This window comes from Vicugna pacos, chromosome 2, assembly GCF_048564905.1.
Source record: "Vicugna pacos chromosome 2, VicPac4, whole genome shotgun sequence".
Classification (NCBI taxonomy): domain Eukaryota; kingdom Metazoa; phylum Chordata; class Mammalia; order Artiodactyla; family Camelidae; genus Vicugna; species Vicugna pacos.
The window spans coordinates 73,547,254-73,688,780 of record NC_132988.1 but is presented as its reverse complement, the minus strand read 5'-3'; the positions used below and the strand labels follow the sequence as shown (position 1 = coordinate 73,688,780).

The 141,527-nt window shown below is 35.6% G+C and overlaps 1 protein-coding gene and 1 long non-coding RNA gene across 7 annotated transcripts; one reads left to right on the top strand and one right to left on the bottom strand.

The window, feature by feature from the left end:
• The first annotated feature begins 23,831 nt into the window (after positions 1–23,831).
• CNOT6L (CCR4-NOT transcription complex subunit 6 like) lies at positions 23,832–129,834 on the top strand. Of its 4 annotated transcripts, none has more exons than XM_072941939.1 (12): positions 23,832–24,224; positions 60,453–60,574; positions 62,946–63,132; positions 64,459–64,544; positions 78,615–78,704; positions 88,159–88,227; positions 90,591–90,748; positions 91,668–91,822; positions 99,921–100,072; positions 102,624–102,851; positions 105,169–105,371; positions 109,901–117,231. In XM_072941939.1, the coding sequence occupies exons 2-12, from the start codon at positions 60,463–60,465 to the stop codon at positions 110,111–110,113; spliced, it is 1,653 nt and encodes a 550-aa protein (XP_072798040.1). In that variant the 5' UTR covers positions 23,832–24,224; positions 60,453–60,462; the 3' UTR covers positions 110,114–117,231. The 4 variants fall into 4 exon arrangements, with proteins under 4 accessions (XP_072798040.1, XP_072798031.1, XP_072798021.1 ...); XM_072941930.1 differs by lacking the exons at positions 23,832–24,224; positions 109,901–117,231 and adding exons at positions 24,360–24,510; positions 128,962–129,834; XM_072941920.1 differs by lacking the exon at positions 23,832–24,224 and adding an exon at positions 24,361–24,510.
• Positions 98,811–107,981, bottom strand: LOC140686829 (uncharacterized). 3 transcript variants are annotated; one of them, XR_012060812.1, is made up of 3 exons: positions 107,700–107,981; positions 106,252–106,345; positions 98,811–98,901 (listed from the first exon to the last, which is right to left on the bottom strand). It is a non-coding gene; the product is annotated as an uncharacterized lncRNA (long non-coding RNA). The 3 variants fall into 3 exon arrangements; XR_012060811.1 differs by lacking the exon at positions 98,811–98,901 and adding an exon at positions 105,998–106,143; XR_012060809.1 differs by lacking the exon at positions 98,811–98,901 and having other exon boundaries at positions 106,196–106,345.
• Positions 129,835–141,527: the final 11,693 nt, after the last annotated feature.

Here is a 141,527-nt window from a genome sequence, read left to right as displayed (position 1 = left end):
AAAAAGTGGTAATATTTTAATTTTTGTGACAAAATTAGTTATCCTATTGAATCCAAATGAGGCAGAGGGAGTAATATTATATTATGCCCATTTTATAGATAAGGATACTGAGGCATAGAGTAGTATTTAAAAACATACCCGAAGTCACAATGCTAGTAAGTAAAGCGGATGACAATTGAACACAAGATTTGCCTCCAGTCTACACTCTCAACTAGTATATTGTACTGTCATTGAAATCAATAGTCATTTGTCAAATGTCTATTATGCACAAGGCATATGACGAAAATGTAAGACAGTTTTTCTCACAAGAAATACATAATGTTATATAAGGGAGAAACCTGCTGCTAACTCACTATAGGAACAAAGAAGAGAAAAAGACTAAGCCAAAGTCTGGAGAATCTCATGTTTGGAATGAAAGCAGAGCTTTCATTAGTGGCTTAAAGAATGTGTAGGCGTGGAAACTTGATAAGGCAGTGAAAAATACTCAAAAGAGGCTAAAGTTTAGGTAAATTGGTCACTAACAGCTATGATCTTTAAGTAAATAAGCTCTGGGAAAATTAGCTTAAGATTAGTTTATTTTAGTTAACCAATTCTAGGCAACTGTTTTTGTTTTATTTGTTTGTTTAGAACTGGTTTCATATTGAGCACTTGCTGTGAAAACAAGTGAGAGTCTGAAGGTATTGAGATGGAGATTAGTGGATTTCTGCCTTAAGACTGTGGGTCAGAATCACCAGAAATTCACAATAGGCCCCCATCCCCAGACTTTGAAATTCAGTAGGTCCAGCAGGTGAGCAGAGAATTTTCCTGGCTCACAAGTTTATAGATGATGAGGTGCTGCTGCTTGTAGGGGACCACACTTAGAAAACCACTGCCCAAGAGGAACTTCAACTAACTGGAAAGAAGGTTAGCATTCGGGAGGCTTTCACAACTGAGCTCCTAATGGAATGCAAGGTGTACAGGGATTCTGCGTGGAGTTTGGCATTTCTAAAAGCAGGAACTGTCAGAGAGGATTCTGGGAAAGGAAATGGTCTAGATTGTTGGAAACTAGGGAAGACTTGAGGGAAACCCACCAGAAAGAGCTGCTCTGGCCAGCTAGGCTAAAGAGTTGGTTTACCGCTGTAATCCTTGAGGAGCAAAGGATTTTAATAAAGACTAAGGGAGAAACAGTAATAACTTCATCACAAAGCTCCTTTGACACTCATGAAAGTTAGTGATATCTGCCACATTCTTTTTAAAATCAGAATAAATAAAACTTAATAATGCAACAGTACTAAAAAGTAATTATTTCTAAATGTTCTTTTCCCAAACAAAAGTCTGGAAGTAGGTTGAGCCTTTGTTACATAGGGATTTCTATATTTGAAACTCAAGATAAATTTATTTAATGCTGTAACAATATTTAAATAAAAGCATTTCAAATTTTTCTTCATTCCTGATTGTAACGAATTACCTGGGAGTATAATATAGTTGATTTTTCTTAGCAGATCTTTGACATTTAAAATTATGCACAAGCCCAAGGGGTAGGAATTTTCATTACTTCGGTTTACTTTTAGTAAATCAAATCATTGTTTTGTATAATGTTATCCAGCAGGATTTGTTCCATATTAATAATCAAAAGAACATTGTAAATGGATATTAATAATATCTCAAGTATATTTAAATATTTTAGTAGGGAATTAAAGCCAGCACAATAATAATGCACATTTATGAATGGTTAAACTGAGACATAACACTGTCAAATATTTCAGAGGGGCAGATAAGTGAAGAAAACATTTGGAATAGATTAAAAAAACCCAAACCAAATTATTTAAAGAACATTTGTGTTTCCAAATAAGACTGTGAAACAATAGAGATTTTGTGTCTATTAGTCAAAAGCTGTAATTCAACATTGTGTCAGCCAAGCACCTGTGCTGGTGCTTAGACTGGGATAGGTACCAGGCATAACTGGCACTCATCAAGAGTGGATTGTGCTCTGAGAGCTTCATGACACAAAGGAAAACTTCTAATTTCCCCCACAGTTTGTAAATGCAACTGGGAACGCCTAATTCACATGAATAATAGATGGAAGGGAAAATGCTGTTCAGAACACAAAAGATCAAGAGAGGTAAATATCCAAAGCCAAAGAAATTTAATAAAAATTCATATGAACATCGAAAGAAGTGGAGGAAACACTCATTTGTGCATACAAACAAGTTTCCCTCTGCAGCAACTAGTTTAGTTCCAAAAAACTACAGGAAGAGACTCAATCAAAATGTAATAAGGAAAAAAAAAAAAGAAAGGAAAGTAGATTTAGTAAAAGCTGTGACCTACTGCCAAAACCTTACTTTTCCCTTTCTTTCTTCAAAGTGTATTTATAAATACTGATATATATATGTATATATTTTAGTAAGAACCATTCTTCCAATTTTAAAATGTGAAATTCAACAAAATATAGAAAAGAAAGGTCAGTATTTCAGATCCATTTTAACTTTTTTCATTCTCTCTCTTCCCAGGCACAGAACAGCAGGAAATTATCTTTTGGCACTGGGGAAGAGAGGTGAGTTTGTATATTTAAAGCCTGCAAAGACTTACTAATGGCAATCATAACACTTCTTACAGATAAGTTATAAACCAAGATGCTAAACTGTACCTGCAGTAAGCAGACATTTCTTCTTTGGCCTCGTCTTTCATCTTTTCCTGTCAAGCATTTACTACAACCAATGACCCATTTGTTTATTGCCATGGAACAAAAGCATTGCAATACTACCTCTTTGTTCTGGGGAGACATCAGGGCCCAGGGGACCAAACAGTATTCTGGGGAGACGGGGTCAATGAACACTAACCTGCCTTTGCCATTTCTTGCCTTTGGGATGTTAAGCAAAGCACTTATTCATCCGTCTACTCATTTATTTAATCACTTTTTTTCAACTCAGATAATAGCACCAGAGAAGTAAACGTGAGGAAAAGCTAATTAAATAATATGAAAGAGACCTGTCAATGTGAAATGCTTATTTAATAATTCCTTTAGAAATTGAAAGATCATATACAATTTATTTGTTAAATCAGATTTTTTATTATATAAACTATTCCCTGAAAATAAGAAGGGAATTTTTAAAGATAACTTTTAAAGATTATTATAAAATCTTTTAAGTTACTAGGGGAAAAAAACCGTTTCAGAGCCTGAACTACCATCCTTCTATTTTTAAAGTAATTCTGATTTCAAAATAGAATAAGATTAAAATTGATTTAATGTATTCCTTTAACAAACACTTATTGGACACCTACTATGCACCAAGAATATAGTCTATCCCTTGAAAAATTTAGGCACACAAAGATCTCTGGGTATAATCTAATAATGAAATGCTTGTGAAGAGAGAGAACTGAATGAAAAGAAGTTTCTTCCAAATGCCCACAAGTGTAAGCTATATTGGTAAAATCTACTTTAAGAGGTAGAGAATAACTTTTTTTCACTCTGAGAATCATACCCATTGTCTGAAACTTATTTGCATTCAGCTGATGTCTAAGAGACCTCATAATTCTGGCCAAACACTGATGTGAAAAATAGGCTAATATTTATTTATTCAGTGAGTATTTTTGAACATCTGTTCTAGGTTAATGAATATTTAAGAAGAATATTAAGAATATTAGGAAATGAATATTTGGCCTGAGAAACATCAAGGCCAAATTTCTCATTTTATACATAAGAAAAATTGAAGTCCAAGAGGTAAAAAGATTTTTCCAAAATTACACAGCTGGCCAGTTAAGCAAATTCAATTCAGGACCTGGGTCTGTATCCAGGTTAGGGTACTACAACAAGGAAAGATGCTTCCAGGAGATGTAAGCTCCTTGAGAAAATGAAGCAAAATTTGAAGGAAGACAACACTTTAAGATAAATATAAAAAATGTAGCATGATTAGGTGCTTAACAATCCTTTATGACTTTCAAGAAATTACTGCTGAGAGCAGAAAAATAAAACAAAGTACAAGAGATACCAAAGGCAAGTTTAACAACTAAGTCTTCTTTCTGAGTTAAAACACTTCTATATGCCCCATAAAAACTGCTCGTATGTTTTAGATGAAAAGACTTTCCAACAGCTGGAACAAAATCCATTGCTAAATTCTAGGACTATATGAAGAGCCTGTTGCATTTGGATTAAATCTATGCCGACATATTTCTGTTTTAATGTTTTCTTTGCCTTATGCCACATCTTAGTCTGCAAATGTATAATTGTAGGGATAAAAACATAACAGAAATAATAGCTGGTAGAGATTTTAAGCCACATCATAAATGACCTTACTGAATTTCCTTACCTGATTTTGACATTGTTGTACTCCCTGAGTGACAAACATTCAATTCATAAACACCCAGGATATAAAAATAGGCTGTTAGACTCTATATTAAAAATAAATTTTGGAAAGAAATTTTTTTGTTAGCTGTGGTCTGGTCTTATGTGAAAAACATGGGAAAGAAAGCGTTTTTAAAAATTTAACATTGGCTGATTTGCAGTTTGCCTTTCAGTATAACAGGCAGCTAATGGCACACGATTTATGCACTGAAGAGACTTAGGAGACTTTGTCTTATGTAACACACACCATGTGAGACTAGTGAAGACTTCTGAAGATTATACATTATAAGGTATTTCATAGTTACTTCATTTTGGTTTATTATTTCCATCTAATCCTTCTATTAGAAAATTCTCTCTAAGATGTTAATATCCAAAATATTTAAAGAACTCATACAACTCAATAGAAAAAAAAAGAAACCCAAACAACTCAATTAAAAATGGGCAGGGGATTCGAAGAGACATTTTTCCAAAGAAGATATACAGATGACCAACAAGTACATGGAAAGGCACCCTATATCATTAATCATTTGGGAAATGCAAATCAAAACCACCTTCATACCTATTAGGATGGCTAGTATCAAAAAGACAAGTAATAACAAGAATTGACGAATACGTGGAGAAAAAGAAACCCTTGTGCACTCTTGGTGGGAATGTAAATTGGTGCAGCTACTATGGAAAACAGTATGGAGGTTCCTCAAAAAATTAAAAATAGACCTACTACATAATTCAGCAATTCCACTTCTATGCGTTCATCTGAAGGAAATGAAAACACTAACTCAAAAAGATATCCACAGTCATATTCACTGCAGCATTATTGACAATAGCCAAGACATGGAAACAACCTAAGTGTCCACTGATGGAAGAATGGTTAAGGAAAATGTGGTATATACATAAACACACTGGAATACTACTAGCCATAGAAAAGAAGGAAATCCAGCCATTTAGGACAACATAGGTGAATGGATTTTGAGGGCATGATACTAAGTGATATAAGTTAGAGACAGTGGAAATGTATGATCTCACTTATATGTGGAATCCAACAAGAGAAAAAAAACCCCAGACTTATAGACACAGAGAACAGATTGGTGGTTGCCAGAGGTAGGGAGTAGGGGTGAGGCAAAATGGGTGAAGGTGGTCAAATTGTACAAACTTCCAGTTATAAAATAAATAAGTACTGGGATCATAGTATATATAGTATGGTGACTACAGTTAATAATACTGTATCATATATTTGAGAGTTATTGAAATAGAAGATCTTAAGAATTCTCATCACAAGAAAAAGGAAAATTTGTAACTATGTGTGGTGATGGATGTTAACTAGACTTGTGCTTTTCTTGCAATATGTACCTATATTGAATCATTATGTCTCACACTTGAAACTAATATGTTAATTATACCTCAATTAAAATAGACCTCTCTGATGATTTCTAGTCATTTACCTTGACTTAAAGAAATTGGAGCTGCCCCAATGTTGTGTCACTGAGATAGATCTCCTTCCCCAAAATTTCATTTGAATGAAGAGTCTGAGCATTGTTATATTCATTTAATAATACAGTAGCCCTAAATTCCCCAATATTTCAATAATTAGTATTAATTCATTGACATAAACAATCGGGTAAGTGTTCTCATTCTAATGCAGTCTTCAAAATATAGCTCTTTAGAGTGCTTTTCTTTGGATCCAATGCAATCATTTGGACCTATAGAGACTATTGCCAGGGTTTCTCCAGCTCCTATGTTGCAAGAAGCACCATCTGTATTAGCAGTTGCTAAGGTCTGGATTCTAAAATGATGAAATGTTTAGTCCTACTAGATGACCACATAATCTATACTAATTTTCACAATAGAGGTTGTGGTTCAGAAGTTTCAACATAATTAAACTCACATTTAAATGTAAATAGAAATAGCCTGGAGAAATCATGTATAGCATGAAGAGGCAGAAGAATCATGCCCTAAGGTAAGAATGAACAAACTTGTGACCTAGATCTGCCACGTATAAGCAGATTTTGTGAATTTAAAGATGTCATTTGGCATCTCTGAGTTTTCTTATCTGCTAAAAATGACAGTTGTGATATAACTTTGATTTCTTCGAAGCAATGTTGTTGTAAAGCTCAAATGAGCTGATTATACATCAAAAAGTTTTGTGAATTGTAAAGTGCTATACAAAATCAGAAATATACTAACAAAGTATTTGTTTTAAAAATGCTAAATAGTACTTCATTTTCTTTCTTTCACTAAAATTGGAAAAAAACTGGAGAGTTTTAGAATAGAATTATATATTTTTTACTTTAATTCATTTTGTTGGACCTTTGCTACACAAGTCAGAGAACTATATTTATTGTCTCATCTGATTTTAATGAGGAAATATTGTTAATAACAGACAGCATGCATATGTCCACCATTAAGAATTTTAACCAGTTTCTGGAATATATTATGTGTTAAAGGGGATAAAAAGAGAAACACACAAGGTACAAATTTTCCATTTTACTAATGCGACATTTACTAAATATCTTCTGGGGAAAATACAGAGAAAGCTATTCTCCTGAAAGTTAGGAATGGCCAACTTGAAGTACAGAAAAACTTTTGTAAGAAATGAAAAGAAGCCGAACTTGAAAGATAATCAAGGAAAAGCCTCCAGGGAAGTCTTTTTTCCAGTCAAGAAGGATGTACTCAAAGCTTGCTTAAATAGAGAGGGGAAAGAGCTATTAGAACAATAAGAATTGTTGATATGAAAGAATATAAGAACGGTGTCAAGGGAAGATGAAACAGGCAAGGAAGAGGAAGCACAAAAGCACAAGTGTTCTTAAGGAAGGGAGAAGTGGGAAATGCTCACCAAAAGAGAGCAAGGTAATGCACTGGGGAGCTTTAGACATCCCTGAGGTCACACGCTGAAGAAAGTTATTTATGTCTGTGTCTGTCTCTGCCACTAGATTTTTAGCTCCTTAAAACAAGATGCCATATCTTATTCATACTTGTGTCTCCCAGAGCAACTAGCTCAGTTCCTTGTTCACAGAAGGTACTCAGTGGGTACTAGGCTGAACCTGAATAGAAGTTGCCTGTACTGCCGTTTAGGTGCTGGCTATGAAACACTGTGATAGGAACATAGCAAGACAAGGCTCAATAAGTATATACTGGCTCATTCATTGATTATACACTTTCTTAGTGAGCACCATGTGCTAGGAAGGCTGTGAGGCCAGATCAGTGAATCTTATGTGTTAGGATTCTGTTTTTCTTTACAAAAATATAACCCAGATCTTCCAAGTTTAGCATTAGAAAAATTGCCAGATGATCAGGAGGCAGTTGGACCACATGGCCCTGCCTGTTTTCCTCTGGCTTTCCCTAGCCAATGGGGTCTTGAAACTGACTGCCATTGAGACAACTGTGCTGGGGGCTGTGGGGGTTGGTAAAGGTCCTCCTTTTGGCATCCGGTCCAAGCATGAACAAATGACCCTCTCTTCATTTCCTATAATACAGCTAAAATAGTGTACTAAAGATTGAAGGACAAAAGATAAATCAAACTGAAAATGTAGCATGAATTTGGAAAATCTGGGTTGAAGTTATACCTTGTCTCCAAAGCTCATGTGCTACCCTGGAGGAGAAAAAAAGACAATTAAAACACAAACAAACCTTATCTGTGTCCTTCCTTCTTGGTTCCCATATGGTGGATCAGGGAGTCATTTTCAACAGTATTTGCCATAAGTACATTTCCAAACTTTCTGACTCCTTGACCTTTAGAGATCAAATTTCATTTCGTATCAATTTTGGATCCACTCACTCACTCAAACTTCCATGCCTGAGTTCTAGCTTCTTTCCCTGGGCATTATTATCAAGAAAAACCTAGTTCCTCAGACTGTATCACAACCTAATAAGCTAGACATTCTCTCAAGAGATGCACATATTACAGTATCAGTGAGAAAGTTAGTCCATACAGAAAGGGTACCATATGCTGTAGTGTCTTCTTTCATTCTTAATCAAGGAAACAAGCTCTGTAGCTATTAAAATGGTAATAATATAGAACTAAAAGTTTGTTGATTGTGTCCAAATATCCCACCACTTTTCATACACACCACTCAGAAAGAAAAAAAAACCCTGTCCAAAATTTGAATCCTGAACGTTTTGGCTCAAAGCATTCTGTGACGGGGAGGGGACTGTGGGAAAATGACAGAGGGGGAAGAGAAGCTACTCTTCTCAAATTTCCCCTAGTGCTTGCATTGTTTTAGCAACACTCACGAATATCTCATCTTGTCTTTGCAAAAACTCCATGAATTCAGCTCATTTTATAGGTGTGGAGACAAAATACAAAGGATCTAAGCAAGGAAGTCTGTTCATGTTTAGCTTGTAATTGTGCTAACTTTGAATTCAGCTTCTTGTAGTCACTCAATAGATATTTACTGTGAATTTACAATGTACGAGCATCACAATATAACGTAGTAGAAACATAGGGGCGTACATGCGTTATCTTCAAATTACTTCCACTCTAGTAATGGAGGAAAAAAACACTCCACTAATGAGGAGGTCATTCATAATCACTGAAATGATATTTTCAGATGACAATAGTCAGGGAATGAAAGCAACCATCCAGTCATTTAAAAGATGCATGGCTGGTAAGGAAAAGAGGTGATGAACATATAATAATATACTCCCTGGACATGTTAGTTCAGGTTAAAAATTCTCAAGCTCCTTTAAAATTTGAATTTGCTTAGTTATGTTGAGTCATTGATTCAGAAACGGCCCGAGGGTAGGGACATTAATTAGAACCAATTGTAACAGATCCAAATCTAACACAGTTCTTCACTTTAAAAGGCAGGGAGAGAAGGGACTGGGAACGGTGTCATGTTTCTAGAAAGATCAAAAAGGAAAGGCAATGATACAGGGAAACTGCATCAGAAGGTAAGAAGAGAATTGAAAAGAAAGAGAATGGTTGCTCTAAGAAGTAATATAGACCATCTCTGGCAATATATTGCTGTGACTAAGTACATGAACTTAAACATCAAAAAGACCTGGATTGGGATCCTGGCTCCCTTGAAGAAAGTTATTGGGTATCCGTGATCCTCAGGTTTCTCATCTGTAAAATGGGGAAAATAATACTCCTTACCTTTATGTGGCAATTGTAAAGGTTAAATAACCAAATCTACGTAAAATGTCTGGGACATTGTGTGTTCTCAGCTGGTGGTTCCTGTTATGATTATTCAGTGATTTAAGGAGGCTGTGTCCTTGAACTTAGTGAACAGTTGGTAATCCACTAGTGCATATTAATTCAGCAGAATGCTAAGCAACATTTGAAATATATTCATACAGTATGTGCCCACTCATGGATGGGGGCATTTTGAGAGTCTGTAGGGAAGTTTTTTGTTTCTTTGTTTTAATTGAAATATGGTTGATTTACAATGTTGTATTAGTTTCTGATACACAGCGTGGTGATTCAGTTATACATATAGATTCTTTTTCATTGTAAGTTGTTACAAGTTAGTGAATATAGTTCCCTGTGCTGTACAGTAGGATCTTGTTGTTTATCTACTCTGTGTGTACTGTTTGTATCTGTTAATTAGGGGAGGTTTTTGGGTATCATAATCACACTAGTAGGAGTGGGAAGTGATACTTGGGTTTAGTGGGCAGGGGCTGGGGATGCTAGATGACCTAGAATTCTCAGGAAAGTTCTGCACATAGAAGGATGAATGCTCATGCATTCTACTTGGTTTTCAGATGTCTCTCTAGACATTTACATGTGTAAAAAACTCATGTATATGATCTGAACCTAGACATCAACTCCATTTTACTCAAAGCATAAATGTTTTTTTCCCATGGTTTTAATATAAATTTTCTAGGAAAGCAGCTGTTATGTAAATATAGGAAAGGATGTACTATGTTTTGTTTGGAATTTTACCAAGAGTAGTTCACCATCTTGGTAGAACCATGTGATTCATGCTGATGTCATTCCTATGACAAATCAACACATTTGTATATCAGTCTGTTTTCGTAGCCATGACATTCGCGTTAAAGCTACAGGAGAAAGACAAGTATTGTAATTATTTCACTTCTATGTGAAATATAAAAAACAAACAAAACCAAAATAAGTGAACAAACCAAACCAAACACAAACACATCAATACAGAAGATAGAGTAGTGGTTACCAGAGGGGAAGTTGGGGGAGGGAGGGGTAGGCGAAATGAGTTTTAAAAAGAATCAACTGTGTGATGACAGATGGAAACTAAATTTTTGGTGGTGAGTACGCTGTGGTGTATACAGAAGTAGAAACATAATGTTGTGCACATGAAACTTATATAGTGTTATAAACCAATGTTCCCTAAGTAAAAGAGAAGACTACTCAAAGGTCCAACCATCTAACTTCTTCATTCTGCCTTCTAATGAAGTCGTGCCTGAGCATTTCATATATTATTTCATTATAAATTGCTTTGCTTTTAATTTTCCTACATATTATAGCTAAAGTATTGTATTTTTTAATAAATTGCTTATGTATATACAATATATTATCTGTGCATCTCAACTCAGGATAATAAAGCAAGTATTACAAAATATTTGCTATGAAAGGAGAGTGTTGGGTCTGATGGGGCTGACAGCCATGCTCTAGAATTGTATTTAATGTCATGAAAATACATTAACAATATAAGGTCAAGCGAAAAAAAAAGTAAATTCAAAGCACTGCCTATGGATTGGTTCCATTTTTATAAAGAATCAAACAAAAAACTAAAATTTATAAGAATTTGCACTCCTCTCCCAATAATACCTTATGGGATCACAGTAACCCAATTGAAGAGGCCTCCTCTTATGCGCTATATAGTTTTGTAGCATTTTGGTCAAATAATTTGCTGTATTTCAATTAGAGAATTATAGAAGTGTATTGATTTCCCAGGAATCAGATAGAAAATGAAATATTGATTCTAAATTTAACCCAAGTCATTTAACTTTCATAAGTCTATTTTTTTAGGTGAAAACCCTTAAGATATATGATCAATAACATAAGATTTCCACCTTTCTGGTTCTATGATTCTAAAGCAAAACTTTGCTGATTATATAGGTGAAGGTAGTGTTTCCCCAACTATTCTCTACTTGGGGGCATTTATGGGTGTTAAGTAAATAGAATTCTGTGGTTAATATGTCTGAGAAAACACTGGCTTAAATGGAGTAAAACATGTTTCTGAAGGTAAGAGTTTTCAATTTTCTTGTTAAGCTTAAGAATATTGTGAATTTTCAAGAGAAGTGCAGGATGCAGCATTTCCTGTACATGTTTGACCACAGAATCTCCCCTCTCCCTATACCCTGAGAATCTCATGGAAGTGGTGTTCAGCATGGAGGGTGTTGGGACACACTAAGATGGTGTATATTTTAGTATATTTTAGAAAAGTTTTTATTTTCCAAAGACTGAATCTCTGTGGTTAGTTTTCAGGCATTATAACAAGCATTAGAGAAAATAGTTTTTGTGTAATGATTCTCTTAAATGATGTTATATGTTGGAATCAGAACTTTTAAGTTCAGGTTGCTAGAAGGAAGGAACTGAAAAGGTTAACAAAAGAACACAAATTGTAATGTGTAATGAGCATGAGTCATTTTAGAGCTAAAGGGTGAAATAGAGGCTCTCTTCACATCAAAAGATTGATCTGTTTCAAAAAAAAAATCCGTCCAAAAACACCAGGTTTGGTTAGCCTACTCAATTAAAATAAGTCTAAAAGTTATTTATACAAAGACTGCACAGTGTAGATGTAGAAGAAACGTAATATTACACGTGGAAAATAAACAGGAAGAAATTAGATGATTTGAAATGTTAGAAATAGTGTGCTTTCTTGGTTATTTTTGAGGATTAGGCCACCAATATAAACAAGCTAAATTAAAAACTGGAGTATAATTCTAGAAAGAACACAAATAACAAGATTATCCCTGTTGCAGAAAAGAGCATAATTCCTTTAACTAGTGATTATTTTAAAGGTCAGCTGGTGGAAGTTCACTGAATTTGTTTTGTGTAGGTGTATCAGCAGTCGGTATTAGTTAAAAAAAAAACCCTAAGGGTTGACATTTAAAGAGTTATTTTAGATTATATAAATTTCAAATTTCAAAATGTAAATTATTTAATGAGTGGAATATCTGTTGAAAATTTTTAACATCTAGTTTATTTGCCCTGCCATACATGTGTTTCTGGGCCACAGTTTCCTGCACATGATGGTTTATGAAAACAAATCTTTTTTTTCCTTTTATTATGACTGTATTATTCTTTTTGATCAGTTTGTTTTGGCTTCATTTGCAAGGATTGTCAGCTATCTCTAAATTGCCTCTTTGTCTTCTCTCCTGTGTGTCTATTATGTCTTTGATTAATCTGCCTTTTTAACTTACTTTTTAAATGCAAACTAATCTTCATAACATCATGAAAGTAAGTCTACCATCAAAATAAAAAAACAAAACAGTCAGATAATGGATTCTAAAACCAATTTAAGGCTTAACTAACATATAAGGTCTGTAAGGGCAAAATCAATAGGGAAATCTGTATTTTGCCAAATAGTTGTTAAGTATCTACAGGCAACAAGTCATTGAGCTAGACTTCTGGGGGAGAAAGCTGTTATCACTCTAATCCAGGGTCCAAATTTATCATCAATTTTTGTGAGTCAACCAGATAGTATGTGTCTTCCTATGGGAGGCAACATGACACACACAATGTACCTGTGATGTAGTCTAGCTAAAAATACTTAATTTCAATCCATTGAAGTTTTGGATGTAACATCCAGGTTACAGAAAGCATAGGGGATAGTGGAACAAAACAAATGATAACACAAGGAAGCATGAGGCAAACCGGAAAGTGTGACATTCTCCAGAACAATTGTCTTGGTTCCTTCAGCAAGTCAGGGGCAGAAGAACAGGACAGAGCTAGATGAAGAGAGACTTAGCCATATTAACTGGATGCAAAGGGCCGCTGGGTCTAAAGTGCAACTCCCCACTTTCTTTTTCACATCAGATGGAGTAAACTGTGTCTCTAGCTCCAAAGTGTTAGTTGGACATCTGGGCAGAGCCTCCTCAGTGCCTCCCTCTGGGAGGACATGGCCTGCCATCTCTCTCTGTTCCACCTGTCGCTGCCTGTCCACCATTCTCCTTCTTGCTGATCCAGCTTCTCACGTACCATAGGCTAAGTCAGCCAACCAGCCATTTTCATTTCTGTGGGAAAGAATCCCTGAAGTTGGCCACAGCTCAATAGTGTAGTTAGTTCAACAGTCTCTTTAGCACAGTATGGGACATATTTTTAGAGGCTATGTGATAAATGTCCTTTATTGACAGGGAAAAATTCCAGAAAAATGTACTTGGTTTTTGAAAGAAATATAAAAAAGCTTCAAATAGCATATTTAGAGAACATGAAATATCAATTCCCCCCAGTACTTTCAGAAAATTATGGTACTATGCATGTTTTCAGAGTAACGTGCCAGATAGTGAAATCTTGATGAAATGTACACTGTCTTTCTACCTCTTTGTTTTTTGAGGCATTTCTACTTCTCTATTGAATGTGCCGATATTTTAACTTAAAAGTATGCAATAAGAATAAAAGCAAAAAGAAATCCAAAGGTTGAACATCTCTATTCTTTTGGAAATTTGGAATTTCATGGAAATTTCTCATCTGAAAATCATCCCTGTAGCAACTGACTATAACTTTATTAACAGATTCACATTTCAGTGTGAGGCCTGGGTTGATGTCATATAGTCTTTCTTTGATTTCAATCCCTAGCTCTTGCTTGCTGCACAGAACTGCAGGTTGCCCTGAAAAACAAGAACAAGGAAAACAAAAAAGCATTTCCTTTCTCAATCCTTTTAGCAAGAGAACACGGTGACATCAGTATTTTGGTAAAGCAGTTATGTGAGTCAACCCAAGCATGAGCATGTAATCTTCTTCCATCCACCAAGAGTTGGTCAGGTAAAAATATTAATTTAATTTATCAGACAATTGTAAGTCCAGCGCTATTAAAGGAAGGAAAGAAGAAAAAAGTAAGGTAGGGGGGTAGGTTGGTTCTAGGGAACTGCTTAGGTTGTGCTGTCAGAAAACAAGGCATTTTGGCTGATAATAAAGAAGTTCATTTCAGGAAAAGAGCCAGAAGAGAAATATTTCTTTTAACCATTTACTTTCCTTATTATAATAGCATAATTAGAAGACATAACATATAGATTTTTTGTTATTTTTATTTCTCATATTTTCACTTCGTTATCTTCATCTTGAAGTTGTTTAGGGTATATAATGTCTTGTTTTTATTCCTCAGTTTTTGACAGACATGGAAGCTGCAAAATAAAAAGCTGGGCAAATTGCCAAAGGTAGCAAAACTATTAAGGACAGAATAGGAAATAGTGGGTGGGTATAGCTCAGTGGTAGAATGCATGCTTAGCATGCAGAAGGTCCTGGATTCCATCCCCAGTACCTCCATTAAAAAAAGAAAAAGAAAAAGAATTGAAAGTAGAACACATCACTCCTGCCTCCCAATCCAGTGCAAAAAAGATATGTATATTTCCACAATTTTTCAGGCTATGGTCACCTGGAGATTATTTGTGAAGAGATTTCTTGAATTGAACACATGCTTTAAGCATTTTCTACTTGTGGTTGTATCTTTTAATTATGCCAGTGTGTTTTGTTATTGTGACTTTTTTTTTACTCTAGATAGAATCTGATGGAAGAGAGCACAGTAGCAGCTCCCTGAAAATATCTTTGAAAAATTCACAATACTAATATGTCAGCACAAGCTTGTATACTATATTTATTAACTTAGTTAAGAAACATTGTCTACTACTTTCAAGCTTAACATTTACTATTTTGTTTTCATGCCAACCCTGCAAACATGTATTATATTTATGTTTCAGATGAAATTGAGCAACTTGCCTGGGATCATATATAGTAAGTGGCAGAGCCAGAATTTGTACCCAGATTGGTCTTACTCCAAAAGCCATAGGATCTCTATGATATCAAGTTTACATGTCAGAGTCCCTTCTCGCAAAGTGCTGTGGGTGTTCAGATAGAGAGTAAGATATATCTCGTTGGGGGAGAGGGATGGATGCAGAAGACTTAATGAAAGAAGCATTAGAGCTCAGTGCTTGAAAAATGTGATTGTTTGATCATGTAAAATGAAAGGTTGAGAAGTGTAAGCCAAGAACAATGTAAACAAAGGTATAGAGAGGGAAAGTCAGAGCATATTTAGGGAGCAAGTCTGGATGGATGAAACCTAGAGTGAGTGAAGGAGAAATGCGCTAAGTTTGGAAAGGTGTTTGAGGTTATAGAGGTCCTTTAACAAAAGGCAGTGAGGAGTCTTTACTGACTACCAGTGGCTTACAAATATAGGTATGAATGTAAAACACACAGTCCTAAAATGTCAATGGTATGTGGGCTAGGAGAATGGCCCTCTTAAGAGGTTTTTTTAAAAACAACTTATAAGCAATAATGGAATCCTTCTACTTGACAACATCAAATTTAAATATAGTGTTTGGGATACCAAAAAACAAAAACAAGAAACAATTGCTACTGAGAGAGAGAAAGAGATGGGGCGGTTGGGGTGTGGGGGGAGACAAAGATATTCGTTTGTAAAAACATACCATGAAAGTTTTGTTGAAAGTATCTTGCTTTAATTTAAACATAAATCTGCTTTGTGAGTTAAAACTTTTAGTTATGAAACTCAATGCAATGCTTTAACTCTATTTCTTTGGACTCATCAGGCATTCAGTGTTGAGGTGATGGATTGTATATATGCTGCACTTATACTGAGGATCCCCAGGAGTTTATTTCTGCTGTGTTTAACTGAAACAGTTTCCCAGTTTCCCTTTCAGCTAGTTGTGTCCTGTCATTAAGTTTTGGCTAATGAATTCTAAACAAATTTTTTTTTGGTGGGTCTTCTGGAATAGTGCTTAGGAGTGGGAATAATTTTTGCCCTAGCAGGAAAATGGATAGGATAGTTGAGATCCCAATGACCGTAATATCTGTGATAACCTCTTTGATGCCTTTGAACAGACTAGAAAGAAGCACTCATCCTTGCAGGTGAATTAGAAACAGTTCCTCTTCTGGGTAGATGCCGTACCTCACAGTATCTAGACATCACTGGCTTCTTGGTTGGGCACTTTTGCAGTAAACAAACTGCACAACCATGTGAGATGGCCCTGGCAGCCATATTGGTTTATGAGGCAGGAAAAAAATGCATGTTCTAAAGATAGCAAGGCCAAAGACAGAAGGAGACAGGTCCTGCTGACCATGGATGTGCCATATCAGTCCTGAACTGACAATTTCCAGAGCTGTTTTTTGTAAGATAAAAATACAATTTATTTCATCTGTGACTGTTATTTCTGATTTCTTTTATCAGCAGCTAATTGCTAGTAAATTAAGACACATGGTGTGATTTGAGAAGTGCTACCATTAATTAATGAATTAAACAAATGTTCCTTGAGCATCATGTATCAGACACTCTGTTATTTGCTAAGGATAAAGGCAGAGTTCACAGTCTAGGATGTGAACAACAGATGTGCACTTACATAGATAATTGCAGTATACTGTGATATGGTTGTTCAGTTTGCATATTGCATAAAAACATCTGGCCAAGAGGTGAGTGGGGGCTGTGCTTTGACAGACTGCATTCATCCAGAGGGGGAAGTTCTCTAGTTCATCTCCACAAATGAGATGCCTTTTAAAAAAAAGATTATAATTCCACTGACAATAATGCCTTATTGTCATTTAGTTTAGTGATTTTCAAATTTATTTTAGCAGCAGTTAGCCTTCTTTGAAACAACTTTCATGCAGAAACACAAGGTATTAATTCAGATGTTTTGGTTATAGAGGTCTAACTCAAATTAGTTTAGATGTCAAATCTACTAGTTAATTTAACCACACTTATTATAATATCGGTGGGCCCAGTGTGCTAAGTAAAGACATACTAGGGCTTTTAGAGAAGGCTTTATAAAGGAAGTGATGCCTGAGCTAAATCATGAAAGATGATTCCAAGAGGCGGACAAAATAGGAAAAGAGCATACTATGCTGGGGAAACAGCTTGTGTAAAGATCTGTAAGGGAGCATATCCTGTCTCAGAAATGGCAACAGTTCGTTAAACGCCAGAGGTGAACGTAAGAGAGACTAATGTTCAAGTGGCTGCAGGTCGTCATGGTAAGTGACAGGCATATGATTAAGGGACAGATATGCTTGTGAAACTAGGTTTTAGTTTATACATTGTGGGAAGTCATTGAAAGATTTTAAAAAGCAGAGTAATATGAATAGAGTATGTTTCAGGAGGATGTTGGGATTGTACTTAGTAGGGGTACATTAATAGACAAAATGCAAAAAAGCTCAGGCAAGAGGTGACAGGGTAACTTAAGACATTAGTAGTTCATTGGGATGGAGTCAATAGAGTGATGAAAACATTAAGTAGGCCAAACTGATCATGGGGAGGATGGGAGAGAAAAGTTAAGGATGATTCCTAGGATTCTGAGTTGGGTGAACCTTCATATGATTACATGACCATCAGCATGGTGGTACCATTTTTAATGAGAGAGAGTCACACAAGGCCAGGAATAGATTTTGGAGGAAAGACAAATGAACTTGGTTTTAGACATACTGATCTTGAAATATGTGCAGACTGTCCAAGTGGAGATACCCAGGAAGAAATTGACAATATCTTCCCATTAAGCAGTGTCTGAAACTGCCATTGTTATAATTTATTCTTGTAGTTAAGGTTATATCTCTGAGTACTTGCCTCTTAAAAATACCACTGGGATGGCCAATAAGTGCATGAAAAGAAGCTCAACATCACTAATTGTTAGAGAAATGCAAATCAAAACTACAATGAGATATCACTTCACACCAGTCAGAATGGCCATCATTCAAAAGTCCACAAACAATAAACGCTGGAGAGGATGTGGAGGAAAAGGAATCCTCCTACACTGTTGGTGGGAATGTGAATTGGTGCAGCCACTATGGAGGACAGTATGGAGGCTCCTGAAAAAACTAAAAATAGACTTACCATATGATCCATCAATCCCACTCTTGGGCATATATCAAGAGGAAGATAAAATTTGAAAAGACACATGCATCCCATTGTTCACAGCAGCACTATTTACAATAGCTGAAACATAAAAACAACCTAAATGTCCAGTGACAGATGACTGGATAAAGAAGATGTGGTGTATATATATACAATGGAATACTACTCAGCCATAAAACAGAATAAAATAATTCCATTTGCAGCAACATGGATGGATCTGGAGATTGTCATTCTAAGTGAAGTCAGTCAGTAGGAGAAAGAAAAATACCATATAATATCACTTATATGTGGAATCTAAAAAAAAGACAAATGAACTTATTTACAAAACAGAAAAAGACTCACAGACATAGAAAGCAAACTTATGGTTACCAGGGAGAGAAAAGGATAGGAAGGGATAAATTGGGAGTTCAAGATTTGCACCTCTTAGAGAGTGATGGAAATGTTAGTTATGTTGATTGTGGTGGTGGTTTCATGGGTATATACAATTATCAAAATTCATCAAATTGTACATCTGAAATATGTGTAGTTTACTGTACAGGAATCATACCACAATAAAGGTGTTAAAAAGTACCACTGGGAAGAATTAAACAGATGACAGGGTACTGTAATGAGAGAACAACTGAACTAGGCATCTATAAATCAGTCCGACACTGACTTTGCCATCAACTGCCTGGGTGATATTCAGCAAGTCACTTTGCTTTAGGTTCCTCATGTGGAAAATGAGGAAGTAAGACCAGGTGATCTTCAACATCTGGGAGTTGACCACAATTCAAATAGTAATATTAACTTACGGTAGTTCAGTTCAGTGGTTTTCAAACTTATTTAGCAGCAGTTAGGCTTCTTTGAAAGACCCTTCATGCAGAAACACAACGTATTAGGATGTTTTGGTTGCAGAGTTCTAACTCAAGTTACCTTAGACATAGAAGAGAATTTACTAGTTAATTTAAGCATATTTTGTGACAAGGTGCAGCTGAACTACATGGATGACTGGAACCTGAGACTAGTGCACCACCAGGACTTACTCTCTACACTTCCTGTGTGACGGATTCATTCCACACAAGGCAGTATGCAGCCACTGGCCACTCTCAAGACTTCCATCTTTCTTTCTCATCTCCGACTACTGCTATGGGGGACAAGCCCTTCTTCCCTTCATTCCACCTGAAAACATTCTGGGGGATAATTCTGCTTGCTTTGGCTTGAGTTATATGCCCACACTGTAGTCAAGAAGTTGGGGGATTCTCTTGAGGTGCAACTGTCCCTAGAATCACCTGTTTATAGTATAGGCAGGAATAGTTCCCTCCAAGGAAAGGAGCATTGTTTACAGAAAAAGGGAAGTTACCAGGCAGTCAATTAGATGGTCAATATGTAAAACAGATAAAAACGAAGGTTTCTAGTTGAGATCCCACCTCCCCGGTCCCCTCTGTGTACACTGGGCGGCTTGGGATGCGTACCTCTGAAGACCTCATGAAGATCATTGGAGTACCACATGAAAATAACTGATTTTATTGATTGGATAGCATGCCAGGTGTCTCCAGATCCTTGAAAAATTGAAACACTAGATATTTATTGATGGTGGTGGTACTTACCCAGTAGAACATTTCTGGAATACGGGAAAGTACTAGGAAGAGTGGTGCTGATGTTGATGGGGTTGAGGTGGAGATTCTGAATGTTCAGGCATCCAGGAACCTGAGACTGGGAGTGTAGGAAGAAGAAGCAGGAGGACAGCACGATGAACTTTGCCTACCTTGTCATTTTATCCAGGACTAGCTTATCAAAGGCACACTGTTAAAAATGGTGGGAAATGTTTATCTTTGGCCAAGAGAGTGGGATGGTCCTTGGTGTCATCCACAGTCATCCTAGAGAAAGGAACAAATGGGAAGTTGATGGAAAGAGAGAATTGATGGATTGGAAGAGGGGTAGAGACAATAAGTAAAGCCACATTTCTTGGATGAATATATCCATGGTATATGATACTTCAAAACTATTAGAAATAAAGTAATGGTGATAGAGGCAGAGAGAGAAAGAGGAATAAGATGAGTAAAGATGGGAAGGTGGAGAGGAATGTAGTTCAGTAAAAGGAAGACTATGTCACTGGAATATAGTTTGTAAGCCCTATCAGGAGGTCTGAGAAGTAAAAATTCAAGATCATTTTGATTAGTACCTATTTAAAAGTTGTACTAATAAGTATCAGGTAAATTATATTTAATTATTTTATCAATTATAACTTACTACATAATTTAAATGTAACACTTTCCTTGAAGTTTTGTAGCTATTAGTGTAAAAGTGTGTACTAAAATCAGTAAAGTCAAGTTTAATTGATTCTTTATCAAATGGTAATAATGTCCTTAAATTACAAAATTTAAATCTGCCTTTTGAGCAAGCTGCTCAACAAAATTTCAGAAAACAAAGGAACATAGGTATAAGGGAACTTATAGGCCCAGCTACCTGTGCTACTAATAGAAAAAACATGGAGAGATCAGATTTACTCAGATAAAATATTAATTGCTAATTTGGAAAAGACACAGGTGTTCACTAGAACATCAAGTACTTTTTTTTTATCTGCGAAGTAACGAACCAATTCTGTAATAATACAAATAAACATAACTGTTTTCAGAACAAGTTGTACCTACACAGTGCTACTACTAAACCATTTTGGTCAAAAAGGACTTAGTTAAGCCAAAAGTTTTCGCTTGGATAAATCACTTCTTTAAAGATATACTTTCTTACTGGGTTCTTATTTTCCGTCTTAATTTAAAAATGGCAACATCTGTCAAACATGAAAAATTTCCACCAGATAAGCTATCAAAATCAGGTTACTTTTCTGTTGCAAACTCTGATCTGCTATGAAACTGCTTATGGCTTCAGGGTTGTTGGAATGTCTTTTGAATTGGAGTCTCATGAGGGAGTTTTTTTTTTTTTGTAATATCTGTGAAGATTTAACTTGTCAGCATTTGTACAGTGCCAACTATTTGAAAATGATTATTTCTCCAATCTCAAACTCCTCACTGCAAGTGAGAAAAACAAGAATCTATTTTTTGGATGATATAGTGTCACTTGCTGTGAAAATGCTGTTTTTAGTGAGAGAATCGACCTATTTGCTATTGTATAAAGGGAACAGTCCTGAGAATAGAGATTATTGAAACAACCTGCATTTAACTGACCTTTTTATAATAAAATCCACTACTCTCAACTATGAATGTCACAATTATGAATATTCAAAGGATTGTGAGTATTCAGTATTTAAAATTTAGCAGCCAACAATAAACATGGTCTATATAAACCTGAACTTCAGGACCAGCAAACCCCAGCATTTATTAGTGCTTTTTTAACATCCACAAAGGTGCTCCCCTTTCCTTACCCTACTCACTACTGCTGGTCAGCTTGTGAGAGAGGCAGGTATCACCCTGCTCAAGTGAGACTGCCAGTGCCATCAGCTTTATCCTCCTGGGCATTGTTGTGACTATTAATTTTGCATCATCTTTCATACTTTCATTTCTGCTTTGTTATATGAGAATTTCCTGTTTACAGGTCTGCTTCCCCTATGACTGTGAGCTACTTAAGAATAGGGACTGTAGGGGGAGGGTATAGCTCAGTGGTAGAGCACATGCTTAGCATTCATAAGTTCCTGGGTTCAATCCCCAGTATCTGCATTACATAAATAAACAAATCTAATTACCTACCTGCCTCCAGCGGAAAAAAAAAGAGGACTATATCTGCTTATCTTTGTATCTCTGATGCTAAATACAATGTTTGGAACATAATACATTCTCCATATTGTTTATTATGAAATAGCTAGTAATCTATGTATTTACAGGTATTTGAAGAAGCTTAAATCTGTGAGGATGTTCCATCATCCAATTTATATTTTTCAGGCGTTTATTTTCCTCTTTTCTTCAACTTTTGGTAGTATTTCTCTTTGGGGCAAGTGTTTCTGTGCCAAGGAGAAATGCTGTGGCAAGTGGCCATTGAGGCAGGTTTACTATTCTGGGCTCCCGAAGCGAACTGTCTGGCTTGCTGCTTACAAAGCCCAAGGTAATTAGTCATTATATGTTAGTCTAGAATCAAGATAGTTGGGATTGAGTGGGATTTCTTTAGGACTAAGGCCATTTTCAGACCTATTACAGAAGCTGGTATGGGGGTGATGTTGCTAGGGAGGGAAATGGAAACTTAATGTAGGTCTCCAGGGGCTTCTCCAGTCACTCACCATACTTCCTGGTGACAAAGATTAAAGTGATGCAATTATTCTTCTGCAATGGTGGACTCTTAACAGCTGATCAGTTCTGGCTAAATAATGATTTGCATTTTTACTGCAACTTTTTCTCCCAGGAGAGGAATGCCTTTTACATTTAATAATAGGGCCTAAGATTAATTGCAATCAACACCAAGTGCTTTATGTGCTAAACAACACCCCTGTGGGGGAAAAAAGTACTAAAAATTGTTAATACACCCTTGACCAACACTGGTAAGTACACAAGCCTGGAGCATTCATTGGGAAAGAGATTGTGCAAAGCAGTATTCTGCCTCTTGAGCTGGTAGAGTTTGTTTTTGGATTGCTGGTGATAAAAGCTGAAGCTGACCCACAAGAACAAAATCAAACTCCATACACTTAAAATGTCAAGGCCACGTTCACCAAGTAAACATGGATATTTCTAGTTTACATTTTGACGTTTTCATTCTGTAGCCGGCACTGCTAAACACACGTAGTAGTATCCTAAGTGGGGAGAATTAGAAAATAAATAGGACAGGGTTATCGCAGAGTGTCACAGGTTCTGTTATTTACCTCTCACGATACAACTTACAGATGCTACCCGTTAAAAAAAATCAAACCACTGAAGATGCCAGGAAACATTTCCTTCGGTGACTTCCTTCACCTCACCTGGCGTCCGATTAGCTACCCAGACCAGGGTTCGGCTTTGGGGCCAGGCTGCCTCCGGCGAGCGTGCAGTAAACAGCGCCGCGTCCACGCACGAGCACCGGTTGAGGTGGGATCGCCAGTCTTTTCTCCATCCTCCCCCGCCCCGTGCCTCTGTGGCTTTGTGATAACCCACTGCTCGTCACTCAAGCCAAGAAAAGCAAGAATCCGGCAAGGGAACAGGAGAAAAAGGGCAAGAACCCTGGCAGCCGCGCGCGCACGCGCACTATGATCCTGCGCGGCGCCCCGGGGGCGGGGCCAAGGCGCGGCGCTGGAGCTCCGCCTCCTTCCCCTCACCCCACCCCTCCGCGCCGGGGAGTGACTGACTCTCGCCAGCCCCTCCACGTCAATCAACCCTCCTCCTTCTCGCACTCTCCGCACCTTGTTATTAATCTCAATACCGATATCGCGCGGACGCCTCTCCCCCGGCCCTCGGGGGTGTGAACGTGTGTGAACCAGAGCGGAGGCACCGAAAGCTGGCGTCTCTGTGCAGCAGTCTCGGCCCCGGCAGCAGTAGGCGCAGCAGCAACCCCCGCAGCGGCGGCAGCCCCAACGCTTGGAGGCCAAGGCCAAGGCCAGGCACAGCGCGGCTCTCGGAGTAATAGCCGCGGCTCCGGCGGCTGCGGGGGCGCAGCTTCCTCCGTCAGGGGCCTTCGCGTCGGTGGCCGCGGCCGCGGGGCCTCTCCTGCGCGCCCAGGGTCACCGTCCCCGAAACCGGCTGCGCGGCTCTCGGCCCCCTCCCCGCCCCCCATCCCTCTCCTCGTTCCCTTCAGCCGTCCTCCTCGCCGCTGCCTCTGCCGTTCCTCAGGCGGCCCGGCCCGCCCGCCCCGCGTCCCCTCCGGCCGGTGCCTCTCCCCCCGGCGGGCTGCCTGCATGTCTTTGCTGCCCTCAGCCCCGCCGCCACCGCCGCCGCCGCCTCCCCCGCCGCCGCAGCACCAGCACCAGCAGCAGCCGCCCCGCCGCCGCCGCCGCCGTCGCCGCCCGGACCCCGGCGCGCCGAATGCAGGTGAGGAAGGGGCGCAGGCCCTCCGCGACCGCGGGCCCGGGCGCCCTGCGCGGCCGCCCGCCGCGAGCCGGGATCCGGGCCTTGCCTGCCGCCGCCTCTTCCCTTCGGGGCGGGCGGGAGCGAGGCCCGCCCGTGGGTGTTTGTGTTTGCGTCTGCGGCCGAGGCTCTGGAGGGGAAGCATCTGTGGGGGCCTGGTGCGCGCGCGCGCGCGTGTTTGTGTGTGTGTTTCCCCTGCCGCGGGGAAATGGCTGCTGTTGCTCCTTCTGGGCCGGAGGAAGAGAATGAGGTAGAGTGTTTTTGTGTCTCTGAGTAGAATCGAGAGTGTTGGGAAGAGGAGCGCGTCCCCAGGGCAGTGAGATGGGAGAGGGGGAAATGAGCGTGTGGGTGTGCGAGTTGGGACTTTGGCGGCCGGGGAGGCGGCCTGAGGACCCACAGCGAGTGGGTGTGTGTCGGGTACGGGGCTGACCCCGCGGCTCTGTCGGAGGCGGCGAAGGTTCCGGGGTGTGCGTGCGTGTGTGTGTGTGTTTGTGTGTGTTGGGGGGTGGTCCGTACCCAGGGCCCGGGACTCTGTGGGCGGGTTCCGTGTGTCCAGGACCCCCGAGCGGCGTGTCCCTCCCCCTTTGTGGCCGAGGCTCCGGAGCCTCGCAGGTGAGCGGCTCCGCGGGGCCCGGGGAGGGTGAATGTGTGTGCGGCACACGCACAGCAGCCGGGCCGGGAGAACTCCGGGTCGGGGCCGCGCCGCCGTTCCCGGGGCCGCGGCAGGAAGCGCGCCGGCCTGCAGCGCGGCCTAACCGCCTCGGCGGCCTCCCGCCCGCCGGCCGGCCTCCCTCCCGCCCGCCTGCCTCCCGCCGGCCTCCCCGGACGCTTGCCGGGACGCCGGGCCCGCGCGGGCCCACGGCGCTGCCTCGGGCCTGGGCAGGTGAGGGTCGGAGGCGGGACGCGCCGATCGCCGTCGCCTTGGCCGCCTCGGCCGCCTCCGCGTCTCCTGAGGAGGGGCGAAGGCAGGTTTTGGCGTTCCAGCGGCAAGCGCTCCCCTGGTCGGCGGTGGGACCCGAGGGAAAGTGAATCAAAGCAGTAAATCTCGAGTATACGCGATGTCGAGGCCCCTTCTTTTCATCCTTTCCTTAAGGCTGTGTGGAGTACGTATTTTCAGTTTTTTCGTTGCAGATACTTTCTCGTTGGGAATATTAACGCATTTTTTTTTTGAGATTAAATTTTTCTCCGAGAGGCGGGGGAGGAAATGGAAGCTGGCTTCACTGTCCTGTGGTGTTGGTGGGGTTGGATCGGTTTTGTGCATTTGAAATTGTTTTATCCTGCCTCCTAGGGGGAAAGGCGTATACACGCCGAGCTGAGGAGGTCGGTGAGGAAGAGGAAGTTACTGGAGCTGTCATCCTCCTTAGCCTGGCCGGCTATATGGCTTAGGTTGTTTGGATGGATTGTGTTCGGGGAGTTTAGCTGAGCCGTTTGTACACATTGAAGCCCAGTACTGTGTATGAGGAGATACTACCTTCTTGCCTCTAGTTATCTTAATTGTCAGTAAAGATAGTCGTGTACAAACAAGTTTTCTCTCAGTCTCCAAGACCTAGATCAAGCAGCCTCTATCGTGTATTGAAGTGTGTGCTTTTGGAAAGCTATTTTGAGAGTAGTCTAAGCAAAACCAACTGTAAAGGTAAATCTGCTGCCAGTAGGCGTACAGTGCATTTCAGAAGCAAATGTAAATGACATTTGGATAATTATTTGCTATTTACTTTATCTACTCCACCCTCTATTTGCGTCTAGTTAGTTCATCTACATAAAACCTTGTAGCTAAAGTCATGACCAAGATTCGATCCTCGCAGGCCATACTCTGTGTAATGGCCAGAGATTGCTCCTTTTTCAACCTGGTCTCACAAAGAAATGTTCCTTGCTGTTCACTGGAAAGTGAGGACAAGAGCAGGAGGGGTGGAGGGCTGTTTTCTATGATCACTACTGAAAACAAAATGTAATTTAGTGGAAAAAGAACTTATTTTACAGACCTCAAACTCTGGCTGTGCCATTTTTCTTAGCTCTTTGATCTTAGGCAAGGTACCTAATGTCTATAAGCTCCTGTTTCTCATCAATAAGAAGATAATACCCTTATAGTAAGGTTGTACTGAGGATAGATTGAAAAAACATGTTTGCCACATAGTAGATGCTTACTTAAATATTAGTTTTTCCTCCTGCAGCCCCTGACTGTGGGCCTTGAAAAACATAAACAAACAAGTACAAATACTCATTGGATTGCTGAGAGCAATATTATGTTACTGTAAGTTAAAAATCAAGACAACAGAACATTTCAGAGTCCTTTGGTATAAGTTAGGTGTATGAACACAATGTTAAATGTATTCTACAAGTCATTTTCTTGGAACTAAAACTGTCATTAAAATTATCTAGTGTACTAGTGTATAGTCATACTTAATTTTTTCTCATATTGTTGAATAGGCCATCTTTCAGTTTCATTACTCTTTTTATGAGCTCTTGCTGTGTAGCCCTGGAAAACATTGTTTAAGCTATATATATATAGCACATATATATTCCAATACAATCAAGCATTAAACAGAATCAAGGAACTAGAGTTTATGTAGATCCACAAAGTATACGTGCCACAAAATTGCTCTGTAATTGTTTTAGTTCCTGTTGACTGATTCTGGTTAAAAGAAAAAAAAAGAATAAAAAACGTTTTGGAGTATTTTGGTGAATGGAAGCAAAAATCTATCAGCTTTCAATAATTTTCCATTTTTATTTTTCTGTGTGGAGTGGTAAATGTGCTGTTCATTTAGTTTTAGTTGTATTGTGGTGGAAAAAATAATGATACAGAGTTTAAGGCAAAGGCAACAGAGTGGTTAAAGTTTTTTTTTTCTTTTTTCTCTTTTATTTTTTGTGAAGGCAGGGTGAAGAGAGTGTGGGAGAAGTTTCATTGATTTAAGTTTGCAATGTCTCTTCACTAATGCCAGGTTTCCGAGTTTAGGCCTTATTATTATTATTTATATCAGCAATGTTAAGCTATAAAAAAAAACCCTGGTAAATCATTAAAATTTCAACACATTTGTGGAGGATTTTTGTGAAGGATAGGAGGGAGAACTTTATTACAATGCAAAATGTTTTGTTAAAGTGTGTGTGTTATGGGTGTGTGTGCATTTATAGTGAGCAGAATTATCTGCCATATGGCTATATTTAAAGGAAGAATTCTTACCTTAAAAATTATGTGGTAAGTATTAATACTTTAAAAACAATAAAATAGAAAATAGAATTTTGCCTTTAACTAGGTGTTTGGTAATTTTTATTAGACATTATAAATTATGGTATTTTAAAACACTTTATACTTTTTTCTTAATTTGGAGAATTAAAGAAGACATTTTTCTGTAATAATCATGAACGTAGATGATAATGAGCAATATATCATCTGATATGTGAATAGTGATATAAAGATATGTGAATAGTGATATAAACAGTGGAACTCCTCTGCTATCATTTCAAGTAACGACAATAAAATCAAGGTGGAAATTGTTTAGGTTTTAAAATTTAATGTTACTTAAATGGGCTTTTAAACAATTTTTCCAAAATATCTGTTATATATGTCTTTAATTAGGGGGAATTGAAATACTTAAGATTTGTGCATGGATTACTTAGGGTAATGCTAATTAGGGTCATAAATACACTCCAAAATGTCAGTGGCTTAACACTTGTAAGTTTTTATTTTGCTCACATAACAGTCCAGTGCAGGTGCTCCTTGTTAGTAGGCTTGTGGCTTTCCTCCATGTGGTAATTGAGGGACCCAGACATCTTATATCTTATGGCTACACCATTCCCCAGAGCCTTGGAGCGCTGCCTGTTACCCACAGGATATTTCTTAAGAACCCCCAAAGACAAACATCTGCCCACATTTCACTGGTGAGAATTTGTCATAGAATCATATTTGAATGCAAGGGGGATGGGAATGTAGTCCCTGGGTGGCAGACAGCTGGGGGCATTTCATAATGTTATATTAGATGGTAGCATATATTTGTGAAATTATGGCTAAAAGGTGAATAATAGTGCTTAAAAGTTGTTTTCTTTCTTCAGAGAGTAAAATTGTGTGGAAAGTTGTGGGGTGATGGAAAGAGAAGGAACCGAGTAAGGACGGCAGGAGGAGGAGGGAATAAGGTACTCTCTTCTAAGATAGGTTTGAATGACAAGTTTCAGCAGCTGTTTAAAGATACAGATTTTACAGAGAATATTACAATTGGATTTATACCTTTAGTGGGTTTCTCTTTTACTATCTGGTTATTGATTGCCATTGTGGTCTGCTGGGTTCTGGCTGTTTGATTTATTTCTCTTTGTACTTTGAAATCAGTTGATTTAGAATTTCCGTTTCTGAGATACAGTTTCATGGGAAACACTTTTTTTTGAATTTTCTTTTTCTGTTGGGAGAGAGCATCATTATTGTTATTATTATTACCTTATATTTTAAAGAAATGCCATTTAGGTGGACCTTACTGTGTTCTAGTGTTTTCTGTTGCTGTTTTTGTAATTCTAAAGTCATTGTAATTAATATTTGTAAGCCTTAACCCAGAAAGAATAATAAAATCATCAAGTAAACAATGAAGACTTAATTATTAACCTGTGCTCATGTTTCATGATGAAAATACTACAACTTTGATCATCTGCACTTACACTGAACCCTACATACATTAAGTGAATTTTATTTCTGGATAACTTTAATTTTAATTGAATCACAATTTTTTTTATTGCCTAGAATTATTGTAATGTGAAATCTCAGCTCTGCATCCACTTGTATTTATTTTTATTCTGGAGCGTTTGGTTAGGGATCTGGAGAGCTTTATATGTATCTGTATTTCCTAAAAAGAGAAATTTTTGAGTAGTCTGGCTAACTTCTCCATGTTAACTGTTTCTAATATTTTGCATTTTGAAAATTAAAAACCTTTTTTGAGGGCACATTCTGTACCCATCATTATACTTCGTTTTAAAGAGAAGTATGAAAGAGGTAGAAGAAACCCTTGTGAAGCTTATAGCTCATGAGTAAGGATGATAAAACATGTAATTTAGTTACTTCAAAACAATAAATGAACAAGTTCAAGTCACCACAGTATAAATAATATATACAATATAAACTGTTTACAGACATTCTGAGAAAGAGTAACATAAAATGGAATGGTAGATGGGGTGGAGACTACTAAAAGAGTTGAGAGGTTTTTGGGTAATGGCTTTTTTGAGATATAATTCACTTACCATAGAAGTAGCCCATTTTAAGTATATAACTTGGTAGTGTTTAGTATATTCATAGTTGTGCAGTGATCACAAAAATTTATAGAACATTTTAATCACCTGAAATATAAATCCTGTATTTAAGAGTTACCCTTCATTCTCTCATATTCTTTTTTTTTTTTAAAGTAAAGGATTTATTAAAGGATGGACAGTCCACTCTCAGGGAGAGAGAGCGGGCAGCTCAGGTGAGCAGCTGCCCTGTGTTTCCATTCTCTCATATTCTTAATTGTAGGCAATCACTGATCTACTTTCTGGCTATATATTTGCCTGGTCTGGACATTTCATACAGATAGAACCTATTTTAATAGAATATGTGGTCTTTTATATAATATGTTGTCTTTTATCATGGGCTTCTTCCCCTTACCTTGTTTTCAAGGTTCATCCATGTTATATTATGTAATAGTAATTTATTCTTTTATGGCTGCATAATCTGCCATTGTATGGATATACCACATTTTGTTTATCAGCTGATGCACATTTGGGTTGTTTGTACTTTTAGGCTATTATAAATAGTTCTACTATGACATTCATGTACAAGTTTTTGTGTTCATGATTTTCACTTCTCTTGGTTATATACCTAGGAGTGGAATTGCTGAATCATATCATTCTTCTATGTTTAAACTTTTCAGGAATTTCCAGGCTGTTTTCTAAAGCAACGTCACCATTTCACATTTCCACCAGCAGTGTATGAGGGCTGCAGTTTCTCCAAATCTTGCCAGCATTTGTTGTTATCTGTCTTTTTGATCATAGCTCTTTTCATGGGTGTTAGGTAGTATCTTGTGGTTTTAATTTGCATTTCCCTGATGATACTGTGTGTCTTTTCATTTGCTTATTGGCCATTTGTATATGTTTTTTTGAGAGATGTGTATTCAGAACTTTTGCCCACTTTGAAGTTGTTATGTATCTTTTTGTTACTGACCTTATAAGAGTTTTTTTTTGTACATTATAGATACAAGTCCCTTGCACATTTGATTTACAAATATTTTTCTCCATTTGGTAAGTTGTTTTTGCTTTCCTAATGGTGTCCCTTGAAGAACAAGTTTTCAATTTTGATGAAATCTAATTTTTCCTTTTGTTGCTTGTGCTTTTAGTGTTGTATCTAAGAAACCACTTATTAATCTCAGATCATGAAGATTTATCTGTCTGTTCTATTCTAAGAGTTTAATAGTTTTGGCTCTTATATTTAGATCTTTGCTACATTTTAAGTTAATTTATATTTATGGCCTGATGTAAGGAGTCTAAAATTATTCCTTTGCATGTGGATAACCAGTTATCTCAGTACCACTTGTTGAAAAGACTGCTCTTTCTCCATTGAATTGTTTTGTCACTCATCGAAAATCGATTAACTGCAAATGTAAGGATTTATTTTTGGACTTTTAATTTTATTCCATTCATTTTTATGACATTTCTCATTCCAGTACTGTCTTGACTACTGTAACTTTAATTGAGAAGTGTGAGTCCCCCAAGTTTATTCTTTTTTTTAAAGATCATTTGGGCTATTTGGGATCTCTTGTATTTCCATATGAATTTTAGGATTAGCTTGTCAATTTCTGCCAGTTGGGATTTTGAGAGGAATTGTGTTAAGTCTGTAGATCAGTTTAGGGAGAATTACCAACTTAACAATATTAAATTAGTTTGTGTTCATGAACATGAGATTTTCCCATTTATTTAGATCTTTAATTTCTCTCAATAGTGTTTTGTAGTTTTCAGAGTATAAGTTTTACACTTCTTTTGTTGCATTTATTCCTAAATATTTTATTCTTTCAGATGCTGTTGCAAATGGAATTGTTTTCTTAATTTCATTTTTGTGTTGTTTATTGCAAGTGTATAAAAATATAGTTAATTTCTTTCGTATATTGATCTTGTATCCTGCAACCATGCTGAACATGTTTATTAGTTCTAATAGTTTTACTGGATTCCATAGCATTTTCTTTATAACAAGGATCACATCACCTGTAAATAAGTATGTTTTTACTTCTTTTCCAATATGGATGCATTTTTATTTGATTTTCTTGCCTAATTGCCCTGGGTAAACCCTCCAGTATATTGTGGAAAAGAAGTGTCAAGAGCAGATATCCTTGTCTTGCTCCTGATCTTGGGGGAAGGTATTCAGTCTTCCACTGTTAAGTCTGATGTTAGCTGTGGCATTTTCATAGATGCCCTCTATCAGATTGAGGAAGTTTCTGTTCCTAGTTTGTTGAATTGAAGTGGGTATTGAGATTGGGTTTTGAGGGAAGTATGAAATGTGAATTAGAAAAGTGAAAATGCTATGTCCAGTAATAAGTAGCAGATAATAAAGCTTGACTTGTTTGGGAAGGAGGGGCTCGTTTTTTCCCTCTCCCTCCTTCATTTTCCTCCCTACTCCTTTCATGCTCTCTAAGTGTCTTCATTAGTCCATATACACATGTGGAAAACCCTTAATCCTTTACTGAAGATTTTCTGAATAATTTGGATTTCTAGGTCAGTGGAGAATGTTGCTTCTTTTGAAAAGCATTCAATAAAAACACCGTGGAGAAGTTTTTCTTTTTAAGTTTGATAGCTAGGTTTGTTGGGGACACAGGAAGCAGAAAGAAACTAAATCGTAAAAGAAATTCTAACCATAGAATTAAAAAGAACAGAACAAACCTTTGTGATATCAAGGGTATGGTTTATGAAGAATTCCATGTTTACTTTGACCCTGGCTGTCACCTGACTTTTTTCCCTAAAACATTCAGTATCAATGGTTTTATTTTTGTAAGTTTTCAAGAAAGTAATAGATTTCTTAGGAAATTTTGCTCTACAAGGTAAGGTTATGTTTCACTTGAAGTGATAATTACACTTTGTTTACCTTTAAGCTGTAATTGTGTTTGCATGCAGCTGCATTCTGATTAGGTAACTTTTTTTAAAAATTATATTTCTTCCTTTATGTTATAAGTCTCAGATCAAATAACTTTGGGATTTAGCTAAGAATCTTTCTGATAACAAGGCAAAAATTGGAAAGTAATAATAGAATTTTTGTTTTGTATTCTCTTTGATAGCAGGATTATTTTCATTAATTTTTTTTCAGTTCACTTTAAAACCTCATTACAGATAAAAATTTATTTCTAATTTTTTTGAAGAAGTAAGTAGTTCGCTTTGCTGTGTGAGAGACTCATCATTCATACTGAGTAGATTCCTGGTAATTTGGGGTTCTCATTTATTAACAGTAGAAATTGGTGACACAAATTGGTGACACAAAATAGACGTTATAGCAGTTTATCTCTCTTATATCATCTTTTGCTGAGAGAACCTCTCTGAAATTTTATCATTTAGGATCTTTTTATTTTTCTCCTCCCAAATTACTTAAATAGATTCCCTAAATGAGTAACATAGATCAGAGTGATATTTGCCAGTAACAGATATCACTAAGAGAATAGAACTAAATTTAGAATATACCAACCTTAATGTCTTTCTGTACAAAGACTTTGCTGAGATCTTTACATATATAGCCATTGCTAACTGATCACAATATTTATATTTAAAGAAAACCAAAAAATTGACAAGGTGTATTCTGCTATAGGTACATATTTAGTGTAATCTTCTGCAAAATACACACATAAATTTCTGAAATAATATATTGTGAATTAAGTACAGAATGATAACCTTGAAACAGTATAAGAATTTGAATCACCAAAAGTATACCTAACCAATTTAATAAACGTTTATTAAATTTCTACTGGCTATAAACTGTTATATTCAGGGTTCTGAGGGAAAAAGTTCAGAACATAGTTTTTTCTACCAGGAAGTGGGACTAATATTTATTGGACTATTGAGTACTAAGGACTGTGAAAAGCCATCCCCTTCCCTTTAAATATGTAACATAAATTAGTCTTCATGAAAGTCCTGTGAATTAGACAGTGTGGTTTTCAATCTATAGCTGTTTAGGGATGTGAGCCTTAGGTCCTTCACTTTCTAGCTCTTGGGAGACTCGTTTAACTTCTCCATGCTTCAATTTCCTCATCTGTAATAGGGAGACAGTAATTAATAGTCCTTATCTTATAATGTTGCTGTGAGGGTTAAATTAAGTAATACCTATAAAGTGCTTAGAACAATATGTGGCACATCTGAAGTAAAAAAACAAAACTAAACTAAAAACTCTATATTAGCTATTACTGTTTCTTATTGTTAGGAGACACACAAGTAAAATAACAAATTTGACTATTGTTAATACCAATATTTAAAACAGGATCTATTTGATTGTAAAGTATTTACTTTACCCTTACAATACTTAACACTTATAGGGGATTTAAGCCTGGATAAAGAGCAAGCAAGTTAAGGTAGAATTTGCTAAATGACAAAGAACAGTAAGTGCTGTAATATAGGGAACACAAGTGGGTTTGTAACTTGCAGGGACAAAGAAAGGAGGTAGAAGTTGATCTCACCTTTATAGTTGGAAGGAGGGAAAGGAAAAGTTAATGGATTACTGCAGCATTCTCCTTGTTTGTTTCCCAACATCCATTATTCCTCCTTTAACTTCTGCTCCTTGTATACATTGTCACCAGAGAAATTCTTGTAAAATTCATTCGACATTGCTTAAATTCCCTACTTAGTAATTATTATAAAAGGACTCCATTTTTTGGTTGCCTATTATGTGCTACTGGAAGGAGTTGGCAAATTTTTTGTCAAGAGCCATGTAGTAAATATTTTGGCTTTGTGGGTCACATAAGATCTCTGTTCTGTATTCTCTTTTTTTTTGGTTGTAGTTTTTCTTTTTTAAAGTAAACAATTCTTAAAAAATGTAAAACCATTCATTGCTGGCAAACCAAGCTGCAGCTTACTCACCCCTGTGCTAGGAGATTGACATGAATTAACTTACTGTTAGAATCTTGGCAAAATTGGTATTGTTAATTCTGTCTTATGGCTGACCAAACTGAAGCTTAGAGAGGCAAGTTTGAAGAAAGTCACACAGCAAGTGACACAGGAGGTCGAATTCAGGTTTAGGTCATGGGAATTCCTAAACATATCTTGCTGCTGCTTATCGCTCTCAGAATAAAAAGGAACTTTCATAGCATTATATGCAAGGCCCATAATGATTTTATCCTTGTGTACCTTTCCAGTTTTATTGTTTATTACTCCTCTCTCTTCAAACATATTCTCTAGCCTAGCAATGCCAAGTGACTTATATACAGCTTGGTTTATGCTTTCTGTATGCCTGCAGTACCTTAATACTTTATGACCACAGTGACTTCTTTAATAATTCATTTGAGGTGCTTCCTACTCCAAGAAACCTTGCCTGACACTTCTAGTCTTTGCTTTATGCTCTTTGTCTCTGCTCCCTCAGCATCCTGTGCATTCCTCTTTCATGACATTTACCACACTGTCTTGTATTTACCTGGTTTATGTCTCTGCTTTTGCATTAGACTGTGAGATTTTTAAGAGCAGAGAGACCTCACCTTTGTAGCTCCAGTATTTGATACATAGTATGGGCTTAACCCCTACTATGTACTAAGTGTTTAACATATTTTAGGGTCTTAGTAACTGTTTATTAAATAAATGGATGATCAAATGGCATTACAGATGACAGAAAATTGTATCACCAAATATGTAGTAGCAGAAAGGCATGAGTCCAGATTCAAGGAGGAGAGGGACATTGAAGTTAATATCTGGTTAACCTACAGCATTCCAGTGGGAATAAGGAGGGTGATAAAGCAAATTGGAGCATGAGTATTATAGAGGGGTTTGAACAAAGAATTTTAATTTTACCCTAGGTTTAACTCTAGAGCAGCAAGTGGTTTTTTATATCCATAAATTGAGGTTCTCTTATTAATACCTAAGTTTTATGTTGTAATATTGTTTTAGTTGATTTTTTTAGGACATAGCTATATAATTGTTTTGATTGATAGTTATTGTAAATATGGCTCTAGAATCTCGTAATTAATACTATTAAAGACATTTGGGAGCATTGAGTGATTTTGAGAGGTTGGTGGCTGTTTTAAAATAATTAAGAAGATTAATATAGTTGATGTATGCAGAATCAGCTGAGGGGATCAGAATGGGAGGAGAGAGTCTTTACAGAGTTAAAATTAAAATACGAAGTGATAAGTCAAAAGAGAGATCTGTGTCAATTAGGATAGAAAAGAAAACTTTAAAAAAAATTTTTTATTGATTTATAATCATTTTACAATATTGTGTCAAATTCAAGTGTAGAGCATAATTTTTCAGTCGTACATGAACATATACATATCCATTGAGAAAAGAAACCTTTTAAGTGACATCAGTGATTATGAAGGAAAAGTCAGAGATAATTGAAAAATCAGAAGAAGGATGCAGTTTGGGAAAGAAAATTATGAATTTTGTATTAGACAAACTGATTAAAATTGGAATACTTTCTATTTTGCCTAAATTTAGGCCCTTCTTACTTTATGCCGGTATAATTAGAATACCCTCATGATTGGTTTCCCTTCCTGCCTCTAACACATCGGTGTTAGGTTTGGATATGAGTAGTTGGTTGTAGGGACTCTTTGGCAGTCTGGAGAAGGCTGTGGAGCCTTTTTAGAATAATGCTTTTAAGTGAATGAAAGAAGTAAGATTAAAAAGGAACCTGGTACATTGAAATACTAAAGTACATGAAAACAGATGTCACATATTAATATATGTGCCCCTTTATCAGTGCATTTAAATAACAAGATCTAGCAGTGAGTCTAATAACTACTGTAATTTTGAAGTAGTGATATATATATAGTGATATTTTGATGTATCTGTAACAACTATAATGTGATATAAAAATGTACCTTGTGTTAGTGACAAGAATCACAGGTACTGCTAATATTATGGGAGGTTGCTTAGGTCTAATTGAAAAAGGTACTAAATTTTAAGTACAGGTTAGTGAAACTAGGGATATAATTTTTTTTTCCTTTACAAATTTACAGATTCTCTGAGGTTTATGGACCCCAGGTTAATAATCTTTGCTGTACTGTCTCCCGGTTTCAGTCTACTCAGTGTATTTTTGTCATATTATTCTCAAATTCTTTGCAGATGGTAATATTTTTTCATGTCTGCTTTTGGAAATAATTATGTGCTCTTTGTAAAAAAACATAAAATGACACTGAAGAGCATAATTTTCTGGTTATCCTATCTCATGGAGATCAAGAGAGTTACTAGTATAGTGTATATGGTAGCATTATCTGTTTCTGGGTAGTATGAACTTATGTAACCACATAAACATACGTAAATAGAATCATACTGTATATACTGTTTTTTTAAACTTGCTTTTTGATTTAACAACATATCATTGGCTTTTTTCTATGAATAGATATGCTTCATGCTTTAAAAAATTATGGCATTAAAAATTGAAATGTATGTTAAAGAACACAAAATTCATCATTTTAATGTGTACACTTCAGTGGTTTCAGTATTTTCACTGTGTTGTGAACCACCACTACTATCTAATTCCAGAACATTTCTATCGCCCTCAAAGAAACCTCATGCCAGTTAGCAGTTCCAGTTTGCTGATTCCTTCATCAGTTGGCAGCCACCAGTCTACCTTGTATCAGTTTGCCTATTCTAGGCATTTAATATAAATGGAATCATACAATATGTGACCTTTTGTGTCTGGTTTCTTTCACTCAGCATAATATTTTCAAGATTATTCTGTTTTGTAGCAAGGAACAGTACTTCATTCCTTTTTATGGCTGAATAAAGTGCCATTGTATGGCTATATACCATATTTTGTTCATTTGTTCATAGCTGATGAACATTTGGGTTGATTCCACTTTTTGGCTAGTATAAGTAATTCTGCTATGAACATTCATGTACAGATTTTTGTGTGGACTTACATTTTTGCTTCTCTTGAGTATATACCTAAGAATGGAATTATTGGATCATACGGTAATTCTGTGTTTAAGTTTTTGAGCAGTTGACACACTTTTCCACAGCAGCTGCATCATTATACATTTCTACACATCATGCTTTTTAATGGCTGGATTGTAATTCATTTTATTGATGTACTGTTATTTAATTCTCTTTTGATTGGCAGTTAATTGATTTCCTTTCTGCAGTTATCAATACTAATGCAGTGAAAGGACTCATATATGCACCTTTACACACTGTTTTAAATTTTTGTACAAGTGGTAGAAGGTAAATTTGTAGAAGTGGACTTGCTGGATTAAAATGATTGCACTTTCAAAATTTTGATACATATTGTTAGATTGCCCTTTAGGAATGTATAAAATTATGCTCCCACCACTTGTGTAGTAGGTACCTATTTCTCCAAACTCTCTTTCATATTATTAATCTTTGCCATTCTGATAATAAATTCATACTCTTTTTAAAATTTTCATTTATTTGATAAGTTGGGTTATTTTTAAAAAATTTTTTTGTGTAATTTGCCTGATCATGACCTTTCCCCACAGTTTTTCTCTTGGATGTTTGCATTTTTTTCTTCACTGATTTGTAAAAGCTGTTTGTATTTTAGAAACATTGTTCATTATATATATTATAGAGACTTTTTGCTCCAGTTTCCTCTTTATCTTTGGAGTTTATGACTTTGCTCTTTGTCTTAAGGACATTAAAATTTTTTAATACTGTTAGTCAGTCTGTTTTCTTTATGGTCTGTAAAGTTTTTTAACTTGCTTTGAAAAGTTTTTTGCACCCCCAAATTATGAGATGAATTTTTTTTAAAGAAATGTATAAAAGTAAACTTGTCGTGGTTTAGTAGAAGCAGCATGAATTTTGTAGTTGGAGTTTCCCATGTTTAAATTCCAGTCTAGTCACTTATTAGCTGTGGGGTGTTCAGTGTTTCACAACTTCTCTGTACTTCAGCTTCCTCTTCAGTAAAATGGCAATTAATAGTAGTTTATAATTTTAGTAAAATTAAATGTATAATGCATGCAAATTGTCTAGCACGATATCTTAACACAGACAGACGGGGCATTCAGTGCGTGTTTTCTTTTCTCTTCCATTTATAAACCATCTTCCTTCCACCTACTTAAAATCTGTTCAGAAGATAAGGGAGGAGAAAGGTTCAAGAAAAGAGGGTAGCCTTCAGTTTTCAAAATCAGAGAAGCCGTACAGGATGAGTACTGACTGAAAAGGGGATTGAAAATCAGTTTAGTAATTTGAAGCCATGTATGTTTAATAAGAACAGTTTTTATTAGAGTGGTAAGAGAGATAGATGGCCATATTTTAATAGGGTAAGACTAAACAAAGCCATATAACATACATGAAGGCTGATATTTGCATATGCAAATGTATTCATCGTTATTTATAATCTTTGAGAAATAGTTGTAACTCTTTTTCTTTCATTGGTAGAATGCTGGTAGGTGGATAGGCACAGCAATACTAGTACATATATAGTATGTGTATTGTGTATAAATTGTATACAAGTTTAGGTCATTTTTATTACTATTAGTTACAAATTACAGTACTTGTAGCATATTTCTCAGTTAAATCATCAACTAGTCGAGAACTGTTGCTTCAATCGAATTTTATTCTTGCTAGCTCTTTTATTGAATTCATACACATTTCTTAATTAAAGTTGTTTGTGGCAAGCAACTTTAAATACATTAGAAAGAGATGTGAAATACATAAATGTTTACAATGTAGTGATCATTGTTTTCCCTTTCCACAATCTTTCCTAGACTATAAGGTTTTTAGGGCAAGGAACACAGTTCTAGTAATTAAAAATAAAGTTTTTTTTTGGCATTACATTTTCTTTTCCTCTTTTTTTTTTTGTCTTTTTGTAGAATAACCTCAAAATAAAGTTTCAAGAAATTGTTAATCAAAATGTTTATTAAGCTCTTCCTCATAGAGAAATAATAAATATAGATTATGTCCAACTGGGTTTTAGAAAATGATACCAAATTCTGTTCCTTGATTCTGGGCAACTGCCTGTTGTTCCTAGTATGTTGTAGCTATACCACCGTCATTTTGTCAGCCTCAAAACAAGAAGGAAATTTTCTGTATTGGTTAGCTCAGGAGGAAGGTAATGAGTTTAAGTAACAAAACAGGAAATTTATTCTTCTGTGACCTTTGATGAGTTTGTGAAGTTAGCATTTTGACTGCAGGGTTGATATTCAGAAGAGTTTTATATTTAGTTTGCTTTATGGCTTTTGCAGAGTTATCTACCTGCCAGGAAAAAATAGGAGTCCAAGTTAAAGGCTCTGCTACCTTTGTGGGAAATGATTAACAATACTCTTCCTTCTGCTGACAGAATCTGGGTATCTGTATTTTACAATGGCTCATTTTTGCTTCCACACAGGGCCGAAGTATCCTTTTCCTGAAACCAAGCTTGACTCAAAGCCTTTGTAAATTCTCTTATTCTTTATCCTTTTAAGCAACTATTTTAGGAACTGTTTTAAAGCTGATTGCCCTTCCCTTCAAACCTTTTCCGCTCAGTACAAAGCACCACCTTCTTGGCAGTCATTTGTATGAGTAGAATGGGTACTCTTGTTATTCATGCCAAAAAGTTAAGGATTAGCTCTATTGTTTAACGCTATCTGTTTTGGATTAATGTGAGTCCGCATTGGCCTTGCCTTTTAAATTCTTTCATAACTGAGATTCTGGCACCTTGGAACCCTTTCCTGGATGGAGCTTTTCTTTGTTCCTTATTGAGTTTTATCCCAGACAGAGTTTAGTTACTAAGGTTTTTCTGTTTTACACTGTTGTTAATGTGGACTTGTAGATTCCAAGTTATAAACCTTGGTTTATAGATAAGTAACACCTCTTCATATGTATTTTGCTGTGTATATCTAACGCTGGAGCATTGTGCAGTTTGGTTCATGTCAAAAGTATGGGACAGCTATTATGATTACTCTTAATATCAGTCAGTGAGACTTTGTATTTAAGATTTAATTATTTTTCTAAAGAAGTAGAAAAGCTAAAATAATTAGAAAAGCTATTAATTATGAAAAGGGTTCATTAGTTTAATCCTTAGTTTTTTATCCTAGTATCATGTTCAGTTTTTTAGCAATGGAAACCAACTTCTTGAATTAGTGTTTAAATTTTCTTGATGCAATGCAGCATTCATAGTTTATACAGAGGTGGGTTTTTTTTGCTTATATGAACAAACTTAAGAGATTATATTTATGAAATACTATTGAATTATTTGATTTTACATACCACTAGAGAGGCAGAGCCTGAAATTGAAAGGTAGGAGAAGGAAAAAAAAGATGAAGTATTTTGTTTTGTATCAAGTGTTAGAATGTTACTTCAGTTTTTTCAGACTTAACATGTGGGACTGAGTCCAGTTTTTCTAGTGGATTTGTTACTTCGAGTTTTAAGAACTCTCATATTCTTGATATGCTTACTTTTTTCTTCTCTTTTGATATGCTTGCTTTTAATCAATGTGGCTTATCTAGATGATCTGTGATCCATTTACAACTGCCCTTGTAGCTTGTCTCAGTTAGGGTCTGAACATATTTACTCTTTACTTTGTTTATAGCAGCAATGTTTTCATTACTTGCAGGTTTGAAGAAACAGACTGTGCTGTGTGTTCCTGTTTACTCTTCTTTCAGACTGCCCAGCTAGTTGATCTCGGAGAATACTTTGGGTGGTACTTGTTATTGATTAGGAGTTTTAGGAGAATGCTTGCAGTAAACTTTCTGATCTTAAATTGTAGACATCTTTGTGAATAGAGTATTCTTGCTTCTGTCCCCCCGCCCCAACTTAACTTTCGTAGGTTAGCTATAGTGGAGAAAAAGAATTCAAAGGAGAATTTCCAAAAGATAGATACAGTGACCTTTGATGATTTTAGTGTATTAAGGAGAATGCTGGGAAAAAGACAGAAGGACTTTACATGTTTATCTTTAAACATATGCCAAATACATTGGATAGTTCCCTTTTGACTACATAATAGCATCTTGGGTACACAACAAGGTAGAAACTTTGTTCTCATCCTGTGGCTTTTTCCTTGCATACCTGGATATCCTACAACTGCCCTTCAAAGAGGGTTATTTGAACTCTATTGGAGTTAGGCTGACATAGAATTTGGAGGACAAAAGTACAAATTAAAAAAATCCTGAATCACTTGTCTTATTTATTTTGTCAGTGTCTGTACTTGTGACTGAAGTAGGAAATAAAGAGAGGAACATCTAGTGTGAGAATTCATTAGAGAAATAGGAACATGGTTTCCTTTATGCTATCTCAAAGTTTGTTGAATAGTAAGCTCACTGTGATGAATGTTACATTTGTTGTTCCTGTATCAAAAAAATTGAACTGTTTCTGGGTCATAGGTATTCTATTCAGGTTGCTTGGATTCAGGCTGTGAGGGAATCCTGAGTCTCTAGCTATGCTCTCATTTACCCATCTGTTCTGCTAGTTAGGGTTGTACTTGTTTCCTCCAGGTTTCTGAGGGGTCTATATATATATATATATGAAGAAAAATGAGAATTGATCTAGCAATTTATTAATTTATAGGTCTTGTGCTGGGCTGTTTTAAAATCAAGACCTGTATGGACCTCCTACTCTTCAAATTCCGTGCTTCTTGATCAATGTTTTGAATATCATTTTTTGCCTAAGAATCAATTTGCTGCAATTATCAATGTTGTTTCCTTTCATTCAGCAAAATTATTTTGAAATTTACCCATCTTGTCATGTGTATCAATAGGTCATTCCTCTTTATTACTGAGTAATACTTTATTGTTCCACATTTTATTTATCTGTTAGCCTGTTGATAGGCATTTGGGTTGTTTACAGTTTTTAGCTATTACAGATAAAATTGCTAAGAACATTTGAGTTCAATTGAGTCTTTGAGTGTACATATGTTTTTATGTTTTCTTGGGTAAATATTTTGGAGTGGGATGTCTGCATCATGTGATAGGTATATATTTAATATTTAACTCTTTAATAAACTATGAAACTGTTTTCCAGTGTTGTACTATTTTTCATCCTTACCTGCAGCATATGAGCATTCCAGTTGCCCCACATTATCACCTCATCAGTCTTTAAACTTTAGCCATTCTGGTAGATAGTATCTCATTGTGGTTTAATTTTCATTTCCCTAATGACTAATGACATTGAGCATCTTATCATGTACTTATTTGCCATACATATGTCTTAATGGGTAAAGTATATGTTAAGATGTTTTGTCTATTAAGAAAACTTTCTTATTACTGACTTTGGAGAGCCCTTTATTTATGCTGGATATAATTTTATATTATACATACGATTTGCAAATATCTTTTTCCTAGTCTGTGATTTGCTTTTGCATGTTACAGTGTTTTTCAAAGAACAAAAAAGTTCTTATTTTGGTGAAGTTCAGCTTATCAATTTTTTGTTTTATGGATCATACTGTTTTTCTGTTGTTTAAGAAATCATTGCTAAACACGTGATCGCTAAGATTTTCTCTTATTTTCTAAGAGATATTTTATAATTTTAGCTTTTATATTTACAGTTCCCTGTACCTCTTTAAAATAGCGATAATGAAAACATCTACAATTTAGGATAGTTGTGATTACTAAATGAGGTGTAAAGATTGAGGTTGTGTTGTTCGAGTATGACAATCTAATTGCTCCAGCACTACTTATTAAAGATTATCCTTTCCCTATTGAATTGCCTTGGTACCTCTATTTAAAATTTTGCCCATATATATGTGAGTTTACTTCTAGACTCTATTCTCTTCATCTGTTTGTTTATCTTTATGCTGATACCTCATTGCCAGTATTACTATACCTTTATAGTAATTCTTGATTTCAGGTAGTATAAGTCTTCTAATTTTATTTTTTCTTTTCAAAGTTACTTTGGCTGTTCTAGGTCGTTAATATTTCCATGTAAATTTTGGAGTAAGCTTGTCAATTTCTATGAAAACTACCTGCTGGAATTTGATTGGAGTTGCATTGACTCTATAGGTGAATCTGGGGAGAATTAACATCTTTGACAGTGTTGAGTCTTCTGTCATATGAACATGCTGTATGTCTTCATTTACTTAGCTCTTTAATTTTTCTCAGCAATGTGTTACAGTTTTCAGTGTACAGATCTTGCACATTTTTTCACGTTAATCTCTAAGTGTATAATTTTTGATACTATTATAAATAATATTCTAAAAATTTTAGTTTCTGTTTGCTTGTTGCTTTTGTACAGAAATGCAGTAGTTTTTTTGGGGGGCTGTATATTTGTATTGTGTCCCACCATCTTGCTAAACTTACTAGTTCTGTACCTGTAGGATTTTCTGATTATACACAATTGTGTCATCTGAGAATAAAGATGAGTTTAGTTCCTCCTTCCAGTTTCAATGCTTTTTATATCTTTTTTTGCCTGATAACATGGGCTGGAACCTGCAATACAAAGTTGAATAGAAGTGAGCAAGAAAGCATTCAAAATTTCACTAGTAAGTATGATGTTAGCTGTAGATTTTTCATAGATGCCATTTATCAAATAGTACATTTCCTTTTATTTTTTAAATGAGAGTTCTTTTTCTTTTCAAATAAGAATAGTGGTTTAGATTATTTAAAAGTGCTTTTTATGCCTCTGTTGATGATATTATATAACATGTATTAGTCTGGATATAGGTGGATTATAGGTGGATTATATTGATTTTTTTGGAATGTTAAACAGCCTTGCATTCCTGGGATATTCACAACTTGGTATATCACCCTTTTTATACATTACTGGATTTGGTTTGCTAAAAATTTTAAAAACATTTCATGTACTGTCCTTGTTTGGTTTTCGTATTAGGGTAATGTTCACCACAACTTTATGGAAGAGTTTGCATAGAATTCGTATTTCTTCCTGAAAGGCTAACCATGGTTGAGAACTACTGGACTACATATGATTTCTGTTTCCTTGAATTTTTTTTCTAAAATTTTAATTCTGTTCTTATATAATAAGATACATACATTCTTATAAAAAAAGAGCAATTCATATGTATTATTTAATGCATGAACCTCCTTGGAGGTGCAGTGGGAGAAGTAAATAAATTTTGCTAGGTACAGCTCAAAGCAAGCTGATGTTTGATTTGAATTTTTCAGTGACGCAGAATTGACTCCAACAAACTGAGGAGCTATAGGAGAGGGGAAGGCAGTGGTGTGCTACAGTGGTGTGCTTGAGTTGGCTTGTGCTGACTTGAAAGTGCACGACACTCAGCAGTTGATGGCTGCTGTTTAGTACTCAGGAGAAGACCCAGAGTTCTTGTGAAGTTTCTCTCTGTTCTGCTGCTCTGTCCTCAGACTTTTCCAGGTTGAGCATATGAAGTGGTAATGGTATATTGGATAAGACTGGGGCTGTAGAACCAGGCTGCTTGGGTAGAAATCCCAGCTCTGCTGCTCTTTAGCCATGTAACCAGAGGCAAGTTCTCTTTGCTTCTCCAAAACAGAGATAATTAAAACACCTACAACTTAAGAGTAGTTGCAATTATTAAGTAAATTAATACATGTAGAACACTATGAATGACGTTTTAATATGGTTGGTACTCATTGAATGATAGTTATAACCTGTTATTTGTGTCATGGAAATTGCTAAGATGCTCAGCCTTTAGTGGAATGCCTGTCTGCTCCTCTTAACTACCTGTAGACAATTTTAATTGGCCAGGATGTCTTTAGTCAAGAACTTTCGGGTAAGTAGGACTCATAACCTTTGACTTTTCCCTTTCTATTGTAAGTGACATTTTTGCAGTAGTACTTGATTTTCTAAACACTTGTTTAACATACATCATACTCTGGACTCACTTCTGTGCAGGATTCTCAACCTTGGCACTATTGACATTTTGAGCCAGATATTCCTTGTTGTGAGGGCCTGTCCTGAGCATTGTAAGATGTTTGGCAGCATCCATGACCTCTACTTGCTAGAAGCCATTAGCAGCACACCCCCAAGTTGTGACAACCCAAAATATTTCAAGATGTTGTTAAATGTCCCCCAAATGGCAAAATCATACCTGATTGAGGACCACTTTTTTAGAGGGGACTTCAGTGTGTGCTGTAATTTGAGACTGTGATTTGTTGTTTTAGTATTTCTTGAAAGTCATGCTCTTTGATATTTACCTAAATGGATTGAAAAATTATGTCTACACAAAAACTTGTACTTGGGTGTTCATAGAACCTTAATCATGATTGCTAAAACTTGGAAGAAACTAAGTTGTCCTTTAGTAGGTGAGTGGATGAACTGTGGCAAATCCAGACAATGGAAATATTACTCAGTGTTAAAAAAAAAAAACGAGCTATCAAGCTATGAAAAGACATGGAGGAACCTGAAGTACATATTTCTGAGTGAAAGAAGCCACTCTGAAAAGGCTCCATACTGTATGACTCCAACTATTGGACATTCTATTCTGGAAAAGGCAAAACCTTGGAGATAGTAAAATTATCAGTGGTTGCCAGGGGTTAGAGGAGAGGGAGGGATCAAGAGGCAGTGCACAGAAGATTTTTTAGGGCAGTGAAACTATTCTGTACAGTGCTACTTTAGTAGATACTTATCATCATACATAGGTCAAAATGCATAGAATGTAAAACAGCAAGGGTGAACCCTATTGTAAGTTATGAACTTTGGGGGATGATGTGTCAATGTAGGTTCATTGATTGTAGCAAATGTTGGAGGTATTGTGCTGTGTGGGGACACGGAGTATGGGAACTCAGTACTTTCTGCTAAGTTTTACTGTATATCTAAAATTGCTTAAAAGTAAAGTTTATTAATTAAATTGTTCTTTACTTCATATTACAAGAACAATTTATTGTCAGTATAGAATAATTAGAGGATATAGCTGACTAGGACAAAAATTATCCATAATTCTATCATTCTTTCAGACTTTTTCCATACCCATTGGTACAGATTTCATATATATACACCGTTTTGTTACAAAGATGGGATTATGCTATATGCAGTCAGTTTTTGTTTTCAGTTAGTAGTACATCGTGAATACTTTCCCACAGATTTAAATGTTCAACAATTAAAAAAAATTGCATTAGTGCCCTTCCACAATTGGAGAGTGGACTGTTCTGATTTTTCGAGATGCTTTTTGCTACATATAGATTGCCAGCTGTTAGGTTAGGCTACCAAAAAGTAAGCATCCAGTCTATGCTGATTATAACTTAATGTTTTTCTTTGGAATTATTTACTGCAGAACTGTAGATTGGCACAAATATTGAGTATCAGAGAGGACCAAGTGATAGAATTTTGGGTAAACCAATTCTGTGGAATGTAAGTTTTGTGCTGCTTTGAAAAACTGTCATTATTTGAATCCCATGTGTCTGTCTAAGAAAATCATGGAATTTTAAGGTGCTTATTAAAGGAAACTTGTTAATAGGCTATTATCACTGTAAAAAAGTTACAAGTTTTTTTTGGAGGCTAGTTCTTAAAAGTAAGGATAACAAGTGCAGTAATAAGAGTTGGTGAAAGTTAAGTTTACAAGTTAAGTACAGAATATATGATCTTTTAGTTACTACTGTATGTATTTTTGGTCACATTTTGGAATAACTGGCATCACTTCCTAATCATCACTGGGGAGCCCTTTTTCATTTATTCACTTTGGAATTGCCTCCTGAGAACATGGGATTTTATTATTTGGTTCATTTCTTGCATTCTAACTTTCCCTCTTCAAAATCATGTGGAAACTGAATTGTAGAAATTTTTTTTCCTGAGGCAGTTCATTTGTCTGCCTCAGTTGTATGGAGTTGGATTGCTGTAGCTTTTTCTTGCTGTATTTGATATATTTATGTATAAAAACAAAATTACAGTATCATTCATTAACAGTATTAATTTAGAAATTTTAGATATTTTTAATGCAGCCATTTTTTGTATACATTAAATTATAGTGATTTTCATTAAATATGTGTTAATCTGAAATTTCTGAACAGAAATTTTCTGGGATACTTTAGTTAATGAGACATTTCTAAAATTACAGCCAACTATCACTGAGAGGGAATTTTAAATTAACCCTTGGGGGCATAAACTTGGGATTTTGTTGCATTTCTTCTGTGGCATAAAATCGTTCTTTAAGATGGAATAATCTAAATCTAGATTTCTGCCTCATGTTTATTTTCAAAATCTGAAAGAATTTATTTTAGAACTAGAAGATAGTCTAGTTGCTGACCCTGAAGAATCCTGAATTGAGAGATAGTCTGCTTTAAGTTTCAATTTCAAAGAGTGTGAGTACACATTTTAAAATTCAATTTGTCATCTTATAACTGAATCTGTTCACTACACAAGTGATTATAATTGTGCATGCTGAAAAATGGGTTAAATATGATGACAGTCAAGTACTGTAGTCTCCTATGCTGTAGTCTGCTTTTATGATGGGAAGTGACAAGGATATTTTATAATTCATATAACTACAGGGTTTTTAAGGCATGTATACATGTAGAGAGAATTTGTGTATTTTTGTTATTTATTATTAATAAATTTATACCCTCAATTATAATTTCTTTAAGAATGTGACAGCTGAATCAGTAGAGGATAAAGGTCCTCTTGGAAATGTGATTAAAAGAAATGCTGTTGAGCAGAAGAAAGTTAAAGGAATGAAGGAAGAAGGCAGCCACGATTGACAGTGTCATGTTATTACTAGACTCTCTTATGGCTGGCAGTTTTTCATGTTAGGAGTGTGGTCTATAGGAAAGAGTCAGGAAAGCATAAACAGATTTTTGAACTTTCCATGATCTTTCCTCTGCCAACCTATACAACCCTCTCTCTCCATGCCTTCAGCGATATTTTTAGCAACTTTGAACTGCTTATAATCGCCCTCTCTCGTGTGTGTGTTAGAGGATTGTGGGGGTGGAGGAATTTTTCAAATATCCTGGGTCACCATAAGCCCTGTTAGAATTTATTAGTCATTAATAAAGTTGACTTATTATAACTTTTTGGCATTGTTACTAAAAGTCTGCAAAATTCTATGGTTTTAATTTTTGTGATTTTACTGGCTAAACTCAATTTATGCTATATTTAGGCTAACATATTTATAAATGCCTTGAGGTGAAGCTAGAGATAGGAGAATCATACATTCTGTTTGTTTATTTTCTGTTTTTACTCTCTTAAGTGATGTTTTGAATGGTAAAGTAATTTTCCCCGGTTGTTTTGCTTTACCAAGAGACAAGAAGACTTAAATTATTTTATTTCTTGAGTGTATTTCTGATGATGATATTATGAGTAATTATAGATTAACCAGTATATGTAGTTCACATCATGACGAAAATTGCTTTATCCTCATTATAGTCTAGCCCTCCCTCCACCTCTTGCCCCTAGCAGTCACTTATCAGTATTCTGTCCCCATAGTTTAGAGTATTCTGGATTATCATAAATGGATTTATATAGTACATAGCCTTTTTAAAAAATTGAGATATAATTGACATGTATGTAACATTGTATTAGTTTCAGGTGTACAACATAATGACTTGATACATGCATATTACTGTGAAATGATTACCACAAGGTGAGTTTCGTTAACATTCTTCACTACATAGTTATACAATTTTTTTGTGTGTGTATGATGAAAACTTTCAAGATTTCTCTTAGCAACTTTCAGATGTACTGTACGGTATTACTAACTTTAGTCACCAAGTTGTGTATTACATCCCCGGGACTTGTTTTGTAACTGGAAGTTTCTACCTCTTGACTCCCTTCACCCATTTTGCCCCCCTCCCCAACCTCGGCCTCTGGCAGCCACCAATCAGTCTATGAGTATATTTATTTGTTTATTTGTTTGTTTGTTTTTTTGGATTCCACATTAAAGTCAGTTACAGTATTTGTCTTTCTATGTGTGACTTACATCACTTAGGATAGTACCTTCAGAATCGATCTATGTTGTTTCAAATGACAGAATTTCCTTTTTTTTTAATGACTGATATTTCATTGTGTGTTTTGTGAGTGAGTGCATATGTATGTGTATCACATTTTCTTTATCCCTTCATCTGTTGATGGACAGATAGATTGGTTGTATGTTTGGCTGTTGTAAATAATGCTGCAGTGAACATGAGGGTGCAGGTATCTTTTCTGGTAGTGATTTTGTTTTCTTGGAATAAATACCCTAGGTGGAATTACTGGATCATATTGTAGTTCTGTTTTCAATTTTTTGAGGAACCTCCTTACTGTTTTCCATAGTGGCTGTACCAGTTTACATTCCCACTAACAGTGTTCAAGGGTTCCCTTTTCTCCACATCCTCACCAACACTTGTCTCTTGTCTTTTTGACAATAGCTATTTTAACAGATGTGATATCTCATTGTGGCTTTGATTTGCATTTCCCTGATAAATAGTGATGTTGAGCCCCTCTTCATGTACCTATTTTGAAAAGTGTCTGTTTAGATACTTTGCCCACTTTTAAATGGGATTTTTTTCCTATTGAGTTGTATGAGTTCTTTATATATTTTGGATATTAACTTCTTGTCAGATATATGATTTACAAATATTTTCTCACGTTCTGTAGGTTGCCATTTCATTTTGTTGATGGTTTCTTTTACCGAGCAGGAGCTTTTTAGTTTGATTTAGTCCAACATGTTTATTTTTGTTTTTGTTTCCTTTGCTTTTGTGTCAAACCCCCAAAAGCATTGCTGAGTCAAGGAATTTACACCCTATGTTTTCTTCTAGGAGTTTTATGGTTTTGAGTCTATATTCAGTTCTTTAATTAATTTTGAGTTGATTTTTCTGTATGGTGTATGATAGGCTGTTCAGTTTTCCCATCATCACTTACTGAAGCAACTGTTCTTTTCCCATTGTATGTTCTTGGCTCCTTTGTTATAAATTAACTGATTGTATATTTGTGGGTTTATTTCTGGTCTCTCTGTTTTGTTCCATTGAGTGATGTGTTTGTTTTTATTCAAAATCATACTGTTTATTGCTTTGTAATATAGTTAGAAATCAGGAAGCATGTCTCCAGCTTTGTTCTTTCTCCAGATTTCTTTGGCTCTTCAGCGTCTTTTGTGGTTCCATATAAATTTTAGGATTGTTTGTTCTATTTCTGTGAAAAATGCCATGAGAATTTTGATCAGGATTGCGTTGAATCTGCAGATTGCTTTGGGCATTTATGGATATTTTGACAGTATTAATTCTTCCAATCCATGAGCATGGAGTATCTTTCTATCAGTTTGTGTCTTTAGTTTCTTTCATCAGTGTCTTACAGTTTTCAGTGTAAGGTCTTTCACCTTGGTTAAATTTATTCCTAAGTATTTTATTCTTTTTGATACAAATGTTAATCTGTTTTTTTTTCTGAATTTCTCTGATAGTTTGTTATTAGTGTATAGAATCAACAGATTTTTTGTATATTGATTTTGTATCCTGTAACTTTACCAAATTCGTTTATTCTAACAGTTTTTTTGTAGAGTCTTTAGCTATATGTGATAACATGTCACCTGCAAACAAATAGTTGTACTTCCTTTTCGATTTGGATCTTTTTTTTTTCTTTCTTTTTCCTATCTAATTGCTCTGGCTAAGACTTTCAGTACCGTGTTGAATGAAAGTGGCAAGAGTAGGCATCCTTGTCTTGTTCCTGATCTTAGAGGAAAAGCATTCAGGTTTTCACCATTGAGTATGATGTATGTTGTGGGCTTGTCATACATGGCCTTTATTATATTGAGGTGTATTGTGTATAGCCTTTTGAGTTTGGCATCTTGAATTTAGCATTAATGCATTTGCCATTCATCCATGTTGTGTGTATCATTAGTTCAATCCTTTTTTATTGCTGAGTAATATTTCATTGTATGGCTGTACCACAGTTTACCTTTTTGTCAGTTGAAGGTTATTTGGGTTTTTTCCAGTTTTGGGTGGTTATAAATAAACTTGCTGCAAACATTTATGCATGAATTTTTGTATGAGCATAAGTTTTAATTTTACTCGGGTAAATACCTGGGGATAGGATTGCTGGGTTGTATAAATGTGTTTATAACTTTATGAGAAGCTACCAAACTGTTTTCTGAAGTGGCAGTACTATTGTGCTTTCCCACCAACAAAATATGAGGGTATGTGTATGTATGGATGTATGTACAAATATGTGTATATATATAAACATATACACAAGGATGTGGGTGTATGTGTGGGAGGCTTCCTTGTCAGTCTTAGCTATTGTTAAGTTTTCAGTGTAATCATTTTAATAGGTATGTAGTGATATCTAATTGTGATTTTAAGTTGCATTTCCCTAATGCCTTATGTTGAGCATTTTTTCATGTGCTTATTTTCTGTCTGTGTATCTTCTTGGTGAAATCTCTGTTAAATATTTTTGCCACTTTTTAAAAAATTGGAATATCATATTCACTTCTGCAGCACATATACTAAAAATTGGATTTTCTTATAATTTTGTTTTGAGAGTACTTTATATATTCTGGAGTACTTTTTCACATAAGTGTTTTGCAGATATTTATTCTCAATCCCCTTTTCATTCATGTTTCAAAGATCAGATGTTTTAAATTTTTAAGAAATCTAGTTTGTCAGTATTTTTTTTATGGATTGTGCTTTTGTTTTATCTAAGAAATGTTTACCTAATCCAGGGTCACAAAGATTTTTCTCTTACATTTTCTTTTATAAGTTTTATAGTTTTTGGTTTTACGCTTAAGCTTAGATCCTTCTAACTAATTTTGTTTATGGTGCAAGGTGTGGATTGATGCTTATTTTTTTATTTTGGCATACAGATCTCCAGTTTTCCCAGCACCATTTGTTGAAAAATCTGTCCTTTCTCAATATATTGAGTACCTTCACACCTTTATGAAAATCTATTGACTGTATGTGTATGGGTCTATATCTGGTTTCTTGGTCCTGTTTTCTTGAACTATACACGTCTATGTTTCCATCAGTACCAAACTGCTTGGATTATTGTTGCTTTCTAGTAAGGCTTGATATCAGATAGTGGGGACATCCAAGTTTACAGTTCTTTTTCAAAAGTGTTTTGTTTCTTCTAGATCCTTCAACATACATTTTAGAATCAGCTTGTTGATTTTTACATGGGGAAATATTCTAAAGAACAGATGAAAGATAATTTCCACTATGAGGGATAGATGGGACTTTGGCATCATTGAAAGAGATGAGAATGTACGTACCAGAAGAAATAAAAAATTCAGGCTACATCAAAAAAGTGGGAAAATAAGGGTTTGGGTAGGAACTCGTAGTCCCAGAAAAATTGATGTTGAAAATTTTAATATAGTCTAATTCCCTCCCATTTTCTGTGGGATAGTTAGGTTGTATTCAGTATCTTTAGATAAATGGGAGACATTAAATACAAAAAGCATTAAAGCATAGTGTTTGTTAGGTAGAGACCTAATTTGAAATGATAGGATGAGAATCATAAGCTTTGGTTGTCTAAATTGATTGCTAATGAAATAAAATGAAACTTGTCTAATAGTAGCCTTATATTGGAATTTTGAAATGCTTGATAGATTTGTAATTCCAGATCTTCATTTTTCCTTTTAGTATTTATGTTTTGTGTTGCTGCTGCTGTTGTTTTCTAGTATGCCAAAGATGGGAGAAAATTTCTAGATATGCAGAAAAGGAGTTTTATTCTTTCTGCTTTTTCTCTCCCTCCTGAGAGCACTTTTGCGAATAGACTATACTTTTACCTTTTTATAGAGTAAGAAGTTATCTTTCTGCATTACCCTAAAGTTATTTTTGGATTACCTTTAGAAAGAAGTATAACAATTATTATGTTTATGTCATTCATACCCAGGGCTTTATTGTTACATATGCCTATGCATTTTTCTTGCGTAGATAACTGGTTTGACTTGGCATATGAAGTAGATCCCTAATAGTAAACTGACTAGAAATAAAACATATTGAGTCCATATATTTCTAAAGGCCAAAAGAATCCTTGGTACAACTTTTATCTGATTATTTGGTTTACCAGTAAGAATCATAGAGAAAATATGATCTCTGGGTTAAGAAACCATTTCTCATCACCTTAAGTTAAATGTACTGATATGTATTTAATCTTGTTATCTTTGTCTCATTCCCCAATATTAGGCCATTTAAAGCTTACCATTCTTGTCCTGGGAACCCTACTCTCTACCTGTCCTTGACTGTTCTGCAAGTTATCTGTTATTCATGACCCTCATCCTTCGTGATAAGGATATTTTATTCTCCCTTTAGCTGTACTAGTTTCCGCATAGTGGCAGTAGGGAGCAATGCAACTACCTGATCAGGAGAAAAGAAGTAGTATCAAGAAGAAATGCCAAATTCTTAATAGAATTATTTGAAAGAATATTTAGTAACTTTTTTTTAATCAAGTCATGTCGTAAGAATGGTGTAAGGTACATGACGGCAAGGATACTGTTCATCTTTTCCACTGTTGAAGTCCTAGTGCTTGGTATAATACATGATAGTAGGTCTGCAGTAAATATTTGTTGAATAAGTGTTAAACTGGTCAAAAACATGAAATTCCGAAAGTTTGAAGATTATTTTTTCCATAATGATATGTGGCTTTACCGTTGTAAAACATGGATTTTCTCTTGTTTTTGTTCAGAGTGGTGAAAGATTGGGAGACATCATGAAAACTTTGAATGGGTTCTTTTTTAATTTATTTATTGAAATATAGTCAATTGCAATATGTCAATTTCTGGTGTAGAGCATAATGTTTCAGTCATACGTATACATACATATAATTATTTTCATATTATTTTTCATTATAGGTTACTATAAGATATTGAATATAGTTCCTTGTGTCATACAGAAGAAATTTGTTTTTTTTATCTATTTTGTATATAGTAGTTAGTATCCCACCCCCATCTCCCTGGCAGCCATAAGTCTGTTAATATGTCTGTGAATCTGTTTCTGTTTTGTAGATGAGTTCATTAATGTCTTCTTTTTTGTTTCCTTTTTTTTAAATATATTCCACATATGAGTGATATCATATGGTATTTTTCTTTCTCTTTCTGTCTTACTTCACTTAGAATGATGATATCCAGATCTATCTATGTTGCTGCAAGTGGCATTATTTTATTCTTTTTTATGGCTGAGTAGTATTCCATTGTATAAATATACCACGGCTTCTTTATCCAGTGATCTGTCAATGGACATTTAGGTTGTTTCCATGTCTTGGCTATTGTGAATAGTGCTGCTGTGAACATTTGGGTGCATATATCTTTTCAAATTAAAGTTCCCTCCAGAAATACGCCCAGGAGTGGATTTGCTGGATTATACAATCCCTATCAAATTACCCAGGACATTTTTCACAGAACTGGAACAAATAAACCTAAAATTTCTGTGGAATCACAAAAGGCCCAGAATTGCCAAAGCAGTAGTGAAGAAAAAGAACAAAGCTGGAGGAATAACCCTCCCAGACTTCAGACAATACTACAGAGCTACAGTAATCAAAACAGCATGGTATTGGCACAAAAACAGATACATGGATCAATGGAACAGAATAGAGAGCACAGAAATAAACCCACAGACTTATGGTCGATTAATCTTCAACAAAGGAGGCAAGAATATACAGTGGAGAAAAGACAGTCTCTTCAGCAAGTGGTGTTGGGAAAACTTAACAGCTGCATGGATATCAGTGACGTTAGAACAGTCCCTCACACCATACACAAAATAAACTCAAAATGGCTTAAAGATTTAAATATAGACAAAACATATAAATCTCCTAGAAGAAAACATAGGCAAAACATTTTCTGACAGAAGTCTTAGCGGTGTTCTCCGAGGGCAGTCTACCCAGGCAATGGAAATAAAAGCAAGAATAAACAAATGGGACCTAATTAAACTGAATGGGTTCTTCCTGAATGTTTGCATTATTGTTATCTATGGACTTTAGTTGAATATGTCATTGAAGACAAATGCCATCCAGAGGCCTTTGGTATAGAAGAGGAGTGGGAATGTTGATGAAATCATTATTTATCTCAGGGTGTCTTCTAAGCTCTTGTGATTGCCATCAGTCTTTATTTTCATCAATATAATTCTGCTCTATGCAGTGAGATTTGCTGGTTGCTGTTTTTCAGTATCAGCTGGTGAGCACATTTAAGGAAGTTATAAATTTTGTATGACAGTTGTAGTGATTAATAGTTGTGTATAGTTAAAAATAGATATTGATGAAGAAATAGAAACTTCAGAAATGCTTCAGTGCAAGGGTTATTTTGCTTTATTAAAGAAGGTAGACTTAGACATATTTTCTCAAAAAGGAAATGGTCTTAATTAAGAACAGATGGGAAGGACAGATGTTAGTCAAGGTGGGTATTCAATAAATAACAAATAATGTGTTGCATAACCTTTGGGAATAAATGGCAATAGAAGACAGATTTATCTGAGAATATGTAAAATGTAATAAGTCATTATGTAAAATGTAATAAGTCATTGACGTCTTGCTCTAAAATGTAAGCAGAAATATCTAATGTAGGTTTAATTTTGTCTTCTTTCAACTTTGGGAACTCTGCCAGCATCTGCAGCTCTGCCCCAGATTGCTTTGCAAACTACTATTGAGACGATCACTTAATATTTCTTTGGAAATAAGTGTGTGTCTAATGGTTTGTATTTTATGGTTGGATTCATTGAGTTAGAAATCTGTGATTCATTATGAAGCATTCTTTGGTATTTGTAGCACTTTCTCTTTCTTATTCTAAATCCTGCGTGATTATTGTGCTGAACTATAGACTGAGATAAATGACTTTAAATTTATAGAAGGTGGTGGGAGAGAAGCTGTAGTTTAACACTATAGGATTAATATCTTTATATACACTGTAGAGCCTGGTGGGGTTTTTGTGTTTTTTTTTTTAAATAACCTGCTCCAAATGACCAAAATTAACAGAAGTTTAGTTCTGGCCTTTAATAATTTGCTTTGATTTGACTCAGATAGCTATTATTATTGTTTTTTGGGGTGTTGGGGTAGGAAGGAGTTATGTTGTATTATTTTGCTAGCCCCTAGCCCCAGGTATAAAACCTGAAATTTGGGATTCCTTAGCAATATTATATTTGGGGGGTATTTCATATTTATCTTGTAACATAGTATTCATTGAACAGCATGTTATATAGGCATGTTGTATTTTATTTACAGTTTTGGAAACTCCAATTTAAATTTTTCTAGGGCAAAGTGGCCCTACTGTTACATATAATGTCGCTTGTAATGTAAAAAAATTGGAATACATTTTCCATGAAGTCAGTATTTTACAAATTTACCTGAAGTTTTTGCTTAGTGAAACAGAAAGCTGAGAAATAAACTAATGAAAATCTTCACCGTGTGTAGTAATTAATCTGTCTTTGGTGATGGAGATTAACTTGTTTACTTTCAGTATAGTCCATGTAGGAACTAACAAGTAGGAGATTATCAGGTTCTTTGTCCAGGACTGACAGTTAATATCAGAAACTTTGCACTAGCACCTGAGATAGCTCCATAGGTGATTTGCCAAGATCCAAGGAATGGGGGAAATTGGATGGCAGGTTCAAAGAAGCTTATGTAGTTATTAGGGGAGCTATGTGGAGTATTTTTCATACTATGGAAATGAGGTTGAGGACTGAAAGTTAAAAAATGCTGTGTTGCCAAGGGTCTTTTAGTTTACTTTGTTACATGATCAGGATCCTTGGTTATAAATTAGGTTGATGTAATGGGAGAATCCTTTGGGAACTGATGTAAGACATTGCAGAAATTGAAAACTCTTGGAAAAACTAATTCAAAAGTCTGCCTCTTATCAATTCAAAAAAGAAGATGGAAAAAAAAATAAGCTGCTAGGCTTTACAAAATAAAACATTCCTATTTTCTGGATGAAAAGTGTCCGTCACTCTGTATTTAAGCCTTGGACTGACCTGTATGTGAGACTGTGAGAAAGCACATGTGTGTCACATTTAGAGACTTAAATTGCATTTGAATTATTATTTTATATACGTACATATTTTTTTCTACTCACAGGCATATTGTTCCTATGTATTTATTTTCTAGTTGGAGTACTGTTGCTGTCCAATAAAAGTTACAGGTATACAGTATAGTGATTCATACTTTTAAAGGTTATACTCAATTTATAGTTATAAAATATTGGCTATATTCTCTGTGTTGTACAATATATCCTTGAAGCTTATCTTGTACATAATAGTTTGTATCTCTTGATCCACTGCCCCTATATTGCCCCTCTCCCCACTGGTAAACACTGGTTTGTTCTCTGTATCTGTGAGTCTACTTCTTTTTTGTTATATTCACTAGTTTGTTGTATTTTTAGATTCTATGTATAAGTGATATCATACAGGATTTGTCTTCTCTGACTTGTTTCACTTAACATAATGCCCTTCAAGTCCATCCGTGTTGCTGCAAATGGCAAAATATTATTTGAAGTAATTTATTATATATCATTTAAATAATATTTTGTGTTATGTATACATATTATATATTATTATATAATATTATTTTATATTTTAAGTTATTTTGAAATGGTTCTTTGTGATACATCTCCAGGGTGGAAAGTTGATGCTGAGGTGAGGAACTGAGAAAGAAAATAAAGCTGAATAGGAGGATTCAGTAATACCTATTTCCTAAATTTGAGCTAAGTTTTTAGTAGAATGTTTGAAAACCTGATGTTTGGGATAGTAGTGATCACAGAACTATAGACTCTTCTAAATTACTTAAGTGAAAAATATTTCAACTTCAGTCAGGCTATCCAAATCTAGATTCACTTTGAAGAATTAAGTGAATTGTATTTTTATTCGCTTCCTAATCAAATCTGAAAGAGGCCTCTGACTCCTAATATAAGAGTATTAGTATTACTTTGGTTTTTACATATTATAAGACATGGGTAAACATTTTAGGATCTGTTTTGCAGGAAGAGGTTTTGTAAATTTTAACAGATTTGCAAAGATGGAAACTTGTGAAAAATTTAAAAATACATATTTCTTATATGGTAGCTGTTTTAGAGATGAGAGTTAGAGGGTCAGAAGAGATGACAGTTATTAAGCTCCTATCTAGATTTTAAGAATATTTAGGGAAATTGAACATATGGATTAATGACCATTTCATGATGCTAATTTTTAGAAGAGCATTGACTGTTAATTGGGAAAAGTCGGAGGAAGGTGGTCATTTTCAGGATTATAAAGCATATGATCATTCCACAAATATATACTAAGTGCTTACTATGTGGTAGAAACTGTATAAAGATATAAAAAAGATAGTCCTTTACATAGAAGTAACTCATCGTCCCCTTAAGTAACACACCGTCTAGTGGGAGCCATAACTAAAACAACCAAATTAAGTTGACCTATCCTCTATGTTTTATAGAAATGATTTAAAATTAATGAAACATGTTTTTGCAGACTTCTTAGTCTTTTTTTTTTTTAACCGATCCTCATTGTAGATAATGGATTTGTAGGATGTCTTTGGATCTAGATCTGTTTGATTTGGTTTTGCTTAATCTTGTGTTTTTGTAGAATCTTATATTAGTATGCAGACGTACCCAAAGAGACACATGTGCCTTATGGTGTATGGTAGAAATTCTGAAAACCTTGTTATCTAAAAATTTTATATTCAGAAATATTTTACACAGGCCAAATGTGGTAGAAATCAAAATTTCCCCCTGTGAAAAATAATCATATTCTTTCTGCTGTATAAAGACCTGGGGCATTTATGGAAAATAAAATGTTTCAGCATCACCCAAATTGTATGATAAAATTAGAGCAGAAGAGCTTAACCTGGTAATTTGTAAGCTAATAGCAGATAAACAAATCTGGAAAAACTTTCTCATTGCTCCCTTTAGTAAATGGGAAGGGATGACTATTTTTCCTTCAGAAATATTAGGACAAATTTCAGTCTGAGAAATTTTGATTGTACTCTTATAAACTAGCTTTAATTTCTTGATAAATGACAAAATACTTCCTATTTTTTGTATATTCTCTACTTGTAACAAATTTGAGACCATCTAAAGGTAACTTTCATTGAGGTGTAAGTTCTAATAAAGTCTACTTAGAAACACTCCAGTTGTAGACATTTGATTTTGGTGGGTGTACGTATGTCTCTCTGTGTTAAAATATGAGCAGAGAAAGCTATAAATACTGTGAGGCAATTTACTGATAGCATGCAGGAGTTTAATTAGATTCAGGAATTTGTGATTTGCTTTTCTTGTTAGATCTGAATTGGGTTTCATTTTCTGCCAACTACCAAGCAGTGACTATTATATTAGACCACTTGAATGGTTACTTTTAGGGCCATTTGTTATCTGATTTATACATTGCACACATGAGGAGTTTTATGTCTAGTTGGTCATTGCTGGTGATTGATTGTTCAGTGATTATTTTGGTAATTATATGAAGAAGACTACAATATTAGTTTCAATTAGGGTGGCCATGTAACTCATCAACCAAATTGGACACTTTTGGTAATGAAAAATGATATTAATGATTACCTAAGAACAACAAATATGAAAAAAATGCATGATCATCTTAATTAGGATGATTTTGATTGCAAGTAACAGAAAACACAACTCAAACTAGTAGTTTAAACAAGAAGCATAATAGATTGGCTTGTGTATCCCGAAAGCCCAGTGTTTGTTGAGGACTCCAGCTTTCTCTGTTTTCTAGTTTCTGACTGCAATGGCTGGCTTCCCTTATAGTTGTTGGATGGCTGCCTTTGGCAACTGAGGCTGTATTTGTCTTCATGTATGACCAGCAGGAGGGGGAAGCCTGCTCCTCCCATGAACATAGGATGATTCTTAAGCCTCCTGGTTATTAGATACTTCTGAACTAATCTCTGTGACAAGGGGAATGTCATGTGCTGATTGTCTTAGATATGGGATATCTGAATATCACTTAGGCAAGAAGGATAGGATTACCTTGATTCTCTTAGAGGAGTCAGACTCCATTCAGGAAACTGGTGTAGGGTTAGTCTGTCTTGGAAAGCAAGGCAGCTAAATTAAGGGAAAGAGATGCAATGGATGTTTGGGAAGCAACCACCATGTTCACTGTGAAGTCCATTGTCACTGCTTTTTTGCATTTTCCCTGAGACATCCTGTTATTGAGTTCCTGTAGTAGCCTAGCATACTAGAGATGCGTTTTCCTTTAATGAGAATTTGGAGTATAAAAGGACTTAGTAGCCTGACAAGAGGGGAAAAAAAGAGAACTTACCATCCCATTTTTCTCTTTTTTCCTATAAACCTATAGTAATTGTTGATCATCTTTTTTTTTTTCCTTACAGACTAATAGGGATGCCAAAGGAAAAATATGATCCTCCAGATCCTCGCAGAATTTATACCATCATGTCAGCAGAGGAGGTAGCCAATGGGAAAAAATCTCACTGGGCAGAGTTAGAAATCTCGGGTGAGTAGAATCTGAAACACTTAATCTGGAATACAGTAACAATAATGAACAAGAGTTGAGTTTTGTTATATTTATTTCCTTATTGTACATTTTTAATTAGGTGAATTAATCAAGAAAATACAAGATAATGAGGTACTAGTGTTATCTGTGACTAAATATCTTTACTCCTGTTGTTTCTTTTGAGATTAATACTGTGAGCCCGAGTTGGCATCTAGAACTGAGGACACCAAGAGTTCAGTTTCAAAGTAAAACCAGGTGTTTTGGTACAGTAGATTTTGTTTTGGCTATTGCTGGGTAATTATTTTTGCAAACTGATCTTTGCCATCCTCCTGTCATCCCATTTTTGGCAGAGTAGGGAACCTAGGAGCTATTTATTCTACTAAGTAATAACTGTGTTACATGACCTTACTTGTTAAAATAGAGTATGATTCCTAAAAACCCATAACCCCAGTCTTATAGTGAGAAAAACATCAGACAAACTCAAACCGAAGGACATTTCACAAAATTTCTACCTAGTAATCCTCAAAATTGTCAAGGTCATGAAAAACAAGGGAAGACTGAGAAATCGTCACACATTAGAGAAGACCTAAAGAGACTGTGATGACTAAATGCAAAGTGGTGTCTTGAATAGAATCTTGGACTAAAAAGATGTAAAAACTGGTGAAATCCAAATAAATCTGCAAATTAGTTAATAAATACTAATCTTGGCTTCCCAGTTTTGACAAATGTACCATGGTAATATAATGTTAGGATGAGGGCTATATAGGAACTATATTATCTTGGTAACTTTTCTGTAAATCTAAAATTATTACCATGTTGAAAGTTTATTAAAAATAAAATGTAAGTATAGTTTTCTTTTATCAATTGTTGCAATACAGATTGTGTATCGAATGTAGTTTTTGCCCAGTAGGCTTTCATTTGGAAAAGTTAAACACACACTATGATGTCAATAGCAAGAATTATCTGTACCTTTAGCTAAAAAGTAACTGGGTGGATAGGTGATTGGTAATTAAAAAATATGAATATGAGCAAATCCTATTAGGTTACCATGGCACAGCTTGGCACTCTTGACACTTCAGGCTGGACAGTTGTTTGTGGTTGGGGGTGGTTGTGTGCATGTAGGATATTTAGCAGCATTTGTGACCTCTGATTCGCTACATGTCAGTAGCACCCCTCTAGTTTTGGCAACCAAAAATGTCTCCAAATTGCCAAAGCCCCTTGGGGAACAATATCGCCCTCTAGTTGAGATCCATTGAGTTTAACTCTGATAAAACTAAGTTTTTTTATTTTAGCCTCTTTTCACTTGAAAACTTTGTTTCCTATTAAAATGCAAAATCCTAGTTGGCACTTTAAGCCTGATTATAGACATCATGAAGGAGTCTGTGATATAACTCTGGACAGAAGATCTAAGTTTTGAGTCTACTGCTCAATAGCTCTACTGCTCAATAGCTCAATACAAAAAGTAACATTTTCCCCTTTCAGATTTTTTTTAACCCCTTCTACCTTCCACTGCTCTCTTAGTCAAAATCTGTTCTTTAGAAAGTGATGTATTATTAAAATACCATTTTACTTTGGTAAAGTTCTGAAAGTTTCGTCATATAAATTTATTAGGATATCGTATTTTACAGAAGCTGAAGCTGTGTGATTTTCTTAGGCTTATATGGCTAATAAATGGTAAAAATCAGGACTCTGAACTAAATCTTCTGACTTTTTCCAGCATATGTTCTACTGTAGCTGTCAGATGCTGACTGATTGATAAAGCTTAGTGTGTGACTATTTCCTTGAGTATGTTTCATTTATTAGAAAATCTTAAACCAGAGTTTTTAACCTATAATTGTAACATCAGAAAACTGGGGAAGATGTCTCCTTGGGGGTAAAATGGTTTTCCCAGTGGCTAATCTAAAGTTCTAAATCATAGCAATTACTCTTGTCTATTTAAAGTTTGTAGACTTAATCCAGGCTCTAGATATGGATGAGCCTTGCATTATTAATTTTCATGAAGTAGAGAAGTCCTTTTGTTAGGGCTTGACTTAGAAGAATTCAGGAGTGTTCTACTGCAGAAGTTCAATTCAATCCCATGCTTTGTCCTTGAGACCATAGGATCACCCTGACTCCAAGGGTCTCTTCATTAAGGCACGTCTCATTAATACAGGGAAGGTTCGTGAAAAAGTATGGTTGTCAGATGACAGTGATATGAAATAAAGAAGGGCCAGGTTGTTTGAAAGCAATCAAATAGCATTAAATACAAAATTAAAATGTCAAGGTCCCAATATCTGTATGTATTTTCAGGCTGTTCTCCCACTTGTTAGTTTTTGTGGTTCAGTCTTTGTCTTAGGCCTAGAGTTTAATGCATCAATATTTTGCCTTTTAGGTAGAGTGCGGAGCTTAAGTACATCACTTTGGTCATTGACACACTTGACAGCGCTGCACCTAAATGACAATTACCTTAGTCGCATTCCACCTGATATTGCCAAGCTTCATAATCTGGTTTACCTGGATCTGTCATCCAATAAACTCAGAAGTTTACCAGCAGAACTAGGAAACATGGTGTCTCTCAGGTGAGGAAATACAAATGTAATTCACTATATAAAATTCTAAGTTTACCAAATAAGAAAGTTGTGGGAGGTTACTCACCTTACAATAGGACTTCTGTGTGTATGTGAAGATCAAATGATACAAATTGTCTAAGCACAGTGCTTAAGTTGGCCTCCATTGAACATTTCTTTTCCTTCCTTCCTTTAAATTTGGAGGTTTCTGGCTAGAAATGCACTTATCTTCTAATATCTTTTGACAAACTTAGGGTATGGCTGAAATAAAACACTAAGTCTCATGTTAGACTCAAGTGACAAGTCTAATCAGAATTAATTATGACTAAACTAGTTCAGATTAATCAGAAATAATTGAGAAAATACGATTTGCCTGTAAGTAGAACTTCTGGGATCATATCTGTTTTATAAGACAAGGTATACTTGTCTATTACAACTCCTTAAGGAACCTTAAAATCTAACAATAAGTAGATTTATTTCTAGCCTATCAGGATTCTTTAAGAATTTCTTCATAGGAGAAAATTTTATAGGAATCTTGAGACCTTGAATAAATGTTCCCAGTAAAATCAAGGATTGCTTTTCTACTTTATTTACTGAGTAGTAATTTAAAAATTGGCTACCACATGTTTAAAATGAAACATTTAATATTGTTTTAAAATCTTATTCTTCACCATCCACTTACTGTATGTTTCTGTTGCTTTTTATACTGTTTAGTCATTTACTTAATACTTTTTAGGCATCAGTAAATAACGAGGGCTGTTTGTTTTTTTAAAATCTACCCAAAATTGCACAGTGATAAACTCAGATCTTACCTTGCCATCCTATTATCTGTATTTATCCTATGCTTTATTTTTAATGTTTATATCCTATGTCAGTGATTGTCATAGGATCTTGATGTGATTACAACTGTAATGTTACAAAAATTGATACAGGTAATTGGCTATTAATTACAAGTAAATTCTGAAGTTTGTTAAAAAAAATTACTTTTTTCTATGAATTAGACCAGGTTCAAGGACATCTGTCTTTGGATATGTGGAATATCTGTCATTCTGATTTGCATCTGACAGATACTTTGGGTGAGAGAGAAAAGGGAGTGGGTTTAACCTGAGAATGATATAGTTCTTATACCTTTAACTTTAATCTGTGCCAGAGAATGAGTAAATCATAGAAACACTGTTAATAATTATTGCAGTTACACATTTTGTAGGACTTTAATATTGCACAGCAGTTTTAGATGAATGTATAGAAATATGCCTTGAGTGTAGACATCACTCATAGTATGATAGAATGTATTAATAAAGTTTAATTTATGAAACTAAAACAATTTTTTTTAAACAGGGAATTGCTTTTAAATAACAATCTGTTACGGGTTTTGCCTTATGAACTTGGTCGGCTCTTCCAGCTACAAACTCTAGGTTTGAAAGGTGAGTGATTTCTTAAAAATGATAGTGCTAACACTCAGTATTGAGATTTTTCTTAGCCTTTTAAAGACCATTTTGGTTATAATTAGTCAAGTTTTAGTGTAATTTAGAGAATGTAGCTATACATTTCTCTGGAAAGAAAAGTGGTTCTTCTGTATCAAATTGTGCTTCAGGATTTCAACAAGCTGTCATCATTTTAACAAACTTGCATGGGGAAAATTTTGTGGGTGTTTTGTTTTGTTTTTATATTTGACTTTTAACTTTCTATAAAACTCTGAAATTTCTAAGAGGAAATAATTTAAATTAACACTTAACATTGTAGTTTTTTCCATTTAAAAAAAATTTAAAAAACAAAGATGTAGCAGAGTGAATCTTTACCTTAGTCAGAATGTCCCATGTCAGGTTTTGATAGAATAGATAGGATAGCATCGACATATTATATGATTATGAGAGGGAAAACATTGTAATAGTAAACAAGTACCAATAAGTATGATTATTATAAATAAAATATATTAATCTAAAATGCCTGTTATTGGGAAGTGAGTATAGCTCAGCGATAGTCTGAACTTAGCCTGCATGAGGTCCTGGGTTCAATCCTCAGTACCTCCATTAAAAAAAAAAAAGAAAGTTCCTGTAATGATACCATCTCAGTTGGGAATGAAAATCATACTCAAATCACATAAATGATGAAATTTATGTGCTTTTTTCTTATAGCATAGCATAGCAAAAAAGGTTTATTTTGAAGGCAGAGGACTGGATAAGTTTACAGTATTGGTTAAACATTTTATTCTGTGCTCATGAGGACTGAACATTAATTAAAGCCTTATGAAGTATATAATTTCATGTATTTTATTTTCCTTCTTCAAAGACTTGATCTCCAGTGAACATGTTCTATTTGTGTTTGCTTTTGCTTAAGTTGTATAGTGGAGCATTAAGAAAGAAGCTTGAGTAAGGATGGGAAGATTGCTGACATTATTGGTTGAAATGACAGAAGTGGTGTTAGGCTTCCTGATACAGTTAACCCTTCATAAATTGGATAATTATATGAATGTTCTAAGTCTTGTGTTTTTAGTTTTTCTGTAGGATTTTATTGATACTTTTTAATCATGTATGAAGTGGACAATTCCACTCCTAGGAACTCTATTAGGAGGCATGCACAAGGAGTGGAATTGTTGGGTTGTAGAGGCTTATACATTCTTAGCTTTGTTAGGTAATACCATAAAGTTTTACAAAGTAGCTGTACTAAAATACACCCCCAAAAGTAATATGGTTTCTGTTTTTCTGTATTCTTCCGAACAGTTACTTAATATTGTCAGATTTTTAAAGTTTTGCCAGTTACTGAGTAGGAAGCAATTCCTTATTGTACTCTTGATTTGCATTTTCCTAATCGCTAGTAAGATTGAGCATCTTTTCATGTATTTGCCTCGTTTCTTTTCTAAAATTGCTGTTGATGTCTTTTGCTTATTTTCACTCAGAGTATTTGTTTCTTATTGATTGGTAGTTTTTAACTTTTGTCTCTTCTGTATTGTAAATGTCTTCCATTCTATGGCTTTTCCTTTAGTTTTTGGTATCTTTTAATGAATAGATTTGATATTTTTATTGTAGTTGAATTTAAAAGTCTTTTCTTTTATGGTTAGTATATCATCTTATGTCTTATAAAAAATCCCACTCTACCCCAGCTCAGAAATATGTTTTCCTATATTATCTCCTAAAAGTTGTAAAGTTTTTCTCTAATTCTAATTAATTCTTTCATTCATTTGGGATTTTTTTAGTATGGTACAAGGAGTCTAATTTTGAGAGCAATCTAATCTTGTTTTTTCCCTGTGAATAACCAACAGTCTCAGCATCATTCAATGAATAGTTTTCCTTTTCCCACTGATAAGAAAAGTCACCTCTCTCATATAGTAGCTACATATAGGCCTGTTTTGGGACCTCCATTCTCTATGCCTGGTAGTCAGTTTATCTAACCTTGCATTAATTAGTACATTGTCATAATGATGGCTTTATATTAAAATTTGATATCTTGTTTAGGAAACCCTCTTACATTTTTCTTTTGCAGTGTCTTGGCATCTTGGGTGCCTTGAATCTTCCTCATGCATAAGAAATAGCTTCTTAAGTTTCACAAAAAATGCTGTTAGGAGTTGCTTTGAATGTTTGGATCAATTTAAGAAGAGTCAACATCTTGGTTACATTGAATCTTCCTACTCATGAATTTGGGCGTTCTGTTATTTAGATCTTATTTAATGTCTTTGAATAAAACTTTATAACTTTTATAACTTTCTGCACACCGGTTGGGCACATATTTTGTTAGATTTGTTTCTAGATACCTTATAAGTTTTTTGTTTCATTTATTTCAGTCATGTCTCTTTTATTTTTAAAGTTGTTTTTTTCTGCCTATTTGCTGCTGGGGTATACAAGTTACCATTAAGAAAAAAGAGATCTTACACTAAGCCTTTTTGGCTAAATTCTCATTTTTCCTAAAAATTTGTCTACAGATGCTTTAGGTTTTATGTGCAGATAATCATTTCATCTACTGATAGAGACTTCGTTTCTCCTTTGAAATTCTTATTAATTTAATTTCTTTTCCCTATTTTAATGTATTGACTAAGATGTTTAGTACAGTATTGAAGCATTAATACTGGACATGCTTCTATTCCCAATTTTAAAGGAAATGCTTCTAATATTTTTCCATGAGGAATATTTGCTCTATATTTTTGGTAATTTTGGGGGGGTTTCCTAGAAATTTCCTTCAATTTCTACTTTGCTAATTCTTATTCAACTGCTGAAAATTATTAAATGCTTTTCTTCATCTTTTGAGGTGATTTCATCGTTTTCTCATTTCATAGGTTGAAGTGATAAATTATATGTAAGCATTTTTTCCCCCAACTTGAACCACACTTGGCATTCCTGAGATAAACCCAACTCCGTGCTTTTATGCACTGCTGGATTTATTTTGATATTTGTCAAGAATTGTGAAGCCTCTTAGATTTTATGCTTGCAGGCAAATAAGTTAGGCAATTATTGTTTGCTGGGTAGTAGTAGAAGACCTTAGACTCCAGGGTCAGACGTAGAACATTACCACTCAAGCAGCAAGGGGGGCCCAGAAACATTCTGTGAACATAAGTGAGTTTGCATTGTGATTGAGTAATCCAAGTCCAAGGGTCCAGCACTTTTCAAGCAAGCAACAAATATAGTAGCAAGCTTCAAAAAGCCAGTCTTGATTCCCCAGGGGGACAAAGAGTTTCATGGAAGTATTGCTCTGGTTGCCTTGACCTATTTAGTTGTCTGTATATCTAACTACAGAAATTGCTCAGTACCAAAAGACAGAATTTGTTACACTCACAAAGAATGAGGAAGACAGGCGAAGTGTAGGGACCCTGACAGACTGTCTTTCCCAACAACTTTTTAAAGGAATTTTTCATAGATGTTCATGAATAAGATAGGCCTGTGTTTTTACAGTTCTTACTCAGTCCTCTCAAAGGGTTTGTGTAAGATGGAAATAATCTTTCTTGAAATTTTGATAGAATAAGACTTATAAAACCATCATTGACTGCTATTTTCTTTGTGGAAAATATGTAACTACTACCTCAATGTATTTGAGTTGTAGGAACTATTGAGTCTTTCTAATTGTTAATGAGTCAGTTTTGTAGGACCATATCTGTACTATTGGAATTTTTCAGCCTTTTAAACTTTGCAAATTTGTGTGCATGAAGTTGTTCATTATAGTCTCCTGATATATTTTTAGACTCTGTTTAGTTTATAGCTCTCTTACCCCTTTCTTCATTTGTGAAATTATTTGTGCCTTCTGTCTTTTTTTTTTTTTTCTGATTTAGTCTCCCCAGAGATTTGTCAGTTACGTTGTTTTCAGTGAATCAGTGATGGCTTTTATTTTTTTTTATTTTTATTTTTTAACATTTTTTATTGATTTATAATCATTTTACAATGTTGTGTCAAATTCCAGTGTTCAGCACAATTTTTCAGTCATTCATGGACATATACACACTCATTGTCACATTTTTTTTTCTGTGATTTATCATAACATTTTGTGTATATTTCCCTGTGCTATACAGTGTAATCTTGTTTATCTATTCTACAATTTTGAAATCCCAGTCTATCCCTTCCCACCCTCTACCCCCCTGGTAACCACAAGTCTGTATCTCTGTCCATGAGTCTATTTCTGTCCTGTATTTATGCTTTGTTTTTGTTTATTTGTTTGTTTTTGTTTTTTTTTTTAGATTCCACATATGAGCGATCTCATCTGGTATTTTTCTTTCTCTTTCTGGCTTACTTCACTTAGAATGACATTCTCTAGGAGCATCCATGTTGCTGCAAATGGCATTATGTTGTCGGTTTTTATGGCTGAATAGTATTCCAATGTATAAATATACCACATCTTCTTTATCCAGTCACCTGTTTGGTGATGGACATTTGGGCTGTTTCCATGTTTTGGCTATTGTAAATAGTGCTGCTATGAACATTGGGGTGCAGGTGTCATCCTGAAGTAGACTTCCTTCTGGATACAAGCCCAGGAGTGGGATTCCTGGGTCATATGGTAAGTCTATTCCTAGTCTTTTGAGGAATCTCCACACTGTTTTCCACAGTGGCTGCACCAAACTGCATTCCCACCAGCAGTGTAGGAGGGTTCCCCTTTCTCCACAGCCTCTCCAGCATTTGTCATTTGTGGATTTTTGAATGACGGCCGTTCTGACTGGTGTGAGGTGATACCTCATTGTAGTTTTGATTTGCATTTCTCTGATAATTAGTGATATTGAGCATTTTTTCATGTGTTTTTTGATCATTTGTATGTCTTCCTTGGAGAATTGCTTGTTTAGGTCTTCTGCCCATTTTTGGATTGGGTTGTTTATTTTTTTCTTATTGAGTCGTATGAGCTGCTTATATATTCTGGAGATCAAGCCTTTGTCGGTTTCACTTGCAAAAATTTTCTCCCATTCCGTAGGTTTTCTTCTTGTTTTACTTCTGGTTTCCTTTGCTGTGCAGAAGCTTGTAAGTTTCATTAGGTCCCATTTATTTATTCTTGCTTTTATTTCTTCTAGGAGAAAATTTTTGAAATGTATGTCAGATAATGTTTTGCCTATGTTTTCCTCCAGGAGGTTTATTGTATCTTGTCTTATGTTTAAGTCTTTAATCCATTTTGAGTTGATTTTTGTATATGGTGTAAGGGTGTGTTCTAGCTTCATTGTTTTACATGCTGCTATCCAGTTTTCCCAACACCATTTGCTGAAGAGACTGTCTTTATTCCATTGTATATTCTTGTTCCTTTGTCGAAGATGAGTTGACCAAAAGTTTGTGGGTTCATTTCCAGGCTCTCTATTCTGTTCCATTGGTCCATATGTCTGTTTTGGTACCAATACCATGCTGTCTTGATGACTGTAGCTCTGTAGTATTGTCTGAAGTCTGGGAGAGTTATTCCTCCAGCCTCTTTCTTTCTCTTCAGTAATGCTTTAGCAATTCTAGGTCTTTGATGGTTCCATATAAATTTTATTATGATTTGTTCTAGTTCTGTGAAATATGTCCTGGGTAATTGAATAGGGATTGCATTAAATCTGTAGATTGCCTTGGGCAGTGTGACCATTTTAACAATATTGATTCTTCCAATCCAAGAGCATGGAATATCTTTCCATTTTTTAAAGTCTTCTTTAATTTCCTTCATCAGTGCTTTATAGTTTTCTGTGTATAATTCTTTCGCCTCCTTGGTTAGATTTATTCCCAGATATTTTATTACTTTGGGTGCTGTTTTAAAGGGGATTGTTTCTTTACTTTCTTTTTCTGTTGATTTATCGTTAGTGTAAAGAAATGCAACTGATTTTTGAATGTTAATTTTGTAACCTGCTCCCTTGCTGAATTCTTCAATCAGCTCTAGTAGCTTTTGTGTGGACCTTTTAGGGTTTTCTATATATAGTAACATGTCGTCAGCATATAATGACACTTTTACCTCTTCTTTTCCAATTTGGATCCCTTTTATTTCTTTCTCTTGCCTGATTGCTGTGGCTAGGACTTCCAGAACTATGTTGAATAGGAGTGGTGATAGTGGGCATCCTTGTCTTGTCCCAGATTTCAGTGGGAAGCTTTTGAGTTTTTCACCGTTGAGAACTATGCTGGCTATAGGTTTGTCATATATAGCTTTTATTATGTTGAGATATGTTCCCTCTATACCCACTTTGGTGAGAGTTTTTATCATAAATGGGTGTTGAATTTTATCAAATGCTTTTTCTGCATCGATTGAGATGATCATGTGGTTTTTGTCCTTTCTCTTATTGATGTGATGTATTAGATTGATTGATTTGCGTATGTTGAACCAGCCTTGTGTCCCTGGGATGAACCCCACTTGGTCATGATGTATAATCTTTTTTTATGTGTTGTTGGATCCTATTTGCTAAAATTTTGGTGAGGCTTTTGGAGTCTATGTTCATCAGTGATATTGGCCTGTAATTCTCTTTTTTTGTAGTGTCTTTGCCTGGTTTTGGTATCAGGATGATGGTGGCTTCATAGAATGAGTTTGGGAGTATTCCCTCCTTTTCAATCGTCTGGAAGAGTTTGAGAAGTACTGGTATGAGTTCTTCTTTGTATGTTTGGTAGAATTCCCCAGTGAAGCCATCCGGTCTTGGACTTTTATTTGTAGGGAGGTTTTTAATTGCTATTTCTATTTCCTTTCTAGTGATCGGATTGTTCAAGTGTTCAGTTTCTTCTTGATTCAGTTTTGGTGGACAGTATGTTTCCAGAAACTTGTCCATCTCCTCTAGGTTATCCAGTTGGTTCCATATAGTTTTTCATAATATTCTTGTATGATATTCTGTATTTCTATTTTGTTTGTTGTAATTTCTCCATTTTCCTTTCTTATTTTGCTAATTTGTGCTCTCTCTTTTTTCTTCTTTGTGAGTTTGGCCAGAGGTTTGTCGATTTTATTTACTTTCTCAAAAAACCAGCTTTTGGTTTGGTTGATTTTTTTCTATGGTCTTGTTAATCTCTATTGTATTTAATTCCTCTCTGATCTTTATTATTTCCTTCCTTCTGCTGCTTTTTGGGGCTTTTTGTTCTTCTTTTTCTAATTCATTCAGGTGGTGGGTTAAGTTGTTTATTTGAGATTGTTCTTCTTTTTTGAGGAAGGCCTGTATCGCTATAAACTTCCTCTTAGCACTGCCTTTGCTGTGTTCCATAGGTTTTGAGTGATTGTGCTTTCATTATCATTTGTCTCAAGGTATTTTTTAATTTCAGCTTTGATTTCCTCATTGATCCATTGTTTTTTCAATAACATATTGTTTAATCTCCATGTTTTTCTTTTTTTCTCCTTTGTTTCTCTGTTGTTGATTTCCAGTTTCATGGCATTGTGGTCAGTAAAGATGCTTGAGATAATTTCTATCTTCTTAAATTTGTTGAGGTTTCTTTTGTGCCCAAGTACATGATCGATCCTGGAAAATGTTCCATGTGCACTTGAAAAGAAAGTATATCCTATTTTTTGGGGGTGTAATGCTTTGAAAATATCCACCAAATCTAATTTTTCTATTGTAGTATTTAATTTCTCTGTTGCCTTGTTTATTTTCTGTCTGGAAGATCTGTCTAGTGATGTTAATGCAGTGTTAAAATCTCCAACTGTGATTGTATTCCCATCAATATCCCCCTTTATCTCTGTTAGTAATTCTTGTATGTACTTAGGTGCTCCTATATTGGGTGCATATATATTAACGAGTGTAATATCTTCATCTTGTATCACTCCTTTAATCATCAGTGATGGCTTTTATTTTTTAAAAACTGGTTTGTTTCTGTTTATTCTGTTTTTTCTTGATTTGTTATATATTTTTTCTTTTTTTAAGTTGAATATATGGCTTATTTATATTTGGATTTCCTTATTTTCAAATATAAGCATTTAAGAATATAAATTTGTCTGTTTGGCAATTTTTTTGGTATCCCACAATTTTGATATGAAATATTTTGATTATTGTTTTGGCTTAAGTATTTAATATAGGTTATCATATCTTTGACTCATCAGTTTTTTAAAATTTCCATGCATGTGTGATTTTAAATTTAGCTTTTTTTTATTGTTGCCTTTAAACTTAATTGCATTACAGCCAGTTAAGGTAGTCTATATGATCCAGTTCTTTTACGCTTGTTGATTCTTGCATGTGATCAATTTTTGTAAGTTTTTTTTATTGCATCTGAAAGGAATATTGTTTCTCTGATTGTTGAGTACATGTTTATATATTTCTCCCTTATATCAAATTCATCATTTGTGTTCTTCAGATTTTCTGTATCTTTAGGAATTTTCGACTGTTTGTTCTTTTAATAATTAAGGTATTTATGCTAAAATTTCCATTAAAAAGGTGGTTTTGTTCATTTCCCCATGTAGTTCAGTCAGCTTTTGCTTTATATACTTTGAGATTATTTTATTAGGTATGTCAGCTATGCCCATATATTGCTGTACCTTCTGGGTAAATTGAACTTGAAGTTTAGCTTGTGAGCCTCTTGTTAATAAGTTTTTGTTTTATGGTCTATGTTGTCTAACAGCTATGCAAGTTTTCTTTTGGTTAATGTTTGTCTAATATATCTTTCTCATTTGTTTACTTTCAGCCTTTCAGTATACTTATACTTAGGTGTATAGCTTATAAATAGTATATAACCGGACTTTGTTTTTAATCCAGTCTACTTTATTTTGTTTTCAGTGTGTGGGTTCAGACCAGTTGCCTTATCTCTGTTGCAATTATTGATATTTTTATGTTGTTACCATCCTACTTTTTGATTCCATTCTTTGACTTTTCTCTCTTTTTGCCTTTCTAAAAGTAGATCTTTCTTTCCCGTTGCTTGTTCCTCAATGTGTATGCTTTCTATCAACTGGTCACTCTTGAAATTGTACCTTGAATATATTTTTATTAAATTTTTAGCAACTCTTTTTTTAACTAAACTATATGTATGTAGTGAAATTGACCTCTTTGTTGGTAGACATTCACATTTGGTGAATATTGTCAGATGTATGCAGTTGCATAACCACTACCGCAATTGGAAAATGAAACTATTCTATCATCCTCCAGAATTCATTCATCAACACCTTTCTCCCAGTCTCAGCACTTGGGAGCTACTTTTCCAGAATGTCATACATGGAAACATATAGTATAGAGCTATTTGAATCTGGATTCTTTCATTTAGCATAATTATTTGAGGTTCATCCATATTGTTGCATATGTCAGTAGATCATTTCTCTTGATGAGTAGTATTCCATTGTGTGGATAGACCATTGATTTTTATCTGTTCACAAGTTGAAGGATATTTGGGTTGTTTCCAGTTATTACCAATTAGGAATAAAGACACTGTAAATATTTGAATAGATTTCTGTGTGAATTAAGTTTTTACTTTCCTTGAGTAAATACCTAGGAATGGAACTGCCAGGTGGTGTGGTAAATGTATGTTAAGCAGTCTGGCAGTTTCTTATTAAGTTTATCTGGCTGATAAGCCACCATAGTGCATTTATCATTTTGTATTCTTTTTTTTTTTTTTTACATTTTTATTGATTCATAATCATTTTACAGTGTTGTGTCAAATTCCAGTGATCATTTTGTATTCTTAACCAAAAATATGAGAGAGTTTTAGTTGCTGTGCATCCTCATCAGCACTTGGTATTATCAATATTTTTTATTTTTGTCATTCTAATAGGATATAGTAATATCTCATGGTTTAAATTGTCATTTCTCTGATGAATAATTATACTTTTCATGTGTTTATTTGCTATCTGTGTATCTTCCTTGGCGAAGTGTTTATTCACATCTTTTGCCTAGTTTTATTATTGAATTGCTTTTTTCTAAGTAGTGAAAATTGAGAGTTCATTATATATTCTGGATTCAAGTCCTTTTTAAAGTAAGTGTTTTGCAAATATTTTCTCCCAACCTGTGGCTTGTATGTTTATTTTCTTCACAAGGCCTTTTGAAGAGCAATTTTCCATTTTGACGAAGTCCCATTTAACACTTACTTTTGTGTATGGATTATGTCTTTGGTGTCACATCTAAGGAATATTTGCCTCACCCAAGTACATGAAGATTTTCTTCTAGAAATTTTATGGTTAAATTTTACATATAGATCTGTGGTCTGTTTTGAGTTGATTTTTGTGTATATCCTGCAAAGTTTGTTCTTTTGCATATGCACATCCAGTCAGCTGGACTGCCTTGTCCTTTGCTTCCTACTTGTGCGTAGCCTTAAGGTCAGACACTGGGGAGAGCTTAGGCTGTTTCTAGGTCTTTCCTAAACCTGTGCATAGGCATCTATGTACGTAAGACCTTCTAGAGTCCCAGGAATATGTCAGAGCTTTTCAAAGCCTCTGTTGACATCTCATTCCCAGGCTTCCCCTTTTAAGCTTTTTGGTTAGTCTCTTGTTTGCCTCAGTTGTTTCAATGATGTCAGGCACCCACAAATTTAAAATATTTGGCAGTAATAGTTTCCTCAAACATCCCCCAAACCTCTACCTCTCTCCTCCAGGAAAAAGTCTCTTAGCACTAGGCAAGAGTGAAGGAACCACCACACAGGTTAGATAATGACCAGTGTTTGGGAACAAGGCTTTGGGATCACTCCATCTCAGTTTTGATTGCTCCTATGGCTGCCAAGCTGCCCTGGCAATGAGGGACGAGGAGAAATCAAAACTCCACAAATCATTGTCCTTTTTTCTTGAATAAACACTCCCTGAGTTGCTGCGATTATTTAGTTAATTTCTAGAGTTCTGAAATAGTTGAGTTTGCAATTTTTACTGGCTTTTTTTATTTTTGTTACTGCTTTTACGGAGGGGCAGAGTTTTGGATGTCTTTTACTTCGCTATTTTTGCTGAGTTTTTCTATCCTTTTCCTTTTGAGTGAGCTCTGGTCATTTCTGTCTTTCAAGGAACATATTTCTTCTCAGTTGTTGAGTTTATGGACATAAATTTTTCTTAGTATTATCTGTCCTTTTAATGTCTCCAGGGCTGGTCTCCCTTTCATTCTTGATATTTATAATTTGTGGTTTTTTGTCCTGGTTAAAGAGAGGTTTGTCAATTTTTTTACCTTTTTCAAAGTGCCATGTTTTGAGTTCAGTAGTAGTCTATTATTTTTCTGTTTTAAATTTTATAGATTTCAACTCTTTATTAGTTCCTTCCTTTTTGGTTTCTTTGTGGGCATATTTGCCCTTATTTTTTTAGATTCTTAATATGGAAGTTAGATCACTGCTTTTGATTTTTCTTTTCTAATATAAGCACTTAATGCTATAAATTTTCCTCTAACCACTGATTTAGCTGTATCCTACAAATTTTGATAATACATTTTCATTTTAATTGAATTAAAACATTACAAAATACCTTGTGACTCCCTCTTTAATCTATGGATTATTTAGAAGTATGGTATTTAATTTCAAAATATTTGGCTGTTTTCCAGATACCTGTCTGTTGTTGATCATTAGGTTTATGTTGTTATGGTTAAATAGTAAACTCTGTATGATTTTAATTCTTTTAAATGTTATAATATAGTTTGTTTTCTGGCCTAGAATATGTATGGTTTTTCTTGGTGAATATTCATCTGTACTGGGAAAGAATGTATATTTTCCTGTATTTGAATAGAGTATTATATAGATACAAGTTAGCTGACAGCATTGTTTGAGTCTTCTTCATCTTCATCAATTTTCTATCTACTTTTATGTTGGTAACTGACAGAGTAGTGTTAAAAGTCTCACATACTATCTTGCAGCTCTTTGGAGATATCATTCCATTGTATTGTAGCTTCTGTTGTTGCTCATGAATTTTGTTGGCATTCTCATGTTTTTTTCTTTTGAAGTAATTTGTCCTTTTCCCCTATCTGGTTTTAAAGTCTTCTGTTTGCCATTGGCATTCTCTAATTTGCAGTACAGTGTAAACTGAAAGTTTTTATAAACTTTGTATATGTTGTGCTACTTGTATCAGTTTATTTAATTTTTTAAAATTAGGTTTTGAAAGTTTGCAACCTTTTTCTTTTCAAATATTACCTCTTCTCATTTCTCCCCTCTCTCTAATCTCTCCTTCTGGCAAGGAGTTAATCTGGGTTTACTATTTATGGTAGGTGTGTCAGAATCCAGAATTTCTTCTTGTGTCCTTGTTTTTATCTTCTCTGTTATCCTTGGGTTTTCCTAGAAACTCTTTAAATAAGATCTGAAGCTTGAAGTTCTTGTAGCTCTAATGCTCTGTTATACACGAGCTCTGCTGATGTGGTGGTGAGGTACGGAAGGAGAGGAAGAGTCCTCTAGTCCTGTGGTTAGGTCTCAATCTTTCAGCGACCCTGAGCTGGGTGACCCCACTGCCCACACACATCAGCCTAGCGGGGGCTGGAGTGGAATACTTCTTTTATCCCAGGTTGATTAGGGTTTGGTAAAATCCCACTCAGTTATACTCTGGTTAAACAGTTTCCCTCGTGGGCAGAATTTGTTTTGGGAAAGCATTACTTTCCCTTCTACCTGCCAGAAGCATAAGGGAATTTTTCTCCTGTCTTTATAGTGAGAACCTGGTAGGATTCTTGGGGGTAAAACTCAGGAAAGTGTGGGGGTCTCTAAGAATGGGTCCACTCTAGTTTTTAACTCTCAAGCTAATCTTCTCTGAGCCTCCAGCAATTTGTCAAATACGACTTAAAAGTGCTCTAATACTGATTCCAGTTCTGGGCTTCTGCTCCCGCTAGGCTATGTCTCTCTGATCCGCCTGCTTGTGTTCAGGACAGCAGTTTGCCCTGTGATTTCAGTTGTGAGGATGGGAATGTCTCTATATATTGGTCCAGAAACCAAAGTACTGTTCTCTCTTTCTAGAGCTCCAATTTAACGTATATTGAGATTTCTTGTTTCTAACTTGAGTTAGAACAAGAACATCACTGTCTGATGTTTTACATCTTTTTGATGCTCAGTGATGTATTTTGGACCATTTCTTTAAATATATTTCTTCTGTTTACTTGTCTTATTTTCAGCTGTGTAATCTACTGCTTAAGTCAATCATCATGGTTTTCCCCCTAGTACTTTGAGTTATAATCGCATACAGTAAAATACATAAATATTTAAGTATGTAGCTTGACTAATTTTGACAAAAGTATACATCTGTGGAATCACTGCCTTGCTCAAGACAAAGAACTTCTCCGTCACCCCAGGAAGTTTCCTTTTCCCACTTTCAAGTCAGTTGGAAGCTGCTAACCAGATTTTCACCAAAGTTGTACTGTTTTACACACCTCCACCAGCAATTTCTGAGAGTACCATTCTTTTTAACCACTTTGTTGGTCAGTGTTTTTTAACTTTAGTTGTTCTAGGTGGTGTATGTTGCATTGAAGATTTTCTCTGTTTTAATTGTTAGAATCTTCATTTCTGGAAGTTCCGCAGTTTTTGGTTTTTCAACTCTGTTTACTAGACTGTTTTTACATGATTGTTTTAACAAACACTGCTTTTATTTCTTAAGGGAATATGTAGTTGAGGGAATACATAGATTTAACTGTTGCTTATTTTTTTGATATTTGATAAATCTATACTCCTAGTATTCAGATACTGCTGATCACTATCATAAATAATTCTTATTTTCCTCTCAGATTTCAGTAACTCATCTTGGTTATGATAGGTTTTCTTTTCACTTGAAATATCTTCCTTTTCTCCATATGTAATATAAAAATTACAACTAGGAAGATCCTCCTTTTTTGTATTACTCATTCTTTCTCATACAAGGCTATTTTTCTTCTAGTTAGAATATTTTCTTCAAGGATAAATATAGAACCTATAGAATTACTTCAAGATGCCAACTTGTGATATTACTTCAGACTTGACCAACATTAGTGTATATATATATATGTGTGTGTAAGTGTACAATGTATGTACACAACAAACCCAGATTATAGATATATAGTATAGACAGTGAAATCTGCAAAGAATTCCTTTGACGTTTTTCTTTATGACTACCTTAACAAAAAGAGTATTTAATTCATATGATTTCTTTAAATTTATGTAACATTAAATACAGTAAAATTAACTTTAGAAAATTAGTATTTTGTTTTATAGAGTACTTTTGTCTTTTCTTCCCATTGTAAGTCTTACAGATTTTATTTTTGTCATCTTCTTTAGGCAATCCTTTATCACAGGATATTCTCAATTTATACCAGGACCCAGATGGAACCCGAAAGCTACTGAACTTCATGCTTGACAATCTTGCAGGTAATTATTAATGACAAAGCAGTAAACTCTATAGGTATAACTGTTAACTAGTATATATCCTGTTGCTTAAGAGCATCTGGCCATTTTTTATAACTGCCTATAGTTTTGAAGTTCCTGCCGTTAGTATATCCCATGGTGGTGGGACATTCTTATTGTCACATACGGAGTGCTTTCTATTTACCAAGCAATATATTAGGGACTTTGTTACATTATCTTGTTGAATCTTTCTAAGAACCCAAGAGGTAGGAATTTTTACTGGCGTTGTATGGATGTATATTCTGAAATGCAGAGAATAAAGTAATTTACCCAGGTACAGCTAACTAATGCCGAGGCTATGAACCCAACATTGTCTTGGTCTTAATTACAAAGATACATAGTTATCAGTTGTTTGAATTCATTACTGATGTGGAACCCACACACTGTGTACATTTTTCATGAATGAAATGACTTGTTTGATTCACCACACATTTGTAGAAATTTTGCAAGCAGAATTTTAATTAAGAACACCAGATTTATCTGACTAAAATAGTTGTATTCCAGATGGAAACTTTTTTTATATAAGTAGGCTATTAAATTATTCAACTTAAAAACTTTATTTTTTTATTTTTTTGCTTAAGCACTCAAAATACAGGTAGAAGTATGGAGATGCTACTGAATTCTGAGTTTTTTTTGGAATAATGCCTTACTAAAATACAATATCCTGAAACAGCTAGAGAAATCTAGATTCCAGCGTAGAGGCCATTATCACAGTATTTTGGCTGGACTCTTTTCAGTTCTATCATAGGAGACACCTACCTATGTAGAAAAAAATTTAAAAAGTAGTATTAATTTTGTTTTACCTTATTGTAAATCTTACTATTTTTTAAATTTTGGCTAAAAAGACTAAAAGTTGATTGATGAGAGAGAGACAACAAACTTATTAGGAAGTCCTTTTAGTAAGAAATTAAGACTGGCCCTTTAAGCTTAACAAAGCATGTATATGTTATTTCCTTCTTGTTTTAAAATTTAGTATCTCTGTTGTCTGTGTGGGTATAGCCAGTTGACCCAGCCATATGGCATGTGTGGTGTGTGTGTGTGATTTTTAAGTTCTTCATGTGCTTTAGATATAAGCTGTTTGCTGGTGCGCATGTTGCAAATACCTTTTCCCATGCTCTTGTTGCTTTTTCACTCTCTTAATTTGTCTCTTGATGAACAGAAAAATATTTAACATACTATGATGTTTATTGATCTTTTCTGTTATGATACTGCTTTTGTCTTCTTTTTAAGAATTTTTCCTTACCTCAAGCTTATGAATGCATTCTCCTATATTATTACTTAAAACCCCCATTTTTTACTTGCAACATTTAGAGCTGTAAGCTTCCTGAAATTGGAATTTGTGTAACATAGGATTCAATTTTCATAGCTCTTCTAAATGTATATTAAATTGATCCTGAGCCATTTATTGAAGACTGTCCTTTCATTATTGTTTTTTTGTGCCAACTTTGTCATGAATCATCAGTGTTTGTATAGATCTATTTCTAGAGTCTCTGTTCTCTCACTAGTCTTTGTGGCCATGTAACACTGTCGTTAATTATGGTAACTTTATAAAATGTTTTGAAATCCAGTAGAGTAAGTCTTTCCCCCTTGAGTCTTGGCTAGTTTTGGCCCCATGCTTCTTTTTGCCTTGTATTTTCATTACAATTGTTAGAATCAGCTTTTCAAATTTCTCCCTTCTCCTACGTGTAAGGATTTTCATTGGGGATACAATTGACCCTTGAACAACATAGGTTTACACTGCACAAATCCACTTGTACATGGATTTTTTTCCCCAATGACTATGTACTACACTATTATAGGATCCATGTTTGGTTGAATCTGTAGATGTGGAGCCATGGATATGGAGTGCTGGCTGTAAAGTTATATGGGAATCTTCAACTGTAGCGGGGGTTAGGTCTCCTCTGTGTTGTTCAGGGGTCAACTGTATACTGAATTTTTAGATCACTTTGGAAAGAGTTGACATGTTAACAACACTGGGTGTTTTCTAATCTAACAATGTAGAATATTCTTTCATTTATTGTGCCTTGTCCAGTTTCTCTGAATATTGAGTTTTAGGTTTCTGGGTAGTGGTCTTGTGCATTTTTTATTACATTTATTCTAGGTATTGACTTTTTGATGCTTTTGTATTCTTTTTGAAAATACACATTATCTTAATGGTTACTGCTGGTTTGTGGAGTACAGTAGAATTTTGTATACTTACTGGTATTCCGTCATCTTGCTAAATACATGTTCAGCCACTTTGCTCAACTCTTCTTAATCCTAATGCATTTTAATGTCAATTTATACAATGATCTCATCTGCGAATAATGGTACTTTTATTATTCTTTTTCTGATTTTTATATCTTTTGTTTCTCTTTTCTTGCTTTATTGCACCTGGTGACCCCACCAGTAAAATGATAACCAAAAGTGGTGATAATGAGCATCTTTGTCTGATTTCAAAAGCTTTTAATGTTTATGATTAAGTATGATATTCACTGTAGTTTTTATATAGATAACTTTAATCAGATTAAGGAAGTTTTATTCTATTCCTGGTTTGCTAGGAGAGTTCTTATTTTTTAATATGGATAAGTGTTGAATTTTATCAAATGCTTTTTCTCTAATGAGATGAATATATAGTTTTTGTCCTTTATTCTGTTAATTTAGTAATTGCATTGATTGCTTTTCATGTTATACTGTCTTTGTATTCCTGGAATAAGCCCAAATTGGTTGTAATATATTATCCTTTTTATATATATCCCTGTGTTTAGCTTGCTAATATTTTACTTAGGATTTTTTCATGTGTGTTTGAGTGAGATTGGCTAGTAGTTTTCCTTTCTTCAATACCTTTGTCAAGTTTTAACATAAAGGTTATACTGGCCTCATGAGCCTCATGAAAGTTACTGGAAATTATTTTCTAATTTTCTATTATTTGGAAGAGTTTCTTTAAGATTGGTGTTCTTTCTTAACTGTTTGGTAGAGTATATCTGACCCTGGGGTTTCTTTGTAGGAAGTTTCAGTTACTGATTTAATTTCTTTAATAACTGTAATACTTTTCTGGTTTTCCATTTCTCTATCAGTTTCTGAAAGTTTTGCTGATTTGGTAATTTGCATATTTTATCTAAATCTTCAAATTTATTGATATACAGTTCAAAATATCTTTTTATGATGTTTTAATGTCCATTTAATGTATAGTGATGTCTCTTTTCCATTCCAGATATTAGTTATTTGTGTTGCCTCTATTTCATGACTAGATTTGCTCAGGGATTTATCAATATTTTCTTTGAAGAAAAGAACCAATTTTTAGCTTTGTTGGTCATCTCTATTATATGTTTTTCCCCCCAATATCAGTAATTTCTTATCTTTAATTGTTCCTTCCTTCTGGTTTCTTTGGGTTTCATTTGCTGCTTTTTCCCCCTAATTCAAGATAAACACCTCAGTTGTTCACTTTTAGATTTCCTTTTTTTTTGTCTGATGTAGTCATCAATAAATCTCCCTTTAAACATGGCTTGTAGCTGCATCCCACAAGTTTTAATTTGTATAATTTTCTTTATCATTCAGTTCAGCATATTTTCTAGTAGCTCTCATTTCTTCTTTGATAAATCATTTAGAAGTTTCTTTGTTTTTACGGGAGTTTTTCTAGTTTTCTCTGTTGTTGATTCCTAGTTTAATTCTAGTGTGGTCAGAGAGTATGCTTTAATTGACTTAAATTTTTAAAATGTGTTATTTATTACCTAACACACACTTACGTTTTGTGAATGGTTAAATATGTAGTTAAAAAGAATGTTGGGTGGGAAGGAACAGAATTGGATTTCAAACTTCATAGATACTGACAGGCATATGTAGGGTGGATAAACAGGATTATACTGTATAGCACAGAAGTATATACAGGATCTTGTGGTAGCTCACAACGAAAAAAAAAAGTGACAATGAATGTATGTATGTTCATGTATAGCTGAATAATTGTGCTCTACATGGGAATTTGACACAACATTGTAAAGTGACTATAACTCAATAAAAAAATGTTTAAAAAAAAGAATGTTCATTCTGTGGTTGTTTGGTGCAGCATTCTATGTGTATTAAAGTTTATTAATTGTTTTAATGTGTTATATATACTTAATGATTACTTTTTTATTCACTACAGATAGGGCTATGTTAAAGTGTCCCACTTTGTAGATTTGTTTATTCTTGTAGCTCTTACAGCTTTTAATTGTATATATTGAGGGTGTATTTTCATGTGTTTTTTCTTTCTAATTATTTGAAACTTTTATCATTATGCTGTTCTTATTACTTTGATATTAATATAACTTCATGAAAACAGATAGTTGTATGAGTTCTGTTTTGTTTGAATTTGCACTGTATATCTTTTTCTGGTTTTTTTATGTTAAACCTTTCTTTATTCCTTTTTTTTTTTTTTAAGTATTTCCTTCTGTCTGCTTGCTCTGGGTTAATTTTGTTCTTTTTGTTTGAAGTAAAAATATATATTGTTGATGTGAAAGCTTTCCTCTTGTTTAATGTGAGTATGTAGCAATATATACTATGTATTTTCCCTCTCAGAACTCCTTTAGCAGCATTCCATACATTTTGATATGTTGTATTTTAATCTGTTCAATATATATTTTAAAATTTCCTTTGAATCTTCCTCTTTTTTCATGGATTATTTAGAAATGTCTTACTTCATTCCCTGTTGTCTGTTAGTAACTTTTTATTTGATTCCAGTTTGGGACCTGTTGGGAAACATTCTGTATTATTTCCATTTTTTAAAATTTATTGAGGTTTGTTTTATTGTTTATCTTGGTAAATATTATATGAGTGCTTGAAAAAAGTATATATTCTGCAGTTGTTGGGTAGAGTATTATGTAACTTCAAATTAGATCATATTGGTTGTTGGTGGTATTTAATTCTTTTTTTTTTTTTGTAACTTTCTATCTAGTAGTCTTATTAAATGCTGATATTACAGTGCTGAAATTGCCAGCCGTGATTGTGGATTTGTGTATTTCTTCTTTCAGCTTTGTCAGGTTTTGCTTCATGCATTTTAAAGTTGTGTTGTTTGGTGTATACATATTTAGGATTGCTGCATCTTCTTGGTGGATTGATCTTTTCATCCTTATGTAATGATCTTCTTTGTTCCTAGTATCATCTTTGCTCTTAAGTTTACTTTGTCTTATATTAATATAACCACTCTACTTATTTTTTGTTTAATGTTAGCATGGTGTATTTTTTTTTAAATCCTCTTAGTTTCAACTTTATGTTGTTGTATCTGAAGTGAATTTCTTGTATCAGCGTACATTTGAGTTATGTGTCATGTTTTTTATCTACTCTGTGAAGTTTCCACTCTTTTAATTTGTATATTAGGCCATTTACATTTTAAAGTAATTATTGATATGTAGAACTTAAGTCAGCCATTTTATTACTTGTATTCTGTTTATTTCCTTTGTTTCTCCTTCATTTATCCTTTTTTGGTTTCTTGTGGATTAAACTTTTTTTTAGGATTCCATCTTATTTTATATATCTGTTTTTGAGTATATTGTCTTGTGTAGTTTTCTTAGTGGTTAACTGAGATATGAAAATAAACATACTTAGCACAGTCTATTGATAATGGTGTGTTATCACTTTAAGTGAGCTGTTGATGTCCCACTTCTGTTTAAGCCGCTTCACCCTCCCCGCTTTTAAAATGTAATTGTCCCTACGATTTCCTCTGACTGCACTGAATACCACCACACAGATGTTACAGTTTCTGCTTCAGCCAGCAGATGTGATTTAAAAAGCTCATGTGAGCAAGGTTCATCTATTATGTTTACCCCTAATTTTACTCATTCCTTGTTCCTTCTGTTTCTTCTGCTGTTACTTTCTTTTTGTCTAGAGACCTTCCTTTAGCCACTTGTTTATGGGCAGGTCTGCTAGCAACAGAGTCTCTTAGTTTTCCTTTGATAACATCTTTTTTTTCCCCTTGATCTTTGAAGGAAAGTTTTGCTGGACATAGAATTTAAGATTGAAGTTTTCTTTTAGCACTTGAAAAATGTCGTATCACATCTTCTGGCCATCATGGTTTTAGGAAAGAAACCCATTGTTCCCCTTAAGATAATGTGTCATTTCTCTGGTATTTTTGAGATTCGTTGTCTTTAGTTTTCAGCAGTTTCATTATGATGTGACTTTGTATGGATTTCTTTGGGTGTATTCTGTTTGAAGTTTGCTCATCTTCTTACACTTGTACGTTTATGTTGTTTACTAAATTTGGGGATTTTTAGTCTCTTAGAATTATCTTTAGAATACTCTTTAAGTCTACATTCTTTCTCCTCTCCTCCTGGAGTCTGATGATGTGAATCTTAGATCATTTGTTAATAGTCCCACAGGTCCCTCAAGCTCTGTCCTTTTTTTTTTTTTTTTTTTTTTTTAGTTTTCTTTTTATTGTTCATATTGAGTAAATTAATTCTCCTGATTTGTTCCCAAATGCATTTGTTTTATCTTTTGTTATCTCTATTATTGTGCCCTTCCAGCGAGTTTTATCATTTTGGTTACTGAATTTATCAGTTTAATAATTTCTATTTGGTCTTTTAAAAAGTGTGTAGCTTCTATTTCTTTGCTGGGGTTTTCTATATCTTCGTTTGTTTCAAGAGAATTTGTAATTAGTTTTGAAGCAGCTCTGTGATGACTGCATTGAAATTTCTGTCAGATAATTTCAGTGTATGAATCATCTCTGTGTTGTCTGTTGGTAGTTTTTTCTCACTTAAGTTGTGATTTTCCTGGTCTTTGGTATAATCTGTGATTTTCACTTGTGCCGGAAACTCTACCATTTTAAAATCTCAGTAGCAGGCAACTACCCAGTTTAGGATTAGCATGTGAGTTCTGCTTGCCCTTCCAGGATCTCAGGTAGAACCCCCACTGTGGGAAGACCAGGCCCAGTGCTGCTGGCTGCTGTGAAGTGTGGGGTGGGTTGGCTTTCTTGGACTCTGTTGATGTTGCCCCTGCCACTGGGTGTGGTTTCCCACCTAGTCACTGCTTGGCTTCTCCTTTTTCACTCCTTTGGCCAAAGAAATCGGGCTTTTCTTGCTACTCCCTACCACCCCTCTGGCCCCCACCCCAATTCCTGGTGGCTTCAAGGCTGGTTTCAGGGCTATCTAGAAGTTAGTGTGGCATGTATGGGATATAAAATGTGATAAACAACTGTTCTCCCGTTTCCAGGTATGATGCTAGAGACTTTTTAAGATGCTAACTGCTGTCTCTTGTGTTCATTGTAATGAGAATAGACTTATCTTCAATTATGACCCAAATTCTGGTGCTTTGTCTCTAGGACCATACAGATTTTTCTATTAAGCAGTCTTTATTGTATTTGCTAGTTGCCCATATAATTCCATATTCCTATCCTTTGTCATATCATTGGCCATGCAATTTCATCTTTGAAAAAAGTAAATTTTAAGTATATGTCACACATATTATTGTCCTTATAAAGATGGGTGTGTATCCTTGTAGACATTTCTGTAGACATTTCTGTAGACATTTACACACAAAAATTATACCAGCAAGTTTTATGGTATTTGTGTATGTGTTTAAAATTTTTTTCTAATAAAATGTATCATTTTTATTAATATATCATTTTTCTAATAAAACGTATCATTTTTATTATTTATCATTTATTTTTCTTTTTTCCACTCAGCAGTATTTCTTGTATACCTTTCCGCTTTCGCGTACATGTATCTTTTTTTCTTTTAAACTGTAGCATAGACTTCTGTAAAGTGGATATTTGCCATTTACCATTGTTTTTGCTATTACAAACGATGGTATAATGAATATCTATTTGAATGCTGCTTTAAGCAGATAGGGCTGACCCCAAGAAATAGAACTGCTGGCTCACAGGCACAAGAATGTTTTAAATTTTAAAAGGTGATGCCAATTTGTCCTCTCAAATAGCTCTACCAATTTGTATTCCCATCAGTTATACATTCAGGTATCTGTTTCTTATTACCTTTACCAACCTTTGATATTACTAAACTTAAATTTTACTTTTTTGGTCAACCTGGATAAAGACCTGCTAACTCATCTTATAATTTTTCCTGGTTACTGGTGAGAGTGTATTTTCCTATGTTTTTGTTCTTTCATTATTTTGGAGAATACTGTACATTTTACTTATACTGATATATTGTGCTGTGTTAGTTAAAATGTATCAGTTAAGATTTGGAAATGACATCACCTTACTTGTTTTATTTTGATAATTTTCTTGCTTTCTTAATTTTTAACCATTTGCTAATAAGGATCCCAGCAACTAGAAGGTTCTTTGTTTACTCTTCATTATGTTTATATAGTTGGCTTTCCATTTTTGAGATAGTTGCCATGATTCTGGCTTGGCACCCCTAGCAGGCATGATTATTTTCCAGAATTCAGTGTGTTGAACCAGCTGGATGGTTTGTTTGTCATGTTATGATAACCTTTATTCCTTTCCCAGCAAGATATGGACTATGCAAAATAATGTTTATTTCACTTTGGGTAAATTATGGCTCCTAAAACAGGCATCTTTTAGGTAGACTTTTTTCTGTACAATGTAGTTCTTATCTCTTGCTCTGCATTGACATTATAAAAGAGAGAAAGATTAAAATTAGGAAATGAAAGCTTCATTAGAAAATTTAATAATGTTAATTTTTTTTGACTTTGGTCAAAATTTCTGTGACTGGATGAAAATAGAATGTTTTTGCTTTGGAAATACATTTCTTAGCCACTGATTCTCTGGGTAAATTTGTAGACTTGAATCAGATTGTCCTATAATTGCCAATGTTTTGAAAAGGGAGAAGAAAAAAGGGTAGTTAAATCTTAACTTAGTAAATTTTCTTTCATCTGATCGTTAGGTAGCATTTTGTCCCATGGTATTGATAATCATATCTGAGCAATTAATGTTTAACCAGTGCTACCTTTTTTCTGTACAATGTAGTTCTTACCTTTTGCTTTGTATTGATATTATAAAAGAAAGAAAGATTGAAGTTAGGAAATGAAAGCCCCATTACAAAATTTAATAATTTTCATTATACATTCACTTTTTTTTTCTATTTCAAAAATGTTTGACTATTTTAGTTCATCAGTGTGTTGAAACTTCACATAGCTTTGATTTTCCAGCAGGGAACAAGGCTGGGTCAACAAAGTTTACATGTATAATTAAGACATAAGGTTCTACTTAAGGTTTTAAATAAGTACTTTTCATAACTACTATGTAAGTAGAATTACTATTAATGAATTTCCTCATGTTCTTTTGGTTATTAATTATGTGTTTTCTGCATAGCTCTTTGTCAACTTCTTTCACCTTCTAAATCGTCATTATATTTCAGTATTAGATTTTTAAATCAGTTTGTGGGTCATTATAGCTGAAGAGAAAACAGAAGTTGATTTGACGTTATAAAGTAAATGATACTGACTTTAGGAATACGAGAAATCATGTTAAAAAAATTGTTTTTTCCAGTTCATCCAGAGCAGCTTCCTCCGAGGCCATGGATTACATTAAAAGAACGAGACCAAATTCTGCCATCAGGTAAATAGTTTTTCTTATTCTTCCTTGACTTTTTTCAGAAATACTTGAAATGCCATTTGGGCTTTGTGATATAATTAACAAGGCTTCGTGTTACCTCCCCTGAGTGGAAGAGTTTAAAAATACTGATGGATAGACTTCAAATCCATACTAAGGCTTATGTACAAGAATCTCTTATCTTTCACAATAATGCAGCTCTTGGTTTTAAAATTATTTCTTGTAATAGAGCTTTCTAAATGGCATCTTCACATAAGGTTGGGGGATTTAAGAAAAATGATAATGATGAATTTTCTTCTGAAAAATTTTAAACTACTTAGGCACTTAATCTTTCTTGCACATATAAACTGATAATACTTGTAGAAGGATAATTTAGACCAAGTCACATTTACTGTATTGAAAACAAAATATGATTCCAGGCCAAAAGTATAGAAATGATCTAGGGTGTAGTTTTGAGGAATTTAATGATATAATTTAACATTTCTAGAATTGTAGTAAGGTAGAAAATACAAACTTTTATCTCTTTGTGTGGGCCAATGATGATTTGACATTTATAGGGCTTGTTACTGCTTATTAGATATTTTTTGATTGAGAATTCTACTTGAAATAGGAATTAATATTTCTCCAGATGCCTTCTTTTTAATCATGTCATATTTTTCATGACATGTAACTTTATTTTAAAATTAAAAATGAAAATTTACTATTTAATTATGAAGGTAAACTAATCACTGAATACTGATACTTAATATTTTTATTGAAGTATAATTGCTTACAATATTATGTAAGTTACAGATGTATAATATAATGATTCACAAATTACTTAATTTTTAAAGGGCAAATCACAAGAATTTTTGTGTACTTTTTAAGCAGTATAAAACCCTTCTGTTTGTGAGGGTTTTTTTTTTTTAAGGTAAGAAGTAAAAAGACTCAAAAAAAAGTCATTTGCTTTGGTATCAGGAAATGTGGGAAGTGTAACATCTTCATGGTTCTATTTGAGTTTTAAAAGCACTGAGAAATGTTAACATATATAGTACATATCTCTTATCTTCCAGAAGTAATAATTTTAAAACCACCACACCCTAGAGCCATAGTATCAGCCCAAGTGGCAGGATGTTACTGTGAATAACACTTCTATTTTCAGAGTGCATATTGACTGTCTTAAAAGGAATGCCTAAGATTTTCTACAAAGCCTTAAGTTAGGCAGATTTTTGTTTAGCCTTCCTTCATGTGTAAGTAATTAATTATTCTCTTTCTGGCATTAAAATGGTATCAGAAGCACCATTTTCTAGTTCTTCACAGTAATCTGTTTTTGAGCATGAGTGAACATAATCTTGAAGAAGAGCTTTCCTAATATCGCATACCTACATTGCCATTAAGAAAAGGAACAATAGAAACACGTTTTCATTTGTTGTTGAATTCTCAGATAATGAATTCTTGAGTATTCCTTATTGGAAAACCAGTATGGATTTTTCTTGGGATGTTTCCCCAATGTGTGTCTGTCCATTATAATCATCTGGGATGCTTTTTAAAAATATTAACACCCAGATGCTAACATACTGACTTAATTAGTCTGGAGTAGGGTTTTTTAAGCTCTACAAAGTGATTCTAGTGGGCAGACAGGATAGAGAATTAGTGATTGAAATCAGGGCTTTTCAAACTGATATTTGTATACATACGAATCACCTGGGGATTTGTTAAATTGCAGGTTCTGATTCAGTAAGTCTTTGTGAGGCCAGAAATTCTGCATTTCTGTGTTCCAGGGTGATAACTGATACTGCTGGTACTTAGAGCACACTTCTGAGTAGCAAGCTGCGTTCTCATAATCGTTTACTCATAGTCCTTTTATAGTTCAAAGCATTTTAAAATGAGAAGCTAATGAGCATTTGATTTGATAAAAAGGATTCTCTTATAACTAAATTTTGTCAGTCCCTATTCTGACTCAGAACAGTAAGAGGCCCAAAAAAGTATTATGTATGGGTATTTTGTTTAATATGCATTAATACAATTAGAGCCTTTTAATGAGAAAGAAGCGGAAAAAAAGTTTACTTTTGTTCCATTTTTATGTCAAATTACGTGCAAAAATTAGCATTCTGATTTAAAATTTAAATTTTTATTTATTAAAATGTCTTAAAAACTCAAATATAAACTATTAGTCTAATTGTGGTAAAAGAACTTTGGTGTGATGGACTCCAGTGAAATTTTTGTAGATACTGTTTAAGAGAATCTTACCCAAGGTATTTCACAGTGATGTTATTTGGGGTATGTTTGTGTGCCGTGTGTGCTTGTGTAGGTGTATACATGATATTGCTTTAGAAAAGATTGCCTAATTTTCTCCCTTTTGTCTGTTGTTTGTTCTCCCACTTCTTCAGCATCATTCACGGTTATGTGTTACAATGTGTTATGTGATAAATACGCCACCCGGCAGCTATATGGCTATTGCCCATCCTGGGCATTAAACTGGGAATACAGGAAAAAGGGAATTATGGAAGAAATTGTTAACTGTGACGCAGATATCATTAGTCTTCAGGTAACACTACAGAAATTAAATTGTCTTTAACTTAAAGGTGAACCTAAAAAGAATAGATCTTAACTTCTAGAAGATTCTGTGTTTGAAGCAAAACTCAAAGGAATTATTTTCTCGCCTCTTTAAAAAGAGGGCAATTTTAATAAGCACTCAAGATACAGCTACACTGAAACTACTTTGCTAAGTGCAGCCATCCCATCCACTTATTTACTTTATTCTGAAGTGAAAACAATCTGACTTCCTGGGAAATAAGAAGAAGTAGAATCTTCCAAAATTAAATTTTCTTCGAAACACTGAGCACTGACAGAGAATTGGGGAGGAAGAGGCGAAGAGAAGTAGTCTTGTTGTAGTTACTTAATTGTCCTCCTTTTGATTCAGCATCTGTAGTCCTAACAGCCCCACTCTTTTGCAAGTATAGTTTGATAAAAACATCATAGTTTAAAAAATATTTTCTTATTATAAAAGTAATACTGTATTATAAAGTGTTCATTCTAGAGAAGTTGGACATTTTGAAAAACCCTAATCCCATATCCCAAAGGTAGTTGCTGTGTTAAAACTTCTGAAGTATTTCTTGTATGCATGTTTTTTAATTCATTTGCCTATTTATTTACAGATAAAATTTCAAAATAAGAGACCACATCATACTGTTGATGTATTTGCTTCTTTTTTATTGTACTTGATGCACTTTCCATATTATTAAAATTCTCCAAAGCCAATTATATGAATATATAATAATTGATTTAGCATTTTCCCTGTTGGACATTCAGGCTTTTTTAAGTTTTTACTGTTATAAAATCATGTAGTTAGATAATATTTGTTATGTGAACTATTTTAACTTAGTCACACCTTACTTATAATGCTGCACCTTTTTATATCTTAGTTTTCCTCTGTCATGTCGATAATAACATGTCTTTCATCTCAGGAAGTGGAAACAGAGCAATACTTCACTCTCTTTCTGCCAGCATTGAAGGAGCGTGGATATGACGGATTTTTTTCTCCAAAGTCACGTGCCAAAATCATGTCTGAGCAGGAGAGAAAGCATGTGGACGGTTGTGCAATATTCTTCAAAACAGAAAAGTGAGTTTAGGAAACAAAGTATAATAGTGTACTTATTTCTTAAATACCGTACATTCAGAATTGTCTTTGGTTCGACCCTAAAATAAACAAAAAGCTAGAAAGCAAGTTACATAAAAGTTAAAATTGTTGGTAATGTTTCATTTCTTGGTCCGTGTATTAGAAATAAGAAGGTGTTATGTATGAGATGGAGATATGTGTAGATAGATAAGGGAAGACAGAGAGGCACAGAACTTATGATGGTGAGGAGTTTAAGGGACTGATTAAAACAGGACAGGGGAAAGCAGTCATGACCTGAAATGGAAAACAACGTGACCTGTGTTTTTTCATAGCTGTAATACAGTTGATTAAAGTACAGTCAAAGATAAGAATGTTACGATTCTGCTTATTAAAATATATGAACAATCTTGAGATGCCTCTATGCTTTCATATATTTGAGTTTAAAATGGAAAACAGTATCTGTTCGGAGTAGTTAGAATGAAATGAGGTAATGAATGCCTAGGTACTTTGTAAACCATAAAGTGTCCTGGAAATATTCTTATTATTGTCATATTTCTCTGTGTCTATAACCCTTTGAAATTTTAGTATTTCTCTCTTACTGGGTTTAATATGTTGTGTGCATCAAATTTAGGAAGTGCATGTCCTACCTGAGAGTGCAGAGCTGTAACACACTCAGAAGTTTCTCTCTTGAATGCTGGCTGAGTGAATAGATGGTTAGAGACAGCTTCTTTTGGTTATCATCCTGAGGAAAAGGGAGAAGCGTATTTTTGCCTTATAAAGACTACCTATTTTACAGTGGAAAATTTGAAGGAGCCTCCAATAGAAGATTGAAATGTGTGGAGTCTGATAGAGGTTATATCTTATAGTTAATAATTTGGATTTGATACATGAAACCAGGGAATCATCTACTAATGGAATAAGCATATACACACTTGGAACTATTTTGCAATATTTCTCTGTTTAGTTCCTAATATAACAAAGCAGTTCAATGTTTTTATTGATATAAGCCTATTACCAGCATGACATGTTATTTTAAGTAAGTGAATTAAGTGAATTTGAACGGTATTTGAGCCACTTCTCATCTATTTCTACCTACCTTTGTATCTTTTCTGTAAATCTTTAATAGAGATGTTCTCATTTGTTTAATTATTAGTGCATAGCCTTGTATTTGAGGTCAGGGTATACTAAATTCTTCTAATGGATTGGTGACTTTCTGTTTTACAAATTTTAAAATAACAATAGCCACTAGGTTCATAGTATTTACATGTCAGGATTTTCTTTTGTTTATATGAATTATGTTATTTAATTTTTAAAGCAATCCTCAGAGGTAGGACTAAAGCTATTTCCTCATTTTTATAGACGAGGTAACCAAGACACAGAGTATCTGGCTTTATAGTCGATACTTTAAACACTGTACTAAACTGAACCTTTAGACTTCTTGTTTCGGCTTCCAGTATCACTTGTATCTCTTAAAAGATTGCCTCATTTGGAAAAATTGCCTTGAACTTTTTTCTTAACCTGTATTTATACGTAAATTTCCTTGAAACACCATAATTTTAAAAAGTATTTATTAACATTGAGACAGGTGACATCAACCTGTTCTTCCATTTGCCATTGTTTCTTTCTAAAGATAATACATAAAATTTTTATCACTCCCTTCACAGTTTTTTCCCACCGTTTGTTTCTTTTTAATTGAGTTATAATTACCATGCACTATTATATTAATTTCAGGTTTAGGACATGATTTCATATTTCAATACATTATGATTTGATCACCGCAGTACGACCAGTAACCATCTGTCACCACACAAAGTTTTTACAGTACTGTTGACTGTATTCCCAACGTGTACATTATATCCCTGTGACTTACTTATTTTATTTTATTTAAATATTTTATTCATTTATTTTTTAAAAACCTTCACAGTTTTGAGAGGAAAATGAAAAATGCTTTGTTAATTTACTAGAGGTAGTTAAGATTTTCAACTAACATAACTGTTATCTAGGACACTTTATACAACTGAGTATTTGAAAATTGACATTTGAGTTATTAAAAATGCTGTGAATTAGTTGAGATAAATAGACAGGAAAATACATAGATGCATCATTTGCATTTCTTTTCTTCTTCAACTTTTTGCCTAAATAGTATCATGAATCCAGCAACAAAGACTTTGAGTGTGATATGTTATATCCTACCTCTTATGAACAGTGCCAGATAACTTGCTGATGTCATATGAGCTGACTAGCCAACCCCAGACTATCTGGAATTTGACACAAAGTGTACATCCGTCCATTTCTTGTAATTTCTTCCTCAGATTAGAGAGGTGATACAGTGCAAAGAAAAGACTGTTTTGAAGCCAGGTGGTTCTCCTACTTATGTAGCTGTATAATCTTGAATGAGTCACTCACCCTTTCTGGGCTTATTTTCTCATTTGTAAATTTTTGTATATTACCTTGTAAGATAATTTATATGGTTTACAAAACTTACAAAGTCAAAAGAAAGCTGTAAAAGAGTACTTCAACTCTCTATTCATTCTCAAGGTCTTATTCTTAAAACCAGAGTATTGGATAATTTCTAATCTTCATTGATGACAGTTTTTTCCCTTCATGGAAAACAGTGATACAGAATAGGTTACAATAAATGGAAACTATAGAATGATTATTTTTAGCAAAATATTATAATAAAAATCTCCATCCATCGTGATTGGAAGGATAGTGTATTGCTTAGTAATGGCTGGGACACAGATGAATATTCAGAGACTTCGAATACAGTAAAATACTCCTTATATCTTATTCATTCTAGTTTAATCTCTGGAATTCAGAAGGTACTTCAAGATTTGACAGCACCTTTTGGTCATCATTATAAGCATCAATTTTTGGGTAGTTAGATGCATAAGGATACCAGAAAATAGAAATTTTTGTTTAATGAAATTCCAGAAATCGGCTTTTTCTTTATCCTTTATCTTAGTAAGTACTTTCTTCAGTTCAAGGTATTTTATAAAACACATACATACATATATACATGCATGCATTTTGCGTATATAAGGAGAGACTGTTATTACAGGTGTTTTTTAGAGTCACAGAATTAAATTTCTCTTTACCATGTTTTGTCCTATAGACTTATCAGTTAGTAAAAGTGGGGTCTTGGAGCCAGATACACAATTTGAAGAAATCCAAATTGTTGAAAAATGGAGATGAAACCAGACCTAGATATTCGACTTACTTGTTGTTCCTGAGGTTAGCAGTTCTGATTTGATCATACTTTGTTTCAAATCAGTGAGAAAAGGAGAGATGAAAATAGCAGTTTTAGAACAAAGTGACCATTACACTGTGAAGAGGCAGTCTCTTCCAATTGCTTTGGAAAGTAGGTTGTCATGGTGCTCAGTCCCTGCAGTATTGCCTCTGTTGTCTGTGTCAGACATACCAGGTAAGGCCAAGTCCTTGTTTTTCCATCTGTATTACGACTGGTAGTTTTGTGGTTGAGAGGAGGGTATTCAGAGGTTAAATAGCATCATTCCAAATGACCTGTTGTGATAATCCTAATCTTACTAGTTTCTCAGTTAATAATTTTCTCTGTCATAAGTGGTGGTTGCAATTATAATTTAAAATCTGAGGTTGTGATTTCTGGTTTCTAATGTCAACATCCCCATTAATTTAATCCAGAACATAAAATTACTGCTTTGTGCCAGTTTCCTTACCTTTCCAATATGGATAATAATTGTTCCGCCTAACTTAAGAGGCTTCTTAAGAGACTAAAATGATCAAGAATGTGAAAGTGCTCCCAATGGTTAAAAAATTGTACAAATATATAGGTAGGATGATGAATATCTACTTTTCTTCCTTATTTATCTGTCTCTAAGCTTACCTTTTCTAGCAGGTTATTTTCTGGCACTCTCATGATTACTTAAAGGGACAAAAGGACACATTTTATAGCATCTTATACTGAATATACAATAAAAACTTCCATTTGGTTCAGGTTTAAGAGTCAGTTTAATTTGATCAGAAAGGGTCATGGTTAACTTTTGTGTGGCTATACTCTCTTCTTGATTTATGTACTATGTTGTTCCTTGTGGCTCATAAATGAATTAGGGGAGGAAATATTAGTTAAGTCCTACAGGTTGCTTTGCTTGCTTGTAGTTGTCATTCACTGTCCTCTCTCTAGCATTAATTTAATCACACCACAGACCATAAAATTACTTCTAGATTGTAAATTAGTAAGAAATTGAGTTATTTCTTTTTTTGTATTTGAAGGACTGTTTTGGACATGTTCAACCTAATAATCTTTCTCAAATCATGTAAGAAGAGTGGGATCTTTTTGTTTATTTTTTGGTCATACCCAATCTTCGTTATATATGATACTTGACACCCATTTGACCTTCTGTGAAATAAGATTTTTTAAAAAGCAAATATACTGAAGCATTCTTAGACTAAAATAAAGGAAGATCACATCAGGAATAATGCTTATAGCATCTGTGTAGAAGCTGTAGAGAAGGGATAATAAAGTGAATTGAAATAGAGAGGAGGCATATTTAAGATTTTACATTACCAAGGCTTGATGGCTTGGATTAGTGAGTAACTATATGTAAACCAGTATGTCTTATTAAAAAGAAACATCTACTGGAATGAAGGGAGAAAGACCCCTATATGTCAGAATATCACCTGAATGGAAATCTGTGAGACAGAAAGTAGAAGCAGAGTGGAGTATGTTTGCTTATATGTGGGAGGGGAGAAAGCAAGAAGTATTTTTGTTTTAAAGTAGTATGGATAGAATATAAATAGCTATTTCTTAATATATTATAAATGTATTATAATTATAAAATAAACACAGAAACAAGATAAGTTGTAGGAGATTACAGCTGTCTATACTAGGACTGGAAATCTCATTTTCTCAAAACAGAGTCCCTGCAAAGTTCTTAAGGTGCAAGAAGCATAATTATGCTCTTATTTAATTCTCACTAGAAAGAAGGAATTTACTTGGTTTCTTAGCTCTCAACTATATCTCTTCCTTTCTTTAACTGTTGGTGAAGTTGAAATAATAAAAATTGAGAGTATGACTCTGACCCTTTTAGTATTTCTAAGCACCAAGGAGAGGAGTGTTGTAATGATATGTGCTCTGTTTAGGAAAACTGGTTTTATTTTTCTGAACTTTTTGAAACCAAAAATGTTAAAAAGTGGATGCCTCAAGAAAATTGGGAAGTTTTAAAAGTCAAAAGTAGGGCAGTGCAATCATAAATTATACCAATGAAGTGGAAAGTTGGAGGCATCTAATGAACCAAGTAATTGTTCAGGATTCATTTTAAAAGTATTTTTTTTTCAATGAAGAGAAGTCAATAACCAAGCATATGTTTTTTCAAAAAGAGTTTAGGAGCCTGTGATTTTTGCCAAGAAAATGCAAACGATGAGTGAAAGTGCTAAGGCAGTGAGGAGGATATTTTAAATACATCTGTGCTGTGAAGGGGTACACCCCATGTGGATTGTACAGGCACTAATTGATGATCAAGAGAAAACCAGAGCTATATAACTTCTACTTTCCTTTCATTGTCTCTGTTGAAGAGAATTATTTTGAAAGTAGAAAGGCTAAGTAATACCAACTGAGGAGGAGATTGGCAAGAGAGTCACTAAGCTGCCTTCGCTAGTTAGCTTTCCAAATCAAGATAATTATATCCATGGTATTAAAAGATCTTGCCAAAATATGATTAGAGAAATGACCTGGGTCATCTATTATGAATCCTGGGGTATAGGAGAAGCTCTAGGATATTGGAGATGAAAAAACCGTCTTGTTTTTCAAAGGGAAAGACTTTTCAAGCATAGTTTCCCTCATCTTTGTAGTGGTAATAGTCATACTGTCTGTTATAGTTTGGGTTCTCCAGAAAGAAGGCCGAGTTAGTTTGGTGTCCAGGAGTTTATTAGGGAAAAGGAAGGGGAGAAAGCAGGATTGGGCCTAGAGAATAGATCTGTGTTGTCTCTGACAACCTCAGCTGACCCCACCTGTAGCTTTGGAGCTGAAATGGCCTGTGAGAGTTAACCCAGGAGAAACCAAAATCGCCAGACCTTTATCTTTTGCTTCTGATCTATAATTGGATATGTGCCACTCCCAGGAGTTCTTGACCTTGACTGAGGCAGCTCTCTGCAGCTGGAGCAATTGCTCAAGGATTGATGAGGAATCTGGGCAGCATCTTTTTATGTCTACCCCTTTGCAGAGATACAAGTAGTAAATAACTGGCTTTGAACTCAGAAAAAGCAAGCTATTTGTTTTGTTTATGTAAATTAGGAATTTTATTAATACCGTGTAACCAAAGCAAAATAGAGAAATAAATTGGATACTGAGACTGGTATAAAACTATAATTATCATTTATATTCTCTGATTTCAAATTTTTATAATCATCAAAACTATTCATTTTTAGTGATTGATTTATTCAAACATAATACTGCTTCTGTTTTATAAATGAGATATACCAGAAATTGTTTGAAAAAGGTGTTCCATTGCTTAAAGATGTTTGAAAAAAGTCTGAGGTGAAAGATGATCAATTCTATCTGTAGAATTTATTTTGAATCTGCCTACTATTCATTATTTCTCTTGCTTTAGCCTAAGCCACTGTGATCTGTCATCCAAACAATCTCAGAAACTTTCTGATTGGTCTCATATTTCCAAACTTTGGCTTCTGCAGTTCTCTACAGTACAGCTGCGGTGATCTTCAAAAACATAAATCAAATAATATCACGTTCTTGCTTAGAACCTGCTTCAGTCATTCCTCTTCCTCTTAATCTCCAACATCATTTCATACCTTTCCGTTCTCTTCTAGACCATAAACATACAAAGCTATTTGCTGGCCCAGGACCTTTCACTTCTTCCTCTATCTGAGATGCTCTTAATCCCATTCTTCACCTTCGTAACTCCTCATCCTTCATGTTTCAGTTTAAATGTCACCACTTTAAAGTAGAGGATGGAAACTGCCCTCCCTTTAATCACTCTGGGTAACAGTAGGCAGTAGGCACATGACTTGACCTTTTATTCTCATCAGCACATCCGAGACATTCAAAATTGGAGCAGGGAAAGGAGTATTGTTTCATCTAGCACAGTGTCCTGCAATGCAGTAAGATTTCAGTCAATATTTTTGAAGGCATGTGTGCAGGCTTGTGTTTCAAAGCTAGGAGGAAGATGGGGTGGAGACTTTTTATAAGAGCAAAGATTATCTTCTCTCCACTTAAAACCTTGTGAAAACTAGACAGTATATTTATTTAGCAGGTTTTGGTCATTTATAAATACTTCACAAACTTAATCAAATGAAGCTGAAAGGGGTTAGTTAAATGGCTTGACTAAAGTCATACTGCTATTAAATGTCAGTGCTAAACTCAGTTCTGTTAAGTACTACATCTCTACCATACCTAATTTGGCACTAAGGAAAGAAAATATTATTCGTGCAGATGCAGAATTATAATTGCAGGGTGTATCATTCCTCATCTTATAGATTCTGTTCTTTTCATTTACATACTCCCAAATTCAGCTTTCCAGTAAAAGCCAGGTGGAAAAATTGGCTTCTCCTTAGCCAAGATAAGTGTGTGTCCCTGCATTTTCCTGAGAAATTTTTTTTAATGTGGTGAAAATAAAACTGCAAACAGGGTAGGAAGATTTTATTCTGTTCTTTTTCATTAACTTGCAGACTTGGTTAAGGTTGTATTCACCTTTGAATACCAGAAAATCCCAACAGTAGCTTGAAAAAATAGTAGAAGAGTAATTTTCTCACACAAGAAGTCCAAAAATGGCAGTCCAAATCTGGTTGAGCTCCTTCCCCATCCATAGTGGGATAACTTTTGCCAAAATGGTTCTGACTACATGGGCATAGATGTAAAAGGGCAAAGGAATATACAAGTACACATACACACACCCATGTTTGCTTGGTGGCACTTTCAAGACAGTTTTTACAGTAATCAGACTTTTTTCCCTCCCATTGGCCAGAATTGTATCACCTGGCCCTGAAAAGCTAAAAAATATCTAGGGAGACAGTGAATAGTGTCTGTATCTTGTGCTCCCTTCATTTAATGTCTTTTAGCAGGACAGTCCAAGTACCTGGTACCATAATACTAATACATTGTACCTTTCAGATTTACATTGGTGCAGAAGCATACAGTGGAGTTTAACCAAGTGGCAATGGCTAATTCAGATGGATCCGAAGCTATGCTGAACAGAGTAATGACAAAAGACAACATTGGTGTCGCTGTGGTATTAGAGGTCCACAAAGAACTATTTGGAGCAAGTGAGTGCAATTTAAAATATTTTTACTAAAACTAAACACCATCCCAAGTTTTCTCTTCTCAAGTGCAGAGAGTCTTGCTGGTATTTATTGCATAGTTATTTCCTTGTCTTTTGAGGAAAGCTAAGGGAGAGGGCAGGAAAAGAGCACCATCAAGCATCATATACATCCTGGGGTATTACTTACCAGGTAATGTGTAAAAAGAAAAGTCTTTAATATGCCATTAATTCCAGAAGGTTATTTGAAATAAGAAATGTTTTAGGCTGAATTTGGAAATTATGATGGCTTGGTTCTCTTTTTAGCCATATTTTTAGCTTCTTGAATGTAAAATCTTTTGTCTTTAAGGATAAGTACTTGGCACGTTTTCTCTAATTTCTTTGTTATATTTCAGTCATTGTCAGAGTACGAGCAGGATCTTTTATCTACCTGGTACTTTTCCATTGTAGATTATTTATAGCTTCCTTCAAAGTCAGAAACTCATTATGTACTTTGCATATCCAGACCTTTTTTTCCCCTTTCTACTGCTTGCCTTTGAGCATTTCATTGTTTACTTAACTATATTTTAGGTAAGAGGGAGGAGAAGTATAAGACCACTGCCTGTAGAGGAAAAGATTTTTCCCTTAAGTATTGATTTGAATCGTTCAGACCATATGTATTTGTCAAACGTTTTCTCACTGGTCTTCAGTTTATCCATCATCAAAGACAGTCAGTCTTTGATATGAAATTTTAAATTCTTCCTCTTTTTCACCCTCTCCATTTTTGCTTTTTTGTCCTTTCCAATCTCATTCTTCTTAAAAGTTTGGTACCTTTTCTTCTGACAATGAGAATATTGAATTCCTTTTGGAGTTTTAATCTCCTTTTAATTTGCAGAAGAGTAATTGTAAATTATACAGTAGACATTCACTTGCTGAAATAATGTCTCTCTCATACTCCCAGAGGTGGAATATAATATTATAGAAGGTGCTTATGGCTTCTTTGAAGTGGCAAGCTTTAAATATTTAATACAGTGAACATTTAATCTCCAGCCAAAAGTGACACTAGAAAACTTCTAGGGAGAAAAAAGAGAGCTTAGAGAATTTTGGCTGCAAATTTTTATCTTATAATCTGATTGCTTTAAAAATGATGTTCTGTCACATGTAACAGACACTTCAGTTACTTGTTTACTTAACACTAAAGATAATTATAGCTTGGTAAGGTGGAAGGAAACTTTACCAAAATAGTAGGCTGAGAAAATCAGGTCTTTCTGTAGAATTTATATTTTCAACAGAAAAACTTAAGAGCTACTTCCATAGAAATTTCAGTAGAAAAATTAACCTTGTATACAGTCAAGTAATATTCCAACAGTACAAAAGTGTATAAAGTAAAAAGTGAGAGTTCCCTTATCTTATTTATATCCTCTAGTTCATGTTCATTTCTTTACGCATTACTAATATATGTGTATAGTTTTATTTAAGTGGCGTCATACCATGCATATTGAGCTTTGTGCCTTAAAAATTTGATGAGCATCTTTCTCTGTCAGTACGTGTTAATAACTAAGTTTATTTCATAACTTGTCCCTTCAAAGAGGCCATAAGCCTCTTTTTTTTTAATGTGTTATCCTCATCTACCGTTTTGAAAGTACCATGTTAATATTTATTTTGGCAGAATTAAGAAACAGTATTCTGGGGGAAAAAAGAACCTTACAGATTTTCTAGTTGAATATCTTACTGTCCAAATGAACCTGAGCACCAAAAAGTTTAAATAATGAGTAATAAAAGGTTAGTAATTAGTGATAGAACCAGGTCTAAACCCACGTTCAAACTCTGAAAGCACATACTCCCTAATTCTCACTTTTTAAAATACTTCTTTTAAGTATATGGAATGAATCTGTTTTGGTAGTAAATTCACTTAATTTATTTCATATAGATTAATATAATGTTGTTGCCTTACTGACACTGTCACTGATGTGCTCCAGAAATGCAGAGTGAATGAGTACTGACCAGCAGGAGGAGTTTAAATTATAGTTTAGGTGATTCCAATAACCGAAAACCTGTCTCACTAGGTCACTGTGATATTTAAGTGACAGATACTTAAAGTGCTTGTTTACACCAAGAACTCAGCAAATCAAGGTACTATAATCAAATGTTGGTTATATCATGGTATAATTCCTAACTTGGGGAGAGAGTAGGAGCTGGCAAACTTTTTCTAAAAGGGCCAGATAGTTAATAGTTTAGGCTTTGTGGGCCACATATGGTCTCTATCACAGTCTTTTAAAAAATGTTTTATAGAACCCTGTAAAAATGTAAAGCCAGCCTTAGAATATACAGGCTGTACAAAAACAGGTGGTGGGCCAGATTTAGCCCATGGGCTGCAGTTTGTCGGCCCCCATGTTGGGATTACCAGAATCTCAGCACTTAAGCTTCTAAGAACTGCTTCATGAGGTAAAGGGAAAGATATAAATTAATAGAAAAGAGTAAAGAAGTGGCTGTGGGTTTTGGGGAGAAAACATTAAGATACTGCTTTTTTGATACATAAAGTATAACTTGATCGTTTTTTCCCTAATGATTAAATTTAGGTCTGAAGCCTATTCATGCTGCAGACAAACAGCTGCTTATAGTGGCAAATGCCCACATGCATTGGGACCCAGAGTATTCTGATGTGAAACTCATTCAGACCATGATGTTTGTCTCAGAGGTTAAAAACATTCTGGAGAAAGCCTCAAGTAGGCCTGGCAGCCCAACTGCAGATCCTAATTCCATCCCGCTGGTGCTATGTGCAGATCTTAACTCATTGCCAGATTCAGGTATTTATAACATCATTTCCTCTTGCCTTTAATTTTGCTTTTACTTCTAGTTGAAAGGCCAGCTAGCTCTTAACTTTTTAGTAGAGAATTTCTCTTCTAAATTAGAGAGTGTATCAGTAAGATCCCAGGTATAGGACATGTGGTAATTGAGGAGAGTTTATTTAAGCTATTTCCAAAGGTGTGTGCAGGGTTAAGGGACACAAAAAAATGAATGATGCAGTATCCTGCCACGAGGGGAGTTAGGGACCCTTCACCACCCCTACACCAAAAGGGAAAAGTGGTAAGAGCTGTTATCAGAACCTGGAAAAAGTAGTTAGGAGGAGAGGTCCATGTAATAGGAGTGATGGATTTGTATTATGATAAGATTAACCCCCGGCAAACCAACAAAAAGGGAGCCAGGGGAATATTTATCCCTGCCTCACTCTGTTCCTGTCCTCCCATTTCTTGTTGCCCCTGCTGCCCATTGACCAGATCCAACTAGAAGCTAGAGTGGGAGGGGTTCACAGTTGGTGCAAGTAAAGGTCAGCCTCAGGCAGCACAGGGTGCAGTAGAGGACAGTGAGCTGAAGAGGCAATCAGAAGTTATTCAGTACGGTAGCTATCTGGTTTATTAATGTTGACGTCTTTTAAGTGAACTCATTAAGTGATATCTGAATACTGATAATAGGTGCTGAAGAGTAATCAGAATTATCTTAGGACTTCACATTTACTTCTTGAGCTCCTCTAAACTACTTTATGTCCTAATTAAATTATTTTAGATCTCTGTATAAAAATCAGTTCTGCATTTAAATATTGTAATTCAAATATAAAACATTAAACTGTTGCTGTTTTGGTATTACCAAAGCATATTCTAAATTTTGTATATTTTCAGTAGGCTAGTTTTTAAAAAATTTGGGGTGGGTAATTAGGTTTATTTATTTATTTTTAGAGGAGGTACTGGGGATTGAACTCAGGAGCTTGTTCATGCTAAGCATGCACGCTGTCACTTGAGCTATACCCTCCCCCCTCAGTAAGCCATTTTAAATTGTCTAAAATAACCACTCAACAATAAATATAAAATTAACACCCCAAAAGTAAAAAATTAACCCCAGTGCCTACCATCATAATATTAATAGAAGTCTCAAATCTGGAAAACATCTCTACTTTTTCTCCTTAGCAAATAAATCTAAAATCATCCTTTCACAAATGTTTGTCTTCAGCCCCTAGCCCCCATTGATACCTTAACCATGTCCTCTTTTCTTAATCCTTTTTTTGAGTTGAATTGTTCTCAGGCACAAGTTTCCCTCTATGATTGATTTGTTTAAGCCAATGAGCTGTTATTTGGTATCACAGATTAATTAGTTGACTTGAGCCAGATTGTCACGGCTGAATCCTGGTTCTACCAATTAGGAGCTGTGCAATTTATGACTAAGTTCCTCATTTTTAAATAAAGGGATAACCATCTTATCTACTTCATGGAGTTGTTCGTGAGGTATAAGTGTAGGAGGCACTTACAGCAGTGCCAGGTGTATAGTAAACGCTAAATAAATGATAGCTTCTTTTCAGCTGTTCACAATACCAGCGTTGCAACTCATCACTTACTCCTTGTGTGTTGCTGTCATTCCTGATCACAGTTAGAGATGACTGACAGTGTTTACTAATCATCATCAGAGGAAGGGTTGTGGTACCTTTTTTTTTTAATGTTTACTTAATTCAGTGGAAGTGGTGTACTTTTTTGAATGCTTCTACTCTCTTCAGCTTTTTGGACACATATAATATTTTTGACCAAGTTTTATACCTCCAGCATATAATGTCCTGGTTAGTGTCAGACTGAAAAAAACTCATTGTAGCTCCAAAGGATGGCGTTGTGGAGCTGAAACTAGGCATTGCAATGTTGAAAATGCAAAATCTATTTTTGTTGTTAATGGTTTTTAAATTTTTTATTATGTGTGCTGTATTTTACATATTCTGAAAGTTGTTGATTGCATAGAATGGTGAATACTGAAGAGATAGTTGTTTGAAATAATCTAAAAACATTTAGGGTCAAGACCTTCCTGGCAAATGCCACCCTAGATCTGGGAATCAGCTTGAAGACCCATTAAGAAAACTGAGGATAATTCTGAGTGATCCTGGTATTTTGCTCTGAAATAGGCAGGTACCCTTCAGTTTGATTGAACCATATGAAATTGCTCATACTTGGTTTTTAACAACAACAAAAAGGCAGTTTCATGTGGCTCAATGTGATAAAACCACTCTGAACCTGGTGCATGCATCTGGCAACAGATTTTGGCCATGAAGTCTTGTGTAAGGTCTAGTTTCTTCCATCTTTATTCTGTTAGGTGTTGTGGAATATTTAAGCAATGGAGGAGTAGCTGACAACCACAAAGACTTCAAGGAACTAAGATACAATGAGTGTCTTATGAACTTCAGCTGCAATGGAAAGAATGGAAGCTCGGAAGGGAGAATCACACATGGCTTCCAACTGAAGAGCGCCTATGAAAATAACTTGATGCCTTACACCAATTACACCTTTGATTTCAAAGTAAGTGACAGCCTCTGGGCTGGCATAGAAATTACCAAATACACAAGAAAGGTGTATGTTATTTCTGCTTAATTGCATGATCTTCAGGAATTTTTAGATTTTCGAAATGTCTTTGCTAAGTGTGCACCTAAATATAAGGAGGTTTGTTAGGTTTTGTGGTTATTGTTGACTTAAGAATTCTTTTTGTACCCTCATTTCTTCAAATTTCAAATAACCATGATAATAGCACAGACTTCCAGAATGCTAAGTTTGTGCCAGGCACTGTTCAATAGCATTTTTTATTTATTAATATAGTTGCATTTCACCTGTCCATACCATTTCTAACTTACAGTAACATCCCTAACAGTAAGGATTCGAATAATAAGCAACCTGATACAGCTAAACTATCACCTTGAATGAATTTGTATAGTATTCCTCCCAAATTTTCATAGTACTTTTCATTGTTTTCTCATTTACCTTCAAATTTTCCAGGTTTCTTTGGGAGATGGGATTAGAGAGGGTTGTACTTAGGGTCTGTTTTACATTCGTGTTGTCATACTAGTATATTCCCAGGCAGTGGGACACTCCAGCTTAGTAAAAGGACCAAAAAAGATTTTTTTTTGTACAATAAGAAGAAAAATTAGAGGGCCAGTTGTAGTTGTTGAAACACTGGTGGTAATGGTTTTCTGTGGTTAATTCCTTTCCCTTTGCCAGGTTTCTGTTCACTCTGCCTGTTGTACCTCTGTTTGATTTTCTGGCATTTCAGGCATATGTACCAAAATCTTATACCATCCTGAAAAAATGCAAATGTTACAAAGTGGTTGAGAGTAGGAGGCCCAGAGGGATTGAACAAAATACCGAAGGAAATTTATGAAATGCACTCTTAAACATCTCTAATAACCTTTTCCCATTTTCAGTGCTTGTTAGCTGCTTTCCAAGAAACGAGTAGTAGGAAGAAGACAGGAAAGTCATGTGCTGATGCTGTTGGCCAGTTTCTGTAATCAAGAAGTGGAGGAAAATTGCTTAGAAGTTGAATCCAATTTTAATGTTTTTGCTTTTAGGCTAGATAATACTGTTCAGAGATAATTGACTTTGTTCAGATCATTGATATGCAGTAATGTGCTGGCAATATTTAATAACCAGCTTTCTGGGAAAAAAGAAGCTCAAATTTGTAATGTTTGCTGATTTCTGTGGTATAAGTAATAGACTTCAAGCTCCCCACAGAAAAGCATTGAATGCTGAATGGGGATGAAGCGCTAAGAAAGTAGGTACTAGCTGACTCTGTTACACCACTGCTCCTGTGTGAGCTTAGAGGAAAACCTCCAGATTTAATGATACACAGTTAACTATAGGTTAATTCCTATCCTTTTGACTACAGTGGTATATTATATATCTTTGCGAGCACAACCCAGAAAACCTAAAGTTCTGTAAGATAAATGTCAAGTGCTTCTATGACTCTTATTGTTGTCTTTATACGTGTATAGGTAAAAAGACCAAATCATTTCTATCTTGTCTAGGCTTTTATAAGGGTTACTTTTTTCCTTATCCGTAAAGTAAAAATTAGAGAAACAAAATGTGGGATATTAATCTAAACCCATCTTCCTCAATCATCTGAGCTGTTTAAAAATCTTTTGTTGATGTTTCTTCAAAAGATCTTATGTGCATTAATAATTGAATCAAAAACCTTACTGAACCATTTTTATTGTCTATAGAAGTACAGTTAAAGAACCAAAAGTGCATAGACCAAAGAGGGTTTAATGTTTGCATATGTAGGATAGGATGAGAAAGGACAGAGCTATAAATCCGTGCAAGAGAGGCATGTATGGGAAGATAAATATACTGGCTGGCTGGATAGATGGATGGGAGGGTGGAACAGGATGGGAAGGAAGGATGATCAGAGAACAAACTAAGGGCATACCTGACTAGAGAGAATTAAGCCTTTAGTCCAAATAGCAGACAATAAACTTTTCAATTTCGTACGAAACATTTTATGTAATTAGTGCTATGCCAGTATTGAAGACAATCAGTAATATCAGGTATAAAAGTGTTTTGTAATTAGCATTAAATACAGATCCAAATACAATATTCTGCCATTGTATCAGTGGAGTGCTGTTAAATTTTTGTTTACTTGGCTTAGCATTTGTTTACTTTCTTGGTTCTTGAATAAATTAGGAATGTAGAAAAGTGCTGTTTAGAACTCAGAGTCATTTAATCTACAACTGATTTGGAGTGATTCAAAGAGTAAGCAGTTAGGAGAATTACTTATAAACCAGGTATCTTAGTGAGTTTAGGTTGCTAAAGCAGGATACCATGAACTGTGTGGCTTTTAAAATAACAAATTTATCTCACAATTCTGGGGGCTGAAAGTGTACGATAAGGATGCCAGCTTGGTCGGGTTCTAACGAGGGTCCTCTTCTGGGTTGCAAACAGCTGTTTTCTCACTGCATCCTCACATGGTGGAGAGGGCAAGAGAGTTCTCTAGGGTCCCTTTTATAGAATACTAATCCCATTTGTGAAGCTTCCACCTTTATGACCTAATCACCTGCCAGAAGTCCACCTCCTTACACAGTCACATTAGGGGGTTAGGATTTCAACATATGAATTTTGGGGGAACACAAACATTCAGTCCGTAACACCAAGTAAGTTGAATAAACAGCCTAATTCAAACTTACTGCTGCTGCTTACACACACAGACCTCATGCCCACTCCCTTGCGACCAGTCTAAGGGTGTGTCTGAACCAATTAATGAAAAAAGGAAGGACAGTTTTCCTATTATGTCAAGGAGTAAATCTTTCTGTTACATTATGAAATTCTTGGTGGATAATTTTCTCATATTCTTTTTCAAAACAAAGCATAATGCTAGCTTAAACTATTTTCCTGATTTTACTTTTTTTCTCAAATACAGTTCTATAGACTTAACTAGAACTTTACTAATATAAAGACTATTTTCCCATGTTATATATGGTCTTTTAAAAAAGAAACAGTTTGATTCAGAAGAGGTTAATAGTTATGAGTGATGTCTCCAATTAAATGCATCCTACTTTCTGGAGTGTTTGACATCTTTCTTGGGGCCTATATTTGCAAAGGATTTCTGTATAGCTCTACTAGCTGATGTGCATAAAGATGCTCTATAACAAAGTGATAAGATGTAGTGGGTTTATTCAACATAAGTAATTTAAAATATTTAACTTGTGTTTTGTTTACTTATAGCTGAAGCAAGGGGCAGTCTCATAAAAGAAAGTAAAACCACTCTCTTTTAACCCTTTTCCTAAAACGTCACTGGGAAACTAAACACTTAGCCAAAATGAAGGGATAATATCATTTCTTGACTGTTTGAACTTGGAGCATGAATGGCAGAAAGTCTTCCCCTGGATTCAAGTGGGCTCCTTAATTTGTGGTAAAGTGAGATTAAGGTATCTAATGTTGAGTAATGCCCTCTCCCTCAAAAGAACTAGTTCATTGTTTTAGTCTTGGTCATGTCAAATCTGCAAACTAAGGTCATTGTTTCCAAAATTTCATAGTATAATTTTTTCCATTGAGTTCTTTTTCTTTTCTTTCTTTTTTTTTAAGTAGCCCATTTTTGCTGTGATACCACTTAAAATATTAGCTAGAGCTCACTATGTATAGTATTTATAAATAGGTACTTTAAGGTGTGGAAGTATTTCTCCATTCTTGGGCTCAGGCTCTTGTGCAGTGGATAGGAAGCTCTCTTGCATGCACAGCCTGGGGCAAAAAAAGGCACACTAGTTTTGAAACTTACTGCTCAGGTAAACCAAATCATCTAGCCCTGAGAGTTGCGACTGAATACATAGATAGGTCTCTGCTGAAGGTTTGTTTTTGCTGAGGTATCGTTGTGCAGCAGGGTATCCAGAATTTACAGTACACCAGGATTTGTGAAAATAGCATTCTAAAGAACAGGTTAGAATGATTAAATGTGTGCAGTATTTTATATGTATGTATAAAATCTGGGAAAACCGAACTGGGATTAGCAAATCTAAAAACGTGCTTTACCGTGGCTTCATTCAGATGTGTTTGGATATCTTGATTTACAAATAACTTAAAGTAATGCCAGTTATCATTAAAAGAATTAATTTGTTGTAACTGTGCATTAACTATGGTTGTATTTATATAAATATCCTTATTTGCTGATTATTGTATCTGTTAGAGTTAGTGCAGTTTCCATAATGTTTTTACTGATATGTTAGATTTCACTGACCCAAGCACGCCAGTTTTAAAGATACCTAGACATAATTTGGTATGCTTAGTGTTAGTGTCTCAGTTTGCTTACCACTTATACACAAGCGCAAAGCTTTGTGATTCCAGTGGACTACTGTGTTTCCCTGTTCAGCCACCTTTATTTCATGTAATTTACCCATTCAAGCTTTGAGCTTTATTTGACCCATTGTCAAGACAACAGGTACCAGAAATGCAGGTTACTCAGATATTTGGCTTTTACAGAATATGAATTGTTCTTTTATATATCTTGAGTTTTTCTTTTATCTAAGCATTTTTTTTCCTTTTTTTTTTCTCTGCTCCCAATCTCTTTTCAGGGTGTGATTGACTACATTTTCTATTCCAAGACTCATATGAACGTGCTTGGTGTCCTGGGGCCTTTAGATCCTCAATGGCTGGTTGAGAACAACATCACTGGGTGTCCACACCCTCACATCCCTTCAGACCACTTCTCACTGTTAACACAACTTGAACTCCACCCTCCACTCCTGCCTCTTGTCAATGGTGTTCACTTGCCTAATCGGAGGTAGTGGAGTACTGCCCCGTAAAGACGGGGATCTGTTGCTATGGACCTGTACAGTTGTAAATCAAAGTATGTAGGAGTGAAGTATGGCCATCCTTAAGCTGCTTCTTCAGGTTCCTTTCATTATGTGTTTGCTATAAAATTTTGTACACTTTTGTGCATATTGGTATCATTTGGCACTAGGGCTGGAACCAAAGTATTACTCTCTTTCCAAATTTTTAATTTAGTGTGTTTTTAAGTTGGACCTTCATATTATATTAGGAGTCATCATCCATAATTGATAAATCACCAGTTTGAGGCCCAACAACAGTGTATTTGTTTTTCCAGAACAAATACTTTGTTTTGAATGGCTTCAAATGAACCAACCATTTTTGTAAAAGGCAATTTTTTAAAACTATAAATACGAAATTTTAAACTGAATGATGGCATGCCTTGCAGGAAACTTTCTTGAATTTCTCTTTTCCATGATAACAAACTGATTTTTGGCTCCCCAGTTATTTGCACATTAACAAAGCACTTAAATTTGCTAGATCTGTACATAAACTAGCCATAATGAGAAAAACTGAGAATTTAAAGATGATTTGCACAATATGCTTTCAAAACCAAGCATTTAACAGCACATGACAGTTTGTTGGGCAAGCGCTGGTTGTTTTTTGTTTTGTTTTTTGAGGAATTATTCTGTACTTTGTTCCCCTATTAATTGTAACCTTATTAGAAGTATTAATTCTAAGCCTGTCTCTCCAGTTATTTACAGGAAAACAGCGGGTAATTTCTACTGCCACACATCCTGGAAACAGAATTTGATCTATTTAGGCTACCCACAAAATTAGTCTCTAGTAATTTTTATTGATTCCATCCACCCCTTTCTGCCTGGTTGTGCTGGAAAAACAGATATTATATAATCTGTATCATTTTTGCTGTCAATAGTCAAATGTTAAAAACAAACAAACAAAAACAACTAATGAATGAAAAGACCCTGATCAACGTTTTAGAAGGGGAAAGATATACAAATATTTCATGTGTTTCCCAAAGTAGGTCAAGTGGCTGTTGGTTTTGGCTTTTTGACGTGACAATGGAAAGGATTTGGGGAGAGAACAGGGAGTAGTTGAAAACCTTGCATCATTTTTCCTGACTCTAGTTGCCAAATGGCCATTATATGCTTTTAATCTTTGTTTCCGTTGTCTGTCAGGGTTGAATTAAGAAGCTACTGGTTTATTCCCAATTGTTGATGCTCTTTAGATATGTTGGAATCTTTTTTTCGCCCAGGAGGGGCCAGCTGAAAATCTGTGACTCAAGAGGCAGTGAACGAAATACCGTTTTCTGGGGGAAAAATTGGTTGGCTACTTGATGTTAATTATGGCACAGTAACAGGAAAAGGTTGTGTCTGTGTTTTTAAGTTTTTCTTTATTCTGCTTTTTTGCTGCTATAAGAGTTTTCTGAAATTTATATTTTAAACTTTTCATGCACTTTACTGTTTCTAGTCTCAAAATGTGATATTTTTAATAAACAAGAAATTTTCCATTATGTGAATGAAATTTTAAAAGAAAATTACCTATATTTGTGTCTCACTAATATATAAAGTACAAGTCAAATTTAAATTATTTAATTAGTTTTAAATATATACAATTTGTCTCCTCTTTCAAACCTGACATCTTAGACTGTTTTACTAGTCTTAAATGATGCATTTCCTTTGGTCATTTTATACTAATTTCTTCCATAGTAAATTAATCAGGCTACATAAGGTAATATTTCCCCTGAAGGGTAATTTTAGTGGGACGAGGGTGGTGGGATGATGTAATATCATATATGGGATTGCATCAGAAGGGTTCTGTAAAGCCTAAACTCCCTTTTAAAAGTGCCTAGTGACAGAGGCGTTGTTTGTCATCTATTATAATTGGAATGTCATTGTAGTTGAGTGAAGTTTGATGTAAATAAAATATTCTTTGAAAAATGTTAAGGTACCAGAACAAACAAAATAAACAAAGAAGCAACCCTTGAGATGACAGATTTTCCTCAGTGTGCAGGTATCCCTTCTTATATACCTCAAGCATTCAACATCTAGCCATGCAAATTGATTACCTGAAGCATAGTACTGGAAAGTAGAATAGCATGAAAAACTTAATTTTGTGGACATTACCTTTTTTTGTAATCAGCTACTGTATGTTTTATTTTAAATCTTTTGTTTTGGGTGGGTTTTCTGCTCTGGAGGTATATGCACTAACAAAACATTTTCCTCCTTTCATATACGCATGTTAATTAGCAATGTGAGCAATATTTCCTACCATACTTCACTCCCAATATTTTTTGAGATGTTTGTATAAAATGGAATTTAAAGTTCACTTATGATTGTATATGAACCACAGAGGAGCCCATTTATTAATAAAAAACTTTTTTAATAGTTAAATGTAGAGGGAAAAATAAAAAAAATTGGGAAACATTGTAAACAGCTTAAGTTTATTTTGTGTATGATCGAGGCACTCTGTTGCAGGAAGGTGTGTAATTGGGTTCTCTCTGCTTCCAAATGCACTCTTTCAAACCATTCATTATCCTGTGTATTTTTAATGTGGTTTTAGTAAATGTTGGCAGTAGCTCTGTTGAAGTAGGTAATTGTGTTATGTTTTGGGTGGCAAACATACTTGGGGCATGGTAACCCAAATTTCATGTGCACGGTTTCCCTTTAGCCCACTGCCCAAATTTCACACACCCTTTGTTCCCTCTGTAAAAGGAGTGGTATCTGTTTTGAGCTGCCAATTCAGATGATCAGAAATGCTGCTCTCCTCAGTATTGTCTGTTAAAAACGCATGCCACTTGGAACTTTGGCATGAAAAGCCAAAAGGAAGAGGTGAATGACATTTGGTGTATATTCAATGAAAGTGAAATATTTATGCTCACATACTTTCTAGATCTCAGAATAAGTTAATAAGCTTTATGCCATGGGGGCTGCTGCATATTTTATCTGAAGATAAAAGAAAATTTGGGCATTTTTAGATTGTGATAATGTGTTTTTTTTTAACTGTTAAATATGATTTCTGATATTTGTCCAAGAACTGGAGTGTTCTTTAAATTTATTGAAACAGTGTTGTTTGAGGAAGGGAAAACTGCACTGTTTGCCATTACAGCAGTCATACAAGTGCATGTCAAGTCACCCACTCTCTCAGGCATCAGTATCCGCCTCATAGCTTTACACATTTTGATGGGGAATATTGCAGCATCCTCAGGACTGACATCTGGGAAAGGCTCAAATCCACTTACTGCTCCTTGCTTGTTGACTTTGTTTTAAAATATTGTGCCTGGTGTCAACTTTTAAGCAACAGCACTGCCTAAAAGCAAGCAGAGAACAGAATCCCAGCACCATTCTATAGGCAACTTTTTAGAATTCAGATATAGTAAATCTGTTCAAGATTTATGATGTTTTATGTAAAAAAAAATTTTGTACAACGTAGCTGAATATTTTTGTTTCCTTTCTTTGATGTAAGGCGTGTGAACGTTCGTTTGAATATCACATGTTAAAGTCAGGTATGGCACAATGGGTTCTGAGACCAGCTTTTCCTCCCTCCCATTTGCCTTGTTCCAAGCTCTTTCTTTTCAATTACTTTCTGATATTCACAGGCAACTGTTTAATTTTACTAATAAGCATCCTGTGTGAATGTATTAAAGAAGCCACTGTGTTTTAGTGTTGTAGTTCGCAGAAATATAAAGCTTCATTTCTTATTTGTCCCTATTCTTTGGTGTTTTCAAGTTATAAAAATCACAGAGAAGCAAGGGAGAAAGTTGAAAGAGATGGAAGACTCATATCACTTGATTCTATGGCGGGTTGTTACAGAATTGAATGTGAGCAAACATATTGTGTTCCACTTTAAAACTGTATCTCCTAAATACGCTGCTACTGGGTGAAAAATTAAGTTTGTATTTGCATTTCCAAGAGTTTCTAAAACTCATTAATGCCATCTATACTTTCAAATCAAATGGCAAGGAATAGAGAAAGCACACACAAAATAATAGGTTAAATATATGTTCTTCTGTGGAACCAAAGGCATATAGTTCGTCATTCCCAATCCAAGGCTAGATCTTCTAGCAGTAAAAATTGACTGTATCCCAATATTTACTTCTTTGATTATAAGGCCTTATATTCTGAGATTCTGAAGGATTTTAATAGCTTGGTAAAATGCAGACTGATGAGTAGCTTCAGTCACAGAAGACATCAGTTTCTGATACATTTAACAGGCCATAAGAATATGGTTTTAAAGCAAGCAAAGACTTTATGGCACATTTCCAAAATAGCACTCACATATACTTATGTTTTGATAGAGATGTGAATTCTCACATTTGTAAGGTATCCTTTTTCTTCCACCTGCCCTCCCCCTTTAAAAAAAAATCTAATGTGTGGAAGATTTGTTTAACCTTTCCTTCTGTATTGTATCGTGTTTGTAGAACTCTCTGAATTATAGGTATACAAATTAACTAGGGAAATAAGAATATTTTTCTAAGCCAGGAACTTCAGTGAAAGCTTTGAATTTATAGACAGATGAGAACTTTTATACTTATGGTTGCTTTGAGTGATTTTAATTTTCTAATAGCATCATGGTCACTAAATTTGAATTCAAGCATGAGTAAGTTTGTACATCTTTAACCTGGCTTATTTACCAAAGTTGTATGCTGTTTAAGAACAGGATACCAAAAGCATCTTTCCTTTACAGCACAATAATCTTTATTATGTGTCACCTTAAAGCTTAAGGGTAAATAGAAAAAGAAAATTCTTATACTTACACTGCAGGGTGTTCTGAACAAGATCCACAGAAAAAAAGGGAGAAAAAAAACCTTATTTTCAGGAAGGTGGTAAGGGAGAACATGCCTGTTTTCTTGTTTTAACCAAATACTGTCTTTGTGTAAGATTCTGTTAAATCACAAGTTCTCCAGTAAGAAATAAGGAGATACCAGGAAAAGCAAGCTTTATTAACGTAGTTAATAATTCCTTTCAGCATAAGTTTGTTCGGTTAGGCTTGGGTTATTCTTGGAACCAAAGGAAAACAAGCATGTTGAGGTTTCATTCAACAAACATTATGACATTGAAGTAATGGAATGTTTTTAAGTAAAATAGTTTTCACTTTCAAAGCATATGAAATAAGAACATTTCTACCTATTAAATGCTAATTTTTATGGCACATGGTATAAACTTGGTAGCATTGTACTGAAATGAGAAATTGTGTCATTAGAAAATCCCATTTTGAAGAAGGTACGCAAATGCCAAGTGATATGACTCTTTTGGCACAGTAGCATTGGGTATATTCACTTTCCAGAAACTTTCAGAAGACATAGTTTGGCGCCTATTAGTAGTTATTTTTGTTACAACAGTCCACCCGAATTTAGATAATTTCCTTATTTGTATGTCTGTCACTTGTAACCCTAAAACATAAGAATCATGGTAGCCCTCTGAGAAATGGTCCTTTCTTGCTCATTTCAGTTTTGTATTAATTTCTAATTACTGATATACAGCTGTATTTTCTTTCCATGTATCAATGGTTATATGTACCCCTTTGTTTAATTAGTTAATTAACACAATTGGCTCAGTGTTGATGTGTCAGACAATGGCTTTGCTTCTTACTGAACAGGCTTAGTTTCCAGCTGCTTGTTTCAATCTTGATGCAGTAGTCTGCGGGTGTATTTATTCAGAAACTGCTGTCTTTTCTCTGTGCTTAACTTGCTAAAAATATATTTCCTTACCTTTGAAATTCCTGAGCGGTGCTCTGCCAACTTTTCGGGTGGGGGAGGGATTTGGATGGCTGTGTTACTGCACACTGGATCTGGAATTGTTCAGTGTTGTGAGTGGCAAATTTCTTAAACACCAGCAGCACTGAGAAGTGCACTATGGGCATTCGTACAGTTGTCCAGAAGCAAGCAATTCTTTCATCTAGGAGAAGCTGAGGAATAGAGTTCAGTGGAGTACTTGGTATATTTCGAGGTTGGGATGAATGTTTCAACTTCGGGTTTTGTTGTCTCTGAGTGGAGTGGGGTGGTATGGAGGGAGGTGGGTTTTGGTTTTGTTTTGTTTTGGGTTTTTTGGGTTTTTTTTTTTTTTGACAGAGTGTCTGTACCTTTTGTCTCTGAAAAGGCCAGGGTGTTGGTCAAATTCACCGTGGATTTATATTTTCTTATTGTGATTTCTTTCAACCAGAAAACAAGTGCCAACTAATCGTCCATGAGATGACCTACTCTTCCACTCAATTTACCATTTGAATAGGGAAGGGTTCATTTATTTTCATTCCTTGGCATTAAATTAATAATTCATTGTTTTGCATACATTTGAGTCATTCTGTGGCCTATAAAGTGTTTTTGTAACTAATTTAATGGTTGGAAAGCAAAGCACATGAGTTCAAAACTGAGCAAGAAGTTTTGGTAATTTTTTCCCGGAATACTTAGTAGTTTCTATTGATTCTATTCCAAAACAAATTCTACTGTTTAAGGTTGTGTATTTACTTTGCTTTTGTCCTAAGAAAAAGCCAAGTGCTAAATCAACTTGTTATTGTGTTCTAAGAATCAGTTTAAAATCTGAGATTTTCTTTCCTTTTTTTAAATTAGAAGATTTAATGAAGTGCCATGTAATTGTAGCTTACTAGTGTTTAATGTGTAATAGACTGGCTCTGTGGTGTTCTCATCATTTAACACTCTGTCATCGCTGGAGAAACTGGCTCCATTCTTGTGGAACACATTCTCTCTGACAAAATCACCAGCTGCTTTATTTTTCTATTTATTACAGTTAAACAGTTGATGAGGTCTGAATCTTGACCAAACTGCTCAGCTGAGATGTTTTTCACAGTAGACACTGTACAAAGTGTGCGTGCAAAAGGACACACAGTTGGGTGGTAGTATTTTTTCATTAATGTGAACATTGACTAAACAAAGCAGTCCTGCCTTTTAAATCTTGTGGCAGCTCAGGAGGGAGGTGCTTAAGAACCTTAACTACTATGTCAGATGACAAAATACTTTTTTCCATTTTGGAGATTGGGTACTGCTCACACATGATGTATAGGGCTAAATATATGCTTGTTTCCTTGCACCTGTGTACTTCCCCGTCTCTCCTTCCCTTTCCCTCCCCTGTAGGCAATAAATGGCCATTTTGCAACTGCATACCTTTGTCTTGGTTTTTTACTTTTTAATGTGTGCAGTATAAGTGTCTGCTTTAAGGTCAGCGCATCTCTTGTGAAGTAGGGAGACAGGGTAATTCAGGCAGAAAATTACAGATTCATGCTATATTTTTCTTCTAGTGAAAACTATGTTACTGTTTAAATAATACTTTGTTTAGAATAGATTCAGAAGATGGCCAAGTTATGAGACTTGCCTTGGCTGAAGAATCTGAGCTGAGGGACATGTGTCACTTCTGAGTGAGATTTTAAGAGCCAGTGTACAATGTGTTAAATATATATATATATATAGCCTTGGTGATCCTAGAAGCGTATGTTGAGAGCAAATTTCTCATCCTAGATCCTCGAGTAACTGAAGAACAGAGCTCCCCTGCTTACCTACATAGGGCATGTAGTGCCAGTGAAAAACAACCACCAAATCTCAGTGTCTTATTGCAATGAAGGTTTGTTATTAAAGCATAATCTAGCCCATCCTGGCTGATAGACAGCTAATCTGCTGAGTTACCAATATTCATCAGTTTCAACAGGTGGACCTGCCAAGACCTAGAGTAAATTTATTCAAGAAACATTCCAATATCTGCTGTGAACAAGATGCTTTGTGGGATATAAAGATTGACGTGCTCCCTATCCTCTAAGAATTCACATTCCAAATCCTCTTCTGTTTATGACACAGGAGAAAATATTGAAGTTTTTTACTTAGAGTAAAGGCATCAAATTATAGAATTTTGGAAGGGAGAGGAGGGTAGGTGCACACAGTGAAATAATTAGGAATTCTCAAAACTATGTTTAAGGATATTCAGTGGAAAAATGATACTGAGGTATGGTGTGATTGAGACCAGATTATTCTTGACAGAGTGAAACAAAACCAAACAACTGTCCAGCTTAATAAGTGTTTAGGGAAGATAATAACAGATTATTTTGGAACAGATTGCTAACATGAACAAGTCTCTAGGCTGCAAGCTCAGTGCCTCCTAATTTGTCTTTTCTACCAAGGTTGCAATGTGAATGTGTCACTGATCCTGAGGATCCTCTTTTTACAGTGGCCTTGATGTTGGCCAGCCTTTTAGAAGTCCTCAAAAGTAGAATCACCCTTGTGAAGTGGATCTTGGAAGTGACTAGGTTTCAGGTTACTGCGTTATTAAGACACACAGGACAATCGTAAAATTGGCCAAGTGTCCTTGCATTCTACCATGTGATCTTGGACAGAATGCATCCTCACCGGTAAAATGGAAGCTAAATTTCATGAAATGATTCTCTCAAAACGCGGACACCAAGATGAGGGCTCATATGCTGGTAGTTTATTTGGAGAAGTGATTCCAAGAAAGCTGAGTAGGGGACTAGAAAGAATGAAATAGGGAAGGAGGGCAAGCAAAGTCAAGGATACATGATTGATCTGGTCACTGCTGTGGGCAACTGGGACATAAATCTGCCACTGACCATCTGAGGAGCTGAATAGAATGCACCTCAAAATTGTCTTCATGAGGAATAGGAGAGGAGAGAATTTGTTTATGGGTTCCCATCTCCCATGCGGGAAGTGTTACTCCATGGGTGCTAATTCCTTTTCCTATCCATGTTTGTTCACCTATCAAATCCACTAAACAGGTTCCTGCAAGTATCCTATACAATAATAGTGGAGAAATAGGGTGGGAGTGGTGCAGAAAGCAAGAGATTTGGTGGAGCTGAGACAAAGTGCTACTATTACATTTCTTTGCAACTAGCTGCCAGTGCAGTGGTGATAAGGAAATGAGAGGATGTGAGGCGGAGCACAAGAGGAATGCTCTAGCACAGTGTACCTGAGATCTGTTTGGACACATTGTTAAATCCATTTCATAACTGCCTTCTAGGTCAAGACAGGCTGTGACCTCAGCAAAACGGGACTAGAGGAACAAGTTTCACTCCACTGCTAGAACTGGTTCTGGGGCTACAGTTAATATACACCATCTTTCATCATGCATTCCAGATTTTATTTAGCTTTGCACCACCACATAGGTGGGTCTAGGTTGCTTCCCTAATGTTGGGTGACCCATACCTTCATCCCAACAAGATGTTATATGGCTACTGGGCTGTAAGTGGCTGAATTTGCCAACTCATCCCAGGGCATGAAAGAATCAAGAGCCGCCCAGTGAATCTCTTGGGTTCCAGACATGCTTCTTCCTGCTTCCCGCTGTGTAGCAGCACCCCTACTTTCTTATGGCAATATGATGAATCTCTGCTTGCACACTAGCATTGTGAGCCCCAAGTGACCCCTTCCTGGGGGCAGCCTAAATCCAGTGCCCAGGCAATGTGTGAGTATAAAAGCCCAGTCTCAGTCTACCTCAGCAATTCTGAAGGGTCTTCCCATCTTTGAAGTTTCCCAGGGTTCCTTGGTTAAGACTGCATTGTAACCCAGCTGCTCCCTTGGTCCATTTCTGATTCCTTTCACAGGGTTTGATTCTGAGAGCACTTGCTAAACTAATAAGCTTCCTGCACAGTAATCTCCATCTCAGAGTACGCTTCCCAAGGAACACGACCTGCCGTACCAATTTCAAGGGGTCATGCCAGAAGTATATGGAGAATGCCTCCAGGACTCCTTGCTAAGACTTCAAATCTTGAACCACTAGAGAGTGTCACTGTGTCAATCAATTGTTCCTGTGCAGTCTTACTCAGGTCTCTCTGGTCCAATACTTTATGATCTGCTTTCGCATGTTTTTCCAGTTCCTGGTCATAATGTTAGCCCAGGTCTTAGAATTCTTTGGGACAGCTGTTTTCTTCTGGTGTATTTATTCCTCTACTCAGACTGTGCTGTGATGTCATCACAGTTATTGATCAAAGTTCAAAGAGAGGAGGCATGGGTAGATCTTATGAAGGACAAGCATCGTCTTTTAAGGCACCTGCTACAAGTGAGAACTTTGCAGGTTATCTAGGCAGAGGGAGATTTTATTTCCTCTAGTAAGGGAGAGGACCCCGAGGGTTCAAGGATATCTGGGGATTCAAGCTTCTCTAGCTTTTCTACCGACTGTCCCCATCCCAGGCTTTAGAGTCTCACTTTGAATGCACAGCCTTACTGTACTCATTGTGGCTCTGCTACTATTATGCAAATCCAGGTCCTGATCTTTAGCATAGCTTGCTCCATGGCTGCTGAAATAATGGTCATTAAACACTGCCCTGAATGTATCTGACTTTCACAGCTTATCTTGAGTTATAGTTGGCTAATCTGAACCTGTCTTTTTCTTTTTTCAAGGTGTCTAAAGTCAGTTTCGAGAACCAGACAACCCCCCCAACCCTTACTTATACTTACCATTGCATCAAACTGCTACTGCTTCCCATGGAAGCCAATACTTCCCTTTCTCCCCTTTCTCCTGCACTTCAAATCCACCACCAGTGGAAGTGTCAACCAGCAATGGAGTGATTAGAGAGTGATTCAGGTCCAGAATCTCATCTTGAGCATTTGCTTTCTTGGGCTACTTCTGGTAATGGCTGTCTTAGCCTGAGTTTCACAAAGGGCAGAGCCTGAGAGATCTTCCTGGTATGTAGTTGATTTGGGGATGTGATCTAAATGAAAAGAAGTGGGGACTGTGAAGAGTCAAACAGGGAAGGAGGAGGACAAGCTAATTCATTGGGGAGTTCTTGAGCTGATCACTTCTGTGATCCCACCAGGAACCCTCTGAGGAGCCTGTAAAACGCACCTGAGAAGGTCCATCTGAGGAGTGGAAGAGAAGATTTATCCAATGGCTCCTAGACCCTCTTGGTCAAAGTTATGTACCTGAATGTTAACTCTCTCATGCACTCAGGCTTAGCTTTTCTCTTCAAATATGACATGATAAGGGATCTTGAACTTCTGTTGAAGCAAATCAAGGGAATATACTTAAAATTACAACAGCAAATTATAAAGTCTTATTAAAATAAATTTAAACACAGTACTGTGTTTTCTAAGCATGTTGTATATACTTGTATTCCTTTATTTGTGGCTCGTGGCAAATACGTGAATTAATATAAAAACTAGAATTTACTGTTACATGGTTTGTCATGAACCAAGTACTGTTATGTGCTTTATGTACATTAATTTATTTAATCTTTACAACAATTCCATAAAACGTGTTCTGTAATTCTCTTAATTTTCCAGGTGAGGAAACTGAGACCCAGAGAGGTAAGTAATCCAATAGCTCTGTGATCTTGGTGCAGGAAACAGGAAGGCGCTCTGCGGCAGTTCCAGGCTAGAGTGCAAGTGGCCCTTCCCGTCGGGCCACAGGGCTCTGCGGACCTGTGGTGTCAGAGGTCCAGCTGCTATTTCACAACAGGAGTGGGAAGGAATGTATTTGGCCCCCAGGAGTATACTTGGGGAATTCTCAGTATTCTCTTGCCCCATTTTGCTGTTAAATTGGCCTGAAACCATGGTCTAGAACCAGGTTCTAGGTCAGCCATCAAGACCAGCAGAGGATGAGAGGTAGCTGAGGGTGAGTGGATTGTGCAGGAGGCAGCTGACGAGTGTCACTTGTGGTCCCAGAACAGCTGCAACAGAAAAGGCTGTAGTTCATCTCACTAACCTTTCCCTTGTAAGATTCGGTGGGGGGCAGGATGGAGGTGGTTTCAGAATGTATTATACAAAGCAAGTGGCTCTGAGTGGCCCCTGGGAACGTTGTGGTGTATGGCTCTGATTCCCCTCTCCAGAACCGAGACACTCCTTTTCTCATCTGCTGGGAGTGGACTCTCCACTGAGATGCCCTCCCTGATAATTACCCTGGGCTGAGGAGGGAAAGCTGCTTTGCCCAAGGTCATGCCCAGTGCCAGGAGGGGACATCTGTCTGCAGCCAATGCCTGGCAAATGGGTTATTAAGACTTAGCCCACTCACATCAATGTATGCTAATTCCGAAGGGACATGCCAGCTCCAGAGCCCCCATGGGAGCGACTAACGCCTTTGTTGTGACTGCATTGCTTCCTTCACTTCCCAAATTTGGTCCTGAGCATGCTCCAGAAAACTTCCTGAATGCCAGTTTTCATCTAAAAATTCATTTCCTGGGTATCCACATTTGTAGGTATTATAGGGGGTGCTCTTGGATTATAGAAATCTCATTACCAAAAACTGTAGTACATGGCATGTAAGATAAATTCCTAATATGTATGTGTGTGTCTGTGTATTTCATAAATATATACCAATCACTTAAAGCTCTACAAAACATAGGAGTAAATATGTAGGCCTTAGTTAAAAGGTCAGTGTAGGTCAAATGTTATTTACGGGGATTTTTGATGTCTCCATGTGGATTAGGTTTAGTTGCATCTTTAATAAAGGATTGTATGAGTCAGGAGTCAGCTGAAAAAAACCAGAAACTGTTCTATTTCAATCAAGATGAATATAGGGAGTGAGTAAACAGGAGAGGGAAAAATCAAGTCAGAATGAGTGGTGAGGTAAACCGAAGATGAGCAACAACATCCAGCAGCCACTGAAACCTTTAAGCCATGGAAATCAGCAGGAGTTGCAGTAAACAGATCCAAGAAAGTGGGTCTACCTACCAGGAGCTAGAACCATGGCAGGGGCTGCCTGCAGGAAGTGTCATCACAAAGGGAGGGATTGTCTTTTGCAGGCTGGGATCACAAAGAAGACTCAGTCTGCTGGAAATGCTATCTATAGCAGTAAAAGGAAAATACCATGACTTTACCTCCCCTCTTCCCTCCAGTTTTCCACCGTGTCTCTCATTGGCTGAACCTAACTAGAAGTGATTGGCAAAGAAGGTTGGAAAATAGTGCAGCCTATGGTACATTTAGAATAGAGCAGTGGTGGGGAATGCGTGTGGGAGCACACACGAAAATCATTAGCACACACTGCTATTTTCACTACTCAGCATCCATTCTCATGCTTCTAACCGTTTTATTTTCTTTTTAAGAATCACTTTATTTGCACCATCTTTTATTGTATGGTAAAAAAAAACACATCATAAAACGTACTGTCTTAACCACTTTTAAGTGTTCAGTTCAGTAAGTATTAAGTATATTTACATTCTTGTGCATCAACAAATTTCTCAAGCTTTTTCATCCTGCAAAATTGAAACTCTATACCCATTGAATAGCAACTCACCAGTTTCCACTCCCCAAACCCTGTGGCCACCACCATTCTACATTCTGTTCCTAAGAATTTGTGTACTTTAGATACATCATATGAGTGGAATACAGTGTTTATCTTTTTGTGACTAGTTTATTTCACTTAGTATAATGTCAAGGTTCACCTATGTTGTAGCATGTTAAATTTCCTTCTTTTTAAAGGCTGAATAATATTCCATTGTGTGTATATACCACATTTTGCTCATCCATTCATCTGTTCATGGACACTTGGGTTGCTTCCACATTTTAGCAATTGCTATGAACATGGCTATACAAGTATCTCCTTGAGAGCCTGCTTTCAATTCTTTTGGGTCTATATTCAGAAGTGGAATTGCTGAATTATATGATAATTCTATTTTTAGTTTTTTGAGGAACTGCCATACTATTTTTCATATTCCCACCGATAGGCAGAAAGGTTCCGGTTTCTCCACATCCTCACCAATACTTGTTTTCTGCTTTTTTTTTTTTTATAGTAGTTATTTTAATGGTCGTAATATCTCACTGTAGTTTTGATTTTCATTTCCCTAGTTATTAGTGATCTTGAGCTTCTTTTCATTAGCTTCCTTGGAAAAAAAGAAGATATACAAGCAGCTATTCAAGTCTTTTGCCTACTTTTAATTAGGTTGTTTGTTTTTTTGTTACTGTGTTTTAGGAGTTCTCTATATATCCTGGATATTAATCCCTTATTAGGCATGTGATTTGCAGATACTTTCTCCCATTCTGTGGACTGCCTTTTTATTCTTTTGGTAGTGTCCTCTGATGCATGAAAGTTTTTCATTTGGATGACATTCAGTTCACCTATTTTTGCTTTTGTTGCCTCTGCCTTTGGTGTCTTATCTAGGAAATCATTGCCCAATGTAATATTGTAAAGATTTTGCCCTATATTTCCTTCTAAAAGTTTTGGGGCTTTAGGTCTTACATTTAGGATTCTGATCCATTTTTAGTTATTTTTCATATATGATGTTAAGTAAAATCCAACTTCATTCTTTTATATTGGATGTGCAGTTTTCCCAGCACTATTTGTTGAAAAGACTGCTTTTTTACCATTGAATGGTCTTGGCGCCCTTGTCAAAAATCATTTGACCATTTATGGGGGAGGTTATTCCTGGACTCTATTCTGTTCCATTGGTCTTATATGTCTATCTTTATGCCAGTACCATAGTGTTTTGATTACTGCTGCTTTTTAATAAGTTTTGAAATCAGAAATTATAAATCTTCCTGCTTTGTTCTTTTTTCCCCCAAGAGTGTTTTGGCTATTTGGTGTCCCTTGAAATTCCATATAAATTTTAGAATGGGTTTTTCTATTTCTGAAAACAAAAAGTTGAGATTTTGATAGGGATTGCATTGACTCTATAGATCACTTTTGATAATATAGACATTTTAACAATATGAAGTCTTCCAATCCATGAACATGGAATATCTTTCCATTGATTTATGTCTTCTTGAATTTCTTTTAGCAATAGTTTGCAGTTTTCATTGCATAAGTATTTACCTAATTTACTGTTAGTATTTACTGTCTCACTGTTAAGTAAATTCTTAAGTATTTTATTTTTATGCTATTATTAAATGGAATAATTTTCATGTTTTCAGATTGTTACTTGTGAATGTATAGAGTTGTAACTCATTTTTGTGTATTGATTTTATATTGTTACTTTGCTGGATTCATTTATTAGTTCTAACAGTTTGTGTGTAATCTTCAGAGTTTTCTACATGTAAGGGTATCATCTGCAAATAGATACTGTCTGTAAATATCATCTACACATAAAGGTATCATCTTATTTCCTCCTTTCCAAGTTAGATGCCTTTTATTTCTTTTTCTTGCTTAATCTCACTGACTAGAACTTCCATTATTATGCTGAATAGAAGTGGTGAAAGTGGGCGTCCCTCCCTTGTTCCTGATTTTTAAAGGAAAAGCCATACTTTCCCATTTATTTGTATGGCTTTTGATTTTTTTGTTGAAAACTGTGTATTTAAATGTGATAATGTGGCAATTCTGGAAATCAGATATTCCCCTTTCCTAGGGTTTACTATTTCTGTTATTGTTTTTGGTTTTTCTATTGTTGTAAACTGTCTGTGTGCCAAGGATGAGCCTGAAGTGTAAACTTAAAGTCTTCTTATGTCTTTTCTGAGCCCGCATCTTTCCCTAGGCATACATAATCACTTTCTAATTTTACCTGTAAATGCAGTTGATTTTGAATGTCCTAGTCTTTATTATTTGGATCCAAAAATGGGAAAAAGAGAAAAATGAAGTGAGAGGAAGGGCACCAGCCCTTTGAATTTTCTGGAAGTCACTTCAGTCAGAGGAGGAGGGGCTTGCAACAATGAGGGGTGGTGCAGCAGCGTTGTCGGCCTATTTCTTTGTCTGCACCTTTGTGAATCAGAGGCAGCAGTTGGCAGTCAGAGTCCAGAACCCTAATATTAGAAAGACTGGGTCCTTTTTGCTCACCCTGCCTCTTACAAGCTGTGTGCTGGCTGCTCCAGGAATAGGCACACAATGCCTGCCATGTGGCTGGGGGTGGGGTAACTGCTACTATGCTAAGAACTGACATTGACCAAAATTAATCAGACTTTCCCTTCCAGGCCTTTCCCTGGAAACTTCAAGTCTCCAATAGTTCCAGGAGACAGATTCTGCCAGAGCAATTGTTGCTTAGGTGGGGAGACAGATTCATGGTACTTTCTACTCTGCCATCTTCCTAGAATCCTTCTTCACTTCTAACCATTTTTAACTTCAATATAACTACAGCCTAATGCTGCTATATAACAGGAGTCAACTATCCTTTATCTGAATAGGCTCCTGTAGTTGTATTTCTTAATACTGTGGCAAAAGAATATCTTCTGGGCCCTTCAAGGTGAGTGTATGTTTGGGAGTGGCTCAACAGTTTGCACATTATGAACCCATTCCAAATCCTAATCTCTAGGATTCTCCAAACTCCTTACCTATGCCTGTGGTCCCCAGTATGGTAGCCACTAGCCTTGCATGGTTATTGAGCACTTGAAGTGATAGTTAAGAAAATTTATTGGATTAAAATATGGGTACTAGAAAACTAGATATTACATATGTGGCTCATATTTCTGACAGCACTGTTCTTCAATATGCTAAGCAAGTTCTGCCGTCTCTACTTCACACCTCTTAGGCATTATTTTACTAACTTAATAGGTGGCTAGTGCCACCCCCTGGTTCTTCAACCAACACATTTGATCCTAAATCCCAGCCAGGTGTACCTATGTCAATAAATTCAGCCTGATTCAATCTTCTGAATTTCATTCTCCTGAATAGTCTTAGAATATATTCTGCTGTGGTCTGAATGACTCTGTCACTATAGAATTCATATATTTAAATCCTAACCCTCAAAGTTCATGTTATTAGGGTGTAGTGCCTTTGGAAGGGGCTTAGGCCATGAGGGTGGATCCCTCACGAATGGGATTAGTGCATTACAAAAAAATCTGCAGAACCCCTGTTTCTTCACCATGGGAGGACACAGCAAGAAGGTGCCAGCTATGAACCAGGAAGGGAGCCCTCACCAGAAGGTGACCATACTGATGCCTTGATCTTGAACTTCCAGCCTCCAGAGCTACGAGAAATCCCTGTAGTTTATAAGGGCCCTTATCTTAGCATAAAATCCCTGATAGGACTATACATTTAGGTAATGTTGCAACTTTTCCATCTAGATTATCAAGTTTTGGGCCTGATTCTCAGCTATGTCTGCTCTATGGCTATAGGGCTTACGGAATGTGGCTACTTTGCTTAAGGTTTTGCATTAAAAGTTTAAGGCATTAGGCTTGTCTTTTTCCTTGTGTACACTCTTCAGGGCAGTCAGAAGCATCCATGCCATCTAGTAATTCTTGTTAATCATAATTATTATCATAATGGTCAGTGCATCAGTTACTTGACCAAAGCCTTGTTATCACCTTGTATCATGTCTCATTAAACCACAGCTTATTCAATAATTATGATGCCACTGCATGCCACAACTTACTAGTGTTCATTTATTGCCTATAAACATATTTTCACTGCGTTCGTGGTCAGGCAGACATCAAACAGTCTTAAGAGTTCCATGTTGAATATCAGCTTCCTGCCACTGTTCCTGGTACCAAGAGCTGTATCAGTAAGGAGCCATTCAGAAAAATAGAAATTACTTTGGGCACTGCAAACAGAAGAAATTTAGTGCAGGGGATTGTTTACACAACTAATGGAAGAACTAGGAACCAAATAAAAAGGTACTAAGGCAATATTGAAATAGGAAAAGCAGGAAACTGTTACCACCGTTTGGGTGGATGGAGTGTAAAGAGGACAGAGTACCACCAGGGCTTAGAAGCTGAGCCTTCTAGTGGGAGCTGGCACCTCTTGGTGGCTGTCTTGTGAGATCTGAAATCTATTGGAATGATTAGCCCATGGGAACTGGTGTTATGGAGGAAGCATAGCCAATGCCAGAGATGCCTCCAAAGCAGAGGAAGAGAGGGCAGAACACTTTGACTTCTCTCTCCCACTCCCAAGTAATCCAGCAAGACTTCCCATTTGGCACACTTTCTCAGAGCCACTTATCAAGGGACCTTGGGAAATGTAAACCCTGAGATACAGGCAGAACTAGGGAAGGATGAGAATGAATCTAAGAGTAAGCAGGCAAATGACTAGCACAAGAAGTATATCCCTTTCTTGTAATTATGTACACATTTGGTGCTGTAGGTGGATTCATAAAGATGATACAGCACAGACCTTACTTCAGTAAAGCTTGCAATTATATGGCTGTATTTATATGTCACTAGTAGTAACAGCATGAATGCCAGATGAATGTTATGTAATCCTAGCATTTATCTCCTGGTAGAGCTACATATATAGATATAGATACAGATACAGACATCCTCATGCATATCATCTTATGAGAGGCATGAAATTACTTAAAGTAGCAAGCTTTTGAATAAGACTCTACCTAAGTATTTTCCCCATATTGACTACTTTATTCAGTATTTTACTTGTTAATTGTGAAAATAAGGAAACCCAAACAACATACACCTTCCCTCCCGTAAGCTTGGCTTTCTTTTGTAATTTACAACTACACAGCCAAGACAATTTATCTAAATTTAGTGGACCACACATGATGTGTGAAAATGAGATACTAAACATACGGAGAGGAAATAGAATGGAGAATCCTGCTTTGAGATATTCATTTCTGTGGAAACTTTAATCCTTATTTTTAGTATTTCCACATCTACAAAATAGTCTATGGGGGGTGGAAAGGGAACTATTTTCTTTTGTTTTAAGAGTGTTATTCTAGATAGCAAATACTCTTGCCAAACATTTTTCTTGCACCCTTAATATAAGTTTGTGAAATGTATTTGTCAAAAATCATAGAGGGGGTGAGTATAGCTCCGTAGTAGAGTGCATGCTTAGCATAGCATGCACAAGGTCCTGGGTTCAATCCCCAGTACCGCCATTAAAAAAGAAATCAGATAAGTTTGGAAAGTTTACATTCTATACCGAGTTAAAAAAAAAGACATTATTTTTTTAAAATTAATTGTTTTTTATTGAGTTATAGTCAGTTTACAATGTTGTGTCAATATGTTTTGAATGTGTGAATTCTCTACCCTGTGGTTCAGGCATGGACCCAGTGATCCACATAACATCTTCCTCTTTTTGCCCAGCAGATGAGGAAAGATTTGCTAGAGAGGCTGACGGCGTGAGAATGTACTACTTCTCTTACCCCTCCAGATTGGGTTTCTCCACAACACAACTGGCCAAGCAGTTATTTCTGAAGAGTCTTGGATGCTATCCACATGACCACGTTCTCACTTTTACATAGTAATGCCTCCCAGGAGAACCAAGGGGATATCTTTGGGAATCACCACAAAATATTTCACTTTCTAAACTCACCATCTACAAATTATGTGACACTGAATACTGGATTCAGTGTGAACATGGCAAAAGATGAATGTTTCTCCCACTGTCCTGTTGCAGGCCAGCTCGTAGCCATGCTTTTTGGGGGGTGAAAAAAAGGCATTAAGCCATCAGGAAATGCATAGGCTAAGGGAGGGATGTGAGAGGATACCAAAAATTAGGTTCCTTTTGCAACTTCCCATTTTTGGAGGGTGGAGTAGCTTTTTATCATCTTTGCATAGGGCCCTCAATAAAATGTTTATTAAATAAATTCATTAAAGAAGACTTAGAAGTATGACAGCCCTTCAAATATTTGAAAATTGTTATCATATGTGAGAGGAATTACTGAGCCTCTCTTTAACAGCCACCCTTTGCTCTTAGTTTTCCTCCCTTTAAAGACACACAGAACAATGAATGGGAGAGTTTTAAAATTATTAGAAGTGTTTGAAAACTGACCACAAAGAGATTTCCTTGCAACTACTTCTGGAAACACCATAGGAGAAAATATGATTTCTGTAGACAGTCAGTCTAGACGACCATTAACTGGCCTCCCAACTCTGGCAGTTAGAATCATAGACTCTTCATTTTTCATTATTGTTCAATAGTTAATGTTTATGTTCATTAATAAAAATATCTTCAAAGTATGCAAAGAATTAAAATACAACTGAGACTGAAGGAAATATAATGGCCAATTTATTTATTTGAATAATTGAATAAGTAGCTCAACTCTTGACATAATTAAGCCTCTTTCATTCTGTGAAAAGTTCATTTGATTCTATTACCCTCTCATCTTGAAAGAGAAGATGAAAGGAAGGAAGGAAGGAGGAAATGGAAATAACAAATCTGACAATGAAGGAAAGGAAAACTCTTGTTCCTTGTTTCCCTGTTGGCTCAGTCACTCTTTAGACCCTCTGGACCTGGAGAGAAGCAGGTTAATGGAATAGGGGGTCCAGAAGCCCAGAGGTGGTTGGCCAACTTCAGACATCAAATCAATGACCTCAGTCCTTATTTCCCTCCACCCTTCCATCACATTCACTCATGATAATCATCAATTTCTTCTGAAAAATTCCATTCTCTTGGCCTTTGTGAACCTTCAGAAGAGTTGAAAAAGACTCAGGGGAAATCACGTCTCCCCTGTCTGTTCCGTTTCTTTCTCTCTTCACTACTTTTGAATTATTCCAAGCATCAGCCCTACTTCCTTTCCTTTTCGTTATTCCACCATTCCCACCTACATGACCCCTAATGTCTATCTCCACCCCTAGTCTCCTTCTTTGTTTTTAGTCCTCTATTTCTGATCACCTCTTTGGAAATTCTTGGATACACCTAATTTCACTATATTCCAAATTAAATGAATCTTTCCATCACTAGTCCTGTTCCTCCTCTCGGTTTTTCAGGTGGGGTGAGTAAAGGATTCCAGTCAAGATGACTCTAAGGTTTGGGGAACTATGGAAAGAAAGATGTTAGTCAGACGTATGACAGGTAGGACTTGATATCTTTCTCCTCTCCATTTCATTAAGCACAAACCCATTATTACTGATTTAATTTGTAGAAAAAGTCATTGGTAATCTCTTTATGTACTGTGCTGTTTTATAGTTTAATTTGTAAGGGACTTATATACTAAACTAAATCTGTCAACTCTGCTTATGTTCTAGGCTCTTAAATGTCTCAAATTCAACTTCTTTCACTTTGTAGGTATTTAGGAACTTATTCTCCACAGTTGGGAGGCAGTGTATTTGTGAGCTTGCTGTAATAGATTATGGACAATGAAAAAATAATCAAGGGTGGGATTCATAAAAATGGAAAACTTATCAAGGCATTAATTGAACCTACATCTCCTTGAATCTCTCCTTTATATACTTCCTCCTCAAATTCCCAACCACAGTGGATGGGTTTTGTTATTGGCCTATACGGAACATCTTTTTTCTCTAATATTATCTGGGGATATTCTCTGACCTGAGTGCATTCTGCATACAAATGGAATGACTGGAAATGGCTCTTTGTCTGACAGGCTGAACTATGTTTTAAACACCTGCTGTCTAAATACATATTAAGGAAGCTCCTCCAAGTACATGCCACTGTCTATCCGTGGAAATACTCAGCTGTCTGGAAGGACAAGTGTTGTGTCACATGAGCTCTCAGTGTCTCTTGCCCCATCCTGAAAACAAATATAAGAGAGAGAAATAAGAACTCCTTTCAGCATACATGCCAAAGTGCCTTATGTTACAGCTTTTAAAAGCATGTAGCATATTTATTTGTTTGCCAGAATTAGGCAATTACTATACAAGATTCTGATCTTGTCTGAAACTGCAGTAGTGGGACTGTCATCTTCTAATGGAATTGTGTAATCATGGGCCACCAGTCTTTCTCTAGTGACAGTGCACCATGTCTTTTCAGGGATGCAAGGAGGGGGATCTTGGTGGGAAGAAGAAGTAGGAGAAATGTGTGCTTGTTCTCCCTTCCTATTCCCTTTATCTGTGACTTAGGAGGTGCAAAGACGAGGGTCTGGGATGACTTTGGGAGCAAATACAGTGAAGAAATGAGAGAAATGAAAGGGTTGATTTTTTTTTTAAGGGTGGCAGTGCTGAAGAATTGGTAGTAGGAAAAAAGAGTTCCAGGAACTGGTGGAAGCAATAAAAATGGTTTAAGTCACCTGCCATCCATGGGTTTGTGCTGGTTAACATGCTGCACCTACAGCAGAGCTATCACCTTGCGTTGATTTGTTACTACTAGGAACACGTAAAAATGTTTTTTAAACAGCAGTTCTCTTTTTATATTTTTAAGATTATGTGTGCAGGCAAAAATGATGAAAATACATCAAAATGGTTACTAGTTTTTAATTCATTTTTATATCCTATTTCTTTTCCACTTAACATTATAACTTAAGCATTTCTCTAGGTTAATAAATATATTTTGAAACCACAGAATATTATAAAGTCATTCAAAATGTTTTGGTATACTAGCCTAGGGCTGAATTTTGTATTTAATGACTATATAAATTGCTTCTAATATTTTGCTGAAATATTATATATTGTAATACAGAGTATTATGTATTATATAATTATATAATATAACACAGAGTATACAAATATTATTTGTTCAGTGATATATCACTGAAACCAACATAAATGTACTAGAATTTTACCTTTTCAATATCAAAACTTACTTTGCCAACACTTAGAATGAGTGAAAAATTGCCAGTGAGTGTTAAGATATTATGTGGCTCAGGCCTCGCCCCAGATGAGACCTGGGTTTCTAATTCACCTCCACCATCACAGGGAGCCGGGGGTTAAACGCCTAGCAGATGGTGCTGCCGCTCTTGATGCTGCTGACTGAGCGTCCCAGGAATTTAAAGACTTACTTAAACAGGGTTAATACATGGAAGACAGCTGGTCTGCGACAGAATGAGAGGTCAGGAGGTTGGTCACATTTCCCTGAACATGGAGGACACACCAGGCAGGATAAGGGAAAGCCTTTTAGGGAGAGGAAAAAAGCAGAAGCGTTCTATTTAAGGGAGCAACTGAATGAGAGGGTAGATGGTGCTATGGTAGAGCAGAGCACCACCAAGTATGGAGGGAGGGGGATGGGGAAGTGAAGGAAGACGGAGACAGGCATGGTGGGACGCTGCCCCACAGCCTCCACGCTTGAGATGAGGGGAGAGACCATCCCTCCAGCCCATTTTCCAAGTCCAAAGTTTATGGTTCTGTATTTTCACCAGTATGTGGATGTGAGTTAGGAGAGCTTTGATCTTGCCAGGCTATTAGAAATTTAATGTGTCTAATTCGCTCTGTAAGAGGACATAGTGGGATGTTATCAAGTTGGAAGAAGCTATTGATGTCTTGCAATTAAAATCTCATCAAAGACAGTGGGTGACAGCTCTTGCAGTCCAAATTCTGCAAATACCTTGAGGGTCTATTCTTTGTGGAAGCACTGTGATAGATACTACAGGGGTTTAAAAATGAAGAAAAAGTAAGATGGTCTCGGCTTTTGGGTAGCTTACTATGTAATACAAGGGTGGTGGACGGAGGAATTAGGCAGATGTGCTGGTGACTATAATACTAAGGTGACTAAGAAAACTGGTGCAAAGAAGTGGTAAGTAGTTCAGAAGCAGGAGAGATAAGGATCAGCGAGGAAGACTGAATTTTTGTGAAGGATGTGGGAAAACATTAACAAAGATGTAGATGTAGGAGGCTATTATAAATGAAGGAATCACAAAGAAAGGCATCAGAGACTGTTTCCACCCAACTCCACCTCCTGCCCCCACCACACCTCCTGCCCCCACCACACATGGGGACATATACTTCGTCTTAAAGTGCTCTGAGGTTTCTTTATGTAATAAATCAATCGATCCTCAACTTCCGTTTCTGGCATTAGTGTTTCAAAATATATTTTGAATATCTGAAGACTCAGTTTGTAGATGGCCTACAGACTGATACAGGGAAAGACCATGGGCTTTAATGCTAGACAGAGTTGTGTTCAAATTTCAGTTCACTTCCTAGTTCTGTGACCTTGAATAAGTTACTCAATCTCGCTGAGCAGTGTTATTATCTATAAAAATGAAGAACATAAGCATGGACTTTGCCAAGTTGTCCTAATAATTAAACAGGAAAACGTGTTAATCCACTTGCTTGCGAAGGGCTAGTATTCTGCTTTCCCTGCCTTCACTTCTGTAAGTGACCAAGTCTGTGTGTGCTCCCTGCCTCCTTGTTCACACTAGAGGGCGACATCATCCCATTCTTATCTCAAAGGCTTCCAAGAGAGTGAGTCTTCTATGCAGACAGGATTTTTCTAAATGCCTGAGCAAAGGAGGAAGCAGAAACTCTGTGCTCCAGGAAATGAATATGGCAGTAAGAGATAAACTGTGGAAGGACTTTGGAGCAGCTGCAGTGTCCTGTGTGGGCAACAGCTGCGTATGAAGACATCACCAGAAGGCATCGTTCCAGCATCTATTTCTGCCAGCTGGGTTGGGAGGACCTCTGGTGCTACTGGAGCAACAGACCTTTAGACTGGGCATCTAAATGACCTGCTTGGTTACTACTAGAAAACCACTGGGCTTGTCTGGTATCTCTAAAAAGCTGCTGGAATTTGTTTGCTAGAGAGTCAGAACTATGTTGACCATGTGTTCTAGTTTGCCTGGGACAGTCCTAGTTTATGCCTGGGATAATTTTTTTAAATTGAAGTATAGTTGATTTACAATGTTGTGTTAGTTTCTGGTGTATAGCATAGTTATTCATTTATACATATATATTCTTTTTCATTATACGCCATTACAGGGAGTTGAATATAGTTCCCTGTGCTATACAGTAGGACCTTGTTGTTCATCTATTTTATATATAGTAGTATCTACAAATCCTAAACTCCCAATTTATCCCTTCCCACCCCCTACCCCTTACCCCCGGTAACCATAAGTTTGTTCTCTATGTCTGTGAGTCTGTCTCTGTTTCGTAAATAAGTTCGTTTGTGTCCCTTTTTTTTTAGATTCCACATATAAGTGATGGCGTATGATATTTTTCTTTCTCTTTCTGGCTTACTTCACTTAGTATGATGATCTCATAACAGTGCCCCTTTTACTCTCAGTGCTCTGGTTTGGAGGATAAGTTACATGGCCACCCTACTCAGAATATCAGGAGGGGTACTTACTGACAATGTGGATCTGATCCAGCAAGGGTCCTCGGGTCTGGTTAAGACCATGCATGGGCAGTGTGGGGACTCTGCCCACTCCCACAAGACACATGAAGAAGAGGAAGGTATGACCTCGAGGCTTCCAATGGACTGGCTCCATGAAGCAGTGACCTTTGAAGATGTTACCCTGGGTTTTACCCAGAGGAGTGGGAAATGCTGGGCCTGGAACAGAAGTCCCTGTACAGGGAGATGATGCTGGAGAACTACAGGAACCTGGTCTCAGTGGGTGAGGATGGCCTCTGTGTCAATGAAGATGTGCACTTTGCAGGAAAAAAAAGAAAGAAAAAAGAAAAACATGCATGGTGTTTAGAGTCAGAAAGTGACAGATGTATCTGGGTTAAAATCCCTGCTTTGTCTGTGTGTCATTGGCAAATTATTTAACCTTTCTAAGCTTCAATTTCCTGATGTATAGATTAGAGATAAAAACAGAACATACATGCATTGTACCTTTTAATCCTCCTAATTAAAGTGCTTATGACATGTAGCAATACATAGTAGCTACCCTTGTTATTTTTTAAATTCCCTTTAAGATTCAGGTTATCTAAATTCTCTGAATTCAAGGGGGATTTAAGCTACACTGGCTGAAGAGGTGAAGAAATTGAGGACCAAAGTAAAATGAATTGCTCAAGGTCACAAAACAATTACTGAGTTGCTCAAGATGAGAGCCAGATAAGCACCAGTTTCTCAGAACTCCCTGCCTGGTGCACCAGGCTGGTTGCTGTTTCCACAGAGACTGTTCAGTATTAAAGATGACCTACTCTCTGTGTCCTTCAGCTTTAGCAAATACTGGACATAAAATTATTCTGGAGCTAAGAGGACAGTTGACATTTGACAACTCTGCTTCATTTAAAAAGCTGTTATTGCAAAATGGTCAAACATATGAAAAGAATAGAGAATCTTGTAATGAACCACCAGGGTATGTGCTCTGTCAAATCTTAACATTATGCTGTACCTGCTCAAGTCCTTTTTTCAAGACATTAAATGCCATAAACATAACTAAGACTTCTGTGCACTTCTCCTTTATGAAGCCTCTTCTCTTTTTTATTACATAGTGTTATTTAACAGATTTTAAACCTTAAGTGGTATTATATGTATATCTCTGCAAACTTTTTTGTTTTGCTTAATATGTTTTCGGGATTTATCTATGTTCATAAATACTATATAGCATGCCATTATATGAGTATTCTACAATTCATTATCCATTTTCCTCTTTACAGTCGTTTTGGCTGGTTCCCAATTTTCACCTACATGAGACCTTCTGTAGGGGTTATAGACAGAAGTGGACTTGCATGGTCTTAGGGTATGAGTATCTTAGGCTTTACTCAATGTTGCCAAATTTTGCCCTTTATTACCAAAAGTTTCCCAAAGTGATTGTTTCAATTTCCATTGTATTAAAGAAATTTTTCCCTGGTGAAAATCTATTTACAGGCATACCTCAGAGGTAATTCAAGTTTGGTTCCAGACCACCACAATAAAGTAAATATCACAATAATGCAAGGCACACAAATTTGTTGGTTTCCCAGTACATATAATATACACACCTTAATTTAAAAATACTTTATTTCTAAAAAATGCTAACCATCATCTGACAATGCAGGGTTGCCACTAACCCTCAACTTGTAAACAAAAACAAAAACAAAACCCCCAAACCAAAAAGCTATTAAAAAAAAATGCAATACCTGCAAAGTGCAGTAAAGCAAAGCACAATAAAATGTGATGTGCATGTATTTATTTATTTTAAAATCATAGTTATCCCAGCAACCAAGGAACAGAACAATTATGCTAGTTGTAAAGCAAATGTATTTCTAAGAGGTGAGGGAATGAATATTTATTGGTTGTCTACTATGGGTCAGGCCCTATGCCAGGTGAATTATATTTGTTCCTTCAAATGCTTTTCAGTTAATTCCATTCCTATTGATCACCAAGTCCTCTTAATTCTCCCTTAAAAACATCTCTTAAATTCATCCCTTCCACAGTTTCTTTAAGATGGTTTTGCAGAAGTGCAGAGGATACCAGCTGAACTGTATACCAACTTTGCCCTGGCCAGTCCATCCTTTGCAGTTGTCAGAATTCTGTTTCTAAAACCACAAATGGGATCTTGTCACTCACCTCTGTGGAAACTTTTTAGAGAGTTTTCCATTCTCTAGAGGATAAACTTCCAACTTTTGAATGAGGTCTGATTTTTAAGGCCTTGCATCACATTGGACCTTTCCGACCTCACCACCTTCCTACCCACTCAGCCTTAATTCTCCAGCCGCCCTAGATGGACTACTGCCCCAGATAAGCCAGGCACTTTCCCAGCTGGGGAGAAGCATGTGCAAAACCATGGAAGTTTCGATGTTTTTTCCACCACCCTCATTTCAGGCAGAGTCACCATAAAACACAGCCTTGAGTGACTCATTCCCTGGAGTAGGCTGGGGAGGAGTGTTGAGTAGGGCTTGCTTCAGAAAGGAAGGATTAGTTGAATGACTCAGCTCTGTGTCATGGGCAGGGAGACCATGTAACATAACTCAACCTATATATAACATATAACTTAACTGAGACACTTTTTTTAAAATTGTGATAAAAAAACATAAAATTTACTCTTAACCATTTTAAAATGTACAGTGCAATAGTATTAATTCTACACAAAACTGAAACTCTATACCCACTGAACACAAACTCCCCTTTTCCCCTTCTCCCCAGTCCCTGGCCACCACCATTCTATTTTCTTTATATATATATATATATATATATATATATATATATATATATATATATACACACACATACATATAAAAGTATATAGAAGAATATATAGAAGAAGATATATAGAGAGAAGTATAGTCAGTTTAAAATGTTGTGTCAGTTTCTGGTGTACAGCACAATACTTCAGTCATATAGGAACATACATATATTTGTTTTCATATTCTTTTTCACCATAGGTTACTACAAGATATTGAATATAGTTCCCTGTGCTATACAGTATAAACTCATTGTTTATCTATATTATGTACATTAGTTAGTATCTGCAAGAACTCCCAATTTGTCGCTTCCCATCCCCTTCCCTCCCAGTAACCATAAGTTTGTTTTCTATGTCTGTGAGCCTATTTCTGTTTTGTAAATAAGTTCGTTTGTCTTTTTTTTTTTTTTTTTAGATTCCACATATAAGTGATATCATATGATATTTTTCTTTCTCTTTCTGGCTTACTTCACTTAGAATGACAATCTCCAGGTCCATCTATGTTGCTGCAAATGGCATTATTTTACTCTTTTTATGGCTGAGTAGTATTCCATTGTATAAATATGCCACAACTTCTTTATCCAGTCACCTGTCGGTGAACATTTAGGTTGTTTCCCTGTCTTGGCTATTGTAAATAGTGCTGCTATGAGCATTGGGGTGCATGTGTCTTTTTGAATTAAGGTTCCCTCTGGATATATATCCAGGAGTGGGATTGTTGGGTCATATGGTTAATTTATTTTTAGTTTTTTGAGGAATCTCCATACTGTTCTCCATAGTGGCTGCACCAAACTACATTCCCACCAACAGGGTAGGAGGGTTCCCTTTTCTCCACACCATCTCCAGCATTTATCATTTGTTCACATCTTTTAAATCAGGTTGTCTGTTTTTGTTTGTTTGTTTTTTGTTTTTGGTATTGAGTTGTATGAGCTGCTTATATATTTTGAATATTAATCCCTTATCAGCCATATCATTAGCAAGTATTTTCTCCCATTCAGTAGGTTGTCTTTTTGTTTTGTTGATGGTTTCCTTTGTTGTGCCAAAGCATTGAAGTTTAGTTAAGTCCCCATTTATTTATTATTGCTTTTGTTTCCTTTGCTTTAGGAGACAGGTCCAAAAAAGTATTGCTGTGATTTATGTCAAAGAGTGTTCTGCCTATGTTTTCTTTTAGGATTTTTGTAGTTTCTGGTCGTACACTTGGGCTTTAATTTATTTTGATTTTATTTTTGTATATGGTGTGAGAAAATGTTCTAATTTTATTCTTTGGCATGTAGCTCTCTAGTTTTCCCAGCACCACTTATTGAAGAGACTGTCTTTTCTCCACTGTATATTCTTGATTCCTTTGTCATAGGTTAGTTGGCCATAGGTGCATGAGTTTATATCTGGGCTCTCTGTTCTTTTCCATTGATCTATGCGTCTGTTTTTGTGCTAGTACCATACTGCTTTGATTACTGTAGATTCATAGTATAGTTTGAGTGAGGGAGCATGTTACCTTCAGCTATGTTCTTTTTTTTGCCAAGGTTGCTTTGGCAATTCAGGATCTTTTGTAATTTAATATAAATTTCAGGATTATTTGTTCTAGTTCTATGAAAAATATCATGGGTATTTTGGTAGTGATTGCATTAAATCTGTAGATTGCTTTGGGTAGTAAACATTTTAACAATATTAATTCTTCCAATCCATGAACATGAGATATCTTTCCATTTATTTGTATCATCTTCAGTTTTCTTCAGCAACGTCTAATAGTTTTCAGAGTATAGGTCTTTCACTTCTTTGGTTAAGTTTATTCCTAGGTATTTTATTCTCCTTGATTCAAATGTAAATGGGATTGTCTTCTTGTATTCTCTTTCTGATAGCTCATTATTAGCATATAGAAAAGCAACAGATTTCTGTATATTAATCTTGTATCCTGTGACTTTACTGAATTTATTAGTTCTAAAAGTTTTGTGGTGACATTTTAGGGCTTTTTTATATATACTATCCTCTCATCTGCAAATAGTGACAGTTTTACTTCCCTTCCAATTTAGATACCCTTCTTTTTTTCCCCCCTTATCTGATTGCTGTGGCTAGGACTGCCAATACTATGTTAAATAGAAATGGCAAGAGTGGGCATCCCTGTCTTGTTCCTGATTTTAGAGGAAAGGCTTTCAGCTTTTTACCTTTGAGTATGATGTTAGCTGTAGGTTTATCATAAAAGGCCTTTGTTATGTTGAGATATGTTCCCTCTATACCAACTTTGATGAGAGTTTTTTAAAATTATACATGGATTTTGAATTTTGTCAAATGATTTTTCTGCATCTATTGAGATGATCATGTAATTTTTACCCTTCTTTTGTTAATGTGGTATATCAGATTAATTTGAGGGTATTGAACAATCCTCACATCTCTGGAATAAATCACCCTTGATCATGATGTATGATCCTAATTTGGTTTGCTAATATTTTGTTGAGGATTTTTGCATCTGTATTCATCAAAGATATTGGCCTGTAGTTTTCTTTCTTTCTTTCTTCTTTCCTTCCTTCTTTTCTTTTCTCTTTCTTTCTTTCTTTCTTTCTTTCTTTCTTTCTTTCTTTCTTTCCCTTTGTTTTTGGTATCAGGGTGATGGTGGCTTCATAGAATGACTGTGGGAGTGTTCCCTCCTTTTCAATCTTTTGGAAAAGTTTGAGAAGGATCTGTATAAGTTCTTTTTTTTCTCTCTCTCTCTTTTTGCTTCTGACTCAACAGTTTCAAATGACTTGTCTTTGAATTCACTGATCTTTCTTCTGCTTGATCAAATCTGCTTTTGAAAGCCTGTAGTGAATTTTCAATCCAGTTATTGTATTCTTCAGCTCCAGACTTTCTCTTTGGTTCTTTTCTATTGTTGATATTCTGTGTTGATATTCTGATTTTTGTTCATGTATCATTTTCTGATTTTTTAGTTGTCTGTGTTATCTTACAACTGATTGAACTTCTTTAAGATGGTTATTTTAAATTTTTTGTCAGGTAATTTATTGATTTCCATTTCTGAGAGTCAGTTTCTGGAGCTTTATTTGGTTAATTGATTGTATGAAGTTTCCCTGTTGCTTCATATGCTTTATATCTTGCTGGGATTTGGACATTTGAAAGAACAACCACCCACCCATTCTTTACAGACTGCTTTTGTTCAGGGGAAGACCTTCACCAATCAGTCTGGCTAGAGATTCTGGAGGTCTCTCAAACTTTTTCTGGGGATGTGTTTTCTCTGGCTTTATACATGTAATTTCCCAGGTAGAGAGATTTGCCTGTTTCTTTTTCTGGAGCTTATAATATCTTGCTCCCTCTGATGTCTTTCTGAACTAAAGGCTGTCTTGTGCAGCAACAAGCCACAGAGCTCTCCTTTATTTTCAGTGGCTTGTCAGTTCCCCAAATACATTCCAAGTCAGGCTAGACAGAAGCTAGTCCACGGTAGCTTCTGAAAAGCTGGGATATTGGATGGAAATGCTGCACTTTCCCTCCTGAGAGAGGAGCCATGAGCTGGGTAGTTTCTCATGATCAGGCAGCTGAGGTGTGCTACCTTGAGGGAAGAGTTGTCTTGGGTGAAAAACAATGACTTTTTCCACTCACTTCAAGACAGCTGTTCTTGCCTTGCATTTCTAGGGATTACTGTGTTCTCAGAAAGGTTTTCGCACTATATATTGTTGTTAAGTTGGTGTTTCTTGGGGGGAATGAGTTTTGGGACTTTTTAGTCTGTCATCTGTTCATGTCACTCCTTAATTGGAACAATTTTGAGAGTGAACTTAATTTATATATAACATAATAACTATTGAGACACCTTCGAGAGGGGATGGTTAAAATAACTAAAATTATAGAATTTTTTGGAATTTAGTAACTATGTAACATATTGGTTTTGTTATATTGGTAGGCCTGTAAAATAGTCCTATTTTGAAATACTTTCAATAAAAATACTATATACTTATGTGT

What these genes read in the sequence shown, in the direction of transcription:
- CNOT6L (XM_072941920.1), top strand. An exon ending in GGAAACATGGTGTCTCTCAG is followed by an intron (nt 63,133 to 64,458) that starts GTGAGGAAATAC and finishes TTTTTTAAACAG; the next exon opens with GGAATTGCTTTTAAATAACA. An exon ending in AGACCAAATTCTGCCATCAG is followed by an intron (nt 88,228 to 90,590) that starts GTAAATAGTTTT and finishes CCACTTCTTCAG; the next exon opens with CATCATTCACGGTTATGTGT.